Genomic DNA, 106,963 nt, shown 5'->3' with positions numbered 1-106,963 from the left:
ACATTCAGTCAGCTTCTACTTCCAAAGCACAGTTGATCTGTGGGCCGTGTCTCTCTATTTCTTACTATTTACTATTGCTTGTATTTTGCCCGATAGTTGAGTCTTCTGGGGGTGATCATTTTTCTGCTGTTTAGGTTTCTTAGAGTTCAAAAATGTACACAGCTTTATAAATTTATAATAGCTTTGACTATCAAAAAGGAAGTCTAGTGTGTGTGATTAATTGGCATGACTCAGCATAATAACTCCACGAGAGCGTGTGACTGAACTGACTCTTGGGTGAAAGTGGTATTTTGATGTAAAGTGCAGTAGTAAACACTATTGATCCAGGTCTGTGTACTGTACAGTATGCCAAACAGGAAGGATGTTGAAATTCAGCCTTCCGGTAAATACAGTATATGGTACATGGCACATGGTTGTGCAGTGCGTGTTGAAGCTGAAGTCGATTGTATGCTTAATGAGATATCGAACAGCAGGAGAAGTGTAGCCCGTCCTTGCATTCAACAGTATAGCAACCGATGATTGACAGTTTCTCTCAATGATTGTGTTACCTCAGGGCAAGTAGTTCACACGTGTTTTTACAATTACATTTGTTTTCTGTTGCATAGAATTTACAGGCATAGGGTTACAAAAAAATCTAATAAAAACAAAAAAAAAAAAGGTCCATCATTAAGACGTATCGAATAAGCACTGTTAGTAATATAAAAATGGTACTGCTTTTGGAACGAATATTAAAAGGATATTTGACAGTTTTTGTTTTTCCAATACTGACCATAAAACAAATGTGGACGCTTATAGTGTTGCATAATCCAGTTAAACACAAGGGGACAGAAATGTGAGGGTCCAAGCCTATATGGCATTAATACAGATCTAAATCTGTGGAATAACAGCAGAATTCCTTATTTAGTTTTTTTTTTTTTTCCTTTTTCAGAGTTACAGTGTTCAAAAGTGAGCACCAGCATCAGTGTTCTTGCTCTTTGTACGTTGTATATAATAGCAATGCACCATCTGTCCTTTTCATAGTTAAATTATAACACGTCAGTGTTTATTTATGAGCATTATTCTGATAATGAAACACACAAACAATATGGTTTCACTGTTTCACTTAAAACTAAAAAAAAGGAGCTTTTTTTTGGTCTCAAAGCAAGTCTATTGCATTCCTTTCTTTCATCTTTCACTGTTGTGAGAACTAGGCATTCAGCTAGATCAAATGAAGAAAACGATGTGAGCTCAGAACAGAAAGCAGAAGCGCATCCTTTACATAAGGCCATTCCTGAGTCTTTATGGGCTAAATCACTGTGTGACTGAAAATTGGGTGTATGAGGAATGCTAAACCATTTGATGTACATCCAAAGTCATCCTTTTGACCATTTAGAGCTCGATATCCTCTTATTCTGGAAGCGGAGCAAGGATTGGATGACAACCCTGTGATTAGTGGACAACCCGCTCTACCAGCTGATGCACAGCGGGCCTGGGAGTAAGAGAACAGTGAAGTGTTTCACTTCTTTGATTGAAAGAGGTGCAATTGTCCCCTGCAAAGCTAGTCTGCTGAACGGCCCTTCTTGCGATCAGAAAGTCGAACTTTTGCTGCCGTCTCGTGCAAGACTTAAGGGGAGTAAATTCTGCTGTACATCCATCAGCTCAAATTGTTCCAAATCCTTCTAATATTTTGTCAAATATGCCTCCAAATTCAATTTTTTTCTTGTTATTGATTTGTGAAATTTAAGGGCAAACACTGTCAGTGGTGCATTATGCTGCAGGGTTTCTGTGATTCTCCAACTTTCATGATTTCAGCCACCAGGGGGCAGCACTGTCATAAGTTACATAGATGACCTGCTCCTTTGCTCTGAGGGTAGGGAACAAATGTGAATTGAACACAAAAGCGTTCTTGACATTCTTGGCTGAAAATGGGCATAAATGTTCCAAATCTAAACTGTAGTTTAGATTTAAAAATAGTGGAACGGTAAGACCAATTTTTTGTGTTAAAAAAATGTAGATATTTGAAGACATTTATGTTTGAGATCAAGAGATGAATATGAGACGATAGATAATAATTTCAGCTTTCATTTCCTGATATTTAAATCTAGATGTGTTAAATAACTTACATGGCACGTTTTGCTTGAACCCACACATTTCTCATGTGATCAGAAATATTGGAACATGTGACTGGGAGATGTTTCTTGGTGCCCAGGTGTGCCCTGTTAGAGTGATTGTATAAACAGTGAATAGCTCTGAATGTGTACTCTTGGTCTGAGCCCTGGGTCTTATCTGTGAAGACAGCATTTGTTGTTATAAAGGATATCCCTCGCTTGCAGTGACTGCATCACCACAATGGATTTGAAATGAAGCAGTTGAAATGTGATTGAAGTGTAGATGTTCAGCTTTCATATTAGCAAAAATACTTCATTAACCATTTAGGAATTACAGATATATTTTTTTACAGAGTCCCTCCATTTTCAAAGGCTCAAAAGTAATTGGACAAATGCTGATAAGCTGTTTCATGGCCAGGTGTGGCCTGTTTCCTCTTTATTTCCTGACAAGTTAAGAAGATAAAAGGTCAGCTGCAGAAAGGCCTGGCAAAGCATCTCAAGTGAGGAAACTCAGCATTTGGTGATGTCCATGGGTTCCCGATTTCATGCAGTCACTTGAGTGCAAAGGATTTGCATCAAAGTATTAAAAATAATCCTTATGTTCTTCTTCTTCTTCTTCTGGTAAAAAGTTGTGAAATTTGGCACACTGATTGGGGAGGGTCTAAGGAATATTCTTAGCAAATTTGGGCCAAGTGCTGCCAACACTCTAGCGCCACCATCGGGTCAAATTATGGCCTAATTTGGAAGTATGTTTGTGGTCATAACTTTTGAACCATGTGTCAAAAATTGAAACAGCTGCCATCCCTGTATTCCCTGGCACACTATGACACCAATTTCTAACTAATTATATTTTCTGCCATCTTAGATTTTGTCAAAAACATTTCTTTCAGTACTCCTCCCACAAATTTTATCCTATCATCACCAAATCTGACAGACATCATCTTCAGACCAAGCCTCACAACAGTTATTAAAAGAAGTTTGATTACTCCAAACAGTTTGTCCATAATGGGCCAATGAATCTGACAGCAATGCCACCAAACAGGAAGTGAGGCTGTATCTCAGCAATGACTTTGTGCACTGAAACAAAACTTGGTAGATGTCTTTATGACTATAACCTTAAGCTATGCAACAGATTTTTTGCCTGTGTCACCTACTGGTCAAAAGTAACAATAACATTAATCTAGAAAATAGCCAGTAACATTACAGAACATAAAATAATGTTTTAATTGTAAATATATTTGATGGAAACAAAGCAGCCCCATGTTTGTGAACCCCTGCTGTAGGAGATGAACGGAGGTTCCTTAAAATGGGAAGCGGTCTGTGAGGATCATCCTGGAGGATTTTATTTTAAGTTTTAAGTATAATTTCCATCACTGTTATATTAGTGGGATGATAATTAAACACCAAAGGAATTCTCCCTGTAGAGATCAGAGAGAATGTGTAGAGCTCTAGGACGATCTGTGATGTCATTAGTGTCACGGGACGAGACTGGAGGCGGGTGCAGGTCACCGTCTTTATTATTTAAACAAGAAACAAACAAACAGATAAACCAACACAGGGAGCGCGGTCTCTACGGACTATACTCACTCTGGTCCCCTAGCTACGACCGCTAGCATGCTACACATTAGCACATACCCGTATACTTGACGAACTAAACCGACTTTAATACTGCGCGATGTGCGCAGTCACACGGGGGGGTTTAAATAACAAACCTAATTAAACTAAAACATTAACACCTGGGGCAAATCAAAGACTTAAGTCAGTGTCCAAGCGGGAAGTGAACGAAAACAAGAGTCACGTGACCAGTCAGCGGCGGTACCGCAGTGCCCTCTGCTGGCCGTGGCGTAACAATTAGGGAAAGCACAGCTGTAATAATAATAATAATAATAATAATAATAATAATAATAATAATCACATATTTTCTTACTTGTCTGAAGAAAGTATTCAATTCCACTTCTAAAAATCTTGAGGGGAAAAACACCCCCCTGAATTCTTGAATCTGAACATTGAGTCACATGGAAGACATGTTAAACTATGCGAAACACATCATGCCATCGCAGCATGATTTTTTTGCGTGAATAAAACACATTGCTATATGTATTTCACACTTAAATTGTCAGGCCCATCACAGACAAATTTGTATATGTTAGAATAGTTTCCTAATGAGTTTTCTTCTTTTTGGTCACATGTCCCTGATTGTATCTAACATGGTATTCTAAATTCTATGAGAAATATTAGCAACTTTCTGGTCAAATATAGTGGATGGAAAGCACAGAATAAACGCCAAGCACTCTCTCTCTATATATAATATACATAGACACTCATATATACTCATATATATAAACTAACTTTACACAGGAGATTTTACACACACGTAATGGTGGGTACATGCCCCCACCTTCATCTGCACAGTTAAAAAGATTCCTTCATCAATATTTTCTCAAATAATACATTTTTATATCGTAATGTTTTGTGTGACAGGACTGACTTGCAGGAAAGGATCTGTTTGTGTTCTATAATTAAGTATCGGTAAACATTTTAATCTCTTATCATGATTTTAATGTTAATGTAATATTAGACTAATACGGTAAAGTTCAGCTGCCACGTAAATCACGTGACGGAGGTTAAGGACGGATGCAAATGCAGATGCGAGCTTTATTAGAGAAAGGCAGACAAATAAAATCGTGAAACAAAAGTGCTATCATTTAACGCTTCACTGAAATTGCGATCTAGAATTTAGAAAGTGTTGAGAGTTTTGCGGTGCAGTCTGCCATTTACTCTTAACGATGTAAATGTAAAGTAAGTCGATTAACTGATTTATCAGGTGCTGCGCATTCGATGAGGAGATGACGGGCAGCTCATTGGAATCTTTCTCTTTTTATTATTCAGACAACTCTTAGCACATACACACATCTGTTTCTGTAAAGAACGCTTGCATAGACAATAAATCCCAGTGAGGGCTGGCGCGCACACACACACACACACACACACACACACACATCTCTTCTTTCCCACATCAATAATGACATTCAGTCACTCTATTGCTTCCTATTTACTATAGTATTTACTATTGCTTGTATTTTGCCTGATAGCTGATTAGTCTTGTGGGGTGATTATTTTTGTGCTGCTTGGTTTCTTAGTGTTAAATTTTTCAAAATGTACAAAGATTTTCAATGTTTATTAAAGCTTGACTATCAAAAAGGAAGTCTAGTGTGTGTGATTAATTGGCATGACTCAGCATAATAACTCCACGAGAGCGTGTGACTGAACTGACTCTTGGGTGAAAGTGGTATTTTGATGTAAAGTGCAGTAGTAAACACTATTGATCCAGGTCTGTGTACTGTACAGTATGCCAAACAGGAAGGATGTTGAAATTCAGCCTTCCGGTAAATACAGTATATGGTACATGGCACATGGTTGTGCAGTGCGTGTTGAAGCTGAAGTCGATTGTATGCTTAATGAGATATCGAACAGCAGGAGAAGTGTAGCCCGTCCTTGCATTCAACAGTATAGCAACCGATGATTGACAGTTTCTCTCAATGATTGTGTTACCTCAGGGCAAGTAGTTCACACGTGTTTTTACAATTACATTTGTTTTCTGTTGCATAGAATTTACAGGCATAGGGTTACAAAAAAATCTAATAAAAACAAAAAAAAAATGGTCCATCATTAAGAAATATCCAGTAACACAACAATTAGTAATATACAACCCCAATTCGGAAAAAGTTGGGACAGGATGGAAAACGCTAATAAAAACAAAGAGGAGGGATTTGTAAATGTACTTTGACTTGTATTTAAACAAAAAAACATATAAAGACGAGGTATTTGATGTTTGACCTGATCAACTGCACAGTTTTTCACGCTGATTTTGAAATTGATGCATGCAACACGTTGCATGCAACCAAAAAAAGTTGTGACGGGGCAATTTAGGACTAATAGCGATGTGACGAGTTGAAATAAGAAGGTGATATGAAACAGGTGAGGTAATCATCTAATCATAGTATATAAGGAGCCTCTAAAAAAGGCCTAGTCCTTTAAGAGCAAGGATGGGTCAAGGCTCGCCAATCTGCCAACAGATCAGTCGGCGAATAATCCAACACTTTGAGAACAACATTCCCCAAAGACAAATCGGTAGGATTTTGGGCTTTTCACCTTCTACAGTGCACAATATAATTAAAAGATTCAAGGAATCCGGCCAAATCTCGGTGTGTAAAGGGCAAGAAAACCACTTCTGAATGCACGTGATCTCCGATCCCTCGGACGTCACTGTCTTAAAAACCGTCATGAGTCTGTAATGGATATCCTGACATGGGCTCGGGAATACTTTTGTAAACCTTTGTCAGTCAACACCATTCGCCACTGCATCCACAGATGCAAGTTAAGGCTTTAATATTCAAAGCAGAAGTCATACATCAACACTGTCCAGAAGTACCGCCCACTCCTCTGGGCTCGGTCTCATCTGAGGTGGACAGTAGCACAGTGGAATCGTGTTTTGTGGTCCGACGAATCGACATTTCAAATAGTTTTTGGACAAAACAGCCGTCGTGTTCAACGGGCCAAAATGGAAAAGGACCATCCAAGCTGTTATCAGCGTCAGGTTCAAAAGCCAGCATTCACAAAGTAAAACATTAAATAATGTCTTAATAATGTGTTCTCATTATAGTACAGGTTGAACTGAATTTGAACCTTTTTTTTTTTTTTTGCATTTTCAATACTGTCCCAACTTTTTTGGAATTTGGGTAGTAAAAATGATACTGCTTTTGGACCAAATATTAAAATGACCATTATTTTCCAATACTGACCATAAAATGGATCAATATGAAGGCTTAAACTTTGCATAATCCAGTTAAACATAACAAGGGGACAGAAATGCGAGGCTCAAGCCTCGGCAGTAACACAGATCTAAATCTGTGAAGTAACAGCAGAATTCCTTATTTAGGTTTTTTTTTGTCTTTTACAGTTACAGTGTTCAAAAGTGAGCAGCATCATCACCGTTCTTGCTCTTTGTAAGTTGTACATAGCATTGCACCGTCGGTCTTTTTCATAGTTAACGTTATTATCAGTATTATTGTTTTAACATACACACACTATATGGTATTGCTGGTTTCTCTTAAACCTACACAAATCTTAATCCACAGTTCAAAGGCCTTGGCTAACTCAGGGTTTTCCAGCCCCACCCCCAAGAGCACTTTATTTTCCCCCAGTATACCAACAACAATCATCAAGAAGATGTGGACTGTCTGGAAGGAAAGAGAACCAGTTTGGTAAGCACTGCTCTATCTAAAGGCATTGTATGCGTAATTAACAGTAGAATATACAGGAAGGTTAGGAGAAAATAGCATCATTGGTGTATATATATATATATATATATATATATATATATATATATATATATATATATATGTATATATTATTATTATTATTATTATTTTAAATAATCAAATGCAGCTATGTACCATTTTCATCCTCCATCACCAAAGTCAAAGCCAGCAGCCTTTCATAAGACCACTTGTTTCTTGCTAACGCTTACGACTTTAAGAAAAGGCACCAATACATCAAACGCCCTGAGATCTAAACTACAGCAAAAGCCACAGAACTTGCTGCTGATACCTGAGCACCAACAACCTATGACATTTCTAAAGCTTGAAATCTGGAAGCTTTGCAGGCTGTGAGCTCGCTCAGCATGCGATGGGTGCAGCGGCGCGGAGTGTCGATCGTGCGCTGCCAGAGAACATCTGTAGAGGGCGCTGCATGCTAAAGCGCCCTTCTACCCATGAGACACGTGCGTGTGGGTCATGGGACGGTGCGGTCACGGTAATCGGTCCGGGACAGGAGCTGCATCCGGTGTTTGAGACTTCACCTAAGACCAGAAGATATGTGTTAGAAGAGTAGCGTATTTACAGCTAACTAATCGCTAACACATGCAACGTAGTGATGGTTAAACAGATCATTAGTACATTCTGTACTCATTTATAGACAACGTTACTGCTCTACTCATAACAACAATTTACAAGCCAAGACTTTCAAACAGTAGCCAAATTATGTTACGACTGGTTTGGAATGGTGTGAAGGTGCGACCAACACGCAGACACACATGCACACTCCCAAAGGACAAACAGGTCCGGGGGCGTACCTCTAGCGACCCGGGAAGGAGTGAAGGAGGAAGACTGGGGAAAGGGAGAAGAAAAGGAGCAGCCTAAAGAGTTGATCCTGAGCTCGTTCTTCTGGAAGTACTCAAACGGAGAAAGAGAGACACAGGAGTGGAAGAACACAGAGTTGAAAGACTTGAAGAAAGCGACAGGACATAGGTCGTAGGTGTCTCCTTTTGTTCCTTTAATGATGAAATTTTCGAGCCGAGGGTTTACAGTTGTGGATGTACAGAATTGTAAATTGTTATTATTTTGTTTACAGATCTTTTTTTTTCTTTCATTTACATTGACATTTATTCGTTCAGCAGACGCTTTTATCCTTTTATCGCTTTTATCTTGCAAATGAGGAACTACGAGCCTAGCGATGTACTGTAGCAAGCGGAGAACAATACTATACAAGATTTTTAACTGAGTTCTAGAGAAGCAAAGTGCACATTTACTACCGCCCTTCAGAAGCTTCTTACATGTTTCCCTGAAGACAAAGTAATAAATTTACACTGACAATCCTGTTCAAAAGTTTACCCCCCCCCCCCCCCCCCCCCGAATCTTAATTTATCATGTTGCCTTCTTGAGCATCGGTGAATGTTTGCACCTTTTGTAATAGTCGTGTACGAGTCCCTCAGTCGTCCTCAGTGTGAAAAGATGGATCTCAGCATCATATAGACACTGTTGGAAAGGGGTCAAATATGCAGAAGATGCTTGAAAAGCAGAGAATGTGCAGGACCTGGAGGATTTTTCTGAAGAACAGTGTACAGTTTAACTGCTCAGGACAAACAAGGGACTCGTGAACAACTCTCACAAACGTGCTGAGACCTTCAACAAAGTGTTTAGAGTTGGGCTTCAAACAGCACCTTCTCCCACCACAACTAAAGGGTCCTTTGGATCCTGCCCATGAAGGAAAGGGGTTACCACCAGGACACTCTTCTACATTTTTGGTGCAATTTTCTACCTTTGGAACAGTGGAGGCTCAGTGGTTAAGGTTCTGGGTTACTGATTAGAAGTAAGGTCAGGGGTTCAAGCTGTTATTGTTGGACCCTTGCTCCAGGGCTGCCATATCACGGTATCCCCAACTTCGTAACAAGCTATGCAAAGATTTGCAAAGAAAATAAATTTCACTGTACTGTAAAGTATATATGGCAAATAAAGGCATTCTTCTTCATCACGCATTGGGCTGGTCTGATGAGTGAAAACATCATTCATCACACCAGTGGGTCCTGACAATTACATAGTAACCGGCATTTTTTGACATTTTTGGCTCTGCTTGTGATGTGATAGGTTGTGACTGTGTGCCAGCTACAGTGAAGGTGCGACAGATTGGACTCACCTCAAGGTTTGTGCGAGCTTTTCTCAACACGTCTCGTGTCCTAGACACTGAGAAGAGACAAAGTGATTCTACTGAATAGGGCTTTATGACAAAGAACCAGAGCTGAGAAGTCACTCGAACACTGTAGTACATGCAACATTAGTAACAAATTTCTCTTCAGTGAACATATAAAGAAGAAGGGGGTGTGGTCATGGCTTACGCTGGCTGACGATGAAGTGTTCCATGCTGTCTGTGGTGTGGTTGGAGTTTCTCAGGCTCTCAAACGTATCTCTTAGAGTCTGTTCCTGTTCAGCAACTTTGTGCCTCAGAGAGACAACTTCTTCTCTCAAACTCTGCTCCTACACACACACACACACACACACAGTAAATACACAAAACACACACACACACACACACACACACACACATCTGTGCTTTCTCCAGTGCTTAGTTTGTGCACAGAGGATCATGAGATGCAGTCTTGCACTAAAGGCCACACTGTGTCAGGTGTGTGTAGTGTCTCAGCCCTGCTCTCTGTTGACTTCCTGCCTTCTAACCTTTTGAAGCTGTGGTGTTGTGGTCTCAGCGCAAGGGAGAGCAGCCCTCCAGAACATTTTGAGGACAGAACCTGCCTCCTCCAGAATCTGCTTTAAGGTCTTGGTGCTGGTCAGAAGGTTCTTTACACAGTCCTAAACAGAGAGCAGCAGGAACAACTTGAACAAACATTAAAGGAGCAGTTTGTCATTTCAGAAAAAAAACAACATCTCACTACTTCTGTTGAACCTACAGCACATAGTGTAAGGAAAAGAAGCAGAATTGATCAGCTCTATTCCGCCAGATCATTTTCAGACCGGAAAAATGGAAACCAAAGCCTGAATTGATGATACTACACAAGTACATATTTTTATTTTGTACATAATGACAAGCCATGGGCTGCGTCCGAAAACGCATACTTACTGTATCTCGCCTACTATATAGTAGGTAAGTACGCGGTTTGGGATGCAGCCGTGCTCTCTTGTTTGTCGTCAAACGGTTGAGCACTGCCGTGTGTGTACGTGTCCTGTCGCAGAATGCGGTGAAAACTCCCACACGACGTTAATAGTGTGATTAAGGTGTGTACATGTCTGTAATGCACTTCCATAATTCGACTAAAACAGGAGTACTCCACATGTCTTAATTCCATTTGTGTTTACTCCGCGTGTGACTTTAATCGGATTAAGGTCATCAGTAATTGCTGTTTACATGCTAGTTTCTTAATCAGAGTATCGTCTTAATCGGGTTAATATCGGATTATTGTTGTCCATGTAAACGTACTGACTGTGACTGATTCAAGAGTTCAACAGCCCTGAAGCTCCTCTGCCTCAGTTCAAAAGACATAAAAGTCACCAAAATCTGCCTTCCTAAACCACTCCATGCAGAAAAGCAACCCATGAAACTCACTCTCTCACTCAGTAACTCAGTAACACCCTGGATGGGACACCAGTCTATCACAGGGCACCACACACACACGCACACATGCACACACGCACACACACACACACACACACAAACTCGCAGCCAGTCCAACTACTGGCATGTTTTTGAGAGGTGGGACGAAACCCGCAGAACCTGACGGAACCCCACAAGACATATGGAGAACATGGAGAGAAACTCCACACAGACAGTAACCCACACACAAGATCGAACCTGGAACCCTGGAGCTGTGAGGCAACAAATCTGCGTGGTGCCACTGTGCCGCACCACCCAAGTATACAGTGGTGATTGAAAGTTTGTGAACCCTTTCGAATTTTCTATATTTCTCCATAAAAATGACCTAAAACATCATCAGGTTTTCACACAGGTCCGAAAAGTAGATAAAGAGAACCCAATTAAACAAACGAGTTTAAACAAGAATATTATACTCGGTCATTTATTTATTGAGGAAAATGAATAAAACACGGAGCTCACTCACACCTGATTGTCATCCCAATGACTGAAAGCACCTGACTGTATTTGAATTTCACCTTCACATTAAACTGCCAATCCTAGAGGGTTCACACACTTTTACCACTCACAGATATGTAATACTGTATAATATTTTTCGTCTCATTTGATTAATTGTGTTCCCTTTGTCTCATTTTAGACCTTGTGTGAAACTCTGATGATGTTTTAGGTTATGCAAATATATAGAAAATTCGAAAGGGTTCGCAAACTTTCAAGCACCACTGAACATCCAGTTCCCCTTGGATAGCCAGCTTTCTGACTGACCTCATGCAGGTTGATTTCCATGCTGGACTGCAGTGCCGCCTCCATCTTGGAGATGAGCACTTTGCCCGCCAGGAGCTGCTGCTGCAGGGTGCTGAAGTCGTCCCAGTGGCCCACAACATGACGCCCTGTCCTGCAGGCGAACGAGCCATCTGGGACTTCACCCTTGTGACCACCTGTACAGGGGTTTGGTACGAAAGATAACACTCAGTACTTCCCTCAACATATTCTCACGTCCTTATCAGAATCAGCTTTCGTTTACTGTAAATACTGTGTCTTTAAAATATTATGATTCAGGATTTGACAGGTCTATATGCAGCCGAACTCCAGAAAGTTCAGGTTAATTAAGATTTGGTGCTTTATATGGTACATGTTTCATGACGAAAGCGCTAACCACTCACCGGTAACAGAGGACTGAAGCTGAGCAGAGACGGGCAAGGCTGGATTTAAGAGTCCTGTGTCCCGCACAGGAGGAGAGCGAGGCGAGTCTATAACAATCAAAACAATACCGTACACATGCTGTTCACAAATGCTAACTGAAAATCACAAGCTAATTATTTGACATGATCCGGTCTGAATGTGATCTCGCCCTGCCGTTGAGTATGATTTTTGGGAATACCATAATAAATGTCCTGTTTCCTCTCATTCATACATTGATTCATTCATTCATGTTCTTGGATCGGGAGATTAAGCCAGGAACACTGGGACGGGACACCAGGCGATCGCAGAGCACCATGCAAATGCACGTTTACACCTAGGGGCAATTTAACACAGCCGATCCACCTACATGCATGGAGGGAAACTGGAGAACCTGGAGGAAACCCACATGGATAAGCTGCATACAGACAGTAAGCCGAGCTCAGGATTACTGTGGCATTACGCCTTGGTTTAAAAGTCACTAGTAAGTTTGGAAAAAAGAAAACAGAGTATGGAAAATGATTTGTGTTTCCAGACTATTGCCCCTATTCTGTTGTTTAAAATATAAAATGGGGAATCTCTAAAATTAAATTGATCATTCGAGTGTTTCTCATGGTGTTGGGAGCAGGCAGCCAGTACAGCCAAAAGGTCAGTGCGAGACTGGATCTTCGGAAGGGACGGTCTGCTGTGATTGGTTGTTACGTTGGTTGTTAGGGAGCGGTTGCCAACACAGTCCAGCATCCCCCCAAACAAAAAGTAGGCCGTGACTAAACACCTGCGTTGGAGTGTGGACTGAATGGCCACGATGACTAAATGCAAGCTTTCCGAGGGTTTATATTTGGATTGACAAGGATTTCAAATGGGAAAAGAGAGCTAGATGCAAACTTTGTGTAAAATCTCTTGACACCTCCAACACGATGAGGCGGCATTTGTAAGCTGTATACACGGGAAAAAACACCATCGTCTGGTCACAGCATCCTCCATACCCAAAGTCATGAAGTCTAGAAAGCCGACCAAATGAAGCAATCACTGCAGTACTACTGTACACTGAGATTATGAGTTGAATGCAGGGGTCTGTTAGCTGCCTATATAGTGTCAGTGAGTAAGCTAACAGCCATTGCTAGTGGGAACCACTGACGCTGTGTATCAGAGGTGAATATATGCAGGTTATAAAGCGTTTTAGGTTTCTACTCATCATGTGATTAGTTTGAGAGAACCAATGCATGCGCTGAGAGAAAACGAACGTTTACAGATGACTGTACTATATTAAACTACTCAATATAATGCTGAGAATAATGTCAAATAATGGTATATGGATGAATATTTGGAGGACTTGAATGGAGTAATAATGCCTGATAATAAATCATTTCATCAGTAAATGTATAGCATAGTGAGCATTATTATACTGGATAGCATATCCTGCCGTTATTTTGAAAATCAAAATCATGTAATCAGTGACAATATTCTTTTAAAACTTATAATATGAATTTAAAATATTTAAATGAGTGCAGTGAGTGAAAGTGTGAAAGCATATCAAACATAATGGCGCAATCAGGATCCAAGTTGTAGATAATGAGCGCAGGATATTCGTACGGTTTACCTTCACTGTCATTTTGGGTGGTTCCATGCAAGCTCTGGTGCAGCTGCAAATCACACCGAAGAGCATGCGCGAGTCGTCTGCTCTCACTCAGCTGCTGCTGGAGAACGTTCACTTCGTGCTCGAGCCTGAATACACCAACACACACCCAGCACAACATCAGTGGCTTTGCATTTGCATCACTAGAACCAAAAAAAAAAACATCTTGCGTCTTGTGCTAATATGGCTGCAACGTCACACTGCCGTACCTGTTAGTATTCTCCTGACTGATCTGTTTGTCCTGCTTCAGCTGCAGAACCACCTGTGTCTGCTCTTGCGTCTGCGCTTGCAGCTGCCTGAACTGCCCCGCCCACTTCTCCGCATCCAGCTCCGCCTGCTTCAGCCTGGTGTGCTCTAATAAGACGGCATCCCGTAACTGCTCTGCCTGCTTCCTGCCATCTTCAGAAGAACAGAAGAACATCTACAGGTCAGATATAACGTCACTGAAATGCAGACGCAGCACTTAAACACAACGGGAAAATTGAATTCGACGTGAAACAAGCCTCTTTGTTTGTGCTAATAAAATGATCAAGAAAATTCAATAATAGCCTCAATATCAAAGAAGTGCTCTTCTGTGGTGTTCAGGACGTGTTAATCATGAGTCAGATGTATGTGCTGTAACTGCTGCGTGCGATGTGTACTGCACCTCTGCTCGCCTGCTGGAGCTGACTCTGGAGAGCCTGATTCTCCTCCTTAAGGACTCGAACCTCATTAGATAGCTGACTGACGGAGTCTAGTCCTTGTATGTAGATGTTTGTCGGAGCACCTAATAAGTCATAAACATAAAAACCCCGAAACATAACATTCTGTGAAGCTTAAGTACGGGTGGAAAATCAATTTATCTATACATCTATTAACTAGCTTTAATTTCCTGATATTTACATCTGGATGTGTTAAAGACCTTAGAACATGGTAGCTTTGGCAACAGACCACCCATTTTTTAGGTGAGCAAACGTATTGGTCCATTTAAAGGCTTAAAGTAAATAACACTGTATTTGGTTGCATTTTCCTTGCTTGCAATAGCTACATCAAGCTAGCAAGCCACTGACATCACCAAACTGTTGCATTATTTGTTTGTGATGCTTTTCCAAACTTGTACTTCAGCTTCTTCTTAGTTGTTGTTTGTTTTGGGGGGTTTCTCCCTTCAGTGTCCTCTTCAGGAGGTGAAATGCTGCTGAACTGGGTTAAGGTCTGGTGATTGTTACTGCTGATGAGTGGTTTGCATCTTGTCTTATGGCCTCTATATTTCTAGTCTTCTTCAAACTGTGGATTGTGAGACCTTCACCCCTGTCCTGTGGAGGTTAATGGTGATGTCACTGACTGTTGTTTTGGGGGTTTTCTTCACAGCTCTCACAATGTTTCTGTCACCAACTGCTGTTGTTTTCCGGTCTGGTTTGGTTGTTAGTACACATCAGAGGTTTCTTTCTTTTTCAGGACATTCCGAATTGTTGTATTGGTTATGCCCAATGCTTGTTCAATGGGTCTGACACATTCTCCCTTTTTTCTCAGCTTCAAAATGGCTTGCTTTTCTCCCAGAGACAGCTCTCTGATCTTCATGTTGGTTTATCCTTTTTAACAACAAATGCTTCACAGTTGAAGTTGAAGCCTAAAACCAAGAGTAGACGTTCAGAGCTATTAATTGTTTAAACAATCAATCTAACAGGGTCACACCTGGGTAACAAGAAACACCTGTCAGTCACATGTTCCAATATTTTTGATCACTTGAAAAAAAAATGTGTGGGCTTCGAACAAAAGGTGCCATATTCCAAGTTCTGTTTAACACATCTTGAAAACAAAAGAATTGGCTTTGCTGTTCCAGTACTTTCGGAGGGGACTGTAAACCTATATCTACTCTTCAGAGTTCCCACAAGGAGAGAGACAATAAACATATTTCTTTTGTTTTTTATGTAATTTGTTTAACGTTTGCACTAGGGCTGTAACACAATGCCATGATGTGTATCTGTATCTGTATCTGTTTAGCGTTCCATATATTCAAATCGTGAACTGTATTCAGATTGAAACTGGATAGTTTACTGGATAACTGAACTGTGAAAGTTGCTGAATTAATCAAATTCAGTCCCGGAGGTGTGCATTGTCTCCGTTCTCAGTGTGAGAAAAACGTTTCACGGACCTTACAGCTATGATGGAGTTCATTCATGAATGGAGTCATATTTATGTATTTTAATACTGAATGACATCCCATAGATTTTTGATTTGTGATTTCAGCATTGTATGTTATAGATACAAAGACTGTCAGCCAGTAGAGCTGGACATAATACTGCTAATCAAGAAAATAACTCACAGATATGTAATATTGTACAATATTTTTTGTCTCATTTGATTAATTGGGTTCTCTTTGTCTACTTTTAGGTCTTGTGTGAAACTCTGATGATGTTTTAGGTCATATTTATGCAGATATATAGAAAATTCGAAAGGGTTGATAAACTTTCAAGCACCACTGAACATCCAGTTCCTCCTGGATAGCCAGCTTTCTGACTGACCTCATGCAGGTCAGAATCTTACAGCGGTCAGAAAGTGTCTGAATTGTGTGTAAGTCTGTAGTTACGTGCTGAGGTGTGCAATTTCAGTATTAACTCCTCGCATCTACATATAGCTCAATGATGGTGTTACTTACTCTCTACAGATCCAGTAATCAAAGATAGCTTATAGGTAATAAATGTTAATGAATAGTGTATTAATGTTAATTAATAACAATGTGAAGAACCATGATATTATTAATATAAATGTAAACCAATTCAAATTGATTATCATTTCTTTGCTTGTCTGAAACAGACTGCAGTATGAGGTACTGTTGATCGTTAATGTGATCCTCAGACCTCCATCTTGTATCTTGGAGTCTAGTCTCTCCGCCAGCTGCTGTCTTAGACGTTCGTTGGTCTGGATGGAATCTTCAAGACGTCGATGGAGACCGCGAATCTCCCTCAGGTGCACCTCCATCAAGTCTGCTCCTGTGACACGCCATTGGAAAACAAGAACCAGGATCAGAACAGCCATGCTGACATGTTATGGGACGGTTTTAAAAATGCAAATCTACAGTATATACATTCGTGTATCGATATAATGTACAGGTTTTCCACAGAGTCTCTTTTACCTGTGTGACGTGCGCCAGAGTGGTAACCCGATGAGCTTGAGGAAACATCATTATAAGCACTTTCTCGCTTTTGCTGAGCCCCATATGTCATGTTCGGGCTAGCATGAAGGCCTGCAAAAGGAGGTTGCTGAAAGGCTTGCTGGGATGGAAGGTGAAAGTCAGTGCGATCAGTCTGGTGGAAAACACCTGGCAGGGGTTTGACCTGAGCTCCACTAAAACCTGCATGAAGAGAACAAAGGGGAAATGAGGACATTTTCAAGTGACAATAGCAATCGTTAACAGAAGGATACATATATATATATATATATATATATATATATATATATATATATATATATATATATATATATATATATATATATATATATATAAACGTGATTAATGGTTATAAAGACACTACCACAGGTCTAAAAACTGGCACAACCGTGAGTTGTAAGAGATCATTAGTCAGTGCAGTGTGTCAGGAGCTTTTCTCTATTCAATCAGAAGTGTGAATCATAGCCTTTATTGACTTGCAACGGTAGGATTTCATTTAATCATATTAGTCATGAGGTGTAAGTAACATGAAAAATTGCAAATAATTGACCACCCTAAATTATTATTTTATTCCGGACTACCCAGAGACAGCTCTCTGATCTTCATGTCGGTTTATCCTTTTTAACAACAAATGCTTCACAGTTGAAACTGAAGGCTAAAACCAAGAGTAGACGTTCAGAGCTTTTTACTGTTTAAACAATCAGTCTAACAGGACACACCTGGGAAACAAGAAACACCTGTCAGTCACATGTTCCAATATTTTTGCTCACCTACAAATTGTGTGGTCTGATACAAAATGTGTTGTGTTCTGTGTCGTTTAACACGTCTACATATAAATACAAGGAAATGAAAGCTGAAATTCGAAACTCTCTTCTCATATCCATATTTTGATCTCAAACCCTTCAGTCTACAGTACAGCAAAACGGATGATTTTTGTTCTTGCCGTTCCAATAGTTTTGGAGGGGACTGTGTAAGACTGCTGTAAGATTTGAACGTTTTATTATGTTAGTAACAAACAGATCTATGACGTAAGTGAATAAAACCCAAAGGGATCTTCCTTATAAAAGAGCTTTGTTCCTCTTAAAACGTTTCCACCGTCGTTGTGATTGTTGTCATGATCTGCATCGCAAATCCAAACGTCTGACCTTACATTCAACAGTAGTTACTAATCTAGAAAATCCAGAAGACCCAGTACACAAAACAGACCTTTCGGTGGGTTTAAAGGTGACGTAAGAGTCTTTTAAAATGTAAACACTAACTGTTAAAGGAAAACCGGTTCATGTTAGTGCTCAATGATGGTCTAGAATAGTGCATAAGTATGTGATCAGGGAAATTGATCCACTTGCTTACTTGAAAACTATGCGAACGCAGCGTGTCAGGATAATGAAAAAGAACACATACCCCTATTCGTCTAAATGTGGCTTGTCTGAATGTGACTACCAGTGACATTTCAAAATATTAGCACCCAAAATCTGTCTTTCCTATTTCCAATATTAATGACTAAAATGAATTAATGAAACAAAAGAGGAGATTCTCTCAGGACCCCCATTGGTAAATCAGATGACCCTAATTTGGTCTGAATTCATTTATGAGCATGGAATCGTTATACACAATGCAAAATATGAACGAAAATTTCAAACACGCCATGCTGACTTGTTAAAGTAAATAAAAGAGTTGATATACACACATTCCTGTTTACTTAAGAATTGTTCATTTGCTAGACAGGAAGCTGCTTGATTGACAGACATGGGTGTGCTAGGTTATGAAAAGATTATTTCAGTGCAACGATAGTGACATTAACCTTATAGGGCAGGCAGGTCTATGTTAATGAATGACACACATATACACACACACACACACACACACGCACACACACATACACATACACATAAACACACAGATGCTCACTGTTCGCTAACTGCCTCTGTAGCCTCTGCAGCTCCTGGTGCACCTCTGCCAGAGAGAAGCCCCCTGTGGTTCTAGAACGGGGTCTTGGGTGTTGTGTTTGGGGGTCAAATGGTGGAAAAACCATCTGAGCAGAGAGACATTGGGGGCTCTGGGGTAGAGGGGCACACCTGAGTTCTGTGGAAAGGGAGGGGGCCAAGAACGTATAGGTCAAACTTCTCTCCTGTAGGAGGAGGATGTGCTGATCCCAACCTCCCAGAAGAACAGAAAAACACTGCTATGGTGGAAACTACGGACTTCCCCAGAGAACGGGTTGCAATATTCCACTGAATCTCCTGTTGTTCTTTCTCTTGTGTCCTACCTGTCTGTATTTGGCCATCTATGAGCCTGTGAGGGGTGCAGTGCATGCTGGAGGACTGGTGGCTGTGTGAAGAAGTGATGGACGGCGGGTTGGATGGATACGGACGTGACGGCGTAGGCCGAAGAGAGTCTAAAGGAGATGATGAGGGCGAGATAAGATGGAAAAGTGATCATGTTTAGGATTATACATATAATCTTTATTTAGCCAGGAAATCTTGACTGAAATGAATGATATCCTTTAGAGGACTCTCCTGGCCTATAGGCTACCGCAGCGGTTCCCAAAATGTTTTGCACAAACAACCTTAAATAGACATTATAGACACTTCTGCCTTAAAATATGAGACTGAAATGAGTTTTAAATGATAGTCACCTCATTCAATCCCAAGACATCTATATGTAGAGACATTTTAAGGGGCAGCTGTGGCTCAGTGGGTCATCCACTAATCCCACATACTGAAGTGTCCTTGAGCAAAACACTGAGACCTAAGTTGCTCCCAATGGCAGGCTAGCACCTTGCATGACAGCACTGTTATAAGTGCAGACCATTTACCATTTGAACATTTTTAAGTTCAGAGGTATTTTCCTGTTTGGGATCAACCTGAATCTTCCTGTTATCAGCATTCAAATCCAGATTTATGTCATGAAAGTTACCAAAGTGAAATCGGTTGTTGACACAGGGCTCAATACTGAGGCGACATCCACGTTAATCTGGATCAATTTCAAAACGCATCTTTTTCTCTACATTTTTGTGAACTTTCCTTTACTTTCACACTATCCGTTGTTACCCAGATGAGGACGAGGTCCCTTCTGAGTCCGGTTCCTCTCAATGTTTCTTCCTCATATCATCTTAGGGAGTTTTTCCTCGCCACCGTCGCCACCAGCTCGCTCAATAGGTATAAATTCACACACTTAAAATCTGTATCCTGTGTTCATATGTTTCTGTAAAGCTGCTTTTAAACAATGTCCATTGTTAAAACCGCTATACAAATCAAATTGAATTGAATTGAATTGAATTAATGCAGAAGTAGCCTGAGTGGGAGGAAAATTATAGACAATTGTAGAAATTTATATAAAAATAAATATATCAAGGTTACATTTGGTATTTTAAAACCAGTAGACGTGGACCCAGAATCACTGGAGTGCACCCTTGAAACTGGAAGAACATTTGAAGGATGGGCTGGAGGACTTAGGAACCCTTTACTCATCATCATCATCATCATTGTCAAGGGCTTTATCCTGGTCAGGGTCAGGGGAAATCTGGAGCCTTTCCCAGGAACACTGGGTGCAAGGCAGGAATACACCCTAGATGGGGTGCCGTGTACACACACGTTCATACTGAAGAATCACCAATTCACCTACTGCAAGTTTTTTTTATATATACTTGTTTGTTTTTTTCCAGGATACAGGAGGAAACCCATGCAAAACTTACAGCACAATGACCTGAGGTCAGGATCAGACCTGGGACACTGAAGCCATGAAGTAGCAACACTACCTGCCTCAACACCATAGCATCCAAAACCAACACTTAATTCCAACTTTCCTCACTTTTGAGTGTGTTATATGTGTACATTATAAGAATAAATTCAGTTGCACATATTGTGTTTGTGTCGATGTTCTGTCACACACTATTTTTGTGTGTGTATGTGTTTGAATAGCGTACCATCAGCTACTTCCTCTTCCCCAAACTCACTGACAGTGTCCAGTTCTGAGCACAAGTCCAGGTCTTCATTGGTGGAACCCTGTTCATCCATGACACAGGATGCATGCTCCAACTGGTCAGCATCTCCTGATAGGGAGTGGGTACTGGTGGGTGTATCTGCACGGGACTGCTGCTGCTGCTCAAGTTTGGAGCGCAGTGACTCAATGAGCTTGTCTTTCTGCTGCAGCTCCTTACTTAACCTGTGGAGAAGAACACATCACCAGTAAACACAACTACAAAGCAAGAGACATCAAATGAATTTGACTATAGAGTCAGCGCCCTTGCAATATAGCTTTGCACAACCATTTACATTCTACATTCCCAGAACTCATCAGTGAAGGAGATTAGAGGAGATCTATTAAAATCTATCTTAATCTATTGAATTCATTGTGGCTCTCATGAAAAGCGTCACTCCATTAAAACATGCATAATCACTACACAAATATCACTACACTGACTTCGGTAGTGAAGCCAACGTACTTCGCTGTAGCTGTTTTGAATTAAATGAAATGTAACAAAGCTTTATTACTAAATATAATGGCACATGTCTGCTTTCCTTCATTCTAACTTTGGACTATGAGCTCATTCAGAGCTGGAGTAATTCACACTCATTGTCCTATGATTAAAAGGTTTGATCCAGTCTGTTTGGTTCAGTCTGTTTGGTCCAGTCTGTTTGGTCCAGTCTGTTTGGTCCAGCCTGTTTGGTCCAGTCTGTTTGGTCCAGCCTGTTTGGTCCAGCCTGTTTGGTTCAACCTCTTTGGTCCAGCCCTTTTGGTTTAATCTGTTTGGAATGTTTTTTTGTTTGTTTGTTTTTTTGTTTGATTACCTCTTTGTATTGTTATTGCAAAACCACCAGTTTTTTCATTATTATTATTTTACTTGGTTTAACCACGATGGCCATCTTTGTGTCATGGCACACAACAAATTCAGGTTATACAGCTGTTACGGAAATCTCAATATCTCTTCTCAGGATGCTCCTAGCTCCTTGGAACAACAGCTGATCTCTAGAGTACATTACAAGGTACATATATAATCATTTTTGTTCCTTAGGCTTAGAAATTAAGTCCAAATGTAATGTTCAAGTATTCTCACAGTTTCACATTTAGCGTCAATTTATAACGGGAAAGGTTCAAGTTAAGTATTGGACCATTACTCTGTTATTCTTACACTCATACATACAGTCAATTCAGAAGAGAAAAATCATTATACAAAATAAATACAATACAAAAACCTGTTTTCTTTATTACCTTTTATAATATTACTTTTACTTTATATTACTTTAAAAACTATTAAGCAGTACATTTGTTTTATTTTTTATTTTTTTAACTGAAGCACTTAATAAAAAACAATGAAACTCTTTCAGACAAAAATCACTCACACTGTGAATACAATAAAGTGTTTATATAATAAAATCAATCCTACAGGATCGGCTATCCGATGTGTTTTCTCCGATATCCAATCCACAATTTGTTTTGGTTCAGTGCCATCGCTAGGGTATTCTCTTATAAACATTTTTAATTAGTTGTTATTAATAAGTTATTGACACCCCTAGAGAATAGTAGATTTGAACTACTCTCAGTTTTTCAGACTATGACCTGTTTTCTTTGGACATAAATGTGAGATGTTAAAATCCGCTTGTTATCCGTTACAGCTTTTAGTACAAAAGAGACAAATGGTTGTTGACGTGCACAAATCAGATAATGCATATAATAATAATAATAATAATAATAATAATAATAATTAAACAGTTAAAGGGGAAGAAAGAAGCTATGAGTTATTATTCTTTCCTGGCGATATTTCACCAAATTATTATTATTATTATTATTATTATTATTAGTAGTAGTAGTAGTAGTAGTAGTAGTAGTAGTAATAACAGTGGGGTTCCAATAATTTTTAAAGCATCATTTTGCAAAAGAAAAATTGCACTAGTTGAGAAAACATTGCTAAAATAAAACTACACACAAACTTTATACCTTTAAAATCAAAATATATCACAATATCACTTTTTATTGCATGTGTTATTCATGTTATACATTCATTTTTTTCACAAAGTGTGCGAATAATTCATGAGCTCACCGTGTGGGCGCACACACACACACACACACACACACACACACACACAAAATATCCCACCCTACTCCCATCTACAAACTTTCAATTAAGTGTACTTTCTCCTATTTCTCTTACTTCTCTATGTGCTGCTGCTGCGCCCTCCTCTCTCTCTCCACCTGCTTTCTGAGCAGTACCAGCTCCCGCTCCTGCACCCGCCTCTCCCACAGAGAGAAGGAGAAGAGTGAGTTGCGGTACAGCGGGCTGCTCTTAGACAGCATGGATCTCCAGAGTGGAGCCATGGTGCCCTGGCCCAGCTGTCTGCCTGCGCACCCTTGTGTCCGGGATACAACGTGGCCATGGTCTCCTGGTCCGGGCTCAAGTGACTCAACCATTAGACGATGGAAACACGCAGAACAGGAAGTCTGGTGCTGGGGCTGTGTGACGCTGATTAGCTGTTGATTAGCTGAACACCAAGCGGAGAATGAGCGTCCCTTCCTTTCTTTTGTTCCCAGACAAGCAGCACAAGATTCCCAGATTATGCACAATGATGTTTGGGCTTCATTTATATCCAGGAAAGGATGTACAGTCTATACTTGATTTTTGTTTAAACCTCCAGTCCTAAGGATTTAGTTGATTGTTCATCCTTTAGATAACACGTCCGAGCAGAGGAAGATGTTCCTAAATGGCTCTTCTTAAAACAGAACATCATTCCCCATGAACTCTTAAACACCACAAACGTCTTGCATGAAGAATGTGTGTGTTTTTGTGTGTCCATGTGTGGCTTTAGGATTGGCTGGTCCCAGTGCAGAAGCAGAGCGCTATAGTGAAAGGAGAAAAATGATCTGTTTAAACCCTGATGAACCGTCAAACTCAACTGAACCTCAAACTCCAAACATGGGCCAAGAAGCTTTTATGAAGTTCTTACAGACTCCTTCGCTAAAGAAAATTATTTCAGCCTTGCTGCTCCTTGTAGTAGCGACAGCTGGAATCCCAGACTGTTAGAAGTACATACAAAATATAACCAAAAAGAAGGACAAGAAAGAGATCCACTTGCTCGCCAGAATAATCCTGATACTCTGTATTCACTCATCTGGCCATTATGCAATGCAGTTGCTCTCTTCTTTTCTCTCTCTCTCTCTCTCTCTCTCTCTCTCTCTCTCTCTCTCTCTCTCTCTCTCTCTCTGGTTTAGCTGCCTCTGACCTATTTCACTCTCTCGTGAGGTTTAATAATCTAACCTGATTAGTGCTTAAGTCAACAGACCGTCCTAATCCCAGAAGAGTGTGTGTAACTGTAGCAGCAAACGTGCGGCAAAATGGTCTCGAAGGGGACACAAAAGCACCACACAAAAAAAGGACATAAAACCAATGCAAATAACAGACTCCACCTAAACGAACGCTCTGGCACTGAAATATGACGTCCATCCACACATCTGGCTCAACATCTGTCCTATAATGCTTTTGATCTCTCTGTGCTTCTCATTTAACTTCTCGTTTCATTTCCCAGAGTGCAAAGCATAACCTTAACTCAGCTATCGGCTGAAGTCGGACACATAAGCAAGCAGTCTGTAGAATGTAACTTCAACCTGAAGGCATCAAAGAAAGAAAGGAAAAAAAAGAAAAGAAAATGCTCAGGAGTCTAATACTTTATCTAAGAATCCACTGTGCTCTTGTTGTTTGTGTGGAAGTCCTGTATCTTGCTTGGTTGGTGTGCCAAATTTGTGCACAGAGCAAATGAGATCAGCAGCCACCCGCACGCCAACAATCCCAGCTCTGATTGATGATGCAGAACCAGCCCAGGCAGTAGATCTCACACACACACGCACACACACACACAATGTGAATCTCAGCTGATGCTGAGATATGGAGGAGTTTAATGATTTGTGTCATGGCTCCAAAGACCAGAGTCCACAGAGAACCAGCTGAGCCAGCATAGTAGAAGCACAGCACTGACATGTTCATCTCATGCATCTGTTTCATTCAGAAGAACGTCACTTACGCCCTCCTTCACTCTCTCTCTACTACACAAACCTACACCGACACACACACACACACACACACACACACACACACACACACACACACACACACACCAAAAAACAAAAAAACGTAGCAAGCCCTACAGAGCTCACCACCTCCATGTGTCTATGCCATACATGATACAAGATGCATGGCTGGGGAAATAGAGGTCATCTGTCCCTGGGGTTCTGACACTGCTGCCAAGGCAACTAGACAAGATGGGAGGGGTCAGGAGCAAAGAATTAGCCAATAAAGTAGCTCATCCCTATAACACAACCTTTAGCTGTGCCCGGAGTTGCATCAGTGGTCACATTACGGAGATACATCACTGTTGGCATGAAATCAGTAGAGAAGTAAGGAGAGTAAAAGAGACCAACATACAGTATGTTTCAGCAGCATTAAACAAGTCCATTGTGCAGTGTTCAAATAATGTGGACAGTGGTGGTGGTGGCTCAGTGGTTAAAGGCTCTGGGTTACTGATCAGAAGGTCAGGAGTTCAAGCCGCATAACTGCCAACCTACCACTGTTGGGCCCTTGAGCAAGGCCCTTAACCCTCAATTGCTCAGATGTATAAATGAGATAAATGTAAGTCGCTCTGGATAAGGGTGTCTGCCAAAAAGTCATAAATGTAAATGTAATATAGAGATTATACCTTTGAAATGGCAGACAGTGCAAAGATGACCAAAAACAACTCAAAATTTTGAATTCTAAGGAGAATTTGACAGGCATTTTATTAGATTTGATACAAGATCTCTTATAAAGAATGCTACAAAGTGTGTTACATTATTATTATATAAGTATAACCTGTTCTGGTGGGGTTTTTTTTACACAGTTGCTTAGCTTGATTTTCCTGCCAGTCTGTTCAGACTATTGAAATTAGCCGTGTGTTAGATTAGGTTCAGTTGCGTGAAGAAATGTTTCAGTTGTGCTTTAAAACAAATGTTAGCCTTCAAGCCCGGAACAATATAGAAATAAATAAATAAATAAATAAAATTATTATTACATATTTATTACATATATGTAAATTATTAATACCAATTATTACATATTTCCTTTATTCGTTCTTTTTTTAGAATACACATTTTACAATTCATAATAATTCTCATAGACCTGTAGATTTCATTTGCTTTTGATTTAAATTGGCTATTTAATGCGCTTCATCATAAGTGCATTGTTTTGACCAGCAACTCTTGTGTATGTCAAGCACTTTGAAATTTTAACTATTATTATTACTACTTAATGTAATATATTGAGTGCAAACAAAGGGTTATTTTTAACCCCTTAGCTCAGCGAAACAGCTAAATAAATATTTGAGCACTGATTTTTCTGGTTAAATATTGACTAACATCTCTACACACAGTGAAGATAGATTGAGAAACCTTTGCGGGCTGACCAGACGAGTCAATGCGATGTGCCTTAAGGCTCTGTGATCTTTCCACTAAGCATCAACCCTCAGACATCACCGGGCATTACATAAAGAAGGAATGACTAACCAGTGAACACATAAAGCAGTGTCACTGTACCCATCACCAGCTGAGATGCGAACAAAACAGAGAAGACGGAGCAGAGCGAGTGAAAAGAATTTGTAGTATGAGTTTATATCGTATTGTGTGGTGTTACAGAACTTCCCAAAGCCAAACGCGTGATATTTTAACTGTTGGAAGCAAATCCATTCCAAAGCAATGTCAGTTTGAGTGTGTACAATTAATGTTGCCCGAGCGCAAAACAAATCATGCTCACGGTTTCAAATATTGTTCGAATATTGGCAATAAAACAAACAAACAAACAAACAAACAAACAAACAAACAAACAAAATGCCAGAGAAGCCAGAAAGCGATCAAGAAGCTACCCTGATGCTGAAGGGACATAATAAACACTTGTTTGTGTGTGAATGTGTACCTGTATGAGCACGTATGTGTTTTTGTGGTTCTCGCTCAAACATTCGTTCGGTATCTCACTATGGGAACCGCCTTGGGTGTGACCGATTCTGGAAGCACCAATAACACCACGTCTGTCAGTTGACAGACCAATCACAGCCATGATAGGGGAGTCCCGCCTAGCTAATACATAAAACGCTGCTGAAGATCCCTTTCTTAGTATCGTTGTCTTCCCCATGAAGATCGTACTGGAAGCTATCCTCAGCAAGACCCACTAAAATAGTTGTTTAACAGTTCATAGACGAGCTTTCATGGTACGTCGCTGAACGCGACTGCTTTTGCGAGTGGGTTTATTCACTGTTACAGTGAATAGCCTTTTTATTTGCTTGGGATGCTTTAAGAGAGTTAATGAGTTATGGAGAATTCTCTCCCATAGCTGTTAAAGGTATCTGTTTCTTCCTAAGTGGCACGTTGTGGTGAGTTTAGCTTGTCTCTTACACTAGTTCTGCAAGCGGTGGAGTGACAGTGAAAGAAGCCTTGCGTCCGTGCTATGATTTCGGGCAAGGATTCCCATCCCCTGTGCATCGCATGCCAGGGGGCGAAACATGCTCAGGCGGCATCCCTACTGTACTCTCTTCCCATCAAGGGTGTTGGAGAGAAGAGTCTGGAGAGCCCTGCCTTTCTCCGTCGCCCATGGAGAATGAGACAAAACAGCCACCTGTGTCATGCAGTTGGAGTAAACTAATGGACGAAGTCTCCCCTGAGCTGCCTCCCCTCTTTGGACTGAAGACCTTAGCTGGTGTAGGCGAGGAGGAGGAGGACGATGATGATGAGGCTATCACTTGTCTGTTAGAGTCCGAGGGAGAGGCGGACGAAGACGTACAGACAGGACAAGTTCAAAATGCTCACACTCAAAGTGCTATCTCACTTTATTCGTCCCAAAGACTGGTTTACATATTTCCACATTTACCCGGCACACAGAAAATTCCTCAGGTTTGCCTATTGAGGTACAGCCTATGAATTTTTGACGGTTCCTTTTGAGAAGTGTTCAGCAAATGTGTCAAAGAGACTCTAACACCACTGAGAATAGTGGGTCTCAGAGTGTCAGCATATTTGGACTTATTTGGCTTATCTTCTCCCCTGTGCTCGATCACGGCAACAGGCGGAGATAGATACAAAGGTTGTGGTGTCTCATTTAGTGAGCCTAGGCTTCAAAATAAACAAGACAAAAAGTTGTTTGGTGGCCACACCAAATCATTTCCCTAGGTCTCAGACTGACCTCAGATCTGTACCAAGCGTTTCTGTTGGAAGAGCGCATCAGGTCAATTCACAGCTGTTTATCCCTTTTTCAGAAAGGGGCTAGTAGAAGGTCCCATTCAGACGATACTTACGTCTTCTGGGGCTGATGGCCTCGATGGTCTCGGTCATTCCGTCGGAACTGTTGCGAATGAGAATGTCACTCTGCATGCGTGCTCTCTGTTACTGACAGAACGCTGGTTTCTCGAATCGGGGACTCTGAGACAGGTGGTGACATCGGATGCGTCGCCCACAGGATGTGGTGCAATGTGCGAGGGCAGAATAGCAAAAGGGAAATCGCTACAGACGGCACACGTAAACTTCCTAGGACTGTTAACAGTGTTTCTCGCATTGAAACATTGTAAAACAATGTTTTGATCAGATCAGACAACACAACGGTGGTGGCTTATATGAATCATCATTGGGCACAGGCTCTCCTCAGCTCGGTATGCCTATGGGTGTGCATGCTCTAGCGCACCTGCGGCCAAACGCACTGCTTTATGCCTTTCCTCCACTGAGTCTGATCGTACCAACTCTAAGAAGAGTAAGGGAAAGCGGTCACTCAGTAATACCGATCGCCCCAAATTGGCTGGGGAACTTATGGATAACGGAGATAATTCAGCTCGTACGACCAGCCCTGGCCTCTCCCGTTGCGCATGGATCTTCTATCGCAAGCACAAGGGGAGATTTTTCACCCCGCCTCAGACAAAGTAGCACTCTGGGCCAGCGTTTCGGGCTTGCCACCGAGGGTGAATGAAACGAACTTTTGGATGAAGGCAGTGCCTTCTCTACCATTAAGGTTTATATTGCTGCAATATCTGCATGCCATGTAGGGGTTCATACTAATACAATGGGTCAGCACCAGCTTGTATGCAGGTTTACGAAAGGTGCGTGGCGTTTAAACGGGTTCTAAACCACTGATTCCACCATAGGATCTGTCTGTACTTTTGAGCACACTTTCCCAGCCCCCTTTTGAGCCTTTAGAGAGTATTGACTTAAATTTCGTTTCACTGAAGGCTGCTTTCATGCTTTGTCAGTACACGACACATGCATGCGCTTCGCTTTGGAGAAACGTTCAAGACCAATCCAGCGTTCGTGCCTAAGGTGAATCAGCTCTCGCCTGCAAATCTAGCTTTTGATCCACCGCCTTTTTCTTCATCGGAGGAGGAGTGGCTTCACTGCTTGTGCCCGGTTCGTGCTTTACGTCATTATATGGACAAAAAGAAAGCACTTAAGAAAAGTAAAAACCTTTTTGTCTCATGGGCTCATTCACATGCGGTAAACCTATTTCATGCCAGTGCCTGGCTCACTGGGTGGTAGAAGCCATCATATTATGTTATAATAACATGGGTTTGCAACCTCCAGAGGGTCCGAGGGCCCATTCTACCAGAGGCATGGCCACTTCTTGGGTGCTATTCAAGGATATTTCAGTCCAGGACATTTGTGCAGCGGGAGATTGGGCATCGCCTCACACTATTGTCCGATTTTATAGGCTGGATGCTACGGAGCCATCATTGGCTCATTCGGTACTAAGTGTGAGTTTAAAAACAAATAGTGGTGGAATAGATTATGATTTGTCTGTGTACATAGATTTATATGCATCACTGAGTCAGTTGGCTGGTCTGCTCCTGACAGCATGTCTGCAATACGGGAGTTGTCTATATCCCATAGTGAGAAATCGAACGAATGTCTGAAAGAGAACTTTAGATTACTTACGTAACCCTGGTTCTCTGATAACAGGAGTGAGGTATCTCACCACACTTCCCTCCTTGCAGTTGCACAGAGAATAGATGTGCTGAGATTAAAGAAGGGACCATCAGCAGTATATTAGGGAGCCGGGACACCCTTATCATGGCTGTGATTGGTCTGTCAACTGACAGACGTTGTGTTATTGGTGCTTCGAAGATCGATCACACCGGAGGTGGCTCCCATAGTGAGATACATCAATCCTGTTATCAGAGAACCGGGGTAACCTAAAGATCTATGTAGTTGTAGAACTCACCGAATCGCAAGCAGTTCATGACCTGTCTTGTCATCTGGTATTTCAGAATAGTCCCCTGTGTTAAAAAAAATAAAGATTTTCATTCTAATAAACAGAGCATGCATTATGCTTGTGTGTGTGTGTGTGTGTGTGTGTGTGTGTGTGTGTGTGTGTGTGCGCGCACACTCACGGCTGCTGATCTTGGCTCCGACTCTCTGGGCCAGTGCTGAGCTCTGGGCGAGCTGATCTCTGAAGCTCTGGCCCATGTAGTAGTCAATGTCATTGTCCCGCAGCAGCTCCTCGAAGGACTTGGTGGTGTCTCCCAGGTGCTGTGTGAGGATGTGACAGACACTCCGACCCTCACGCATTCGTTGCCTCAAGTGAGAGAGCTCGCGGGCTTGAGCCTGGATCAGTGTGTCAAACTTCCTACAATAAACAGAGAAAGAATATAAAGCATGTTATAAATAAATAAAGAACTTCATTAATAAGCAGATTAAAATAGGTTATTACAATTAAAATAAAATAAAAAAACTTTTGTGACCTGTGTGGATGATTCAACACCTTCCCCAAACCTACCGTCAGTGACTCAAGTGAATCAATTTTTAATGTAGTGATCTGTTCTTAATGAATCTGTTCTTAATCAAGTGACTCTGTTATTAATCAAGTGAATCTGTTCTTAATCAAGTGACTCTGTTCTTAATTAATGATTCAGTTCTCTATTCAGTTATTTAGTTGTCAATTCAGTCAAGCTCAGTTCTGACTTCAGTGACAGTTCTTGATTCAGTGACTCAGTTCCCAATTTAGTGACTCATTTCTCACTTCAGTGACTCAGTTCTCGATTTAATGACTTGGTCCTCACCTCAGTGACTCAGTTCTCTATTTAGTGACTCAGTTCTCACCTCAGTGACTCAGTTCTCGATTTAGTGACTCAGTTCTCACCTCAGTGACTCAGTTCTCGATTTAGTGACTCGGTTCTCACCTCAGTGAATCAGTTCTCTATTTAGTGACTCAGTTCTAACTTCAGTGACTCAGTTCTCGATTTAATGACTCGGTTCTCACCTCAGTGACTCCATTCTCACTTCAGTGACTCAGTTCTTGATTTAATGACTCCGTTCTCACTTCAGTGACTCAGTTCTTGATTTAATGACTCCGTTCTCACTTCAGTGACTCAGTTCTTGATTTAATGACTCCGTTCTCACTTCAGTGACTCAGTTCTCGATTTAATGACTCGGTTCTCACTTCAATTACTCAGCTCTCGATTTAATGACTCGGTTCTCACTACAGTGACTCAGTTCTCGATTTAATGACTCGGTTCTCACTATAGTGACTCAGTTCCTAATTTAATTACTCAGTTCTCCCTTCAGTGACTCAATTCTCAATTTAGTGACTCAATTCTCAATTTTATAGAACCAGCTTTAGATCCAAGAGTCAGGTCAATACTCATTCATCTGAACAAACATGTTTGGAAGCTACAGTTGATTGTTGGTGAACTCTTCCATCAAGCATTCCGTTCTAAATTCATCCATCTGAGTAGTGTGCTGTAAAGAGTGTGGTTTTGTGTGCAACTGTGTGGGTTTCTATATTATATATACAATTATTACGCAGCTCTTTGGTGTATGGGACTGTAATTGGTCTGAAGCATTGGGAGGTCTGGATAAGCAGCTGAATCTCGTTACTGTTTCATATTGCTCATATCAATACAGCAACACTCGCTTTACCAAATAGAGCCTCTTCATTATCGCAAAATCAATGTCAAAATGACAAAAAATGGGGAACAGCTGCTTGTGTAATACAACTGCTACTACAACTCGCTGAAAATGGAAAATTTGTTATAGCTCAATTTTACATTATCACTCAATAATTCTCAAACTTTATTATACTGTGAAACAAATGTTTGAGAAATGCTCAAATGAAAATGCAATATATCGGAACATGTTTTTTAAGGCTAAATATAACAGAAATAATAACAGACTGCTAAAGGGGGCAATACTATCTTCTGAGGCCAAGGGTGTACTTACTTTTTTCCACAGAAGAATATCACATCTATTTATATTTCTGTTGAATAAATGATTGAAAAAGCTCATTTTCCTTGTGGTTTTTTTCAAGTATATCAACTTCATTAATAGGCACCGTTTCAAAGATGATCAAATGTTTGCTTGAACATGTGAACTAAAAGCTTTCAAACACTTAATCATTACACCCAGCAACGGTAATACAAACGTATACCATAAGCCTGCATGTAAGCATCTGTTACACACCCAGTCCTAGTAGTGCTCTTGGCCTCCTCCTCAGCATGACCTTTGCCTTTCTTCAGCTGTTCCTCCAGAGACGATACGCGGGTCACCAGCTCTCGCAGCTCCCTGTCGTCCCGGTTCGACTTTCGGGGGGTGGAGTTTGGAGTGGCGTCCTGAAGGCGAGACTGCAGGCTGAGCACCAGAGCCTGGGAACGAGAGAGCTGCACCTGCAGATCCTCCACCTGCTGCTGAAGACACTCATCATCACCTCCTGCTCGGTCCGCCGAATCCAGACCAGACCACCACTGAGACGCGCCATCTCGGCACGAGAGAGATGTGCACAGCTCGAGATCATCAAATTCTGTACAGGGACGGGGGAACTAATGTCAGGAACCTATATCTACTCCAGATATATCAGAAACTCTAAAACTGAGCTGATTATTCCTGGCATGTATTAGAGCATTCTGTAAATCATTGATTAGGTTCATGCGCTCCCTAGTGTCAGCACACAGCTATGACAGTTACCCCTCTAACAAACACCTGAAACAGTCATTCACTCTACTGAATTTTATATGCATTTTTTATATATTATATATTATATATATATTATTATATAATAATATATTATATATATTATATAATATTATATATTAAAATTCTTTACATTCAACTTTGATGTAAAGTAAAGTATAAGCCTTTATTTTTCACATATACATTACAGCACGGTGAAATTCTTTTTTCGCAATATCCCAGCTTGTTAGGAAGCTGGGGTCAGAGTGCAGGGTCAGCAGTGATAGCAAAGAGGGTTAAGGGCCTTGCTCAAGGGCCCAAAAGAGGCAGCTTGGTGGTGCTGGGGCTTGAACCCTTCTGATCAGTAACCCAGAGCCTTGTATCAACGGTTTAATCACCACTCAACTGTAGAGAGAGTCAAAAGCTCAAAGTTCCTTGGTGTGCACATCACGGAGAACCTCAGCTGGACCCATAACACTAACTGCCTAGCTGAGAAAGCCCAGCAACTCCCCTCAGCTCCCCTATCATCCTCACCACCTTCTACAGTAGCGCTCTGTCTGGTACGTCTGGTAAACTGGAAAGTCTCAGACTGCTAGATCCTGCAGTGAATTTTGAGAATAGCTGAGAAGATCATCGTGTTCTTTTTTCCCACCATTGAAATCTCTTACCACAAATGCTACATCTGTAAGCCCACCAGCATTGTGCATGCCCCCTCCCACCCCACTCATGGACTCATCACCTTCCTGCAATCTGCTAGAAGGTTCCAGAGCATCTCTGGCACCACCACTAGTCTTCATCCCTCCATGAGGCAAAAAGATTACTCAACATAGTGCTGCCTCCTAACACAAACCTGGTCTAATCAAACCCTTCAAAAAATAAATAATCACTGCACACTGGGATATAATGCTGCTCATGAGACACTTTTGGCTATTTACTAATCTTGCTGCTTTTCTCCATTGTTCTCTATACACTTTCTCCAGACTACAGTTTACAGACAATTGCTTGCATTGGTTGGCTCAAGTGAACATGTATTGTACATTTTTCACTCTCACACTGTAATCCCATGTAACATGCCGATGATGTATTGCCATGTGGTGCACCTGAATGAACATTTCATTCCAATATACACGAGTTATATAGAGGTATGGCAGTAAAACCCACTCGACTGGACTCAAACAAGATTAACAAAAGGAAGAACGAGTAAAGAGACCTGGGCTGCTGGTGTCGTCTCTTTCTGCTTCATTCTCACTGCGGCCACACGTCTCATAGCCCAGATCCTGAAGGTCCACCTGTACCTGCTTACTGTTGTGCTGCACTGGTGTCTCTGCTGGGGGGGTTGGGGGGAGGGGGGAGGGTATGTGAGTAAAAGTTAAGTTCAAATTGCACTGTTTTGTATAGCATATCAACTAATATTAGTCTGACAGTTATAGAAAACATTTACCGAGTTGTTCTCTGGAGTCGCTGAGCCTTTCTGCTTGGGTCTGCGTGCTGGATTTCGACACCACTGGATTTAGTCTCTCCTGCAGCTTTTGCTGCACTGGCTTCAGGTCCACATACAGACACAAAAAAAATCACATATTACACCAACTATTAGAAGGAAACACCAGAAAACACTATCCGTGTCCTCCAATAATGTTTTCCAGTTTTCAAGCCTTGACTTGATGTTGGCTACAATGAGGGGAACTAAGTAGTCCAGCAAATTGCACCTGGCGTCATTATTATAAAAGATCTTTTCATTGGTTGGGAAGGATGGTTGGGAAGGCTACTTGTTGGATTTCACACAAGTAGCAATTATGGTGAGGGTGAAGAGGCTTCCTAAAGTTTACAGCATTATGAAACAACACCTGAATGGATTGTCGAGCCATAGCAAAGACCTTAAACATCCCTAGCAGTAAAACTTGCTTGATGATAGGCAAACAAACACCTGGACAGGTGCACCATGCAAAATTTCACAACATACTCTCCGACTAATGATAAGGAAAGTAGGAAGAAAGACAGCAGTCACTAGAAAAAAGGTTGTAGGACCTGAATTGAACCACAATGCTGCAAAAAGTTCATTACTTCTTATCGTAAACGTCTCAATTCAATTCAATTTGATTCGTATAGCGCTTTTAACAATGGACATTGTCTCAAAGCATCTTTACAGAAACATATAAACACAGATACAGATTTTAAGTGTGTGAATTTATCCCTATTGAGCGAGCGGGTGGTGACGGTAGTGAGGAAAAACTCCCTAAGATGATATGAGGAAGAAACCTTGAGAGGAACCAGACTCAGAAGGGAACTCGCCCTCATCTGGGTAACAACGGATAGTGTGAAAGTAAAGGAAAGTTCACTATAGTTTTAACATGAAGTCTGTTTGTTGAACTAGTCCACTGTTCACTAAAGGTGAACTTTACGAAACTATATGTGGTAATTGCAGTCCTAAGGCCACAGCAGCAACCATAGTCCCAGCAACCACAGCGAGAACGTCCATGTGGAATTGACATCCAAAACCATTTCCGTGGTACTTCAAGCGGTATCATCCTAATCATAAGCCTAATCTCAACATTTTCCCTTGTCAATTTTGAAAATTTTTTTTTTAAACATATCTTTGTTTTGTATGCTTATGAACACACCACTTTTTTGTTCATATTTATAAGCACAGGCTTACTGTGTGTACATTTGTAGTGCATATATGCACTGGAAGTATATTACTATAAACAACAAAAACAAAAGTGTCCCAAAACTTATTTCCCCTTCACTGTATTTTCCCCTTTAAGAGCCATTTCAAAATGATTTTGTATGGTTTCCACACACTGGGCCCCAGACCAGAGCACAACAAGGAGCAGAGAGGAAACTGGTAAACTCAACACATATCAATATAATAACTTGAACCTGTGAGCTTTCTTATTTTAGTAAAAATAACAATAATAGTTACAGATCATTAAAATCTAACATAATTGAACCTATCATTAAGACCTACAGAAACTTCATCTTGTAAGTGACCAGTCAGTTAGCATGGATAATACACACTTGTGTATAATTTGTGACATAAACAGGTCTCTGAGGGACGTCTACCTGTGTAGAGTAGGAAATCTGTGCTCCTGAGTCGAGACAAAGCACCCTGCTGCATCTCTTCTTGCCCTCACAGGGTTCAGGCTGCCACTGCACTCCTCTTCCTCTCTGCTTGTCTGAGCGTCTGTGTGTTTCTTCGTCTGCGTTGCTTGTTCCCACTGAGCTTCGGAGCTCTTCATTCTCCAAACGGAGGCTGAGCAATGCTTTCCTACAATAACACGCCACATCGTTTTGCATTAGGATGATGGTGATCTTTAGACAACACATGTTTAATCGATGTGGATGCACACACACCTCATCTGAGAGAAAGAGGTGAAGCCGGCCTTCTCCAGCTGGGCCTTTAGTTCCCACAGTTCTCGCTCCACCGCCTGCTTCTGTTCCACTAACAGCTTCACCTCAGCCAGCCCCTGGCCCTCCACCTCTGCAGGAGTCTGAGATAGCATGGGTCCTCCAGGATGCTCGTAGCCCTGTAATGTTAGAAGATAGAATGATTCACTGGATGGACAGGTGTCTCAGGATCAGATGTTTCTATACCTAGACGACCATAAGCTCCAGTATTGTGATCTGCTATCTGCATATACATTCACCATCCACTTTATTAGGAACACTGGTACACGCAAAGACCATGTGATGTTTTTCCAATCTTTAAAGTCACAGAGATCACAATTTTGTCCCTGTTCTGCTGTTTGATGTGAATATTAACTGAAGCTCTTGACCTGTATTTGCATGACAACTGTAGCTGCCACATGATTGGCCGATTGGATAACGCTGCAACCCACTGTATTCGGAACTCTGACACGGAAAAGTGCAATGGAATTGCCAATCAACTTGATATTCCAAGCCGGAAACTCTGGCAACATTCACCTTACACCCGAGTTTTCTGACATAAACAAACCTGACGTCACAGCAATATGGCAGCACACACATACACACACACACACACACACACACACACTGTCAATGCTAAATAGAAATTCCCTTCTGGTTTCCCTTCAAAGTTTGATTTTACTTGACATGTAGTAGAGATGCACCGATGTATCGGCTGATACCGATTAAGGCAATTTTTAAGGCATATTTAAGAACATCCAATTATCAGGGTCGATGATATCCTGTCAATCAAAAGAGGGCGGGAAAACACATGGATTACGTGCTGTGTGTGAAGATGATGTCTCTTGTGTGGAATGATGACAAAACTGCAGTGTGTAGTCTCTGTAATCTCTGCACTGCTAAAATTTTACACCGGACGCTGCAGCAGTGAAGCGGGAGTTTCAGCGTCGAGTCTAAATTTATTTTTTGCTGCACTGCTCACGCTGAATTAAAGGGCCAGTACACCGGTGAAAGATTTAAATGAGATGAGTTGATAAAAAGGTATATACTGCACAGATATAAAAAAATATATTTGTAGAGTAGTATATTTAATATCCAGTTAATGTTATTATATATAAAGTTGATATTGTATATTACCAGTTTGATGTTCAGTGATGAAGTAGAAATGCTTTTGTTGTGGTGAGTGAATGTGAGACTAACAGGAGGATTTTTACAATTCAGTCAATGTTAATATGAATTAATAACATTCAATAAGTTAATAATCTTACTTTAATCTTCAGAATTGAGTTCATGTGTGCATGTTAATGTGAGTGATGTGTTTTGTGTTTATGAGACCAGTTACTGTGAAACAACTTGTTCAAATGGAGAGAATAAAGTTTTTATGTGTATTTCCTTCAGAATTGTGCAAGTAATTATTATTAATTTAAAAGAAGGTATAAAAGGCAGGACTATCGGTATCGGTTATCGGTATCGGCCGATATCGCTCTGAATAATCGCTTATCGTATCGGCTGAGAAATTTAGTATCGGTGCATCTCTAATATGTAGCTTTTGGTTGTTTTTTTTTTAACAGCTTTGTAAGTTGAGATTTTCCCTAACTAACAACTTACAAAATTTACAAACGTGATACGATCACTTGCAACAGAAAAACGTTATGAGCAAAGATGAGGACAGTTAACCTACTTCAAACACCATTCTTCTTCGTTAATCCCAGAGAAATAATTTGTGTAGATCTTAATTAATATGTTGTTCAAATTCAGAGACTAGGCAAACAAACATGACCGTGGATTGCGTCTTGAATATAATCCGATTGATCTATTTCCCTTTATAAGATTACTATAAACCAAATAGAAGATTATAACATTATTCTAGACATTTCGTTTTTTACTTATAGTGAGCTTTCAATTTTCTGCAGATAATGTTGCTTCTGTATAGAAATAAACAGATGAATTCATGAATAATAGTATAATATTATAACAGGAAATACTAGATCAATTCGACTATATTGAAGATGTTCTTGCTTGACAAGATGTCTTTTTTTTTTGTTTGTTTTGTTTTGTACTGTCAGTCAAAAACCTCTGCTTGTAAAAGTAATGCAAAGTTCCAGCGAAAGCCGGCTTGTGAGATTAAAATAGACGAGGAGTGGAAAAATAATGTACCACATGTACTGTACAACACTGTAACATTTATGGAACTAAAAATCTATCCACAAGTTCTGATCTACACAAGACAGACTTAAACAGGGAGCGATGATCAGACGTACAGTAAGGACTGACGTTCAGCTCACTGTTAAGGTGTTTGTGGGTTCTACCTGCGTGTCGGCTAAAGCCCGTGCTGTTGCTTTGCAGCGCTCCTCTTCTCCAGTGCTCTCTGCAAATTCACTATTGCCATCATCTTCCTCCTCTTCTTCATCTGAAGTGCAGTCTGGAAGGACAGTGTGACATGGTTAGCACACACACATGCTCACACATGCTTATACAGAAACTACTGGTGTTTTATCACCATGGAAACAGGATAACATGATCCACCAGGGTTTGTCCTTTTCCTTGAACTATGAAGCCCACCATCCATTCAGCACACCCACTGAACACCACACAAGCTACTAAAACCCTGGCTAAAGCAAGATCTGGCCCATTACAGACTGGCAGGAAGGAAGAGGTAATAGAAGCAAGATATTTCCTGATGAGAAGATTCCTCTCCTGATATTCCACAAAAACAAATCTAAACCAATATGTGGAATGTGGTACTGGAAAACTGGAAAGAATGACGCGTCGTGCTTTTAGTATTGTTAGTATCTGTATCGTTCACATGCACTCAAATAAAAATCCATCTTAGTGTGTGAAAATATCTTGAATCATATTTATTTACTATTTACTATGATAAGATCAGTTATAAGATTACTGAACCTATTTCTTTTACTCATTTCAAGCTACATTTGTTTTTCATTTTCTTTCTAGAAATAAATTATTTAAAAAAAAATATCAGAACAATCTGCCAATAAAACAAGAATTGTGTTATTTACAAGCTTGGAATGTCTACATAGATTTAATAATCTTAGATTAGGTTTACTGTAATCTTATAATAGGAAATACTTGACACATTTGACTATATTATAGTAAGATATTTTCACTTGAAAAGATTTTTGCTTTTTGGAGGGCAGCTAATGATAGTAATAATTGTTCTGTGCTGCCGAGGGAAGAAAATCCCTGCTACTTCTCCTACACAGTTACAGCCGGGATAGAGTCGGAGAAATTTCTGTAAATAAATGAGATCATGAATGTTTTTGTTTTTTTTAATCACTTAAGAGAAGCATAGTTCAAATTCTCAAGATGATTATGTTTCGTTATTAATTTATGAAACCGGTGGTTGTACAAATGATGTGACAGACCAAAATAAATAAATAAAAAATACCTTTTTAAATAAATAAAAAAGAATCCTTTTTGCTTCTGGGAACTTAACCCATGTTGCTAGTTTCTTTTGCAGTGGAAAAGTGAGCAAGGGTTCAAGAAACTTTGCTTCTAATTTTACTGATGCCTTGTAAAGTGATCTTGAGAATGGTGCTATATAAATAAATTTACTTCTGATTATTTGTGTATAATAATAATAATAATAATAATAATAATAATAATAATAATAATAATCATTATTATTATTATTATTAGTAGTAGTAGTAGTAGTAGTAGTAGAAGTATTGGCTAATGGTTTACATTATTGTTTCCAGTGTAGTTTATTGAGGTAATTAATAGATTGTGCTTGTGACTGTGGAAAACATCAGGGTGCACTATATGGCCAAAAGTATGTGGACACCTTACCATCACTTCCATATGTTGTTCTTACCCAAACTGTAACCACAAAGTTGGAAGCATAGAATGTATAGAACATCTTTGTATGCTGTAGCTTTACAGTTTGTACTGTTCACAAAGCGAGCTCCATGAAGACATGGTGTGTTAATGTTGTACTGGAAGAACTCGAGTGTCCTGACCTCAACCCCATTGAACACCTTTGGGATGAACTGGAACGCCGACTGTACCCTAGACCTCCTCAACTAACATCAGTGTCTGACCTCACTAATGATCTTATAGCTGAATGAACACAAATCCCCACAGCCACACCCCGAAATCTAGTGTAAAGCCTTCACAGATGAATGGAGATTATAAAAACAGCAATGGGGGGGGGGACTAAGGCACATACGAGTGTTATGGTCAGGCGTCCACAAACTTTTGCCCATACAGTGTGTGTGTGTGTATATATAGGGAGAAAAAAAAGTTCAGGTAAGGATTTCAAAATAGATTTCGCACCTTAGGTCCATTTATGATAAAAATCACAGATATTTATTACAATGCCTGTTTTCAGTTTATGCTGGGAAAAAGGTCAAAGTAGACGTAAGACGGTTTTCTCAAAACGTGACTTAAAAGATGAGCAAGTGTACACAGATGTGATTTTTCCGAATGACAAAAGTCGTATTACAAAGCAGAGCCACGAGTATTGAATACAATAATATTAAAACGGTGATTTCTAACACAGAAACAATTTTCCTTTGTATGAAAAGTTGTTCGCCCCGTAAATGATTCAGTCAGACATGCATACAACAACAGTTTCTGTTATTTCACATGCACAAGCTCACTCCAGGTACCATTCACTACATTAAAGGCTGAATCTGACTAATACACAAGTTCACAAACAAGTTTTAAAAGAATGTTACGTTCATACGTCACGTCTAAGTTGCTCGTTTGTACAGCTCTCCTCGTTACAAGGCTGGATCCTCAGAATAATGAATCACCAACGATAGTTCGGTGATGATTGCAAAAATCCATACTATTAATTTCATACTATGAAACTATAAAACTCACTGCTCATACTGGATAATGATTGAGAAACAAAATGCAGAGTACATTTGAATGTAGCCCTATAATTCTATACTTGAGAAAATATGAAATAAATATACAACTTGAAAAATGATTGCAACATAAAGGACAACAGATTTACATTAATAAATAAAATAAAAAATCATTTAAGTGCATGAATATTCAATGTATCAAAGATCACGTCGTGCAAAATTAAACGTGTGCTAGGCATCATCGCCATAAACATTTACATAACAACAGTTATTCAGGTTAGTTATGTAAGGAATCTCAGAACATGCGTCACGTGTCGTCTTTGCAGTGTATATAACGACTACAAACTATCGAGGCAGCATAACATACAATCACTGGAAAATGTAAGTATAGGAGATGTTATAGCCCAAACTGGTGAGCGTCCTCATGCCCACCTCCGGTATCAGTGTATGAGCTGGCTGCCTGCTCCGTCTCCATGGATACCGGATGCTCGGGTTTACTCTGTTAAAGAAAGATGAACAAACATGCAGCATAGTGAAGAGGTCCAAGCCGTACATGATATGTTTATCTGTTCAGATGTGGACATTTATTGGCTAGGTCATCGGGGAAGTGTGCAGACCAGGACTATGTTTTGGTTGCTTGGAGACCAGTATACATAATAATGTATAACCAGGTAATTAGATAGTTTAGTGTGTATACACAACAAACAAGTATACCCATAATCTTTATCCACTCATTAAGAAAACAGTTTATCTCCCCTATTTGTTCTCGCCAATTCCCACCCACTAGTTATCACATGACAACGACCAACACCAGTTAGTGGGGGAAATACTTTCTTCCTCCAAGACACATGAAGCCATCTTTTCAAACTGCAGGCCAGCGCAAGACACTCAGAGGAAAGTGTTAATCACCTTCTTCTGCATACATGAGCTCACAGAAGCCACAATTGTCTAGTGCCTCTCTGATTGACAGAAGAGAGAGAGAGAGAGAGAGAGAGAGAGAGAGAAACAAGATCCCTAGCACCCATGGTCCAATTTTGCTCTCTAGACTCCTGGCCTAGACTGATGGCTGTGGCATCATCCGTATTTCGAACTCACGATCTCTCGACAATAGAGCAATCACTTTTCTGGAGTCCTGATAAAGTTTCTTTTTAATGCAGAATATTGCATTTGCAACCTTGACAAAAAAGTTACGAAACCCCTGGCCAGTGTTTTGAGCTCTAGTGTGCTCTCCTCATATTGCAAGTCAAATTATTTGGATATAATATTTACATTTTTAGAATTTGATCTTATTTCAAAATACGGTTGTTGGTCGTTGTCATGTGATAACTAGTGGGTGGGAATTGGCAAGAACAAATAGGGGAGATAAACTGTTTTCTTATGAGTGGATGAAGATTATGGGTATACTTGTTTGTTGTGTACAAACGCACTTAATTGTCTAATTACCCGGTTATACGAGCCGCTTGTCCACGGCTAATTATTTGTCCACTCCTGTATATTGTCTAATAATTAAATAAATATATGTCATCATGTAGGTAGTTAATTGAATAATACTGACTTTCTAATTTTGGGAATGGGGACTGTGTTTACACTGTGTTTCTCTGATCATAGTCCCAGCTCCTTGTGTTTACTTCGAGGGTTAATACTTTTCGGTTTGAACCTTAACTCTACTGGTCTCTAAGTGCTACGTGGTTATAGGCAGGTACTGGATTAGATGCCAGTGCTGACCGTGTGGTTCAAAGCGCCCAGATGTGCAGTCTGGGCCTGGAGCTGCTCCTGGTTGTTTGCTAAGGTGGAGCGCAGGATGGACAGCTCCCTCCGTGCCTCCCGCTCTTTGGTAAGCACCAGCTGAAGCTCCTCCTGAAGTATCTGTGCATCTTCAGGGGGTTTTAATGTACTCAGTGATCTGCTTCCTGCTGACACAATCTGCCTGCACAGCTCCTGTAGGCGCTCCGTCTGCTCCGACATCACCTGACCCGCACGCTCTGCCGAATCCTGGGAAATGGAGTGAAGGTTCAGGGAGCATCATCTGAATGTACCTCTACAGTCTTATGCTTAACCTTTAGGTCTGTTTTGGGATATGTTCGTTCTCATTTCTCTAAGAAAATGTATTTTTTATTGAAGTACATGATTGTGTACTTGAAATGCGTAAAAATGATATTTATGAACATGAATATGGTTTATTGTGAGATACCATGGACATACATACATTATATATACTTTCAAGTACCACTGTATGTGTATATATATATATATATATATATATATATATATATATAAAAGAAAAAATATATATATATATATGCACGTGTATATATATATATATATATATATATATATATATATATATATATATATATATATATATATATATATATATATATACACACACGTGCATATATATATATATTTTCTTTTTTTTTGCTTTCTCCAACATTTTCTCCAGTGTTTTCCTTTCTCATTTAAACCAAAAAGTTGTATTTTGGTCTCATCTATCCACAAAACATTTTTCTAATAGCCTTCTAGCTTGTCAACATGATCTTTAGCAAACTGAAGATGGGTAGCGGTAGCAGTGTTCTTTTTGGAGAGCAGTGACTTTCCCCTTACAACCCTGCCATGTACACCATTGTTGTTCAGTGTTCTCCTGATGGTGGACTCATGAACATTAACATTAGCCAATGTGAGAGAGGCCTTTAGTTGCTTAGAAGTTCATTTGTGACCTTTGAGGACTATTACAGATCAGACTTTGATAGATCCCTATTCTTTAAATAAAACAGAGAGCTCACTGATTGTCATCCCATTGATTGAAAACACCCGACTCTAATTTGACCTTCAGATTAACTGCTAATCCTAGAGATTCACATACCTTTTCCACTCACAGATATGTAATATTGGATCATTTTCCCTCAATAAATAAATGACCAAGTATAATATTTTTGATTCATTTGTTTAGTTGGGTTTTCTTTGTCTACTTTCAGGACTGATGATGTTTTAAGTCTTTTTTTTCCCCCATGCTATTACAATTCTAAAACAAGAGGTCTATGATGGTGTATCACCTTGATATACTGCTCCCTGGTGCGGATGGCGTTAAGCAGCTCCTGGATGTGTGTGTTGTGCTCCTGTGTCTGTCGGCTGTTCTCCGCCAGAAGCTCCTGGAAAAGATGCTCCTTCATCTGAAGCCGACCTTTCAGTTTCTCCACGACCTCACTGGAGCTCAGTGGCACCTTACTGAGGAGAGCAGCTGTTAACTCCTGCAAGAGAAAACGAGAGACACTTACTTCAATAACTAAGAAAGCACACATACACACACACACTGACCGTCCCAGCAAATTCAGCCCAAGAGCAGAACATCTGATGCAAAAAGAAGTCTCCAATAACCCCAAAATTTTAATCACAGGATCTAATAGTAAGTCTTGCAACTGTTGGTGTCAAAGTGCACGCTCCTACAATCAGAAAGAGACTGCACATATTTGACCTGCATGGGAGGCGTGCCAGGAAAAAGCCTTTACTGTCTAAAAGGAACGTTAGAGCAAGACTACAGTTTGTCAATGAGCATATAGGCAAAGACCAGGCCTTTTGGAATAATGTGCTCTGGACAGACGAATCAAAGATTGTTGTTTGGCCACAGTAACAGCTGACATGTTTGTCGCAGGCCAAAGACAGCTTTTCAGGAGAAGCACCTCATACCACCTGTGAAGCACGGTGGTGGAAATGTTATGGTTTGGGGTTGCTTCGCTTCCTGAGGGACTGGACAGCTTTCATTGATTGATTCAGCTGTGAATTCTGCATCATATCAAAGAGTGCTTGAAGATAATGCGAGGCCACCGTTCCGAAAGTTAAAGCTGAACTGAAAGTGGATCTTTCAACAGGATAATGATCCTAAGCACACTAACAAATCCACCAAGGAACGGCTCAAAAAGAAGAAATGGAGGGTTATGGAACGGCCTAGTCAAAGCCCAGATTTGAATCCCACTGAAATGTTGCGGGGGGATTTGAAACAAGCAGAACGTGCAAGAAAACCCTCAAACATGGAAGAGTGGTCAAAAATTCCAGCAAGCCTGGTGGACAATTATGCCAAACGCCTACAGGGGGCAATGTTAGCTTCTGAGGCAAAGGGTGTACTTACTTTTTCCACAGAAGATCTATTAATCTATTAATATTTCTGTTGAATAAATGAATGAAAAAGCTAATTTTCCTCGTGGGTTTGTCCAAGTATATCAACTTTATTAATAGACACTGTTTCAAAGAGGATCAAATGTTTGCTCGTCCAAATATGTCAAAAAAAGCCGACAATTTCCATGGGGTGTATTTATTTTTTCACATTACTGTATATATTGTTGAGATTGAAATAAATCCAGTCTTTACCTCAGCCTCTTTAGTGCGTGTGTGTAGTGTTGTCTGGAGCTGGCTGATGAGTGTGTCTCTCTCTCTCATGCTGCGCATGTGTCTGTCCTCACACTCACGCTGGACACGCTGACTGCCTCTCCACGCTTCACTCACCTGCTCCAGCTCTACAGATTTACCTCGAACCAACACCTCTAAACTCTAATTCAAAACAAAACAAACATATAGCACATTGACACACTACTGTATATAGTTAAATCTGTGTACACAAGAATGTGTGTGTGTGTGTGTGTGTGTGTGTGTGTGTGTTAATAATACCATAATGGTCTCCTCGTTGTTGGACAGCACACGGCGCAGTTTCTGCAGGTCCCTCTCTTTCTCTCGGAGGAGCAGCTGCAGCTTGCGCACCTCGGCCTCCTTCTGCTCCACACACACAAATCTCTCGTCTACCGCACGCTTGAGAAAAGGACACGTTTTTATTATTTTGTCATCCGGACTCGCAGAAAACCGTCTTTAACCTGTATGTTTGTGCGCAGGCGTATACCTCCAGGGCTCGGTCTCTCTCCTGAATGCGCAGCTTGAGCTTGTGGACGAGGATGTCTCTGTTTCCGGCTGGTTCTTTCTGTCCATCCAACAGTTCAGTGTAGTCCTGCGAACGATTTGTAGAATTAAGACGCATAAATCGTTCCTCAACAGTGCACGCGTGAATAAAATTGGGTTATAGCTAGCCATCTTATGTTCCCTACAAAATCCCATCACACATATATTCTGCTGACTTTTACTCGTCCCTGACAAACAAACCGGTGAGAAAACAAGTCCAATCTGAGTACTGCTTAATTATGCCTAACGTGTGCTCACATGTAGCAGATGCTCTTTGTGCTGCAGCCTGGTCTTCAGCTCCCTGATGGTTCTCTCTCTTTCCTCCACATCTCTCTCCTTGTCTCCCTCTCCCTCCTTCCACTTCTCTTCCATCTGCTCTAGGTCCGAGCGCACTCTCTGCAGAGCCGCAAGCAGCTCCTATGGGTGAATGACAAATTCCTTTAATCTTACACACACACACACACACACACACACACACACACACACAGATAACTTTGCTTTTTCAGTCCTCGCCTGATTGTGTTTCTTGGATTCCCGGCGATGGTGCTGCACCTCCTGGAGATCGGCGAGGAGGTACTGGTTGGCACGTGCCAGCTCGTCCTCTCTTCTCTGGGCCTGGCGCTGGGCTCTTTGGACGCTCTGCAGCTCCAGCTGGGTTGAAAATAAAGAGGCCTGAAGCTCTGACAGCTCAGCCTGCAGTGGACTAGATGCTGTAGTGGACGTCTGCACACACACACACACACACATGCACAAATCTAAAGTGTTTCTCAGAAGACATTTGTCTTTGGTGAAACGGGTGTGTATGAGAATATTTATGAAACTTTATTGGTCACATATACATTACAGCAGAGTGAAATTCTTTTCTTCGCATACTCCAGCATGTTTGGGGTCAGAGCGCAGGGTCAGCCATGATACAGCACCCCTGGAGCAGAGAGGGTTAAGGGCCTTGCTCAAGGGCCCAACAGTGGCAGTGCTGGGGCTTGAGACCTTCAGATCAGTAACCCAGATCCTTAACCGCTAAGCCACTACTGCCCCCTTTTTATGTTATTTTTTTGTATTTATTTATTTATAATGCAAGTGTACATCAGTGTATGGAAGAAGAACTTCTCACCTGCAATTTCTGCAGCTGGTGTTGCTGATTCTGCTGCTTCAGAGAAATCAAAAGCTGCTTCTGCTCCTCTATGAGCTGCTGGAAGTCAGCAATCTAGGCCACAAGAAAACAAAAACCCTCCCGTTAAAATATTACGCTGAAATTCACACAGACTGATTTTCCCTTAAGAAACTGCAAATTTGGTGCGAAGTGCTTGTCTGGGTTTACATGGGCCTCCTGTCAGTCTTTTTTTTATAGACACGCCCTGATGCCTCTTCACTCCACTCGCTCCCATCTCAGTCTGTTCGGGACGGAAAACATGGCGGAATCTGCTAAGCATCCAGTGCAGCCAGTGGTAGCGTTTATCCAAGATTCAATCCAAGAGTCATTTCGTACTGGCAAATCGATTATAGGGCACGAAGTTGCACACAGAATTAACGACGTTCTTCCCGGACTTGTATGAAACAATCTGTATAAAGCACTGAACTGTTTGAGTAGCTGGTTTTACATAACAAATAGAAGAGATACATTTTTATTACGTAGTTTTGCTTAGGATGAAACACCTTCGTAGAAACGTACGTAATGAATGCGTGTAGATAACAGAATCAAACTCCTGAGCAGCTAACACGGCTAGAGATACAGTGCTAACACCAGTAATGAAGGGCAGCTGAAAATCTCATGGGCGCTCATTAGAAAAAAAAAACAGGACAGCGTAGGCACTCTTGACCGTTCTCGTAAATCAGTATGAGCCGAAATAACTTATAACTTGGTCGGCTAATTGGCCGAGCTCATGGACATGGGAGGGAACGGGACGCAGGCTGGCGAATGGAAAAAAATGGTGGCTCGAATATCAGAAGAAGAAAAAAAAACAACAGGAATGAATTAAACCTGATTAACAAATGGAAAAGATTGGAATTGGACTTAAATGGAAATACATATAAAGAGACGTGATTGTATTTTTTTGTTAGGATTATACTACATTCTTTTTGTTTTTTTGTTAGGATTATACTATATTTATATCTTATTATGCTCGTTATATTTGTCATGTAAGTGAAAAACTTAATAATAAAGTAATAATAAATTTTTTTTAAAGTCTGCAGATTTTTGTAAGTCATATTTTAGCTATCTATTTCTTCCTGTAAAGTCTTTTAAAAAAAATATATATATATATATATATATATATATATATATATATATATAAGAAAAATATCATTTTAAAGTTCACGAGTTTTTAAAGTGCACCTATTATGGTTTCGAAACGTGTCTAATTTTGTTTTAAAGCTCTCATACAAAAGATTTACATGCATCCAAGATCAAAAAACACTTTAATGTGCTCATAATTTAAACTGCAGTATTACCTTTTTCCCCCCCAGTGTCACAAACGACTCGTTAAATGATCCGTTCTAAATGATTCACTCTAATCTCCTCCTTTCAGAGAGCATACTCTGCTCTGTATGGTCAGATGTCCCAGTCTGTTATGATTGGTCTACCGCTGTCAGCCGATGAAGACCAGAGGCGGGGCTTTTTATTACAAACCTACGTAGGTTAGTACAGGAAGTAAGTCTGGAATCACTAACGACTCGTTTCAGCTGTTCAGAATCGGTTCCTTCTTTTGGGAGTCAATAACTCTGTTTGCCCTGCGCTTTGTTTTTTTAAACTTTGCAGACTTTTTACATTCACAAACAGCTCTATAACACACTACATGAAAGGTAATATCTGAAAAACCATAACAGGTGCACTTAAAAAAAAAAAAACATATTCGATGGATATCACTAATGGCTGATACTTAAGGTTTTAGTGTAGGTATCTCACGTATCCTTTTTTTTTTAGTACTACTGTATTAACTTCAGTGAAGTCACCTCCATCTGGTCCAGTTCAGTAGATAACAGAAGAGAAACAAATTGTGGAGGTGAACACACCTCACTGTCCTTGGTGCTCAGAGAGTTGTTTAGAGTCTGGATAGTCCTCTCCTGTCCTTGTGCTGTCTCCCGGAAAGACAACAGCTCACACTCCATACTTTCGAGTCGCTGCTGCAGTTCCTGCACACACACACCCATGTACACAATATATATCTATATCAGGAAAAGCTGACATTTATACATCCTGTGCTTCCTTAGATACCAAAACACCATGGAAACACCATGGCCCTTACACCCGTAATAATAACTTAACAATAACTTAATAACGACTTATTTGACCTTAATAAAGCAGAGTGACGTGGTTTGTACCTTGTTGTTTGCTTCACTCTCTCTGATCTTAGTCTGGAGAGACTGGACCTGTAGCTGGGCCTTGTGTAGTTCAGTCACACACTGACCAGCTGCATTTTCATACTGCACCAGCTGAACCTGCTGCTCCGCAATGAGCTTCTGATGAACACACACACACACACACACACACACACACACACACACACACACACACACACGTTATTTCATGTACCTTTGAACATTATTGTCATATTTCCTAATTAACGTTCAAAATATATTTTCTGAGACACATGTAGACGCGTATTCTCCACAATACCCAGTCTGTATTAGGGCGATATGACAAAAAAAGAAATAAAAAAAAAAATCATATCACAATATTTCAAGCTATTTCTCTGATCGATGACATATAGGTACGAATATATATGATTCTTATATAAATACTTCCAGCAAAAACAGGAATGCTGCATTATTTAAAAAAAAATTTTTTTAAAACAAAAAACTTTTGAATAAAAATGTTGATGATACTTTCATTTGATGTGGACAAAATGAATGAATACTAAAAAAATTCATGTGTAAGAACGTTTTTAGCGTTAATTTGGCGACTTGAAAGATGGCAGAAATACTTCACCGAGTCTGTTTCCAAAGTTATTGTTTAAAAAAAATTAAAACATTTTAAATAGACAGCAGGATATCTCAGAAACATGTATGTTTACACTGCACTTAGCTAACGCTAAGCTGATCTAGTCACTCTCTACCCTTTCGACAGGAAGTCCCGATTTTCCTGGACGACACGTCATTCATTTCCTTATTCTCAGTGTGAATCTATCTGTGCTTACTTTCACTCCTCTTCCTCTGTCTCAGGCTACGCAGCTCCATAAATTCATAACGTTTTCCTGCATCACAAAAGTCCTTTGTATTTCCTGTGCATGAATTTGCCTAATGGTGGTCCATTGCGTTTCATCTATATTTCAGACAGCAGAGATGAAAGGTTATGTTTTCTCCCGAAGGAGGAACAGTTTAAGGGATCTTGTCTTGCACTGCCTGCTGTGATGTTAATGGACAGGCCAGTCTAGGGCCACAGAGCTAGTACGAACACTGGAGCTTGAATGACTAACACAGTTTTAATGGCTGCCTGCTGCTTTATCACCACTGTACCACTGCAGTGATCTAAGACCAATGCGTTACCATGGTGATGGTGAGGCAAAAGGCAATATTATAAGCTTTACTACTTTAGTAAACACTTCTGGAGTGTGTGTGTGTGTGTGTGTGTGTGCGTGTGTGTGTGTGTGTGTGTGTGTGTGCATTTAAAGACCCAACAAGGGAAATCTCCTCTGAGGACTGGCTTGTAGTAGTAAGCATTGCATTGTTGCCTGCAACAACAGTTGTCATAGCAGTGGACATGTTGCTAAGAGAATGCTGTGTGATCAAAGGATTAGGAAACATAGCCAAGAGGCTTCTCCAGACACATAAATGTGTAAATATGTTCACAGTCCACCGGCAAAGGATAACAATGTCACAGGACATGCTCTTTTACACTGCTTCCTAATCAAGCAGATATGAAGTTGAAATATAATCATGAGCATCGTGCTAAATATTAGATGCTTTGTGGTTAGATTTTCTCAGCTACCTCATGGAAGCCCAGAGGCCCACATGGAACGTAATCATCCAGCCAAAGTGCCTCGATCTCAGCCAGGTCGAGCTGCAGATGCTGCTGGATGCTGAGAGGAATCATATCAGCTGGCTGGAGAGAGAAAGGACAGTCCGTTGTTGCCTGAGGGACCTGGTGCATGGCTACACACTTGATTGGTACAGGCAGCCGGCTGCCTCGAAAAACCCGGACTGGACGCCACTCAAAGCTTTTGACCAGGCTGAGAGCCAGTTCCACTCCTGTTTTGAGGCTCTGTTCTGCACTGGACCTCTGGGTCAAGACCTTCTCGTCCTCCATCTGTTCCTGCAGGAGGTCTGAGTGGACTAGTGAGCAGCAGGGCTGACTGGCGTCACCTGTAGCGTCCAGTGACTCGATCGATGTTGCCGGACTGAGACTGACGTTTTCCTCCTCAGCGGTTTCTGCAGTCTGACTGATCTCTGTCAGACTTGATGACTGAGCGGCTGGCTCCTGAGGTTCTGATTCAGGGCATGTCTCTTCTGTGCTGGCCAGATTGCTAACAGAGTAGCGGGTTGAGGGTCCACATGAGGTGCTTCTGCCCACCTTCCGGGGCACTTTGCAGATGGCTTCGTAGTCAGAGTCAGCCACTCGCAATGTGGTGCATCCCCTGCACTTCCTGGAGCGCTGCGCCGTGCCAGCTTCTGATCCAGCATGGCACTGGTGGCGATGGTGGTGGTGTTGGTAGTGGTGATGTGCAGTGTGTTGTTGATGTGTCCCTGTTGCACGTTCCTTTGAATCATGCTCAGCCCAGCACTCGTAGACAGAGTACGTCAGGTCCTCTTCTAACAGACAGCTGTACTTGGAATCACATGGGGCGGCCGTGTCGATGAATGAAGCCTCCGCCGGGGTTTCAGAATCAATTTCTTCTGGATTGTTTTTGCGGTAGAGTCCGCCTATGCACTGTCGAAGCCGCTCTTTCTCCAGCAGGAGCTTTTGCATTCGCTCAATGGACAGCGCCTCGACACGGGCGATCACAGTGTCGAAGCGGTACATGCGGTCCAGCATGAAGGCACACTTACTGCAGGCAAACTCTCTGCGGCCGTCCCGGGACAGCTGCCTGCCCAGAGCGTGCGACAGCAGTACCTGCAGACTCAGCTTGGCTGTCGGGTTGAAGATCCATCGGCGCTGGTTACCGTACAGCTCCCGTGCACAAATACGGCACAAGTCCTTCGTTTTGGAGTCCAGCATTTTAACTTCTGCTAGACGTTGGGGGTCCCGTCTAACCTGTATAAGGCTATAATAAAACAATCAGGAATTTAATCATAAAAAAAAAATTAAAATCTCAATAGGACAGGACCCAAGCCATAAATTAGAGCTTGTATACAACTAAAATATTTCACTCTGACATTTCAGTTTAGGCTAATCCAAATGTCATAGTTCCTCCATAAACATGCGGATGAGCATGTCCATCACATCTGCACCCAAGAGAAGCAAATCTCAATATCCTTCTCAAATACTTTCTTGATGTCATTTATGTTGTCTTGATGTTGATGTCTTCTTACCACACCTTCATATTCAGAGAGCAAGCTCACCATGTCAGGTCTTCTCCACATCACCCTCAGTGCCAGGTTTCACCCTCCCACACTCAAAACCAAAATATATCATCTCTCTAAAAAACAAAAAAACGACATAAATCCCAGCAGAAGTCTCCCATAAAGAGGTTTCTTCACAATGCAACCTCAAATCTTAACAGCGACTCCCAATATGACCGAGTTCCTCTCTGAATGGTCATCCCCAGTGATGTGGCAATGCAGCAGAGAAGCCAGAAAAGCGGACTGTACCATTTCACACAAAAAAAGGGGGGACACACGTTCTTTCGGTTTTCTTTATTAACAGAAAAGCTCGTTTATAATAAGGGTTGTCGTGCACATTTTATACGCAAAAGTACAGTTTATAACTTGGTTCATTCGTATTTTTATTTTTTATACACGTTTAAAAGCATTGTGTGTATGTGTTCGTTGTGATTCCCGCTCCGCGGGGAAAATAATCACGCCGAAACCGTTAGCCTGTCATCAACACAGACAGAGCAGCCGTGCATCCGAGTGACACTGCCTAATCAAGAGAACCATGACGTCATGGTCGTGTTAGTGTTACAAATCGTAATTTTATTGAGGGTTTGAACAGTTAAAGGTTTGAACCTGTATGCTTTTGAGCATGCAAGCGCTTGGCTTATTTTCTCCTAACAGAGAAGTGAAAGTGCTGCTTTGTCATGGCTTTTGATATGACAAGCACCCACATGTGATCTCAAGCTTACTTCATTAAAGTGACACTTCACCCCAAAAATGTCAATTCTGTCATCAATTACTCCTAATCCATAAGACCTGCATTCATCTTCAGAACACAAATGAAGACTTTTTTTTTTTATGAAACCTGGGAAATTTCTGTCCCTCCATTTTACAGTACAGTAACCAAAACGTTCAAGCTTCAAAAAGTTCATTAAGGCATCGTAAAAGTAATCCATTTGACTCCGGTGGTTTAATCCTAGTTTTATGAGGTGATACGAATGCTTTGTGTGTGCAAAAAAAAAACAACAACCTCAAATTAAGACTTATTCAGAAAATAATGTTACATCCGCATAGATCACGCGTGTCGTGTTGTCATCCATTCTCGTGGTACTACAGGGCCCGGAAGCGTTGCACTGTTTACAGTAGAGAACGAGGGACGCTGTACACAAGCTGAGTCACATAAAACAGGGATCTCCAATCGTTTTTACTGCATGGACTGGTTGAAATCGTCAAATTATGTCCTCATATCAACTGCATGCGACAACAAACTAAAACAAAATATTACAACTCACCATAACAGTCAGTGGGAGCACTGGGCTTATTTCCTTGCAATAATATGGTCCCAACAAGGAGGGATGGGTGACAGTGAGACTCGAAGTATGTTGCAAATGTCTAGTCTGCTCCGTAACTTTGGTGTAATGGCTGTCAGTGCAGAAAAACCCTCAGTTTTCACTTTGATTCAGAAGACTGCAAGGGAGGATGTCTGAAACATACTTTTCAACCCGCCGTCATTTGCGATCTCAATGAGTTGATGCTCTTCATGCACTGAGATGGATGATTCGCAGGGTACATTTGCAAAATCGGTCATGGATCCATTCCTTTGCAATTCTTGGATCAGTTGCATGTGGGAAGTAACGCTCAAACTCAGTTGATAGCAAAGCTGATGTAATCGCAGGCCAGCTGGGAGAAAGAAGGCCCAGGTTCTTTCTTTCCCTCGTTTGGTCTTTTCTTACCTCCTCCACTAAAGGAACTTTCATGCGATGTTTGTTTCACACTCATGTTATTATTAGCTGGACCTGAACGTGTGGAACCAATGTTTTCTGAAATCACGCCTATGTAAATTTGGATAGTGACTCTTAAAAAGGGAAACACACAATAAATAATACAGTGGCATCACATATAGCCTAGGCATTTTTTCGTTCTTACGACCCGGTAGCAACTCTTCCACGGCCGGTACTGGGCCGCGACCCAGTGCTTGGGGACCGTTGACATAGAACAATCTTTGTAATAAAGATGTCTGCAGATTTCAACATACAGGAGGACTTGCTTTTTTTTTGTCCGCTCTCACGTCAACACAACACGCATGTGTCGTGGTTCTCCCGTGAACGTGTCTGAGATCTACGCAGAAGTGAAGATATTTTGTGAATAAAGACTATTTTTGTGTGCACACAAAGCATTCGTATCGCTTCATAAAATTGAATTACTTTTATGATGCCTTTATGAACTTATTTGGAGCTTGAAAGTTTTGGTTACTTAAATGGAGGGACAAAAAATTCATTAAAGATTTCATTAAAATGTCTTCCTCTGTGTTCTGAAAATGAACGAAAGTCTTATGGGTTCGGAACCACATGAAGGTGAGTAATTGATGACAGAATTTTCATTTTTGGGTGAACTATCCTTTTAAAGCACAGGCTCCTAACCCTGGTGCTGGAGAACACCCTGTTCTACACATTTTAGCGTTTTCCCTGCTCTCTCTCTCTCTCTCTCTCTCTCTCTCTCTCTCTCTCTCTCTCTCTCTCTCACCCACACACACACACACCTCAAGAAGGGCTGTGAATTAGCTGATTAGTTGAATCGTTCATTCTTTCACTCAGCTTCATTAACTGCTTCATCTTGGTCAACATCACAGTGGATCCGAAGCTTTTCCCAGGAACGCTTGGTGTAAAGTAGAAACACACATCTATCGCACACACATTCACACTCAGGGGCAATATCGCATAGCCAGTTTACTCACTATCATGTTTTTGGGAGAACCTGGAGGAAACCCACATAGACACAGGGAGAACATGACAGTAACCTGAGCTCAGGATTAAACCAGGAACCTGAAGCTGTGAGACTGCTATGGCACTGCACCAGTAGGAAAACACTTAAATGTACAGGACCAGTATTGGAAACCTGTGTCCTAAACCAAATATTGATGACACGGTCACATGACAGGTTTTGTGGTTTAAAATGAAATTCCTTCATGAAACCTCAGAGATGGAAACTGCAGTAAGCATTACCATCACAATGTCTGGGGGGAAAATAGGACCGGTTCATTCAGGGAAATGTTCCTGTCTGTTAAATCAGTCCAGCAGACCAGAGGTCTATATTTAACCACCACTTTTATAAAGTTTATATCTGTCTCCACTAGGAGAATGAGTGCAGTTCATGCTTTCTTCATTACACAAATGACTTCTCCAGCAGCACTGATACTTTTGCTAACATGCAGAACACAAATACATTTCTGACAAAACAAGCACATGGCCATATGAATCATATTATCCACTGAATACAGAGAGCTATTCTTTTGTATTTGGGAAAAGTTTGGACATTTAGGAGGTTTGTTTGGTGTCACTATGTGAATTTATCACCCAAAGTGCCTCTGGGTATTAGGCAAAAGAGACAGGACGCCATAACAGTGCTGCCCCATAAACAAGCCCTAATCATAAAACTATTTATCCTAATCAGCAAATGCATCAGTGCATTTTTTTTTTTTACTAACATGATCTCACTGTTTATTGCTTCAGTTCACAGAAAAAGCAAAGAGTCGGAGAAACTCATTGGAAGTTTCAGCTGCCTACCGTTTCTTCTCTAGTGCCCAAATTCAAAAGACCAAGCAAGTGAGACCACAATGTTTGAAAAGCAATAAAAAAAATTGCTGACAAAACATTACAAATGATACACACAGGTCACATAAATATTTAACATGAACGCTACATCGGCCTAGATTAATGATCACTTTTACACTGGCTCTCTATGTGGAAAATTGTTTTATTTAGGAAAAGAATTTGGAGATTTTTATAAAGAGATGACATTGGGTTCTGCAGGCAGTTTAAAGTGGCACTCCATTTAACTGACCTCATGCACAGGGGTAGATTCTCAAAAACACAAATATACAAGAAAACAAATACAAATAAAGACAAATGTGGCTTGGTGTTTTATGGGCTTGAATTTGTGTGTGTGTGTGTGTGTGTGTGTGTGTGTGTGTGTGTGTGTGTGCGCGCGTGCGTGTGTGGTTTCCAAAACCTGCAGCATCATCAATCACTTATAAAACAAGTCCACTAGATGTCACTCTCTCACTGCCCATTAACTACAACAACAACAACAAGAACATATTATTATTATTATTATTATTATTATTATTATTATTATTAATAATAATAATAATAATAATAATAATAATAATACAAAACCAAATCATATAGGCAAATGACTCACTCTAGGCCGATACTTACAGTAAGACCAACTCATCATACATGCTCTTGTGTGGATAAATAAATACTAGATAGATAGATAGATAGATAGATAGATAGATAGATAGATAGATTCCAGTTCTGACCTGCATTTCAAGTTGCTTGACATTTTTCCCATACTCCAATTTGTCCTTGAGAATCTGTTAAAAGATTGGTGAAAATTTGCTTATTGATATAAATGAGAGGGATAAAGCATCCTGGCAGAGAACTGCACTGTATAGTCATATTATTCATACACTTTATATTTACTCATAGGAATAGGTGCACATGTCATTTGAAAACAGAGACACTGTACATATTTATAATTTCATCTTTGGAAAAAAAAACCCCATTGCAGTAGGCTATGTATGCTATGGTGCTTACTGACACACATACTGTGTGTGTGTGTGTGTGTGTGTGTGTGTGTGTGTGTGTGTGTGTGTGTGTGTGTGTGTGTGTGTGTGTGTTTATAAATACATGCAGATATCTGAGCCGTTGCAGCCATTTGGTAAAAGTTGAATGATGTTGTGCACTGGCCTGTAATCACACTGAACAAACCACACTACATTCGAGTTTTATTGTAGTTTGGATCCTGAACCAGGAATCATTTACACATAAATAACACACACACTGCACATTTAATATTGTGTCAGTGACAAATATTTTCTTTCAACTGACTTTTGGTTTGTTTTTGTCCAAAAGACATAGAACGATGACATACGGCCGGGCCCATAAGTATTGAGACAGCGTCATAGTTTTGATCATTTTGCCGCTGTACACCACCACAACGGCTTTGAAATGAAGCAATCGAGTGTAAACTTTCAGCTTTCATTCAAGGGGTTTAACAAAACTATTGAATGAACTGTTTAGGATTTACAGGCATTATTTACAGAGTCCCTTGCAGGCTCAAAAGTCTTTAAACAAACTAACATCATTATAAATGTTAGGATTATTTTTAATACTTGGATGCAAATCCATGACATCATCAAATGCTGAGTTTGCTCCCTTGAAATGCTTTGCCAGGCTTTTAATGCAGCTGCCTTCAGTTGCTGCTTGTTTGTGGGTCTTTCTGTCTTCAGTTTTGTCTTCAGTAAGTGAAACGCAGCTCAACTGAGTTGAGGTCATCAGACATTTAAGAACATTTCATTTCTTTGCCTAAAGAAGCCCCTGGGTTGCTTTCACGGTATGTCGATTTGTTTATTAATGTTAATGAAACACTGAACTGCTTGTAGGTTTTTCCTTTATTCTTTTGGTTCATTGAGGTCCACAGAAGGGACAATGCTCACAATTTATGTGACACTCAGGAGGTAGAGCGGATTGTCTACTAATCGTAGGGTTGGCGGTTCGATTCCCAGCCCACGTGACTCCACATACCGAAGTGTCCTTGGGCAAGACACTGAACCCCAAGTTTCTCCCAATGGCAAGTTAACGCCTTGCATGGCAGCTCTACTAGCACTGATGTCCGAGTATGGGTGAATGAGACACAGTGTAAAGCACTTTGGATAAAAGCGCTATATAAGTGCAGACTACCTACCATTTTTGAGTCATTATCCATCTGTACCGTGAAATCTGCATTCATCTACTTTAGTTGTCTTCCGTGGTCTTCCAGGCCTTTTGGTGTTGCTGAGCGCACCAGTGCATTCCTTTTTTTAAAGAATGTACCAAATTGTTGATTTGGCCACTCCTAAAGTTTCTGCTCTCTCTCTCTCTGATAGATCTGTTTTGTTTTTTTTCAGCCTAATAATGGCATCCTTCACTTGCATCAACACCTCAATGGGCTTCATATTGAGAGTTCCCATGAACAGCTACCAAATGCAAATTCAACACTTGGAATTGACTCCAGACCATTTATCTCCTTAATTTGTCACGAAACAACGAGAAAACAGGCCACACATGGCCATGAAACTGCTTATCAGTCGATTGTCCAATTACTTTTGAGCCTGTGAAAATTGAGGGTGGGGTGTGGTTAGGGGGATATGTCTATAATTCCTAAACGTTTAATGCAATATTTTTGTTAAACCCTTTGAATTACAGCTGAAAGTCTACACTTCAATCACATCTTGGTTGCTTCACTGTGGTGGTGTACAGCGTTGTGGACCTGACTGTATATACTGACTGTCCACTGAAATTGTGGACCTGACTGTATATACTCACTGCTTTAGTTAATATTCAAATCAAACATCAGAATGGGGGAAAATGTGATCCCAGCGACTTTGGCATGGTTGTCATTATTATTTCAGAAACTGTCTCACAGCCGGAAACACTTCGTTGATGACAGAGGTTAGAAAACGTCTTGGAAAAATACCAGGACATGTTTCTTTTTCCAAGTCTTTAGCTGTTAACTGAAGCTCTTGACCTGTATCTGCATGATTTGATGCACTGCGCTGCTGCCATGTGTTGATTGGATAATTGCATGAATCTGCAGGTGTACAGGCGTTCCTAATAAAGTGGCTGTATTTTTTATTTTGTTTCTTTATGTGGCTATACTGTAGTATTTCAGCTATGTAAGTTGCCAGCATACCTTTGCATCCTTGTCTTTCTCCTGAAGCGACTTGTTCACGACCTGCAGCTCTTCCTCCAGCTGAGTTACTCTGTGAGTAAGCATGTCCTTCTCTTCATGCAGAGATGTTACTTCCTCCTCTTTACTGACCACAGCCTCGGTTAATGTCTGAATCCGCCTGCGAGCGCAGATGCATAGATTTACATGTGCATACGGTATACCGACGCTAGATCTGCCTTTTCACATGACTTGTGTTTGCTTACCTCTCTTTTTCAGCCAGAATTTCCTCCCGTGTGTCTTTATTCTCCATCACCGTCATGCGGTTCTCCAGATCCACACAGCGCTGGGACTCCGAGGCAGCCAACGAAGCCATTTTTTCAGCTTCACTTCGAGCAAGCTTAGCATCCTGATGGCCAGATCATAAAAGCAGTCAGTAAGTCCTTCTGTAAATGTAATGCACTTTATGGAAGGAGAAGACAAGGATAGATGTTTTAATATCTCCAAAAATATAAAATTATTAAAGACCAGTTTGGGCAGCAGGTTACTAAGAGCTGAAGATATAATATATAAAATAAACAAACTTTGAATGTCTTAAATATGGATGTAATTGTAAAAAAACAAACAACAAAAAAAAGGTTTAAAAACAGCTGGATATACCTCCTGCAACAGCTGGATCTTGTTCTCAAGGACCTCCTGGATGTGGGAGATCTCCTGCTGCCTCTCCTCATCAGCTTCATCCTGATTAGGCGGTGTCTTTGTTGTGCTTTGGGGGCAAAGAATAAAATGAACTTTAGGGAGCGTTGTTGTGAAAGAAGTGTGACTTTGTATTAGATTCAGGAAAGCACAATAAATTTGTGAAAGTGAAAAAAAATCAGGCAATGAATCATCCCTGACTTCTAAATGTATACTACAAAATTGTATAATAGTAAGGTGGCTGAGTGGTTAGCATGTTTCCCTTGCACCCACAGGGTTGGGGGATTGAATCCCACCTCTACCCCGTGTGTGTGTGTGTGTGTGTGTGTGTGTGTGTGTGTGTGTGTGTGTGTGTGGAGTTTTCATGTTCTGCCCGAGCGCCGAGGGTTTCCTCCGGGTACTCCGGTTTCCTCCCCCAGTCCAAAGACATGTGTTGTATGCTGACTGGCATTTCCAAACTGTCTGTAGTGTGTGAGTGTGTGAGTGTGCCCTGTAATGGGTTGGTACCCTGTCCAGGATGTCGCCTGCCTTGTGCCCCAAGTTCCCAGGCTCCCTGTGACCCAGTGTAGGATAAGCAGTACAGAAAATGGATGGATGGATGGACAATTGTATATTTGTATAATTAGACCTTTAAGATTCTATTCTATTCGCGTCCATGGTTAAGAGAGAGAGAGAGAGAGAGAGAGAGAGAGAGAGAGGGGGGGGCCTACACCACTGGGGTACACTGGCCTACACCACTTGGGCTGTTTCTCCAGACTTGCTGCTGTTTGCTCCTAACAACCAACACAGTTCTGACCCTATAGTACCAAACTGTTTGACTGGACCTATAGTACCACACCAGCCACTATTTCCGAAAGAATAGTGCTCTGTAAGTGTCAAATTGAACGTGACCGCAGCTGAGAAATTGAGATCAGAAATAAACCTTCATTTTCGCACTTAGGGGTCTAACAGAAACACATCTGCATGAATTCTGATGTTTGGCAAGAACAGCATTACCATCAGTTCAATTCCATTCAGTTTGATTTGTATAACGCTCTTAACAATGGACATTGTCTCAAAGTAGCTTTACAGAAACATATAAACACAGGATACAGATTTTAAGTGTGTGAATTTATCCCTATTGAGCGAGCTGGTGGCGACGGTGGCGAGGAAAAACTCCCTAAGATGATATGAGGGAGAAACCTTGACAGGAACCAGACTCAGAAGGGAACTCGTCCTCATCTGGGTAACAACGGATAGTGTGAAAGTAAAAGAACGTTCACTATGGGTTTTAACGTGAAGTCTGTTTTGTTGCACTAATCCACTGTTCACTAAAGGAGACCTGAGTGCAGAACTGCATGTGGTAATTGCAGTCCTAAGGCCACAGTAGCAACTGTAGTCCCAGCAACCACAGCGAGAACATCCATGTGGAATTGAGGTCCAAAACCATTTCCATGGTACCTCAAGCGGTACCATCCTCAGCAATCTCCAGGCTGTAGTCTCCAGTTGATGAGAGCTCCATCCAGAGGTAGGACATCAGGATGGTTCAGGCAGGTCTGGAAAGCAGGGTCAGGATCACTGATATCTCCATAAAATCATGTGTGGCTCGATAGTAGGAGTGCAAAACGCAGCGATCGATAGAATTGTGACTTAGCACTTTTACAGCACTTTACATCATAATGATGTCACATCATGTGAGGCTAAACAAGGAAGGTCATTGAAAAGTGCTCATGTTAAGTCCCTAAAACCTACCTGTATGTGCAAGTCATTTCCTAAAACACAGTCACTAGGGCTCTGACAACATATGAGCAGCTTGGCTGTGTGGTTAGACACTGGACAAGGTCAGCGTTCCATACAGTTGTTTGTGTGTGTGTGTGTGTGTGTGTGTGTGTGTGTGTGTGTGTGTGTGTGTGTGTGTGTGTGTTCATGTGGGAGAGTTTTCAAATAGCGTCCCTCAACGAAATATCACTCAGGCAACTGTTGGATCGTGTGAAAGCTTCCACTTCACTGCAGAAGTGTCTGATGAAGGTCTGGCAGTTATCCTGTGGCCTTTTGTATCAGTTCATCAGCAGTGTCAAAAGTGTGTGTGTGTGTGTGTGTGTTTGCTCAAGAGTCTCACTTTATTCAAGGGTGCCAAGTAACATTGCACACACATGCTAATAACTGTAGGAATATTCCATGTAGTAAACAAAAAAAAAGCATAATCATTAAAAATACCTTCAAAATAAGACAGGTATGTATAAAGCATTCATATATGCCTCATATGGTGTGAATAAATCCCTAACACTTTGGGATGTGCTGTTCTAGAAGAATCAGGTGAAAAACAGATCAGGTGGTGTCATGGGGCCTGACATGGCACTATTGTGCTCAGAATTGTGCTGTTACTGAAAATGAATCCACACTTTTCACTTTTTTCCACAATCGAGAGTTCGACAGCACTGTACTGCAGGGAAATGCACCAGCTCTATACAGTACTTTTACTGTTTCAGATAATAATGCATTGTTAAAAGTGTATTTATTTCTAATGTGAAAATATATTCTAGTGCATAACAATGTGGTACAAAACTAATATGTGACAATGCACTAAGTGCAGTAAATAAAGTGTATACTGACTTCTTAACACTAATTCAGTAGTACTTACAGGGCCTTGTCAAGCTGCTGTTGTTTCTCCAGTAGCTCCTGCTTCAAGCTCTCCACCTCGACCCGCAGCTCAATGTTCTGCAAAGTGAAAAAAATAGCTTCAGGACATCATCTGGAATCTTTTCCACCATGCCATTTAACCCTTACATGCCCACTTATTTCAAAAGCATTATTATTATTATTATTATTATTATTATTATTATTATTATTATTATTATTATTATTATCATTATTATTATTATTATTATAAGCATTTCATTTGACCAAAATAAATAAGCTCCAGTTCCAAACAACTATAATTTGATATCATTTTCCACACAGAGTAACCACTAGAGTTTATTTCTCTCAAGCTGAAGTGTACGTTTCAGACCTTTCAGTGCCAGACTGATCTGTAAAATGCACTCAGGCTTTTTTTTTTTTTTTTTTTAATTAATGTTGATGCCTAGTTACTGAAGCTCTGTACACTCCGAACAGTCTCCTGGGTGAGACAAAAATAGCCGGATAGACAGTAGCCACCTGCTCACCCCCACCACATGCATGCACTGTCTCCTACTCTCTCCAAGTTCGAGTTCACCATTACAGTTGCACTCCAGAATAACTTTTATGTTGCTAGCTCAGATTTAGTGCATGTGGGTCAGTGGGCCTCTTTTCATTTAGAACAGAGAGAGCAGGTCAGTTTGAGAAGGTCAAGCAGGAATAGCTCTTACTTTCTGCTGGCAGTGGATCCAATTCCAAAAAAAAGTATAATGTAATCATGCTACAGAGAAGAAAGATTCCCTACTGTAAATAATCAAAACTGATATTAATTAAAAATCTGTTTGAAAGTGTGAATGCAGAGTGTGTAATTCGTATGAAAGTGAATGCGGAGTGTGTAATTCGTATGAAAGTGTGAATGCAGAGTGTGTATAATTCGTATGAAAGTGTGAATGCGGAGTGTATAATTCGTATGAAAGTGTGAATGCGGAGTGTGTAATTCGTATGAAAGTGTGAATGCGGAGTGTGTATAATGCGTATGAAAGTGTGAATGCGGAGTGTGTATAATTCGTATGAAAGTGTGAATGCGGAGTGTGTGTAATTTGTATGAAAGTGTGAATGCGGAGTGTGTAATTCATATGAAAGTGTGAATGCGGAGTGTGTATAATGCGTATGAAAGTGTGAATGCGGAGTGTGTGTAATTTGTATGAAAGTGTGAATGCGGAGTGTGTAATTCATATGAAAGTGTGAATGCGGAGTGTGTAATTCATATGAAAGTGTGAATGCGGAGTGTGTAATTCATATGAAAGTGTGAATGCGGAGTGTGTATAATGCGTATGAAAGTGTGAATGCGGAGTGTGTATAATGCGTATGAAAGTGTGAATGCGGAGTGTGTAATTCGTATGAAAGTGTGAATGCGGAGTGTGTATAATGCGTATGAAAGTGTGAATGCGGAGTGTGTATAATTCGTATGAAAGTGTGAATGCGGAGTGTGTAATTCGTATGAAAGTGTGAATGCGGAGTGTGTATAATGCGTATGAAAGTGTGAATGCGGAGTGTGTATAATGCGTATGAAAGTGTGAATGCGGAGTGTGTAATTTGTATGAAAGTGTATATGATGTCCTCTACCGTATGTTCCTTCCACTACTGCAGTTTGAAAACAGTTGCGCTGACCTGCTGAACCAATCAAATGGCTCCCTGCTGGTGTCAGGACCATTTCTCACTTTTGAGTATCTACGCAACTGGCTGCATAACTCCTTTCACATTTCATTCACAGGAGTCTCACAGCGAGACTAAACGAAAAACACGCTTCGATATCTAACACGAATCAGCCTGCATTCCACTAATATTCAACTGTTTTGAGGTACCGCATAACCGACAGACACGTACCCGATGGAAAAAATCCTGAGATTCCATTCCAGCAGGATTTATTAATACAGAAGCCTGACCGCTTTATCGCCGGCTGCTCCATTGGTTTTATTCGGCTCTACTGACCTTCTTGTGTACATCCTCGCTGCTTCCGTCCTCAAACTTCCCCTGGATCCTTTCCTCCAAAAAGTAGATGCGCAGCTTCAGGCTGAAGTTCTCCTTCTTCAGGTCATTGAGGTGCTGCGAGATAGTACGATAGCCGTTAGATGTCATTCTGTGTTTCCCCTCATCCCTGCCTCAAAAAACTGACTATAAAATGCTAACACACACAAAAGAAAATGAAAAGTAATACATTATACTCGTGAATCTAATTGAGGAAACAGACAAAACGAAAAAGCATGACACTGTAGATCAGTGTCAACAACAACAACAACAACAACAGCGAGTTGGAAGTGAGACAGGACAGGGACCTCCTGCTCAGAAAAGTTTGATGCATGCAGGGTGGTGGTGGTGGTGGGGGTTTAGCAGGGTGTGTTGCTTTTTTTAACATAAGAATCTCTGCCAGGCAGGAGCAGTGCACACACACACACACACACACACACACACACACACACACACCACACCACACACACACCTCCTGGTGTTCCTGTTATTCAACCCATCAAATCACACAGGAGACAACTGGATATAGGCCCACACTCTCTCCGTCTCTCTATCTGGTTGGCATGACCATACGCTTCATGCATGTGTGTGTGTGTGTGTGTGTGTGTGTGTGTGTGTAGCAGAAGTAGTAGTAGTAGTAGTAGTAGTTGTTGTTGTAGTAGTAGTCGTACCATAAGTTATAGTTCACTACTGCACATTCGAGTTGTGCACCCACACGGCGTTAACACAATTATGTACGTACAGCACGATAAAAACAAGCATCGAACACGTCCGAGCAGTTATTAATCAGCGCCAGATACGGAGCATGTTCTCAGTTTTCATTCGTTTTAAAAGCAGAAAGCTTGTTTCAGCCGTCGGCGCAGATCGTGTTGCACATGTGCAGCTGATTAATCGAATACGCGGAATGAAAATGTCTAGATGAGTCGTGGCTTTGAGGAGCCAGCTGTCAAATGTGAAATGTATTATGAACAAACACACACACACACACACACACACACACACACACACACACACACACACACACACACACACACAAAAGGATTTCGCACTTCTTTATTGTTGTAATTATTTGCCCTCATGTGCTATATATACAGTACACAGCGTTTTCTGAGCCCCACTAGTGAAAATGCAACGTTTCAATTTAACACAAATGTTTGCATTACTAATAATATCATCAGCAATAACTTGAGCAAAAACTAGAATCGTGGAAATATTTACTAGAATTTCAGAGTATTTGGTACGTTCCCATTTTGCCTTGACGACGGTGTGTCAGCACTGATGCAGAGTCACAAAACCTTGTGATCCACGTTAGATCAAATCCATCTGCGTTTCGTCTGAACACTTCCTTCGACAGAAGGGATAAGACTCACGGAAAATCTGACCTTTTGTACAAAGGAGTTAACGTGGTCAATATCACACCTTAGTTTATATTTAAACCGTGAACTAGAAAAAGTGCACCGTGTTGAATATTGAATATTGAACATTTCCTTTCGTTTGTTTACCAGATTTTCAATCTGGTCTCAGAATTTTGGACCCCACTGCATGTATGTATGTTCAGTTCAGTACAATTCAATTCAGTTTGATTTGTGTAGCACTTTTAACAATGGACATTGTCTCAAAGCAGCTTTACAGAAACATATAAACACAGGATACAGATTTTAAGTGTGTGAATTTATCCCTATTGAGTGAGCTGGTGGCGACGGTGGTGAGGAAAATCTCCCTAAGATGATATGAGAAGAAACCTTGAGAGGAACCAGACTCAGAAGGGACCTCGTCCTCATCTGGGTAACAACGGATAGTGTGAAAGTAAAGGAAAGTTCATTATGGTTTTAACATGAAGTCTGTTTGTTGAACTAGTCCACTGTTCACTAAAGGAGACAAAACTGCATATGGTAATTGCAGTCCTAAGGCCATAGGAACAACCACAGCGAGAACCTCCATGTGTAATTGAGGTCCAAAACCATTTTCATGGTACTTCAAGCAGTACCATCCTAAGCAATCTCCAGGCTGTAGTCTCCAGTTGATGAGAGCTCCATCCAGAGGTAGGACATCAGGATGGATGTTCATTTATTTAGTTAGTTAGTTAGTTAGTCCTTTAGTTATTTAGTTAGTTAACTTCCACACAGTTGTGTCTGACCATAAGGGGGCAGTATGGTATTAAAAAGTCTTGAGTGCATATGAAACAGACCCTGTCAGACAGGAGCGCTGGGTTATTTTTTGCGAAGCGTCTTGTTTCAGCTGTCACTGTGGAATTCAGATCTGGGATCGCTCCCTGAACGTCAATGACAGCCTCTCGTGAGCTAGTAAAGCAACTAACCCATTTATCAAGACACAGGAGGACACGTCATGGAAACTGCTTCATGTGGTCCTGAATCAAAAAAAAACGTACTTCCATGTAGAATATCAAGAATATGAATCCTCTGTCAGCACCTAATAACTTAGAAATCAATAACGACACTTAAAACAGCTCTAAGCGACTTCCACTGTGGCTACAACAGATTGATTTAAATACACGAGCAGCTTGGAAAACAGCTCAAAGCCTTTCCAATTTGTCAAATAAACCAGACACACCACCTTTATGATGTCTTTCTTAAGTATGCAGTGTGATTTATATGTAATAGATATCCTCTTTCATGTGTCATATCTCGGCTAATCGACGAAGTAAAGCCCGTTTTGTTTGTGTGTATATTTGCAAGTCTGTATAATGCAGTCTCTCTGGCTTAAATCAAATCCTAAACGAATCAAAAGCCCTCTGTTCTGTTTACACTGTAAAGGAGTGGCCTGTCCTGCTTGATTCGACCACTGACTGCGATCAGTCAGAGGTCTTCGGCTTTTAGAAGCTCGGTATTTTTGCTATACTGGCGAAAATCATCGTTTTGGACACGTTTGGACATGGAGTGATTAGAGAAACTCAGCTTATGAGCTGTGCATGCACACACGCACACACACACACACACACACACACCAGGAAACATAAAAGTTAATATGAGATAACAACGCAATAAGCATGTATTTTCACCATCTATTGCAAACAAATCGCCAACACTACGAGTCTCACGTGAAAAGTTATATGTCATTATGAGTTACACCATTAAAAAGGATTTGTTGACTGTTGTGCTTTTATATTTTTATTTTCCACTCCCAGATAATCATTAAAGCTCTGAAACCTCCTTCGTGTAGAATTATAGACGTTGAATTTGTACTTCAGCATGCCAATGTTTGTAAATTTCTAAATACACTTTTAAAAAATACATCTTAGCAAGATATCTTGAATATTTTATGATTATGTGAACCAAATATAAGATTATCAAACCTGTTTCTAGAAATACCTGACTCGTTTCAACCTTGAAATCAGATTCTTCTATTGGCAGATGGTTTTTCTTTTTTGTTGTTTTTTTTTTTTCCCAAAATTTTAAGCATTTATTTCTGCGAAGAAGCAAAATGATCAGCCAATAGAACAAGAACATTTAAAACTTGAAATTAGGTCAAATGTCTAGAAATAGGTTTAATAATCTTATATTTGGTTTGCGGTGATATTATTATAGGAAATACTACATACATTTGACTAGAATTCTAAATATTTGCGCTTTTCGATGTTTGATTTTTTTTTTTTTTTTTTTTTCAGTGCAAAATTAACCTGTGCCACCTAGTGGTTGGGATGCCAGACATCTTATAAAGTCTTGTAAAGTCTTATAAAATGTGCCTTTACACTGTTTCACTTTAAACATTAATCCATTATAATTATTACATGTCGTTAATCTGTGCTCTCTTGCTAGGCTGAGGCAAAAAATAAATAAATAAATAAATAAATAATACAATTATTTGAGAATTTAGGTAGAAGCATTAAATGAGTATTATTTGTACTAATACAAGCTTCCTACAATGATCTTTATCATTTAAAAGCAGTGAACTTTCAGAATAAACACATAGCAAGATAATAAATGATCGTTCGCACCTCACCGAGCTAGAAATACATACAAATGTTCTCTCCCTTTTGAACTCAACTGATGTATTGAGCTCTACGATGCCCTAACCAGATGTCGGAAAATTCTCAGAGAAATTCAAAATGGGCATTGTTTAAAAGACCAGAAAGCAGACAGTTATGTCTCTGAACAGCTTTCAGAGACCAATGAGAGCATCCCGAATTAAACACAAGAGACAATCGCCTATTCTTTCCTAAAAAACAAACAGACAATCAAGCAACCAAAAAAAAGTTCTCTTCTTGAGATCAATCAAACATATTTATTTGATCAAAGTCACATTAAAAAGTGATCAGCTTTGTTTGACCAATTTCATATCAACAGAATTGTGAATCAAAATGTTAAATAATTAAAGCACTCCATACATCATGTGTGTTCCATGAAATGCTCCAAAGGACGTGTTTAAGCATGAAAAAGGTCCGAGCTCACCGACTCTCAACCAAATCCAGAAGCTATAACATTAGCTGCAATTTTACAGTCCAGTAAAGCAGTATTGTTTGGGGGCAACTTCTGTGTTTATGTCAGTTTTCCAGTGTTGCTTTTAACATTGCTGAAGGGCATGGCACATGTGTTCACTTAAACACACACACACACACACACACACACACCCACACACACACACACACACACACACACACACTGACAGGCTGAGAACTGCTGTGTCTTTATTGAACAGCAGCAGTAAATCAGGCATAAAATCGGTGGTGAACATGTGGCACAGGCGTAGCGGCCATAGCTCGTTGTTCTTAATTGGAGTACTCAAGTACCATTGCTGCTGAGGTGATTTAACACGGGTTCTCTTGTCCTGTCTAGTTCATGTTCTCTTGTCCTCTGTAGTTATTGTTTGCACTCATCATACATTGTTGTGTATTTGCATTTTTTATAGTTCCCTGTACTCTGTCACTGTATTATTGTGTTACACCATGATCATAGGGTCCATCATTCCAATGTATACAGTATATATATATAATATACACTCTCTCTATATATACGGTATAATAATAATAATAATAATAATAATAATAATAATAATAATAATAATAATAATAATGATATCACTCACTTGTGTACGTTATTTGAGTTTGAGTATGTACTACACTAATTGAAAGATGTTTTTTTTCATGCTGGCTAAAATTTCGTGACAACAATGAGATTAAGTACACGATTCTTCCTAAATGCTATTGTCGTTCTCCTTCCTGCTGTCCCACTCCCCTCTAATATACCACTTTTTTCTTCTTTGCAAACCTTCCCCCCATTTCTCTTTCATTTTGGTGGGTAAATCGCTCCCAGATGTGGTGGCAAGGGAGAGTGCCAGTAGCGTGTGTGTGTGTGTGCGTGTGTGTGTGTGTGTGTGTGTGTGTAGGGCTCAGTTCTGAGCCGTTTACCCCTTTGCCAGCATCTTACTGAGATGGGGGAGAGCTTTTCCAGAGAATGTGCCAGCTGCACAGCGGTGTAAACACACACACACACACACACACACACACACACACACACACACACTCATACGTTCACACACAGCACAACACAGTGCAGACAGAAAAACAGAGTCTGACTCAGACACCCACACCCTTGTTCCCTGCAGTGACGACTGCGTCGGAGTGAAACGGCTGTGTATATGTGAGTCTGTGTGCTGGGAGGGTTTGCACGGAGAAGGCGTGAACACACACCAGGGATTTACGGCTGCCCTGAAATCTAGCACGCTGTTGTTGAGTCTTTTTGCATAAAACCTGACACACCAAAGTGATCTGGAAGAGCATCAACAGAAAGGCGTCATGCATCTGGTACACAGCACAGCACAATGGCCATTATTTTTCTCACTCCCTTTTTCCCCTCACTGTTTATAACCTTGAGCAAATCCACACTCCAGCATGGTGCAACCTAAGCATCCAAAACCATGTGAATGGCTTTTTCGAACTGCAACCCAAAGCCAGACCTGAGGATTCTTGGCTCAAGATCCAATGTTGCCGCCTCGTTCCTCTACCCTCAACGGCTTGTGATATTTTACCACTGAAAGACCATCCGTCCCTGAGTACGCTATATGACAGATGGCCTTGTAGTATAGCTCAGATCCATCCTGTGGGATTGATACTCCCACTGTGAGGCTACAATTTCGGCTTGGACTCTTCCTCTCTTATCTGTGGACTATAACACCACCATAGCACCAGTAAACTAGAATATAGACTAATGCTGCATTCAGTTCACCTCAGAAGTGGATCACAGCCATTTTCAACCTCCATGCATTTGAGGTACATAGTGGAGGCGGGGGGGATACCTTTTGTTAGCAACAAGCTAGCCAGCTAGCTGTGATGAGTGATGTATATTTCCTCAATATACTCAAGGTTTACCTGTATTGTAGAGTCAGTGTTATAGATTTAACAAGTGAATGTGTCTGTATGTTGATTGATGTAAAGTAAATACTTCTTTATACAGTGTAACTCACTTAAAGGTAGGAAGTGCTGCTGTGTTTACTGCTGATGATGTGAGCGGCCATGTTGATTTGACATCTCATTCTGAACTCGGAGGAACTCGCAGTTGTGAAGAGTACCTTGAGTTCCCGTGTGAGGAATGGTTTTTTTCAAGACCTCTAGTCAGACAGGGCCAGTTTCTTTCTCTTTTTTCTTTCTTTGTCATTCACTTTGTCATTTTATTCAGAGCTCTTCAAATCCCTTTATGGAATTCTCTTATTAGTAAAATTCCCATCGCTGTATTTTCTCTAAGAGCTTCCTCTTACAGTATGCGCACTCTTACTCTCTAATATGCAAGAACACCATGTGCGTTATTCCATGTCAAGTGGTCCAATAAATGAAAAGTTGTTTGTTTGATTGTTTTTAATTTTTCTAATTTTTTAAGGGATTACCTCTTTGTATTGTTTTTGCAAAACCACCTTTTTTCTTTTACTTGGTTTAACTATGACGGCCATCTTTGTGTCATGGCACCCAACAAAATTTTAGAATTTTGGTTAACAGCTGTTTATGGAAACCTCAACATCTCAGGATGGTCCTTATAGATCCTTGGAACAAAAACTGATCTCTAGAGCACATTACAAGGTACATGTACGTATATAAATCGTGTACAGTCTTGTTCCTTAGACTTAGAACGTTAGTCCAAATGCTCAAGATTGCTCACAGTGCCACTTTTAGGGTAAATTTATTATGGGAAGGGTTCGAGTCTCAATCTTATTTTTTTAAGGGGTACTTAGGGAAGCATTGTGTGCATGCAGAATATTTCAGGTTTGAGACAGAAAGTGATATTTTTTTTTATAAAAACTTCCCTTCTTTTGGGTTGAATATCTCTGGTGGCGGATCAGATACGAACCTGAAATTTTTACAGAAATAAGTCCTCTATAGTAGCATTCTGCTCTAAAAATTGTGAGTTTGAGGTTGGAGGTAAACTCTGCAGGACAGTTGACCTCCAGAGCCACATTTAAAGAACCAGCCTGATCTATCATGTTGGTACAGGTGTACAGTTGGTATGTGTGAATAGATTTTGCATTGGACCACTTGACATGGAATGACCCCATAATCTGTTTCAGACTCATACATCAAGGCAGCAGATCGTTCATCACCTCAGATACGACATCATCAGTAGCACGCTGTTAACACCCTATACATTACATGTATTACATTTGTTCTCAGTGATGAGAGAGGGTGATTTTAAAATGGCTCAACTCCACTATCCAATCCTTGGAAGACGCTTTGGGTCACTCCATCATGTGGGGCTGGCTGAGAACACCATGAGGCCATCCCTGTCTTACATTAGCTTTACTATTCTTTCAACACCTAAAACATCTGAAAAGGAGCTAAAGCTAATATTGTGAGTGTAGTGTCTATGTGTATTTTTTGTGGGGGGTTTTTCAGTGCTGCTTACCGTGTTAATTGATAAGATGAACTGATGGCTTTCTGTTCAGAATTTCTGATTTCTGATTTCTGTTTAAAAAACAATATAGGAGGACCAAAAGGGAAAAGGAGAGAAGGCTATTGGAGCGTTGCTCCACTGGCAAGACATCTGAGGCTTGGCTTTCTATCCCAGCGCTCCCCTTTTCCATCTCTCTCTCTCTCTCTCTCTCTCTCTCTCTCTCTCTCTCTCTCTCTCTCTCTCTCTCTCTCTCTCTCTCTCTCTCTCTCTCTCTCATCTTCCAGAACACATTCAGAGGTGCTAGCTCTGACCATCCGCCAAGCAGGAAGTGACCTCAATGGAAAAAAATGGGAAAATGGGATGAGGTGTGTGTGTATGAGTGTGTTTGTGAGTGTGTCACTGGGAGGCCTCATTTATTCCAGTAAGCTTTGCTGCTACCAGATAGAGCTGAGAAAGTCAATGGAGGCCACAGAGGCTAAGTGAAAGAGATAGGAGTTCATCTTCCACCTCCAGGTCTTATAATGAAAGGTTTTTACTCTGGGCCTCACCCATAAAACCTCCACTGAAGGCTAAAATCATCCCTGCTATTGAGGTGAGTGTCTCCAACATGCAAATCTTGATCGCAATGATGTCACTATTCAGTAATTTAAAAAAAAATTAAAAAGCAAACGTTTGACTTCTTCGAGCTAAAAATGTCAGTGCTGTGACTTACATAAACTAACATGGATAAAATGAAAATAATGTGCATCATTGTTCACCTCTGTGTATACTGAAGGAATCCAGCAAAACATTTTCCCAGACCTAACCATAAACAGGGCCTCCTCTGCATTTTTCATGTTAGAGGCAAAATTCTGTTTAACCGAGGACAAGCAGAGCATTGGTTTCTTAGACGCAGATCAAAAGCCCGAAGCTGCTTTTAATTCAATGTGTTTATGGTGGGTCTAAATTATGGGATCAAATTCACCCAGTACCAAAACCACTGCCAACTCTCCCAACCAGCGCTTTTGTCTTACACAGACATGAAACAGGATATGTCCAAATCTCTCTCTCTCTCTCTCTCTCTCACTCTCTCTCTCTCTCTTGCTCTCTCTCTCTCTCTCTCTCTCTCTCTCTCTCTCTCTGTCTTCTTGGGTCTCTCTGTTGCCCCGATCAAGAGCGAGGTTGCTAAACAAACAGGATGCAGAAACAAAAAGCAGTCTTTACTCTTTAGAAAGGAGAGGAATCGCTGGCGGCAGAACACGTTTCAAAATAAAGCCTTACGAATGCAGTCTGGGACAGTCCACCGCAAAAATGTCCTGACTGTCCCACAGTGACCTGGAGAACAGCACACACCTCACATGCCTGACTGCTGCATCCTGTTGTGTTCTCTTCACTTTAATGGATGATCATGGTTCATTGCCAGTTTATAAATGATTGCCATTACATAGCACTGAGACACTCGATGACTGCTGGAGGTGATCAGTGCTGCTCTGTTGCGCAGGTACATTAAGGCCAGAGGGGGGAGCTAGAGTAATGGAGGAGACGGGTTTGGATTGTCAATTAACTCTCAGTATTCTTGCTGTAAATTTACCCAGGACTACTATCATTTTACACTGCACTGACTGTCACTTTTCTGTCTGTATACTCACTCTATACTCACACACTCTTCTATTACTCTTTGTGAGTTATGATGTGCATGATATTTACTGCAGCTAAATAATGCCAATTCTACTCTTAACACTAATCCAAAATCTAAACAAAATCCCCAAAATGAAAGACTTTGGAGGCGTTTTTTTTTTTTCCACATTGTGTCAAATACAACCCCAAAACAATTTTTTTCATGAGCTTCAAAATGATCAGAAATTCCATTATTACACACCGACAGAAAACCTCAAGCAGCCAAATGATCATTTGGTTTTGATTAGTTAACAAGAGTGACTCCGAGTGACTCTGTCTGCAGATATAAATACCCCCTTTATGATTATAATTATGACGGGTTTCGTTCCTGAAATAAATAAGCTAGCAGTTTTTCATATAACACATATCGTATGCATGAATAAATATGACACATATCATATGCATATGCATTTACATTATTATTCGATCATTATATACACGTATGAACACATTCTAAAGCCTTTATTTAAACGTGCTTCTTTCCTTAGCAGGATTTATTTACAGCAATTTGTCTTTTACCACTAATCTTTTCAAGTGAAAACAAGACTCGTGTCAATATAAGAACATCAGGACTAATTTGGCTTTGAGATACATCATAATAAAATGATTGTTTTGGGAGTTTACAAGATACATTATATCATTATGTTCTTGTTGGAAACAAAGAAACCTTGATTTGATTTACTGCGACCCAGCAGTGTGCCATATTCCAGTCTGGAGTTTTTGGAAAATTCTCCATCTGAAATCTGATTAGCCAGAGTGTGTCCACCCGCCGGCATTTCCTGATTGGCTAAGTGCCTGGCTATAGTTTAATAAACCAGCAACAAGAACAACGTGAATGTGCTGGCGTCTAATTCACAGGCACACATCCTAACGGTCCTGGCAGAGGACAGCCATCACTTTGCTTAATCTTACCCTTCCTGACAAATTAAATAAGCTCTCGTCTGGTTCTTATTAGTGGCGCATTACTGATAATTGCAGTGGTATTTACAAACACTGCTAGCCAGTCCAGTCTTCACAGGCTCTCCGTTAGAGCAGCAGGCCTATGGTACCTGCCACAACACATAATAAGGGCTTTTTACCCCACTGTACTGTAATTTGCGCCAGGTTTAAGCAATTTAACAAGGGTTTGATGGTTCAGTTCTTGTGTTTCATATGCAGTTGGAGCGTTTTCACGGGAGTGAGCGAGTACTTGAGTGCGGTCGTTAAAGTAGACGAAAGGTTTTCGAAATCGGATTACTGCCACTCACGGACCAGTGTTCCAGAACGCAAAACTGGGCTGAGTTCTCCAAACATGATCTCACATGCAGTACACATCTCCTTGGGGACAGAAACGTCCCCAGTGAAATCAGTATCATTACCTGCGCTGGTAAACTGCGAGAGAAAAGTCAGAGTCAGCGTGAGAAAAACAAGCAATGGCAGGAAACGAAATGAATCAGAAAAGAATCAAATAATAGAAGAAACGATATATTATTACGATTTATAATCCCATTACCTGGTGTCACCCAGAAGGATGCTTTCGCTCAAGTTTTACATTTACATTTATCTCATTTGGCTGATGCTTTTATTTGAGCAGCTGTTGGTTTTGCTCAGGAGCCCAACAGTGACAGCTTGGCGCAGCAGGGATTTAAATTAACAACGTACTGATCAGCAACCCAATGCCTTAACCATCGAGCTACCACTGCCCTGATTTTGTCCTTATGACATTTCAGGGAGTTTTTCCTTGCCATTATCAGTTTTGCTCATTAGGGATACAAATCTCCGGATCTTGGCAAAGTTACTTCGTGACAACATACAGTTTAAAGTGCTACACAAATCAAACTGAATTGAACCGAATTGAAATACACTATATGGCCAAAAATATGTGGACACCTGACTATTACACTCATAGTTGCTTTTTTAAACATCCCATTCCAGATGTATCCCTCTTCCCACACTTCCCACACTCCTGGGAAGGCTTTCCACTAGATTTCGGAGCATGGCTGTGGAGATTTATGTTCATTCAGATACAAGAGCATTAGTGAGATCAGGCACTGGTGAGCAGTCGGAGTTCCAGTTCATCCCAACGGTGTTCAGTGGGGTTGAGGCCAGGGCTCTGTGCAGGACACTCGAGTTCTTCCAGTCCAACCTTGACATGTCATGCTGGAACAGGTTTGGGCCTCAGTTCCAGTGAAGGGAAATTGTAATCCTCAAAGGCACTGTAGCAGACACACTTCCTTTCTACAGTTTTTCAATCCTGCTCTTCAAATTGTGTGGCAGTAGTTTCGGGGAGAACCACATATGGGCAGGGGTCCACATACTTTTGGCCATATAGTGTATTATTGTACCGCTTGACTTCACTGACTCCTCTTACCCGCTTGCATTCAATTCAAGTCCTTGATGCTCGCCTATAGAGTAACCCGATGGAACTTCGCCTGCCTATATGGAGTCACTCATCACTATACATTACACCCTGCTCACCTGATCTCCAAAAGAACTTCACCGGGTGATACCACCACCACCACCCAAATTCATTCAGTCCGCTAAAACAAACAAACAAATAAACAAAAACCCCAGAAAACCCAGCTGTTCCAAAAACTCCATCAGCTCTCTCCACCTGACCGTGTTGTAATGTACATATATACAAATGTAAATGTCATGAGAACCAGGAACATCAGATGTACAGGAAAAGAATTCAAGAATACTACAAGAATGGTTGTTTAAATGGATCAGCTAAAACCATCCAAAATTGTGGTCCAATCTTTTATTCATAAATCTCACAGATGCCTGAAAACTGACACACGATATTGCATGTTTTTTTGTGTTGTTTTTTAACATTTAGCTAAGATCATTGATTTTTTAAATCTTAAATCAGATCTCAGCCTCATAAAGAAACACACACACCTGCCATGTCACGAGTCAGCTTTCCGTTTTCTTAGTTCAAAGCCGTTGTCTTGACAGTCCGGCATAAAGAGATTTGTTCGGAACTGAAACGCTTTATACAGCACATATTTCTATGTTGCAGAAAGAGAAGCCAAAAGGCCCATCAGGAAAAGATTTACGAGCCGTGAACTTCGAGTCAAGACAAAAGTGAGTCATTATAAAAACATACAATCTGTTAACCTGGTCTCTCTTCTTTTCTTTTTTTTTGGGGGGTTCAGATTTTCTACACACAACCATCACACACATGGAATTATATGTTTAAAAGATGTAGCTCATCCAATAATAATAATAATAATAATAATAATAATAATAATAATTACTAATATGACTAATAATGGATCAAAACGAGAAGGGGCCAATTAGCATGCTAATGAGATCATAATAACCAGTCACTATGCTACAGTGAGCTCTTCGGGTGAAAGATTCCTCCAAAAATGTATTTTGGGAAATCATTAGGAAGAGGAAAACTAAATGATGTAGTGGAATAAGGCATTCAGACAGATGGTTTGGACCGTGAGTGCTGAAAGAGAAGGAGTTGGGTCAGTGTTGGGCTTAAAGTCCGGCCTGTAGTGTCTGTACAGTGACTCAGAAAGTTGTCGGAGGAAAACTGGCATGTAAGAGAGACAGGTTACATTAAATTAAAAGCAGTTTGCCTCATGATTTAGTGGCGTTTTCAACTGAGGAAAAGACTAGGCCGAGCTCGCTGTCACTCAGGAATTTGACTGCGGCCCATTCGTCATCCGAGGTCCCATTAAATCTGCAAATTTGAAATCTTTCTTCGTTATTATCTTGCTTTTTTGGTGCACAATTTGGCCGGTGGGTGGTAAGATTTACAGAGCAGAATTTACTTTCTGAGGCTGTTCAACCTCAGTAAATGTCTGTGCTGTACAATACAGTAATTGCTGCATTACGCTGACCACTGAGTGCTGAAGCGATTCATAAAAAAATCCACCCCCCTTGGTCTGTCTGTGCATTTGTATTTATAATTATTTCCATATGCTCTTAGGGAGTAAAAAAAACAGACAGAGAACAACTTATTAAACACAAAAAACACAAACACAAACACAGCTTGATCTCAATGTATAAGCTGTATATAATGTAATGTGTGTATATATATATATATATATATATATATATATATATATATATATATATATATATATATATATATATATATATATATATAAAATGTGTGTGTGTGGCTATATAAAAAATGGCAGTGCATCTCTCCCATACTGAGCTATGGGCTAGATTAACTCTGAACACTATATTATCATTATCAACCATGACTGTCTCCAAAATTTACTCTGCATGGTGGCTCTGACCCTTTGATGAAGGCTACAGATTTACTGCATGTCCCTGGCTCCAATTAAACAGTCTGGTCTTACTCTCTCACTCCGTCTGCACAGCATGAATGCGAGAGCGACCGGCGCAGTATTAACCTGCACACTGATAGATCTTCAAACCCGTGGCATGTCCACCAACAGGAGGCGCAAGTACTCATGACAACAAGTTTTCCTCCAGCTATAGTTTTAAAAACTCCAGACCAAATGTCCTTCCATGTCTCGCTGTCGCTGACCCCCTTTTTTGTGTCTTTCCTGTTCTGCACGATATTGGAAATGAAGGCAATTTAGACCAAGCGTATCAGGTATCACATTCATGTCAGAGAATAATAACCCAGCAATCCAGGCGAATTTGAGGAAGCTGGAGGAAAGCAAATGTAATGGTTGGACTGGGGGAGGTGGAAGGAGGATATGGAGGGCATGGAAGGATTTCCATATGTATAAGCTCAGCAGAGGATCCACACACAGGGCCACATGTTAGCCGTTATATTCCTCCTCTCTGGATCAGTTGGTTAGTCCACGCAGCCTGGCACCACACAGTCATTCAAGAATAACCATCTTATACATACAAAGGATCAAAAGTACATTTAGTCCTAAGCCATTTTTGGGGATGAGGTACTTTTTTGTGATGCAGAATAAGTATTATGGTAGTGTGTGTGGGGGGGATCCCAGCTGCTGCAAAGCTTATGCTGTAATTGTGCTTAAAAGCGTGACCTAATTTTAAGCGAATAACAAAACAAAAATGAGAGAAAGATTCCAATGCTCCAGCAACATTCAAGTCTAAGTAATTTTATGCGTTCTCTCTGTACCCGAAAGCACTCTGATTATGACAGCTCAACGCTGAAAGGTTCACGGCCAGGCCGCAAACGCACGCAATAATCTGGTCTTGACAGAGCCTGTCAAAAAATCCATGCTTCTTGGCAAACCTTTGTAATAAGGGCAAAATAACAGATTAGCAACTATAATTTGTCCTAAGGTTTTAATAGACAAAATTATATGCAAACCTTCTCTTCATATCAGTCTAAATGTTTTTGCGGTCAATTCCAAAGTGTTTTCATAGGTGGCCATATGCTTTCCATATGCATATATATTTTTTTAAACACAGCAATAAGTGCTATTTGAGAAAGCATATTTTGACTTTTGGGACTTTTTTTTCCGCAACTAGATCTCCATCACACCGCAGAGATGTTTGACATTTACAAATGGTATTTTGGCAAGAATGTGTTTCTTTTGAGCTGACAGATCCATAGACTGTAGGTTACAGGCTGAATGTGTCACATTAGCTCAAGCCAAATCAACATTCCTCTCTATCATCCAGCAGGAAGAAATCTCTCACACACACACACACACACACACACACACCATATTTAGTTTTCATGAAATAAATTCACTGATCTGTATGATCTGTATGTATGCGTGTGTGAACATTTTTGAAAAGCAAGAGCTCAACAGAAATCAATTTATCGCTTGAAAGGTTTGAATATATATTAAAATAACAAAAAGTGCCATGTATATATTTCTATAGTCATGAAAACAGTACAAAGAAAAGAAAATAACACACACACACACACACACACACACACACACACACACACACACACACACACACACACAATTCGCCTTCCCCCCAAGAAAAACTGCAACCTTCCACCAAGGCCTACAGCAATTGAAGGGAGCACCACTGAAGTTATATCATAACCATAATACGCTGGCTCTCTTCCCAGAAGGCATTTTGCATGCAGATCCAGTCATGTGTTCAGTGCATTAGACCTGGCTGATCCCCCTCTGTTCCGGAGACGTCCCTTAGAACCCAGCTGTGTGTCCCAGCTGTGAAGGCCTTAGCAAATCAGCCCCATTTGGACAGGCGTATTTGTGCACGTCCATTTGTGGGGAAGCTGAAGGGAAGCTGAGTTTGAGCAGAGGTGACAAGATTTGAAAGAACTTGCCAGTGCTGATATTTATGTCTTTTGGATATGAAGCAAAAACGACTCGCATACTAAACGATGAGATGCAGCTGATCATACTGATCGGGCTGAATATTTTAGAGCATGGCTGGGTGTGTTTTCTTTTTTCTTTCTTTCTTTTTTTTTTTAAACATCAACACAAGTTCCTCGTTGTTGCCAACGGTGAACTTGGAAGCTCTGTCTCCACATATGTGCTCAAAACATACAAAACTCCAACCACTGCACTGTGTAAACTGACAAATGCTTCCCACAAGCTGGTGGGGAAATTGTCAGGATGCAGGAAGGCAGGAACAAGAACCTACCTTCTCGTACTCCCTCAGGCTGTGGGTCTGCAGCGGCGGTCCTTTCTCAGTTTCATCGCTGGAGAAATCTGTGTACGAAATATTTTCATACTTTACCATGCTTCATAATTGCGACTCTGTCGTATTTGTTTACATTTCATTTCAAATCTATTTGCCTCTGACCATCGTGTTTGCGTGTTGTTATAATTTATTCTGTAAATACACTTATTCATCAACCACCATTGTCCACATTGGGCCATTTCAGTAACTCACCACCCACAAACTATATTTGTTGTAATTAGCCTGCTAACTAGCATGCTAATTGCCAGTACTCTTGGTATGTGCTCCGCCAATCGAGCTGAATGTTGCTATTCCACCGTGTGACATGATTACGTATGTAAAAGCACTTTTAAGTGCATGTGGATGCAACACAACCGGAAACAACCTGTTGACTGATTACAAAAGGAAGTGTGTGTACCAGGCAGCGCTCCAGTGAACATTTTAATTAACTTCAGATTTATGCACATGGGTGCAGATTCATGTATTTAGGCACGGCAGGTCACAAAAGTCATCATTCATATACACATCTAGCTTTCTACAAACCGAACCAGGAGTAGTATAGTATAGTGAATAGTGCCAAACCATTAAAAAAAAAGTCACCGGGGAAAGTTCCAGGAATGGCCTCAATGGGCTACAATGATGTGTTTCTTTTTTTTTCCTAAAAAGAAGGAGAAGAGAGGTCCCTGGGTGCATAATCACAGCAGTATTGGCAGAGCAAGGACTTCTTACAGTTCTTAAAAAAAAAAGCCCACGCACAGACCTCGTTAGAACTTATTAAAGGCCTTTTTACTATGTGCCATTGATGTGTACTGGAAGTGCGCCTAGAGGTATAGCGGTAAAGAAATGCTGCACAGTGTCAGGCCAGAAAAGTGACTGTATTAATGAGTGTTATTTAGTAGAATTTTCACACAAGCAACTCTTAACTATTAGCATTAGGAGCGTATTAACAAAAGTACAAAAGCATACTGGTAGGAGAGGAATGTGAGTCGGTGTGAAAATGAGGTGGGGGTGGGGGGGGGGGGGGTCTGACTGAGTGTTAAACTGCTGCATGTGAGAAATGTGTAGATGTGAAATACCATCACTTCTTCTCGATAAAGACTGAAACGAGTGAAGTGATATGTGAATAGAGATGTCGATGGGGCTGAAAACTCACCCTTCATATTAGGAGTGGCCTCTCTATTCACATTGCAGTGTCTGAAAAGAAAATGACAGTTATTCTCTTAATCTTGTTCACTTTCTAGTAATAGTTTTAAGCAATATTCTCATGTCTATGTGAAACAGCCATTGGATTATCTCTAATGACCCAAGTCTTACAAGAATTATATTTTGCTAAATTATATTTTTTCATTCTATATATTTAAGTTGCTAAATAGCTACTTCTTTCCAATTCCTCTACATTCACATCAGACATATGTATAACTATATGGTCAAAAGTTTGTGGACACCAGCCCATCACATCCATATATGATTGTTGAACATCCAATTCCAGTTTTTTTTCTGGCTTTGCTGTTATAATAAGCTCCACTCTTCTGGGAAGGCTTTCCACTAGATTTTTGGGGCGTGGCTGTGGGGATTTGTGTTCATTCATCTACAAGAGCATTAGTGAGATCAGGCACTCAGGCACACTGTGTGAGGAGGTCTGGGGTGCAGTCGGTGTTCCAGTTCATCCCAAAAGTGTTCAGTGGGGTTGAGGTCAGGACTCTGTGCAGGACACTCGAGCTCCTCCACTCCAACCTTAACGCACCATGTCTTCATGGAGCTCGCTTTGTGCACAGGATCATCGTCATGCTGCATCATACACACAAACACATTCTAGACAATCATGTGTGTCTGACTTTGTGTTAGAGTCCAAATTTGCCAAAACCATGTGGATAATGTGTCTGATGAGACCAAGGTAGAACCTTTGGGGCATAATTCTAAAAGATGTGTTTGGCATAAAACAAGAACACCATACCCATGGTGAATCATGGTGGTAGCAGCATCATGCTATGGGGAATGCTTCTCTTCAGCTGGGATTAGTCATGATAGAGGGAATAATGGATAGCTCCAAATACAGTAGTTATTTGGCACAAAACATTCAGGTGTCTGTTGGACAGGTGAAGATGAAGAAAACATTTCCCTTCCAGCACGATAACAACCCAAATCACAAAACTAAGTCGACAAAGGAACGGCTTCAGAAGACGAAGACCAAAGTTCAGGAATGACCTATTCAGAGCCCAACCCTTAATCCAATACAAAACCAGTGGAATGACTTGAGGAGGGCTGTGTACAGGAAATCCCCTCAGAATCTGAAAGATCTGGGGCATTTTTGTAGGAAGAGTGAAATGAAATTGGCCAAATCGGGATGTTCTAAGTTGGAGTCCTGTATTACATGCAAAATGTGCTTTAACCATGTATCGGTGAAAGGGTGCATATACTTATACAAACAAGTTATTACTATTGTTTTTTTTCTTTTTCTTTTATTCCCCTAAAATGTTTCTTGAATGTTATTGGTTGCTATCTGACATGATTTATAATGGTTTCTTTTTTACATCCCAAAAAACTGGGGTGTGTGTAGAGTATTTACGTCCGCTGTACCTCCTCAAAACAGCTAAATGTTCAGTCAATGTTCTAGCTTTAACCAATTATTACATCTCTGCGTTGAATGATCTAAAGCAAATAGCACTATAGTCTCATTTTAAACAAAAGGATTTAATGGACACATTTTCACACCCTTACTGTCATTGTCTCATCCCACACTTATTACTTTTTATGGAACATCTTTCCAATTAGTGTTCGGGACTCAGACACAGTCTCAGTGTTTAAGTCTAGGCTGAAAACGTATTTGTTTACTCAAGCCTACCATGAATAGACTTTCTTTTATGCAAAGCACACAATCTTATCCATCACAGGATAGTAAGCATACCTAATAATCTCTCCCTCTCTTTACCTCCCTCTCTCTTTCTCCTACTGTCGAGCCACACATGATTTTAAGGAGATGCCAGTGTTCCTGGCCCTTTCTGCTCTCTGGACCTGCCTGATCCATCCTGATGCCCTACTTCTGGATGGAGCTCTCATCAACTGGAGACTACAGCCTGGAGATTGTTGAGGATGGTACCGCTTGATATAAAACTATAATGAACTTTCTTTTACTTTCACACTATCTGTTGTTACCCAGATGAGGGCGGGTTCCCTTCTGAGTCTGGTTCCCCTCAAGGTTTCTTCTCATATCATCTTAGGGAGTTTTTCCTCGCCACCGTCGCCACCGGCTCGCTCAATAGGGATAAATTCACACACTTAAAATCTGTATCCTGTGTTTATATGTTTCTGTAAAGCTACTTTGAGACAATGTCCATTGGTAAAAGTGCTACACAAATCAAACTGAATTGTATTGAACTGATCTGTTGAGTGTGAATCACTCAGCTCTGAGGATGACATAATTACAAGCAAGATGTTGGAAATGTCAAGTTATAAGCTTAAGTCAAATGTAGCATTAGCTTCACCGAATTACATAAAAAATACATTTTTACTACTATTTGATATTTGGATCACAGGACAGCTCTTTCTCTCCTCAGATCTTCCTTGGCTCTTAGATAACTGAAGCCTATTATTATTGTCCATCATAACACCTGCATAAACTAGGGAATGTTTTGTGGAAATTAGATGTATATGAGGTTTGTATGTCATTTCGTGTGCTCAAATTGGCACTCACTTACACGCAACTTTGATGAATCACGGTCATTGGCTCAGTATTGCTGCAGCAGTGTGTTGCAAGCAAGAACTCTGTGGAGGAGATGAGTCACTTAACAATTCCTTCGCTTCTGCATGACACATGCCTCATAGTCAGCTAACATCTGACTGGAGATGTTTTATTTTTGCTAAATGACTATATATATATATATATATATATATATATATATATATATATATATATATATATATATATATATATATATATATGTATATATTCCTCAGAACTTAGTCCTTCAAGGTAAACACCATTTTGCAATCGCACAAAAAACGACGTGCTCTAAAACACGTCGGGTGACATCATCACAACAAGCTTTCAGCCAACGTTCTCTTTGATCCACGTCCATCGAACATGAGTACAGCTAAAAGGTCTCATTTACCGACAAACATCACTGCGAGAGACCACGCAAAACTATTTTGCGTAACTGCAATTTTGCCAATTCAGGTAGTTTTTCGCAAAAACACACAAAAAATGCTGCAAATTGCAAAAAACAAACAAAAAAACAAAAAAAAACAAAAGCAAGCCTTTTTGTCCGCAACGCTCACAAAAAACCTCTGCGAAATCCTGTACGGACTGAGAACTGAATATAACAGAACTTATGTTTAGGTATGCAAGCGCAACTGTACATATACTTGTGTAGTGTAATATAAAGTATAAAGATCTCTCATCTCGTCCTTTTAATGATGTCATTCTCAGAGCCGAGTCATTCATGCTCATCAGATAAGTATGAGTTGAGACAACACCGCTGACTAGACGGTGTGAAAATGTGTCCATTAACTCATTTGCCTCTGACCTCAGGGTCAATGAAGAGCATTTGCAGCAGCATTAAATTGCCTGAGCTCTAAAAGCTAGTGACGATCTCTTTAAAGCACAGGAACATCACTGGAACAAGAGCAGATGGTCTTCCATAAACAGCTGACAGAAGGAGTGTGTCAGTTGTCTCAGCATGTCTGCTGATCCACCCTCTCAGGTGTGAGTCAGCATGTGTGTGTGTGTGTGTGAATGAATGTGTGAGGGATAACCATTGTGTACCGTTGTTAGTTTTCCACCAGATCTTCTTCCCCCCCCAAATAAAACCATCATAAATCATCATTTCAGGTGACCACGGCAATTCAGAACACCTGCTTGGTGCTACTCGTAAATTAAAAAAACACTCGATCTGTAAACTCTGCTAAATAAAAGCAAATATGTTGTCTTTTAAAGTTATATCAAACAGGCCATTTGTCAATTCCACAAAACACTGAAATGTCAGAAGATTGTCAGCACTGTGTGTGCACTGAGCAAATCCACCGTTATCTCCTATGGCAAACACTTCAGCAAGTGATTTCAGAGTTCAGGGTGAGAGCATACAAATTAAATGGAGCTTTTCTGCCCAGTTTTATACTTCTTCATGAGGTTAAGACAACATCTGTATTCAAATTCACACAAAAACAAAAGCTTAAAAAAATTTTCTCCCCCCATATCCCCCCAGCAATGACAAACCATCGCCACAGCAATCGAAAACGCTCTCTCAGAGTTTCGAGTCATGTTCAGAGTGCTGACGGTAAACATCTCACCTGCCTCGGTAGAGAAAACCACTCATCTTCGCTGAATCCAAACCACATGTGTGAAGGGTGAATAAGTGCAGACAAGAACAAGCTCCAGCTAGGAACTCCTTTAGAGAAAATTGCCTGTGCTCTGATCTCGTTCCAGTTCTTTAGAAGAGAGCTCTTTATTCCAGTTCCCAATGAACACGCAGGCTGGGAGTCTACACACATGCACACACACACACAAACACACAAACACACAGAGTGTATGCAGCTTCCCTTTCTCACAGGTCAGCCGAGTAGAGATGGTCAACTGACGTGGCAGATTCAGACCCAAGGGCAGCTACAGTGCTGGCAAGCTTTGCTTTCTCTCACACACACACACACATACACACACGTGCTGAGCGGTAAACAACAGTGAGGTGGAGGCACCCACACACACACACACACACACGCACGCTCAGGGCGCCTGGCTCTCTCTGAAAGGCTGATCTGTTCTAGCATGTCTCAATAGACAGGATTCTCTCTGTGTAGGTGTGAGTGTAACCCATACAGGGCCTTCCTGCTCAGGCATGAGAGTCAGCCGTTTGACTATTCGCCCCTGGCTGTGTGTACTGGGGGTGGAGAGATGAGAGGGAGGAGAGACACAGGTTCAGACAGGTTTGTAACAGATAAAACACAGGGTTTATACAGATTATCGTCCTGCCTGTGACGAGGATTTCTTACAGTGCTCTTTTCCAGTTAAGAAAAAGAAGATCTTGATCCACAGCACCCAGCTGAAGATACATTAATACACACTTTATTGATTTTATATGCCTGATATGGGAGAATTTGTTTTATAGTATATCCCTAGGCAGCGAGAAAAATCTTTCAATCTTTTCCACACCGCAAAAGAAAATATTATTTATATCACAGCGCTGTTGAGTTCTCGGTTCTGATTGGCTGACAGACGTTCTGAGGTATGCAATTATTTTTTTTTTTAGTAAATGCACAGCAAAAGTAGTTCCAGTCAGGTCTTGACCGCATTACAGTTCTGTATCACTTCGCCAAGTGAACGGAACTAGTAGAAAAGTTAGCCTGCTGTCCACCACAGCGCACAGAGCTAACAACAAACAAAATGAAAGAAAATTATGAGTTTTTCCAGAAGTATGTCAGGAGTAATCAACGATGGGCCATAGAATTATTAGGAAAATAATAACTCTGTCCTGTGTGACAGTTTGCATGGAGTTTGCATGTTCTCCCCGTGCTTTGGAGGTTTCCTCCAGGTACTCAGATGTCCTCACCCAGTCCAAACACCTGCATTGTAGGCTGATTAGCATCTCTACGATTGTGCCCTGCAATGGGTTGGCACCTCGTCTAGGGTGTCCCCCGCTTGTGCCCCGAGTCCCCTGGGATATGCTCCAGGCTCATGTTTTATATACTGTATTCTTACTATAGTTATTTTCTTTTATTTGAATCATATTTGTTTAAAATAAGGTTGGTTATTGTGTGTTTTGTATCTTCTGTGCCTTATAAGGTAAGTGAGCTTCACCATAAGCATTTATATTAGTATGCCTTGACATACTGCGCAAATGACACATCGACTTGACTTGACATGACAACACACACAGGCACGTTCTCTTTAAACCATATTTCATGATATTTTCTAAGCAGCAGCCGACGTTCAGTCCAGAGAAAAAAGAACGAATACCATTAAGCTCAGCATGTGTGCTCAAAGTGTTCTTGGCATGCCAGTGTTACATAACCATAAAAACACCAGTCTCTAAACAATAACCATCTGCCGTCTCTCCCCTTCATCCTCCTCTTATAAATGTGACAGTAAAGTGACTTGAGTCACCACCTCATGATGGCCAGCTATCTGTATTTGTCTGACTTTTGAAGCTGGCCTTTGAAATCTCACACTTCTCAACTCCAAAGAATGGAGGTGTCTCCTCAGATCCTCTATAATGCTGTCCAGCATGCTGCAAAATACCACATAGTGGCTTTAAGGCTGGGGATTAAGTACCCCTTTGCACTGATCTGTGATCAGCTTGATTGCTCTGCTAATAATGGTTAGATTAATACTACAGTGGACAGATGGGAAGTGGAAGCACTTTAGAAAAGTTGACTTTCTATTATTTTTTTTTGTTGTTGTTTTTTTTAAGGCAGTGTACACGTGTACATGTGAATTCCAGGAGCTACCGTGACTCTGTAATTACCAAGACGTCTGTACTGTGCAGCCAAACTTCCATCTAAAGTCAGAATGTTTGAACAGCTGTGGCATGTTTTACAGACAGAAAATCATGAATGGGGTTCTCACACTGCAGTACCCCAGTACAGGTGAAGTAGTCACCATTGGCAGCCTGTATTTATGCTACAATCGACTAGAGGCATGACGTGATTCAAATGTTTGCAGCACAACTCAGATGTAGCTTATTGAGAATTTCTGATATTCAATTAAAATACACTTGGATATGCTATTCACGTTAAAACATTTAAAACAGCGGCATCAGACAAACAACTGATATTCAATAAACAAGTATGATTCTGTATGCAATATTACTACTGCTACATTTTTCTCCACAAATAATTATTTTATTAAAGCCCCCATTTTCTCCCAATGTGGTCCCAGTTTCTCCCAATTCCCACCCTTACCCAGCTCATTAATACAGTGCATATCATTATCCCAAATATGCATCAGGCATGTTGATGTTTGCCTAAATAGTGCCTATCCACAAAAGAACAGCACATTAATCTGAATTCAGAACTATCTGCAATCTGGTCAAGTCCATTTCTCCTCACATAACAATATCCCATCGATACAGGAAGACGGTATTAAGGAAGACGGTATTAAGGAAGATGGTATTAAGTGCTAATGAATTCACAACACAAAAACAAAAAATACTTTATCTAGCTAATGGTACAGTCAACTGTTGCCTTGACAGGAGTCACAGCAAGTTAGTTGGCCTGGAGTAATGGTGGTGAACAACCCTAAAATTGAGTGTAAACTACACACAAGAAGTGACTCCTACTTTATTGCATAATATCAGGTAGCTAGTGCGATAAATACATTCTACAGCACCATTGTGTTATATCCCATGTAGCTAAATATTAATAACAAGAAAACATTACTGTGGGTAAATAAACAAAACCTGTAACATAAAAAGATAGTGTATAACACAATGATACAATACATTATTTAAGCAATATCGCACAAGCAGGAGTGCAGTTATACTCAATATCAGCATTTGCCCGTAGGTAATCACAGCCGTGCCAATATTCAGTTTAACAGCATGATAGTGAGTGTGATATTGCATTTATACAACAGTTTATAAATAAATCAATTCATTAATTAATTTTGAGTAACTGACATTTTGGACACAATATGAACAAATTTAATTTGTGTATTTTTGCTCCACTAACAGAAAACGATCCCGAAGAAGCTACTTTCACTTTATGGCTCATCGACTGCTGACTAGCTAGCTAGCTCAGAGTGTCCTCTGATGATTGATAAGTTGCTAACTTTACTGTAGTAAAGTGAAATTTTATGTGGTGAGTACACAACGATGAGTGGACTGATACAAGCAGTGTAACATCCCAGTGTGGTTATACTAAATATAAGCAGTCATGGAACGCCACTCGGCCAATCAGATTAGTAGACCACAACTAATTGTTGTATAATGAGTAATACCTACTTAAACTGCCAGAAAAGGACAATTAATATGACAAAACAAAACACTGTCCAGAGCATCACACTGCCTCCGCCGGCTTGTCTTCTTCCCATAGTGCACCCTGGTGCTATCTCTTCCCCAGGTAAGCAATGCACACGCACCCGGCTGTCCACATGATGTAAAAGAAAACATGATTCATCAGACCAGGCCACCTTCTTCCATTGCTCCATGGTCCTGTTCTGATGCTCATGTGCCCATTGTAGGAGCTTTTGATGGAGGACAGGGGTCAGTATGGGCACCCTGACCGGTCTTCAGCTACGCAGCCCCATACTCAATGAGCTGTGATACATTGTGTGTTCTGAAAACTTTCTATCAGAGCCAGCATTAACTTCTTCAGAAATTTGTGCTACAGTAACTCTTCTGTGGGATCGGACCAGATGAGCTAGCCTTCGCTCCCTACACGTATCAATGAGCTTTGGGAGCCCATGACCCTGTTGCCGGTTCACAAGTTTCTTCCTTGGACCACTTTTGGTAGGTACTAACCACTACATACCGGGGACACCCTACAAGACCTGCAGTTTTGGTCAGATGTTCTGACCCAGTCGTCTAGCCATCACAGTTTGGTCCTTGTCAAAGTCGCTTGCCCATTTTTCCTCCTTCCTACACATCAACTTCGATAACTGATGGTTAACTTGCTTCCAAATATATCCCACCCCTTTACAGGTGCCAATGTAATGAGATAATGATATTCACGTCACCTGACGGTGATTTTAATGTTATAGCTGATCGGTGTACAATCCAGATGAAAACCAATTTAACCACACATGTTATCAGGACGATTCTGTAATGACCCCTTTTAACCGATTAATGATTTACACTACTCATAAATTCCGCATGGGTACTTAGTTACGCTTGTGAATTGAAATAATGGCTTTCATTCTGTAATGAAGCGCTGTAATTGTTAGGAAAAACGAGACTTCCACAGTAAGCAAGCTACTCTAGAAAAGGCCCGGTCACCATAGTGAAGAATTAGGATGGAGGTTTTGGATCTGAGGGAGTGGTTGAGTTGATAAAGAAGATTAAAAGATTAAAGAACAAGATTAGAAATAAAGTTTGACATGTTTGTAAGTGAGTAACGATTACAGAGTTTTGTGAGAAGCCGAGTGAATATTGGATTATCTGCGGCTTTATTTCAAACTGATAACACTAAGAAGAGGGGAAATTGCAGTCATTTTTTTCCTAAACAGTCTTAGTGGACTCAGATTTTTGGACCGTACTGTGTATCCACCGGTGAATACGAATGAATACATTAAATGTGTCATGGTACAGGTTAACTGTTTAGCTGTGTCACATCAGACCAAGAGAACGTGACTCTGAGCCAGCTGTGTAGAATGAAACCCAGGCGATCTCCTCACTGCTGATGTTTAGGCTGATTAGAAACAGGACCTGTCCTTCACTGTTGCATGGAGGAAAGAGGAGATGTACTCCCTAATTAACTTTGTCACATTTTTACAAGCTGTTAATGAGGCTCTTTAACTCTTACAACATGTGCATGCAGCTCTCTGTGTCTGTTAAGGGGAATTGGAAGCAGATACAATGTCCTGAGAATGATAATTTCATTAGAATTATGTGCAAAAATATTTGACAAAATAATACATACACAACAGATAAACAAGATCGAGCAAACCTGTAAAGTTTTGATAAATAACAATTACCAATAATCCCATTTCCTCAGGTGAAATTAAAGCACCTGGGAACATTTTATGTGTAAACTAGTTGCTTTTCAAGGTATATTGTACATCAAGACATGGCCTTGTGCTGCCAAGGCATCACATGGGGTGTTTATTTATGTAAACAGCAGGTGGAAATAAGTACCGTAATTTGGTGGCGATGTAAATCATCCATCCATGTATTTTCCATACCACATACCGGGAACTCGGGGGACATCCTGGATGGGGTGCCAAACCCACTGCAGGGCACTACCACACACACATTCACACACTACGGACAATTTGGAAATGCCAATTAGCCTACAACGCATGTCTTTGGACTGGGGGAGGAAACCGGCGTACCCGAAGGAAACCCCGAAGCACTGGGAGAACATGCAAACTCCACACACACACACACACACACACACACAGGGTGGAGGCGAGAATCGAACCCCCACATGTTCAAGGGATTTTTTTTAAACTGCTGTGCAAACACCATGTATTTCATCATTATAGCAATATGGGTGTTGTATTTGAAAGACTTCACTGTATCATTAATCTTTGCCAGAAATAACCAGAAGATATTCTGCTATCATTTTTAATGCTAAAAACAATCTAATAACTCAATCGCAAACCCTCATGTTTAAATAGAATAAATCACCTTGTTTCAATTAGCAAATCCTTCATTTCAAGTAATTTTTTATCTCAGAGATATACAAGCTCAAGTACAGCTTCCAGGTCAGAAATAAATGAAGAAACAGCCTCATCTTACCTTCACTCATGTGATAGAGTTCCCTGTTCCATAATATATACTATTTTAATACTATTTTTCCATTCTTGCATCAACCTGCCATTTGTCTGAGGGCTAAAAAAGAGCAGCATAAAGCAAGCTGTCATCTGCTGAATGCACAGCTGAAGAAGCTTCGACGCTACTCATGAACACACACACACACACGCACACACACACACACACACACACACACACACACACACACACACACATACACGCACATACAGTACTGCCTGCCCTATACAGTATATCACAGGAATTTCCCACGCAGGCCTGTGAGCTCCAATATGGAAATGTAATGCAGCGTTCTTCTTTTCCTTTCTTTTATTAATCAACAATTGTACACAAAACAAAGGTTGTAAACAAAACATATGCCAAGGGATCCTTCATTCAAAGCCAAACATAATAAAGTGCAAAAGCAAAATACTTAACCAGATTAAAAGAAAAGCAAAGAGAGAAATTCAGGAAAAGTGGTAAATAAATTACTTACATACAATGCCCCTCCCCTCACAATATAAAAATGTGAGCATGCAGTGTTTTAGCAGCTTTTGTGTTACCGGGGGTAACAAATTGAGAAAAAAAAGCAGGTTAATTTCTTAGAATTAATTTAAAGTTAATATCTTCCATCCATCTATTATCTGTACCGCCTATCTTACACAGGGTTGCGAGGAGCCTGTACCCTATATCCCAGGATACTCGGGCAACCCATCGCACACTCATTCACTCACTACAGACAATATGAAAATGCCAATCAGCCTACAACGCATGTCTTTGGACTGGGAGAGGAAACAACCGAAGCACTAGGAGAACATGCAAACATGGGGGAGAACACAGGGTGGAGGCGGGGATCCAACCCCCCAACACTGGAGATGCAAGGCAAGCTTAAATATTCATTTACATATTGCTTTTCAAAAGTAACAAACTCAAACAAAACATTATTGAAATTCATAACACCTCAGACCAGGAAAAACCCAAAGAAAACACTCCATCAACTGGGAATTTCTACTCACCTCAACTCTGAGTTCAAATCAGCATGGCTGCTCACAGCATCATCAATGAACAAAGCAGCACTTCTTACCTTTACATGAGTCCGTCAATACACAGACATGTTCTGAAGTATTGTTAAATATTCAACTCACTATGTCAATATACAGACACATTTGCTTGTTAAATCTATAACCTTGTCTATACATTTGCTGTTTTGAAGAGGAAAACATACAGTACTCATCACAGTTAGATGGCTAGCTTGTTGCTGGTGTGTCCATGAAGTGTCCATGAAATATACAGAGTTCAATACACTCTAAAAACTAGTGACTTCTATAGAGTGCACCAGGGAGCTACTGTATTTGGAGCTCACACAGACTGAAGAAAAAGACTGGTTATTTGAAAAATAACACATATCCGTAGCTTAATAAAAAGTTTGCGAACGTACACTTTTATCCCCGCTGAAGAAAAACAATAAATACCAGAGAAATTCTATTGGTTTCCACCACAAATGCCATTAAAAACCATCAGCTAACCATTAAAACCATTACCATTATTGGTCCTTAATGGTAGACATAACATGCCAACAATAGAAGGCAACAGGTACCATTATAGACCCACAAGGGCCATTACAGTTTCCATTAAATCCAATACAATTCCCATTATAACCATTAAAACCATTGCAAATTCTATCAGGCTATTGGCTTTGTCAGCAGGGATGGTACATATTATGATAGCATTGGGTAAAAAAAGTTTATTTATTTCTACTTAAAATAGAATATGGTTCTTATTAATTCATAATCAAGATTTATTTTCTGCATATTTTCATTTTGAGGAATTTTGGAGTTTGTTGCCTCAAGGCAACATTGTACCATAATGGGAAATATTGAAATATTTTATTTTTTTTATGGTAAAAAAAGAAATATCCATCATCCTGCCCTCTACTTCCAGCATGATCCTCCTCTTCCTCCTCAGGAATCTGGACATTTTCCCTGACTGCAGTGTTATGGAGAATTGCAACAAAGGTGTAACTGCTGTCACAGCCTTGCTGACTGAGAACTCACTGAGCTCCAGGCCATCACCCACCAGCTCCGTAAAACTTCCAACAGCATAATAACACAGTGCAGAACTATTTATGCAGTTATGCAGAACACAGAACTGCACTGCTGGACTTTGAAGGTGTGGTTTCACAACCTGCAGCAATTCAAGGATCTCGGTCCTTGGAAGCTGGAATTTTCTTATGATGTCGTCATCAGATAGAGAGTCATGTGGGGGAAAAATGGTCCCGATGTACAGTGCCATCCAGAAATATTGGCACCCTTGGAAAATATAAAGAAGGCTGTGAAAAAGTGTCTTTATTGTTTAAAGCACCCCTATATTGCTATATAAAAGTGCCTAATTTTGTTTTAGAGGTCTCATATAATAGGTTCACATGCATCCAAGGTCAAAAAACACTTTAATTTTCTCATAATTTACATTACACTATCACCTCGTTTTCTCACTGTCACAAACAATTCGCTCAAGGATCCTTTCACTCTAAACTCATCCTTTCAGAGACCCTACTCAGTCTGTTGTGATTGGTCTACTGCTTACAGTGCGTGTTGGAAAGGAAACACTCACTACAGTATCTAGATTTCAGCTCAGTAATAATGTTGTTGGTTTTACCTTATCAATCTGAGCCTGAGTCTAATAGTGATACATCGGAAGATCGACCCGAACCACCATCACAAGCATGACGAGAACGGGACAGCGGTAAGTTTGTATGTAGATTGACAATAACATGAGTTAGCCGGTTAGCAGAGGCTAACAGCTAACAAATTAACATCTGTACATTGGCTGTACACATATACAACACAAAACTATGCATTTGGAACACTCGGTAGAAAATATATACATAAATAATGAATCATACTTACATGTTGAGATCCAGAGGCAGAAGATGGTCCAACTTATGTGGATACGGCCCCATCTTTAATGAATGATCATTTCGCAAATCCTGCGCTGACTTTAGCTAGATTTGAGAAGCAGTCGTCAATGATATGACTGGGGCACAAACGAAGGTCGGAGTTGAACTGCTGTTGTATCTTCTTATAATGAATTCTAACCACTGACGCTTCACATCCTCATCCTTCGGCAGTCCATGCAAAGTGGTTTTGCTTTTGCAGCGCAGAAAACAACATCTTCTAGATGTGGTGACAACAGGAACCAAACTCTTTCAGGACGCAACCTCAACTGTAAAGTTTGAGGACGGGCCAAAATACATGTTGTTCGTGAGCAGCCAATGAAGACCACAACTGCAAACAAAATACAGTTTTAAAAATATCTTTGTTAAATATAGGTGTGTAACAATTATTGGCACCCTTTTAGTCAATACTTTGTGCTATGTCCCTTTTCCAAGATTCCAGCTCTGAGTCTTCTCCTATAATACCTGATGAGTTTGGAGAATACATGGCAAGGGATCTGAGATCATTCCTCCATACAGAATCTTTCCAAATCCTTCAAATTTCAAGGTTCATGCTGGTGGACTCTCCTTTTCAGTTCACCCCACAGGTTTTCTATGGGTTTCAAATCAGGGGACTGGGATGGCCATGGCAGGACCTTGATTTTGTGGTCAGTAAACCATTTATGTGTTGATTTTGATGTATGTTTTGGATCATTGTCCTGCTGGAAGATCCAACCACGGCCCATTTTCAGCTTTCTGGCAGAGGCAGTCAGGTTTTCATTTAATATCTGTTGATATTTGATAGAGTCCATGATGCCATGTATCCTAACAAAATGTCCAGGTCCCCTGGCAGAAAAACAGCCCCAAAACATTAAAGAGCCACCACCTTTGCCATTGCTAGTGTCATGCTCTGCCATTTGAGCTACAGGGACACCTATTGCGTATTGTATAGTATGGCGATTAAACACACACAGACAGACACACACACACACACACACACACACACACACACACTCTCTCTCTCTCTCTCTCTCTCTCTCTCTCTTGCTCCCTCTCTCTTTTATATTTTTTAATAGTCATTTTTATAGCTTTTTGAAGAGTATGCATGCGTGCATGAGTGCAATGCCAAACTAGTGGCATATGATAAAAATCCCAATAACGTAAACACACCAGCTTCAATGGGACATCTGTAAATAAAGCAATACCATGGGGGGAAAAAATCAGAGGCTCAACCATGTTCATTATTTATACGACATTGTGGGGAACTTACATTTACTGTGTAGACAGCTGCTTACTGAACAAGGTAAAGACTACAACACTCACACAGTACATCTAAATGTGCAGGTATTCTCACATAAAACTCACAATAAACAGCTTTCCGGCATCAGTGTGGTGATTTTGATATTCGATGTAAGCGGAAGTTATTACTCCACCCCCTGCGTAACATCATTACGACATATCTATGTTGTTCGACCAACGTGGTTCAAAATGATGGATCTGCAACACAGCTACCATGGTTTCAGGAAACAGTAGTGTCTAGTTAGTTGGTTTCTCCAACAATGCATCGTACTACGGTGGTTAAGCAGTGAATTACGTCGTTGTACGGGAAACGCACCCCTTATTGAGTAGCATGTCTGGATGGGGATGCAAAAGAACTGTTGAATAAAGCACTGCTGCATCAGTCTCTTTCCCAGTGGCATCACTATAAGCAGGTAGTTGAATGGAATTGTGGATAATGAAGGAAACTGGTCATTACTAAAGGTAAAATTCGACCAATATATCGACAAAGTCAAGTTCAATTTAAAAATAAAACTCTTCGATGCAAAATGCAAGTCATGGGGTGGCAGGTTGGTGCAGTGGGTAGTGTTGCTGCGTCATACTCCTGGGTTCAATCAGGAGCTTGAGTTATTGTAGTGTAGAGTTTCTGTGCATGTTCTCTGTGTGGGTTTCCTACTACCTCTCAAAAACATGTCAGTAGGTGTATGGCTATGGTTATATTTAGTGTAAATGTGTGTGTGGTGCCCTCTGATGGACTGGTGTCCAATTCATGGTGTAATGGCACCCTGCCTTCCACCCACAACCCTGATCAGGATAAAGAAAATGAGTGAGAGGATATCAAGTCATTCAGGGTGGATTTTTTTTTTCTCTTTAACCTGTGCATCTTCACTTTGGTAACTTAGGTCTCCCTCCATTTCTCTCTCATTTTTCCCCCATTTCCTTTATATCCATCAGTGTTTATGTGTAGGTGTGTGCAGTTGCATTGAACCCGTCTGTGTGCCTTAATGAACTAAAAGAATAAAGGAAAAACCTACAAGCAGTTCAGTGTTTTATTAACAGAAATAAACACATTGACTTGCATTCTAATAGATTTGAAGTAACTGATGTGTTAATGTTAAGTGAAAGTATAGTCTTGTTTTGTTGTCGATATACTTGATATTGCATTTTGCATTTACATTTGTATTTTTCGATTAGTAGAAGTTATCTGTTAATATATGTTCAGTATTTGTCAATGGAGCTACTATAAGAATTTCAGTGTGCATTTGTGCATGTCAGCTGTGCATATGACTTTGACTTTTGACACCTGAATGAACACACAGTATTTAGCGTCATTAAAAGAATCCATTTATACACCAATTACTGTATATAATGTATAAGACTAAAGATGGTGATAAGGTCAGTGAAATGCGCATATTTATTATGGATGTCTATATCAATGAGAATGAAAAGAGCAATTAGAGAATCTGACTACTCGTAGAAACAGGAACTAAAGCTCTTAACCAGTGCTGTATGGTCATAAAATAACATGTGGCCACCCACACTTATCCCATGTCCACCAATTAGAGATTGCCTCATGGCCTGCTGAGTATTTGTAGGCCACCTAGTGGTCAAGGCCAATCGATGCATATCTCATACAAAAAAACACAGCTGGATCCTGAAACATTTCCCATCTCACAGTTTGGTTACATTCACTATTAACATTCACCAAAAAGTGCTTTTTTAAAAATACATACCAAGTATAATTTTCTATATAGTTTTGACGTAAGAACTCTTTAAGGCTTAAAGTGATCTTTCTACAAGACTTTTGTTTCCCTCAACAGGTAACAAAATACTTGCAGTAATATTAATGAAACCGTGATATTGCATTGTACCCTTATCAGAACATGAACAGAACATTAAACTCATAAAACTACTTTCAACAGAGGTACAGAGCAGTACATCATTATTTAAATATTGAAGACTCTCCTTACAGAACAGTCACACAGACTTCACATATTCATGTGAACAATCGATTCACATCTTCCGATTCAATAATGCTTCAAGCAATATTATATTTGCATGTTTATTATTATTCTTTCAGATGTTATTTTATAAACTGATTAACTAGATTTTCACAAAAAATATTTACAAGCATGTCGTTTTTTTTTGCTTTGTTTTTTGTATTTTTTTACATTTTTGTCTTGTGATTTTTGATTTAATTGGTTTTCATATTATTTTTACAAGCAGGTCATGTGTTTTCATTTTTTTCAGAATTTATTTTTCAAACACGATTAAACTGATTTTCATGTTATTTTTTCACATGCAGGTCATGTGGTTTTTGGATTTTTCATGTGGTGCATATCTTTTCATTTCCTTTTCTTTTTGTGATTTTTTATATGATTTGTTTATTTCCACATGCTGATGTCGTTATTTTCAGAGGTGATTTCTCAAACAAGTTAAAATGTTTTTGTTTTGTTTTTTTTTAAACCCACATGTAGGTCACATGATTTTCACACATGATTAAAATTGATCTGCACATTATTTTTTTCACATGCAGATCATTGGGTATTTATTTTTGTCTTGTGATTTTCTCACATGATTAAATTGGATTATTTTTTCCACACATGTCATGTGGTTTCATTTCATTCAGATGTGATTATCTCAAGTGATTCATTTGATTTTTTTCACATTATTTTTTTTCAAACAGGTCAGGTGGTTTAATTTTTCTCACATGATTTTCTCACATGATGAAATTTATTTTCACATTATTTTCTTTTCTATGCAGATTATTTGGTTTTTATTTTTGTCTTGTGATTTTCTCAAGCGATTAAATTGGTTTTCATGTTGTTTTTCACACGCATGTCATGTGGTTTCTTTTCTTTCAGATGTGATTTTCTCACATGATTAATTAGATTTTCACATTATTATTTTTACAAGCAGGTCATGTGTTTTCATTTCTTTCAGAATGCATTTTTCTCACACCGTTAAATTGATTTTCACGTTATTTTTCACATGCGGGTCATGTGGTTTTTGAATTTTTTGGATGTGATATTCTCCCATGATCACGCAGCGTTCGATGGGTTGACTTGAGTTCTCATGTGCAATTTCAGTGTACAACAATATGAAATGCAACTTCACAAGTTTTCCACATATAATGCAACTCCCATAATTGCATGTGAAAAACATATAATCACATGAAATGTATGTAAAGTTTTACATAAGGCTTTACACATTCATTTTGTACAAGAAAAGGGAATGTCTGCACGGTGGTCTTTTGTGTGCTTGCAGGAACCTCCCTCCTCAAAGTCACCTAATCATCACTCTGTCTCTCAGCAGCTCTTTGGTTTGTTTGAAGCTGCCATAACAGTCTTTGGTTCGCAGCCATTCCTCAGCGTCCATGTTCATTTTACACGCCGCCTCTATGACCGCGCACTTTTGTTTTTCTAATTATTGATCCCCTGGTTCTGATGACGAACCCTGAGGGAAGGCATCATGTGGAGGCAGTATGGGGTTCAGCTTGGCAGCGAGCGAACAAGCCGAGCGCACGAAAGGAGGAAATGCACCACATTCCTCCAAGCTCCCTTCAGAGCGGCTCACTTCTCATTATATTAAAAAAAACAAAAAAAAAAAACAACTTTCACTTGTCTACATTGTAAAAATTGCAGGGCTGCATTTTTCTTCTACCTTGCAATAAAAAGAGGTTCATCTACAGGAATGATGCATAAAAGATCTTTAAGTTTAGTGGCTTTTTAAACAGTCTGGTCCAATGATTCATGTAAGTTTTAATATAATGGTGACTTTTCAGATTTTAACCTGAGAATGAGAGCTGAGGTGAAAAACATCCAAAAATGTTGGAAAGCAGTGATCGGCTCACTCTCATAGGATGATCAGTAGGACTGATAAGTTTTTAATGCTTCCACAGAGACACTATTGGACAGACAAACTTATTACAAACTTACCTTATTGGGCTCCATATTCAAGTGTGTATATGTATCTTTTCTATTGATTATACCTCTGAGTCATGCTCTTGACTTAAAATAAGCAAGAGTTGTGCGTACAAGCCCCAGAGGCCAAGTCTTTACAAGACTCTTTTTTCAAAACATAATTCCACACTTGGGATATGTATATATATATATTTTAAAAAAAATAAAAAATAAAAAAAAGACTGTGGAGAACAAAATGAAAATTCAGTCCTCAAAGCCCACATCCATCTCCAAGCAGAGTTTTTTTCCTCCCGGGGAATAGAATCTCTTTCATGAGGCCTTGAGCGAGTAAATCTATACAGCCCTGACCAAGAGAGATTTCTAGCATTTCTAGCATGAAAGCAGGAAGATTTTGTAAGAGAACACAATTGATGACTTGAGGTAAAACAGGATTACTGCATCCCCATGAAAACAAAATGTCAAAAGCAGCTGCCATGAGCTGTTTTTTTTTTCACAGATCGTCTTAGACACACCAGAACAATCATTTTAATAAATGGCAGAGGAGTGTTTTGGCATTGAACACAAACAGATGGTTATTAGGGGTCTACCATAAAATACTAGTATGAAGACAGATGCCGATAAATGTCAGTTCAGCACAAGAGTAGTTATTAAGCCACGGTAGTGAGGTACGTCGTAATTTCCCGAAATTATATGCATTAACTGACACACACACACACACACACACACACACACACACACACACACACACACAGAGAGAATCATATAGTACACATATCCATGCCAAGTCCAATTCTAACAAATTATCACTTGTGATATTTCAAGAATTAAATACAATCATTTCAGCATAATACTGAATTTGTGATTTGTCAGTAGTTACAATTTAAACCTAAGCAACAGTTATTATGCTCATTAACACTAGTTATTGATCTAGCTTTTTGCAAAATGTTTACACACCATACTTACAGTACATGACCAAATGTGGATATCTGACCTTATGTACACCCACACGTGTTTGTTGAACATCCCATTCCAGATTTAGTCCCCCTATGTTCTTATAACCTCCATTCTTCTGGGAAGGCTTTCCACTAGATTTTGGAGCGTGGCTGTTGGGATTTGTGTTCATTCAGCTACAAGGGCATTAGTGAGATCAGAAACTGACAGAGACAGTGTGCAGTCGGTGTTCCAGTTCATCCCAAAGATGTTCAGTGGGGTTGAAGTCAGCGTTCTGTGCAGGGCACTCGAGTTTTTCCAGTCCCACTTTGGCAAACCATGTCTTCATGGAGCTCGCTTTGTGCACATGCTGGAACAGGTTTGGGTCTCTTAGTTCCAGTAAAGAGAAACTGTAATGCTACAGCATATAAATACATAATATACAATTCCAGTAGTGCTTCCAACTTTGTGACAAAAGTTTGGGGAAGAACCGCATATGGGTGTGATAGTCCAAATACTTTTGACCATACAGTGTAGTTCCTTTTGCAAAAAGCACACAATTTAACCATCAGGGACCAAAATCAATGTGCGATCTTTTTAATTTTTTTTAGCACGGTCTTGTTTGTAATTCTTTCCTGAGTTTGCACTGTCCTACTTGAACTTATGGAATTTTGTACTTTCACAGTATTACGTGAGTAATGAATTCATGTCCTTCTACCGGCTCTCTGCTACATACATCTAGGAATCTAGGAATGTTTAGACAGTTGTGTTTTCAATTAGTCTTATAGATGAATGAAAACCGGATTCGAGTGCCACGACTCTCTGCACACATGCTGCCACAATGCCGTCATTAAAATGGATTCTAATGACAGTCACGAACTGAGGCCGAAAGGGAGGGGGGAGGGGGGAGGAATGGTGTCTGTGCTCCACGTTCACTTGCACGGTTCGAACTGGTGAGTTTGTTTGCACGTACCAGTTTAAATATTATAAACCTACAGCTTAGTAATGTAAAAAATAAATAAAAAAGCCAGGCAGAGATCAGTCATAGGTCTGCATGATATGGACAGAATGCTGTTTAATAGAGCTGCAATATATTAGAAACACATTTGTAAATCTGAAATGGGATATGTGTAAAGAGGAATGCATATTATTTCAACAAACAGAAAAATAAACTCTCTCGTGTGACAGGTAGGATGTTAATATCACTCAATAAAATCTAAAACCAATCTAAACCGATTGGTTATTTGCATATTGCAGAGTTCTGTAATATCAGTATTGACAAGGCCAATATTGCAGAAACAATTATTTCAAATGTTTGAAAGTTTTGATTGCACATAGCTAAAAAAAGATGTTTTCTGCAATGTAGGAAACAAAGAGCTTTATAAAGAAGGCTCAAAGAGAATTTTTTTTCTTCTTTTTTTTGAGGAAATCATTCGCATCTTGTTTCAATCAAAATGAAATAAAACAGTTGTGAGTGGTTATCTTTTGAGCCAAATAATCAGATATTAGCTTTAACACCTTTGTTTAATAACAATAATATAATTAATTTCCGTTCAGCATGTATCTCATCACCTCCTGCCACTTAAACTAAATGGATAATTAGGAAAAATAAACCCTTGGGTCCACTTCCTGAACAACTAGCATGCTCAATGTATGTGTGTGTGTGTGTGTGTGTGTGTGTGTGTGTGTGTGTGTGTGTGTGTGTGTGTGTGTGTGTGTTTATATCTTTGTGGGGACCAAATGTTCCCACAAGGGTAGTAATATCTGACAGTTTGGACCTTGTGGAGACATTTGGAAGGTCCCCACAAGGAAAACTGCTCTTTTTTAAAAAACCAAAACTGCAGCTTATATTTTTTAAAAATAAAATTATAAAAAATAAAAAAAAAAAGGTGTAGAGATATTTTAATATATTAGAAAATTATGTCAATAGAAGGTCTTCACAAGGATGTGTGTGTGTGTGTGTGTGTGTGTGTGTGTGTGTGTGTGTGTGTGTGTGTGTGTGTGTGTGTGTGTGTGTGTGTGTGTTTGGCATGCACCAACTGTATAATACAAAGGATCAAATGTCTCAACTTTCTCTCTCACCCTTTATCTTTGTCTCTGTCTCTGTATTTACTTGTGCCTCCGTGTGTGTGTGTGTGTGTGTGTGTGCGCGCGCGGTGTCGATTTGTGCCCTGTAAGAACAAGGAGAAAATTAAAAGCAGACCTTCTGTGACTTTCCATCATCTCCGAATTGCACGTTTGTTGGGGAATTTGACCTGGCACAAGATGTGACTGTAATATTTGTTTCTGAGCATATCCACTTCTCTCCTTTAGCACTTATGAAAACTTTCCAAAGCGAGGCTGTCTCAGAAACTGACAGGTGTCTCCAAAGGGAGAAAGCTTCTTTCCAAAAAAAAAAAAAAAAAAAAAAAAAAAAATGAGTGATGGAAGATATATAGGGTAAGTAGACCTAAGCCTGCGCCATTAAATCATTAGCTTGGACTTATTAGCAGAGATGTGATGGATCAGCACTCTAACAAAGATTAATGACGGGATTACTTCCTCTATGGAAATTTACAGGAATGGACTGCAATACGTAATCGGAGATGAGCATATCATTGCAGAAATGCTAAAAACATCTTTAAATTTGCTTTCCATCTTTGTAAGCATCTCTGCGTGTCCGTTTGGCTGTTTCACATTCACGTTTTAAGTTCATATGAGAATTTCAAATATAGCTCGCTTCTGTGATTAATGAGAGCAATCAGACTCTGTTGGATGTGATCCCTCAGAGAATCCCCAGTGATGAAGTTATGGAATAAACCTTCAGGAACATCTGAAACCTCCAGAGACAAACTAAACTAACATTTACCCTGAGATCCCATCCCTCCAGAAAACCATCTCCTCGTTTTAAGTGACACATTCTCTCAGAGGAAGTTGCGCGCCCCAACCTATTTCTGTTTCCCGTGGTTTTAGCGGCCGCTTTGGACATTGACCTTAGCGTTTTGCTTGGGTGCCACCGGTCACTGGGCTGTTTTCTCTCCAGCACAGCGGCGCCGTCGGGACCTTCGTTGTCCCCTTGCTCGGCCGACAATGAGTAATGAGAGCAGGAAGCTGTTTCGCTCAAATTAGGGACAGTTTAACTACCGAGGTCGGCCCCGAAAAGACCCGCTTGGCGCTCCTTGACTATATCAATGAACCCGTGACAAAGAGTGAGGTGTTGTTTAAAAGGGTCAGCTGGTTAAAAGGGTACTTGACGTTTGATCTTTTTTAAGGTTCACATGTTTGAGGCTTTTTGAGTATGTTTTATTGTGCAGACGTTTTTGGGTCACGTGCGGAAAGCACCTTCAATCGAGCGTCAGCTGCGTTTAATGAGCACGCGAGCTCCGTCCGTTCGGTGACCCGAATGTGAAGTGTTGAGGCTAATGTAAAATCTACTCCTGTTTTGACCTGCAACCCCAAGAGAGTTCAGCTTTGCTATTGACCTGAGGCGTTTGCCAGCGCTATGCAGGAAAATACCAAATGACTGATGAGGAGATAAGCTCGTGCTCAGGTCTTTCAGGTATGAATTCATAAATCAACAACTCGTGTGAATCTCACAGAATCCTAACACTTACATACTACTTTTCTGGATAAAAGCGAATCGAAGCTATTATGAAGCATCCCTTTAGCCTCCTGTAAGATCCCAAATGGTTAATAATACACAAAATAATAACAAGTGGATTTTCCAGGAACATTTTTACAAGTAAATCTCACAGAAACTACATTTACAGTCCTAAAAAAAATAAAAATAAAAAAATTAAAAAAAAACCTCCATGACTTTTTATATCAAAATAACTATGTTATCCTTTACCACTGTAAATATGTCAGCTACACTGTAAAGCCGGGTAAGTTCATCTAACTCACAAAATTTGAGGATACTAATTACCTCAAAATTTTTAAGTTGATAAATCAATTTCTTTAAGCCAAATACACTTAAATATAACAGGTTTGAGTTGAAACATTTTTATATTTAAGTGCATTTGGTTAAAGAAATCGATTCATCAACTTAAAAATTTTGAAGTAATTAGTTTCCTCAAATTTTTTTAGTTAAACGATCTATCCGGTTTTACAGTGTATTTATGTTCGTTATTATTGTTAAAAATGGTTAATAGTAAATAAGCATTCATACGTATCTATGCAATAATATCATTTCTATTATTTTGCCTCCTTAAAGCTAACAAAGTTCCATGAAGCGGGGAAAAAAATAGAAAGGGATTTTAATCCCAGAGAAATGCTCTAGCTAGTGAAGACTAGAGCAGTGTTTTTGGTCTGTGTTTCTTCTCTGCTCTTTCCTCCAAAAGTTGAAAGCTGTCACCAGTTCATGCCAACGTTCACATGTTTAGTTTTGGGTTTTTTTTTTTTTTTTCTTCCTGAGTTATAGGAACCAAAATCCCAATCACCTCCTTCTCTGGCATTTCACTTGTAAATAAAAGCCTCTACGCAGCACATGCTGTAAAATGTTTGGCTTTTGGAGGAATATATGCCCCCGTTTCATATATGGATAAAACTAAAGCTGGTTATATGGTGATGACTGAGGTCCAGCGGCACATCTGTCACCATAATTGCGTGTTTTGGTTCTGCTCTTTGTGTGGTGCTGTGTTTAAGGGCAAGGAAAGAGGGGGAAAAAAGGCAAATTCATCAAAAAAAAAAAAAAAACAGTGAGGTTGCACGGTCAACATGTTTAAAAGCACGATAACGAGAGTTCCTTGAACATGGCAAGACACTCATAATCACTGCTTAAGGACCGAGAGTGGGTAGGACAATAGAAAGTTTTGTGGTCGAGCTCCCACATGAAGCTTTTGCTGAGAGTAAGCTCAAATGTTCAGGAATGTTACGCCATTATATTGGTCAGTACACTCTGTCTTAGCATTTAAAGACAACCATGAGATATTTTCTCTTGACATTGGTTAATGAAGTGAGCTTTATCTGCATGCAAGTGTAGCTGAAATGGTCTTTTTGCTCTGTGTGTTCTGCACAGAGCTGCACTGTACACTCGACCGTATTTCACACAGCAGGTGGATTACGGTGCTCAGACCTCAATAGCTCGACATAGGCGAACGCAGTATGTGTGTACGTTCTGTGCTGGCACTGAGTTAAGGGAATTCTTTTGGTTGTTCACCCTAACCACATGCTTTTAACAGCAGGGCCATATTTCATTCAAAGCCTGCAACATTTAAGCGTTTAATAGATTTGATTTTTTTTTTTTGTAGGCTACAAACTCAAATCCAAGAGCCTCTCATTAATAAATTTTCCACCATCATGAGGCCATAAGAGCTCAACTAAAGCTCTCACAAGACACACAGTGCGGTTATGATGGGGAAGGAGGAAAACGAGGGTGAGAATGACAGCAAGAATAATAGGTTAAGAACGAAAGTATTTTTTTTTTTTAAAGAGTTGATGCATATGTAAACAGCTTGGAATACATATGCTTGCACCAACCCCTGAAACTCATATACACTCCTTCTCATACAAAACACACACACACACACACATGCACTGAGCCTCCACCAACACCCCCCCCCCCCCCCCCCCGCCCCCACGGGTTCTCTCGGACTGTCTCCTTTGTAATAAGCTCCAGATGTGGTGCTGAAGGGGGTGAGGCGCTTGTATGTCATCCGCTGCGCTCGCGGCCCGTCTGAGGGGACGCCGGCAGGGCTGAAGGAGGGAGCGAGGGCCCCAGGCCCGAGGTGCTGCGGATGGGGCGAGCAGGTCACTGCCTACGCACATCTGGAAGCACTTCAGGTCAACAAGGCCAAGGCTGCCTGAAAGGTGAGACATACACACCCAGGCCTGGCGCAAGAAACACGCAAGAGTTCAGAGTGCATGATACACAAGATACATTATTAAATCTGA

General features: G+C 40.3%; 1 protein-coding gene across 11 annotated transcripts; it reads right to left on the bottom strand.

The window, feature by feature from the left end:
* Window positions 1–4,948: 4,948 nt before the first annotated feature.
* pde4dip (phosphodiesterase 4D interacting protein) lies at window positions 4,949–92,110 on the bottom strand. Of its 11 annotated transcripts, none has more exons than XM_053675751.1 (43): window positions 92,018–92,110; window positions 81,784–81,824; window positions 80,592–80,659; window positions 64,537–64,650; window positions 62,570–62,646; window positions 59,914–60,019; window positions 59,520–59,662; window positions 59,278–59,434; window positions 56,864–56,917; window positions 49,393–49,530; window positions 49,084–49,203; window positions 47,186–47,278; window positions 46,588–46,797; window positions 46,333–46,491; window positions 46,019–46,123; window positions 45,793–45,930; window positions 45,496–45,675; window positions 44,187–44,381; window positions 42,859–43,125; window positions 41,566–41,632; window positions 38,608–38,720; window positions 36,266–36,438; window positions 35,975–36,179; window positions 34,356–34,455; window positions 34,125–34,241; window positions 32,429–32,765; window positions 30,355–30,596; window positions 30,192–30,246; window positions 20,910–21,148; window positions 19,251–19,379; window positions 18,893–19,066; window positions 16,949–17,167; window positions 16,674–16,805; window positions 14,483–14,602; window positions 14,046–14,235; window positions 13,801–13,925; window positions 12,185–12,271; window positions 11,787–11,959; window positions 10,097–10,228; window positions 9,760–9,898; window positions 9,561–9,607; window positions 8,221–8,311; window positions 4,949–7,947 (listed from the first exon to the last, which is right to left on the bottom strand). In XM_053675751.1, the coding sequence occupies exons 2-43, from the start codon at window positions 81,788–81,790 to the stop codon at window positions 7,766–7,768; spliced, it is 5,919 nt and encodes a 1,972-aa protein (XP_053531726.1). In that variant the 5' UTR covers window positions 81,791–81,824; window positions 92,018–92,110; the 3' UTR covers window positions 4,949–7,765. The 11 variants fall into 11 exon arrangements, 10 of the variants coding, with proteins under 10 accessions (XP_053531726.1, XP_053531724.1, XP_053531725.1 ...); XM_053675749.1 differs by lacking the exon at window positions 92,018–92,110 and adding an exon at window positions 85,917–86,371; XM_053675750.1 differs by lacking the exon at window positions 92,018–92,110 and adding an exon at window positions 84,326–84,389.
* Window positions 92,111–106,963: the final 14,853 nt, after the last annotated feature.

The sequence above is a fragment of the Ictalurus punctatus genome, chromosome 25, assembly GCF_001660625.3.
Source record: "Ictalurus punctatus breed USDA103 chromosome 25, Coco_2.0, whole genome shotgun sequence".
Lineage (NCBI taxonomy): Eukaryota > Metazoa > Chordata > Actinopteri > Siluriformes > Ictaluridae > Ictalurus > Ictalurus punctatus.
Note: the sequence above shows the minus strand (reverse complement) of the source record. Positions and strands in the feature narration are given on the sequence as shown.

Coding starts and splice junctions, on each gene's coding strand:
- pde4dip (XM_053675743.1), bottom strand. CDS start 52,225: ATGCTGGACTCCAAAACGAAGGACTTGTGCCGTATTTGTGCACGGGAG. Junction 49,204..49,392: donor AGAGTGAAGCAAACAACAAG/GTACAAACCACG, acceptor GTGTGTGTGCAG/GAACTGCAGCAGCGACTCGA. Junction 47,279..49,083: donor TGAGCACCAAGGACAGTGAG/GTGTGTTCACCT, acceptor CTTGTGGCCTAG/ATTGCTGACTTCCAGCAGCT.